This window comes from Onychomys torridus, chromosome 8 (genome assembly GCF_903995425.1).
Source record: "Onychomys torridus chromosome 8, mOncTor1.1, whole genome shotgun sequence".
NCBI classification, from domain to species: domain Eukaryota; kingdom Metazoa; phylum Chordata; class Mammalia; order Rodentia; family Cricetidae; genus Onychomys; species Onychomys torridus.
In genome coordinates, this window is record NC_050450.1 from 104,425,316 (window position 1) to 104,564,772 (window position 139,457).

Here is a 139,457-nt window from a genome sequence, read left to right on the forward strand (position 1 = left end):
GCCTCTGCCTCCCAAGTGTTGGGATTAAGGCATGTGCCACCATACCTGGCTTTCAAAATTAAAAACATTTAAAGAAACTTTGTGTGTGTGTGCGCGCGCACCTGCACATATGTCTGGTATGTCTGGTACACAGAGATACATGCAGGTGCCTGTGGAGGCCAGATGGAGTTGGGTCCCTAGAACTTTAGTTACAGGTGATCTGCCATATGGGTTCTGGGAACTGAACCCAGATCTTCTGCAAGAATAGGCTGTGCTTTTAATATCTCCAGTCTCTGAGTGGTTTGTTTGTTTCTGAGACAGGGTTTCTCTGTGTAGCCCTTGCTATCCTGGAACCCACTCTGTAGACCAGGCTGGCCTCAAACTGAGATCTGCCTGCCTCTGCCTCCTGAGTGCTGGGCTTAAAGGTGTGTACTACCATTGCCTGGCTTGAGTATTTTTTTTTTAAATATTAACTTTTATATATTTGTAAGTGTGTGAGGGTACTCACGGAGGCCAGAGGAGAGCATTGGACCCCTGGGGCCAAGGTGACAGTGGTTGTGGGCCACCTGACATGGGGGCTAAGATAGGAACTGAACCCAGGTCCTCCTCAAGGACAGAAGTGAGCCACCTCTCTAGCTCCAAGTTTGAGTGTTCAATCTCCTAGAGGCCTGAGGCTAAAAGCAGTATTTTGATAGAGCTATTTAATAAACTTGAGACATCGTCCATACAAAGTTAGCGTTACTGTAAAAAATTAGGACCATACTATAAATTGGAAAAACAAACAAAACGCCAGGCCTGGCTGAGCCTCAAGCATCCCCTGGGAGCCAGTCCTCAAGGTGGCTCAGGCCCTGGCCACATAGGCAGGAGTGAGGCAGAGGTGGTGGGGACATCCCAACATCAGAGCCGACTGGTGAGGCCAGATACAGACGCTGGAGCTAGGTCTGAGCTGGCGGCGTAGCAGATCTGGCTTCTTTGCTGAACAAAAGCCCTTAGCATCCCCTTAGAGCCAGCTCTCCTTGCTTGTCACTGCCCTGGACAACGGCCGAAGCCTTTACCACAGTGCTCTGTCAGGGGCCTTAGGAGCAGGTTCACGAGTCCACGGACAAACGCAGGAAGGGCTTGTAGGATGGGGAGGAGAGGAGAAACAGGAAGATGGGCCATAGCAGCATGGTAGGGACCTCAACCCCGGGGACAGCTGAGGGAGCAGCTGTGTGTCTGGTGAGGTCAGTCACAGTGACGATAGGAAGACAGCACCTGCACAGGCCAGAGCCCTGAGCCTGGGAAGAAAAGTAATTGTCTCTACAGGGGAAGGCAGGCAGGCAGGGCCTAGGACCTGAGCTGTGAAGAAACACGTGTCCTGGACGTTCCCCAAGCTTGGGTCAGGAACACCCAGACTCGAGAGAGGGAGGTCTCATCTCCCTGGGGAACCTGCCTGCACTACCTGTGTCGTATGGAGTCACCCTTGTCCGGAGAGTGAGCCCAGGGCCCCGCTGGCAGCAAGTCTCCACAGACCCCATCTCTGCGAAGTTAGTGTAGCACCTGGTCCAGCTCATACTTCTCGCAGAATCGACTGGTGAAGGGAAAGCAGGTGAGGTACTCGATCCAGGGCCAGTTGATGGGGTAGAAGTAGAGCCACAGTACCAGGGAGGCAAAGAGCCCAGAGAAGACCAGCAGCGACACCAGGATGAGCGCTCGCTTGCGGTACTTGTCACTGGTGCCGAAGGTGATGTAGGGTAAGAAGGCAAAAGCCAGCAGCATGCCACTGAGGAAACCGAAGATGTGGGCAATGTTGTCTATCCAGGGCAGGAGGCCACAGATGAAGAGGAAAAGCACAATGGCCGACAGGTTGAAGAAGGCCTTCCATGGTCGCTCCAGCAGCTGCCAGCTCTGGAAAAGCTCCACAAAGAGGCACGCAAGGAGGCCAAACTGTGACCCAGCTGGGCCTACCTGGGGTCGGGGAGGAGAGAGGTGGCACACTGACTCTGGGTACAGGGTACCAGCCCTGGGGCACATCGCACACTCAGAGGATGAGGCAGAAGCTGCTGAGCTTGCTCTGCACACCCTTGCAGAAAACCTGGGTGCGGGACGCTGGGACTTAGCACAAGCCAGCCTGCTCCGAGGAGACCACAGGCAGTGGACAGAGAACAGTCCAGAAGGAGCAACAGACTCAAAGTGAATGGCTCAAGAGACCTCTCCTCCTGAGGGTGGAGAGCAGCCACATGTAGGGTTTCACTGAGCAAGAAGTGGGGATCCCTGGTGACTCAAGACTGTCCCTGTTCCCGCCTGCCAAGAATTAAGGGACCAATCAGTAAGTTCCAGCTTAGCTGTCCATCTGTAGTTCAGCTGGACACAACAGGGGCTCTGTGCCCTTCCTGCAGCTCCTGGGGTGGGACTAGAGCAAGAAGCAGTGGGGTTGACCCTCCCTACATGCCACAAAGCTTTAGCCCCAAAAGGAAGGGCACACCCCACCCGCTTTGCCCTTGTCTCCCAAGTCCTACCTCTGCCCGATAGGGGAGAAAGATGGCACTGGCCAGGTTGCCTGTGATGCCACTAAGGATGAAGATGATGGAGATTCGGTGCCAGCCAGCCAGCTTCTCTAGATCCCTCAGGATGGTCATTTGGAAGACCACAGACACAAGGCAGTGCACTATGCTGGGGGTAGAGACATGAGCATCATCAGCCTTCCTTATGTGCCCATGCCCACCAGCTGGGCACACCACAGGTGCAGTCAGCGCTGGCAGGTTGAGCCTGCTGTGCCTGGTCCAGAAGCCCTTTCTCTAGCATCTAGGTGGGAAGGCACAGGAGTCTGGGCAAGGGGCAGCAAGGCACCTCTTACCCAGCATGCAGGAATAGAGACAGCCAGATCCGGTAGAACTGGTCAGGAACCTCAGGGTTGAGGAAAGGCAGTAGCCCACACACCTTGTCCAAGCAGTGCACCTGGGCAGAGGACACAGGGTTGTCAGTGCTGCCCTAGGAGGCAGGCCAGGTCTAAGGTTTCCAAATGGGAAGGATCCAGTGAGCCTTAGGACCCCTCAGCTTCCACTACCCAGACGGCCTTTGCCCACCTGGGAACAGAGCGTTGCCTCCTCGTGGAAATAGCCATGCATGAACTCACAGTACTCCCGCGTGGTGATCTCACAGCTGTGGACAGAGAGCAGGCAGGGCATTAGTGTTCTAAAGGGTTCCTGCCCACCGAGGCTGGAGCCCAGCACCTGGTCATGGCAGGCAGGATGGAGCAAGCTCCCTCTCTCTCACTGTTCGTCATGTCTCCCCAACCCCCCTCCCGCCGCCCCATCACCCATGAGCAGAGGACAGTTGCAGAGGTTCATCAGCCTGTGTGGTTGGGAGCGTTGGCTCACCTGCCCTTGGTACCAATGCAGCAGGGGCGGCCTTTGATCTCACAGTCTATGTGCAATAAGCCCGTGTGGTTGCTCTGGGCCTGCTCTGTGCAAATCTAAGAGAGAGGGTGCCGGTGGCGGTGGGACTCAGTGACAGGAAGCCAAATGTCCCCACCCTCATCCGACAGCCTTCTGCATGAGTCACTCACTTACCGGCCACTTGGTAATGTCATCAGGCCAGATGTGGGCCCCACTGGAGGCTGGTTCTTCACAAGTCCTGAAAGCAGTGGGCAAAATGAAGAGTTGGGCCACCCCAGCCCGCTGCACCCACCCGCCAGCATTCCAGAAGGCGGCAGCTCAGATAGCTGGTAGCACGCCGGGCCTACCGGCGCACTAGGCTGTACCTGGGGTCCTGGTGGCACACTACCGCTGATGGTTGCCTCTGTCCCTGGTCAGACTTATCTGAGGGCCCAGTGTCGTTCTGCCACTTCACAAAAGTGGCCAACGTCTCCTAGACGGTGGAGAGGAGGCCGGGTCATGCCAGGGCAATGTCATTCAGACGGTGCAGGCAGGGAACCCTCCAGGACAAGGGCTATTCCCATTTCCCCGGGGCTCAGGTACTTCCCAGGATCCATTCTGTCCAACTTTTCAAGCCCAGCTTTGGGCTTGTCTGCTGGGCTGAGAAGGGGGAAGGAGCGTTGTAGTGGAGCTGGCAAGGTTAGGGGCTGGACCCACCGAGCAGTCCTTCTTCTGGGTCTGGATGCAACCCGAGCGGTCATTCTGGACACAGCAGCCCGAGGTGCGCTCGATGTCACGCTCCCTCCGCACCAGCTGCTCAATTTGCTGGTCTTTCCGGATGCAGGGTGAGAACTTGGCTCCTAGGTGGATCAGGTCAATCTGGAATTGGGAGAGGGGCTGGTGAGCCAGCATTCCACACTCAGAAGGGGCAGGGCACCCTGCAGCCACCATGGAGCACCCCCCCTCCCCAACCACTCATCCAGTGTGGAGTGACAGGGCACAGGGCTCTCAGGCACACCCAGCCTGAGCCTCACCGAGCTGGGGCCAATCCAGAAGTTCTCCTGCTGGATGTATTTCACACTCTCGTACACACCTCTGTTCTTCAGCACCTATCAAGGAGGTAGTTTGAGGCATTAGAGGAGCCAGAGCCCTGAGTGTGAGCGGAGAGGGATGGGAGGCACCCCCAGAATGGAGCCTCTAGGAAAGACTCGGGCTATGAGCGCCTCAGCACCTCCACCTTGGGCCAGGCCGCTGTGGTGGGAGATACTTGGTGCCCAGCGTGCTGAAGCCCCTTGGGAGAGCCCTACTCACCAGCTGGGTGGTGACATGCTGGGCAAAGCCCACAGGTGCAATGCCGTAGGTGCAGATCACCAGCAGGGTGATGATGATGTGCACAAAGGTCAGCCAGTAGGTAAAGTAGGGCCTGTAGGCAGAGGCCTCCGTCAGCCCAGCAAGTTCACACCCCACCCTTCCGCTGGACACAGCAGACTTCCCCGGGCTCTCTGATCACCCCAGTTCAGTCTTCCCCACATAAACTCAGAAGATGCATTTCCAGGTGTCTCTCTGTTTAAAACTCTGGACTGCCACCACTGTGGATGAAGATCAGCATCACCCTACTGCTAACTGTCAAGGCTGGCTGTGCCCATCTCTTCCTCTCTCCTCTGCAAACACTTCCTGGAACAGCCCACCAACCCTGAAGCCCCAGGGCCTTGTACACACTTTACATCACCTGAAAGACTCCACCCACCCCTTGCCCCAGCCACTCACCCACCACACCTGCCATTTCTTTGTATAATTCGGAGTACGATGTCTATCGGATCACATTGCCAATCATACTGTGACTATCTCATTTTTTAATCTCCACTTTCCCTTAACATTTCTGTGCCCAACTTCCCCCAGAATCCCTCACTCCAGGTTCCAACTCCTTTTGTTCTGTTTTAACTTCTTTGGTTTTGAGACAAGGTATCTCTATGGAGCATTAGCTACAACTCAATATATAGACGGGGCTGGCTTTGAACTCACAGAGCTCTGTCTACCTCTGCCTCTTGAATACTGGGATTAAACATTAAATTATTTATTTATTATTAGTGTTTGGGGGCATGATACATATTGGGTGTGTGTGTGTGCACACGACATGACATGGATGTGGAGGTCAGAGGACAACTTTGGGGAGTGGGTTCTTTCCACCTTCATATCAGGACATGTCTGGGAGTTTGTCATTACGAGACAGATCTGCAGGGGGTGCTCTTGAGACGTTTACTGAATAAGAAGGGGCTGTGGTTGGGGTGAGGGCCCTGAGAGGTTTGGAAGCTCTGGAAATAGTTAGTCCCGGTTCAGGCTAGCTCCTGGGGGCTCACCGGTGGCTGTCAAAGCTCTCCAGCTGCCGCTGCACGGTGCTGCTGATACTGCGACGGTAGCTACGGTTCAGCCAGTTGCCTACCACCCCCAGGCCGTAGTGCCGCTTCTTCCGGTCAAACGCAAAGTGCTTTACTTTGGAGGCAATGCGCTTGCCGCGCTGGGTCCCAGGAACTGGGGTCCGGCTACTGTACTCTTTTCTGGTGGTGACAAAGGTTCTCAGCCTGAGGACCCTCCCAGGGTAAACAGGGACCAGAGCCTGGCAGATGAAAGGGCAGGGCACTGGAGAATCTCCACCTTGTACTCACAGAGGGGTTTGCACTCCATCAGGGGTGACTGGGGAGGCGGAGTGGGGGACCCCTCGGAAGTTGCTAGCAGAGAGTGGAGGAGACTCAAACACATCATCGTGCATGGAGCTCATTTCTTCCTGGAGTGGAGGGGCACCAGAGACAGGGTAAGGAGTCACTGTCCAAGTGTCATCCCCTGGCACACCAATCTGTGCCGTCTCTTCAGGATGGAAGGGGAAGCCACATGCTTGTCATCCCTGACTCCACATGCCCCTCTATGGGAACCTAGCCCAATGGCTCACAAAGGACACACCCCATCCTGCCTTTGGACCTTTCAGGGATCCTGGCAGGACACAGTCAAGGCCAAGGATACTTCCCCCAGCTCCCAGGCCACCCCCTGCCCCTGCCCAGAGAGTCCACGCCCCATGCTTGCCTTACTAAAAAAGGAGGAGTCGAAGGTGTCTGCGCCATCGACCGCATCCTCCTCCAGGAAGCTGGGGTAGGCAAAGCTGCGCTTGACATTCCGGCACCGCTGCCCAGTGGCATCTAGCACGGAGCGCCCCTGGGCATGGAACAGAAGCATACCATCAGCATGAAGACCCAGAACCCAGGACCGAGGGGGCAGCGTGCAGATTGGCAAAGGCATGGAGCATCTGATAAGTGGATGGGCTGAAGGAACTGCTCGGAGCAGAAGGCCAGGATGGGGCTCCAGCTGCTGCTGGCCTATACAGCCTCTCTTTCCAAGGTTTCGGATCAGCTTTTCCCTCGCAGCCTCTTGCCTGTTAACATGAATGGTTGGCACTCCAATACTCAAGGCATCAAGCTTCCATACTATCATGCTCAAGTCTGGGGCTGTGTCCCCTCACTGCTGCCTCTTGGCCCAGCATACTAGGCCCTTGTCCACTGGTGCGACCTTCATCTCCTGTCATTCCTCCCACAACTGGAGAAAGGAGCTTCCTAAGACACAGGGTTGGTGAGGGCCACACAGGGTTGGTGAGGGCCTCGCAGGGGAACTGGGGCCTAGTACACAGGTATCCCTGGTCTTCTGGGTATGCATGCACTCACAGCTTTGACAGAGGGTAGACACCTAGGTGGGCTGAGTGGCTGCCACAGATGGAGACACACATCTTCAGCACGCGTCTCACCTTGAGGAGGGCAGCGGCTGCCTGGAAGCTCATATGGGCAACTGAGATCCTTTTGCGGCGGGGCAGATGAGAGTAGCCAGAGCGGACGCTGGTGAAGGATGTGAGGGACAAGACCCCTGGAGTCAGAGGTGGGTGGGGAGCATGAGGCCGGTCTACCTCATCTGGGTGGCGGAAGGCCCGACCCCGGGCCAGCGGATCCACAATCTGCAAGAGACAGTGGGTGAGCAAGGTGCCCAGGCCCTGGGAGAGCTGCCCACCGCCCCTCCTTCCACGAAGCCCACCTTGGGCATCTTGCAGGGTTTCGGAGACTCAGTGCCCTGGAAGGAGGGCGCCTCCTGGCTGGGCAGCTCCAGTTCTCTCTGGCACGAGGCCTTGAGCCTGCCATAGTGCACGCTGCAGTGGTGCAGGCTGCGACGCTGCCAGTTCTGCCGCTTGCCTTCCCAGTCGCCACTGACCCCGAACCACTGGGCTGTGCCCCTGTGAACAGACACAGTACGGGTGCAAACCTGTGCACGCACTCCAGGGAGGGGAGTAAGTATGAGGGGTCCTGGTACACATGTGTGCACAGGGAGGTGGAGGTGATGGTGCATGTGTGTGCACAGGGAGGTGGGGGTGATGGTGCATGTGTGTGCGCAGGGAGGTGGGGGTGATGGTGCATGTGTGTGCACAGGGAGGTGGGGGTGATGGTGCATGTGTGTGCACAGGGAGGTGGGGGTGATGGTGCATGTGTGTGCACAGGGAGGTGGGGGTGATGGTGCATGTGTGTGCACAGGGAAGGTGAGGGATAAAAGTGCATGTGTTTAAAGGAGGCAGCATGGGGATGACAGTATGTGTGTTCTGGGAAGGTGACAAGCGTGGTGTGGGTGTGTGTACACAAGGAAGGTGATGTGGAGGTTGAGCTTTATGAGGTAACCGAGGCAATGGTTCATGTGTTTAGGGAAAGTGGTGTAAGGGATGGTGGTGTGCATGCGTGTGTGCGTGCGTGTGTGTGTGCGTGCGTTCGTGTGTGGAGATGCGACCCGAGGGTGATGGCATGTGTGCTCCTGTGTGTGTATAAGGGAAACCACCTGCTGTACTGTACACCTTCAGGGTCCCGAGGAATCAGCTTCCCTGAGCCCACTGAGTCCCCAGCTACAGCCCAGTGACCAGGCTTAGGGTGGAGGATACAGCATGAGGAGAAGGAGTGGAGGCCCCTCTGCAGCACACTGCGACTCTTCCCATCAGGCTCACACCTGGGGCCAGGGTCCCCATCCAGCCACCACATTAGATTCTGGCATCCACCTCCTCAGGGAGCTGTCTCTTCCTGACTCTGTCTACACCCTCTGGAAAGGGGACACAGAGAGACCAGGTGCCCAGAATGTGCAGGCTGCCGGGGTATCCAGGTGGGGCCCAGGTGCTCACTTGCGGATGCTCTGGGACAGGGAGGCCTGGCGGCGGAAGCCAGGGCGTTTCTCTGTGCCATCCTGCCATCGTCCTCGGGGTTCCTGGAGGCTGACACTCTTCAGGTAGGCTGGGTTCTTGGGCCTCTGTGGGCAGCGAGGAGGACATGTGCTGAGCGCATAGCCCATTCAGCCGCCGTCTGCTTCTGTCCCCATTCCCTCCTTTTTACTACAGTGTTGGGACAGAACCCAGACCCTTGACACGCCAGGGTCACTTTAACACTAGACTACTGAGCTGCACCCTCCCTCCACAAGTCCTTCACTCTGAACCGAGAACGAACTTTTCCCAGTGTTTTCTAGCAAGGCCTGGGGATGTAGCTCAGGTTGGCAGAGTGCTTGCCCAGCATACACAAGGCCCTGGGTTCAAGTCCCAGCACTATATGCACCAGGTAGTAAACACATGCAACCCCAGCACTCAGGAAGGAGAGGCCCAAAGATCAGAAGTTCAAGGTAATTGTTGACTACATAGCAAGCTCGAGGCTAACCTGGGCTACATGGACCCTGTCTCCAAAAAGGGAACAAAACACATCATGTTTTCCAGTAAACCCCAGCAAATCCTCCCAATACATGATGTGCCCATGATCTGGGATGGTCTTGCCTCTTTTCACGTGTCCTACAGAGCCCTCAGGGTGAGCGGGCGGCCCCAACATAGCTCCTCTTTATGTCTCAGGCTGTGTGCAAAGCCCACGCTATCTGGGGCCTGCTCTCAAAGAGCTCTTTATGGGACAGGAGTCCAAATGGACAGAAACACTGACCCATCCCCCCCCAAAAGCCAGGCGCTACAGGGGTGGGTTGCTGGCACTGTGGGACCCTGCACCCACACAGGCCACCACAGATAGCCCACACCCCCTCAGAAGAGGCCAGTCAGGGCCAGAGAGGGGAAATGTAAACAACCAGAGCCTAGGCTTGCCAACAAGCCCTTTTCTCAAGGACAGTGTTCCTTGTTCCTTGGCCACCAGGCAAAAGAACTCCCAAAGTTTCAGAGTTCAAAGCCTCGCTCCCTACAATATTTCAGGCCCACATTGAGGCTGCTGGGCTGCCAGTGGTCCATGTGGATGGGCGTGTCTAGGAAGTGCAACCACCCAGAAGGTGCTGCGCAGGTGGGCACATCTGTTGCCTGTGGCTATGCCTCCAGCCTCTCACCTCAGGAAGCATGCTAGCCTGCTCGCTGGGGGCCTGGGTCTCTGGCGGTGGGATAGTGATGGATAGGTTGGGTGGCTTCCGGCTCTGCAGGCGGCTACCAGACACAGAAGAGAGGCTGCTGCCATTCTTGTCAGCTGAGGCCATGATGGACACGATGCTAGAAGGGAGACAGGGTGACATGTATGTAGCACAGGCATGTAGAGGTGGCAGGACTTGAGGGGGTTGGGGATCTCGGAACCAGGGAAGGCAGCCCAAGGCCAGCACCAACCTGCCTCACGTGGCCTCAGACCAAGCTCCAGACAGATGCAGCCACCTGACTGGGTGGAGGAACTTGGGGTCTATTTCTGACTTTCATTTGCATTTTTGACTAGCAGGGGTGAGGAGAGCCTTGACCCCCACTGTAGCCTTTTTCTGGGCTCTCTGCTTTGGTGAGAACCAAACCACAGAGGAGCAGAGAGATAAGGAGTGGGTGTGGCCAGAGCAAGTCGGGGCCATAGGGTGGGCACGGACAAAGGGCGCTTCTCGGTCTCTGGGGGAACATTCAACGGACAGGAACGCTCTAGACAACCGAGCACGGCAAACTGCCAACTGGTGCTGCCACTGCTGCTGGGCAGGCACCAGCTGCTGCCACCAGGGGTCCACTACGCAGGGCAGGTGCTTCTCCTGGGGAAGCAGGCCTTGTTATGCACAGGAAGTGGTGGTTCTACCTAATTCCCACCGCACAGGTCCCTGTCCCTCAAGGCTGCCTAGTTCCTCCTCAGAGTTAAGTGAAAGTCTCTTATAGTGGTGCAGGCCTATAATCCCAGCTGCTTGGGAGAACAGGGAAGGAATATCACTTGGGCCCAGGAGTTCAAGGCTAGCCTCAGCAATATGACATGCCTCTCTGTAGTTAGTACAAGCCTGTAATCCCAGTGCTCGGAAGACTGAGGAGAGAATATTGTGAGTTTGAGGGTAGCATGGACTAGGTCAGCTTGGGCTACATCTGTTAGAAAAGGAATAGAGAATGACAATTGAAGCCGCTACTTGCCTGGTATTTCTCGTTTTTTTTTCTTTCCTTTAAGAGAGGGTTTCATCCCAGGCTAGCCTTGAACTTGCTGTGTTTCTAACGGTGACCATGAACTCCTTAATTCTCCTGCCTCTCCCTCCCATGTGCTGGGATTACAGGCATGTGCTGCCATGTCTGGTATATGTGGTGCTATGGATCCAGCACAGGGCTCCATGTGTGCTGGGCAAGCATTCTCCCAAATGAGCCACATCTCCAGCCCTGGTATTTCTTTTTTCACAGTGACAAAATCTTGTAACAATAAAGGTGATTCACACTCACTGAACAAAAAGGCTGAGCATGGCAAAGCAGAAGTGAGCTTGAGGCCGTCCCTCAGGGCAGCCACTGTGCTCCAGCACACAGCATGGCTTCAGGAAACGGCCCCGCTTCTCAGGCCTGGTGTGGACCCCTCTCCTCGGGAGCGCACAGACCAACGTCTTTGCCTTCTTTGAGGACAGAAAAGCCCTCTCTAAATGGAACACACCAAGACTCAATTCCTGAAGGACGGTTACACAGGATGTTTTGTTTAGCATTGATCACACTGTGTTGGGTGTGTGATGTATTAAAGTCAGCACTGGATACAGGAGGCTGGCCTGAAGAACTTCAATGGATCTGGACAGGTGGTCCCGTGAAAAGGAGGTGGTTGTGCACCCTGCTTGGACTGGGCCACTGGACCCCATTCTCTTTTGATGGCTCCAAGATGAGGCACCTGCTGTCTGTTTTCTGTCCCTGCAGCTCTGGGAAGTTCAGTAGGAGGCCACAGTGGGCAAAGGGGGGGCGGGGGGCAGTGTTTACAGCCACCACATGGAGCCCTAATTTCCAGCTCTCGGTAGCTTTTAATTTTACTTTTTAATTTATTTATGTGTATGAGTGTTTTGCTTGCTTGTACAGTAGTGCCCAATACATATGCCTCGTGCCTATGGAGGCCAGAAGGGGGCAGTGGATCCTCTGGAACTGGAGTCATAGATAGTTGCAAGCCACAACATGGGTGCTGGGAATTACACCAGGGCCTCTAAGAACAAGTGCTCTTAACCCCTAAGCCCTAGTTCTCTCCTCTTTACCCTTCTCCACAGCCTGCTTTCACCTGAAAGAGCTCACGGGTCTCCCCACACTCCGCCTGTTGCCCTTAAGTCCCTTCCAATGGGACTTAAATCTAAAAACCATGCTTATCTCTCTCTGCTCAGTTCCAAGATCCTGCTCTTCAAGGCCAAGCTCCTTCATGCGGCCTCCAGGCTCCACGTGCTCCCCACCCCACTAGCTGTGTTCTGACTGTGGCACTCTGGCCCCTCAGCTGGAGGTGGGTGCCGCCAGCTTGACCCCCAAGTGGTGTTGGCTTGCCTCAGTGAGCGTGCTGAAAAGCTGCCACTCAGGCTTTCACTTACACAGCAAAGAGAACAGCACGCTCTCCCTACAAGGGACCCCTTCAAAACATCCCTCAAGCACTGTCCCCACACACTGTGCGGGAATGTCCCCAGCACTGCATTCCCCAGAGCTGAAAGGTGACAACCACCCATGCCTGTCAATGGAGGGCTGGACAGACAGAAGGGTGCAGATTCATACACTGTCCTCATCTCAACACCTGCTCAACACAAAGAGGACTGATGTGCTGAGCCAGGCCGTGACCTTGAGAGCATTATCTAAGTGAAGACGCCCTCACAAAAAGCCTAGTGGCACACATCTGTAATCCCAGGAGGCAGAGGCAGGAAGAAGATTGTGATTTAGAGCCCAGGCTGCTGAGAAGGCTCAGGGCAAAGGCGCTTGCTTGCCATCAAACTTGACAATATGAGTTCGATCTCTAAAAGCCACACTGTGGAAGGAGAGAATCGTCTCTTGTATAAGTTGCCCTTTGACCTCCACAGGTACTTTGTGATATGTGTAGAACATAAATACACATACACACAAAGTAAATAAATATGGAAAATTTGAGAGTTGTAGGCATAGTCAGGGCCACACAAACAATTCCAGGGATTCAATACATGAGATTGTATTGGAAGAAAAAGAGAAGAAAGAAAGAGAGACCAGAGAGATGGCTTAGTGGGTAAGAACACCGGCTGCTTTTCCAGAGGACCTGAGTTCGGTCCCCAGCACCACATCAGGTGGCTCACAATAGCCTGTAACTCCAGGCATCTGCACACATGGCATACACACATACACATCAACAAAAATAAGATTAAAAACAAAACAAGGCATGGTGGTACATATCTGTAAGCCCAGCATTTGGGAGGCTGAGACAGGAAGACTGCTGTGAGTTCAAGGCTAGCCAGGGCTACATAGCAAAGTCCTGTCTCAAAATAAACAACATAAAAAGAAAACCAAACAGAGCCAGAGATAGAGTCAAGAGGTCAGCACATCAGTCTTGTACATGCAAGGACCTGCGCATGTCACTCTGATCCCTGCCATTTACTCAGAGGCCCCCCTTGGCTGCCTGAGGCCACCCACAGACCACCAGCTTCTTACCTTCAGGTATGGGAGACCCCTGCTTCCTATGCTTGGGAGGGCGTCTTACACCATGTTCCACACTTTCCTTGCTCTGTGGATGCTCCTGGGGTCACGGTGGACAGATAGAGTGACAGACAGCTGTAGGTCAGGCAGGACAGCTGCCAACCTGTGAGAACAGAAGGACAAGTTAGAAGGGACAGGCCAGCCTCCAAATCATCCCCTTTTCCTGACCTCATCCATCTCCCTCAGGAGGAACAGGAGCAGACCCAGAGTGAGGGCCCTTCAGACTGCTGGTCCAGCCAAGGTCCATGTGGCCATTGAACTTGGGCTATTAACCTACGACCACTCACGGACAAGGTCTGGTCCAGGGCTTGACTGGAGCCAGGCATCAAGGTCTGCCCCTATTCTGTTTTTAATTTAACTTTAAAAAGATCTTTTGCTGCGGTGGCACACACCTTTGATCCCAGCACTTGGGAAGCAGAGGCAGGCAGATCTCTGTGAGTTTGAGGCCAGCCTGGTCTACAGAGCGAGATCCAGGACAGGCACCAAAACTACACAGAGAAACCCTGTCTCGAAAAAAACCAACCAACCAACACGAACATAAAAGGTCTCTTATCCTTTAGAGAGAAGGTCCAAGCAGACTAGGTCGGCTTTGAACCTGCTGTGTAGCTGAGGGTGACCTTGAGCTCTTGCTTGTTCTGCTCTCTACCTCCTGAGTGCTGGGATCATAAGTGTGTGCCACTATTCCTAGCTCACTAGGACTGAAAAGACGGCTCAACAGTTAAGAACACTCACTGGCTGTTATCTCAGAGACCTGGGTTCAATTCCCAGCACCCACATGGCAGCTCACAACTCTCTGCAACTCCAGTTCCAGGGGATCTGGCACCTTCACACAGACATATATGGAGTCTAAACCTCGATGCAAATAAAAGTAAGTAAATCTTAAAAATAAATAAATAGATACATACATACATACATACATACATAAATAAATATTCAATCCACAAGTCCAGGAATTGTTGGCTTTAAAAAAAAATTAATTTAATCTCCCTTTCCATTGTTGGCACCAGGAACCAAACTTAGGACATTAGGCTTAAGTGGCAAACACTTTTGAAAACAATGTGTGTGGGTGTTTTGCCTGCATGTATGCTGTGCACCACATGTGCGCCTGGTGCCCACAGAGGCCAGAAGGCTTTGGATCCCCTGGAACTGGCGTTACAGGTGACTGTGAGTCGCCATGTGGGTGTTCGGAATGGAAGCAGTGAGTCATTTCTCCAGCCCCAATGGCATCTACCGAACCCTGTCTTCTGAGTAAGATTTGCTTTCTGCGGTGGGAACATGGGCTCAGTCCTGAAGTGCTGTCCATACAAGCATGGAGACCTGAGCTGGGCGTGGTAACATAGATTTGTAATCCCAGCCCTGGATCAATGGAGGCAGGAAGGATCCATGGGGCTTGTTGGGCAACTAGCCTCACCTACTTGGCCATATCCCAAGGCAGTGAGGGACCTTGTCTAAAAACAAAAAAAGGTGTATGGTCCCTGAGGAACAATACCCAAGGTTGTCCTTTGGCAGGCACAGGCTCATCAACACACACACACACACACACACACACACACACACACACACACACACACACACTGAAAACAGGTCCGAATCTGGGGCTAGGGATAACTTGATTGATACAGTGCTTGGCAGGCAAGTGTGGAGAACCCAGGCAGCACCCACAATCCCAGCACACCTCCAGCGAGACAGGAGGTGGAGGCAGAGGACTTTCAGAAGCCTGAGGGCCAGCTAGCCTGGCATACACACAGCAGACAACAGAGACTCTGTCCCAAACAAGGCAGACAGTAAGGACTGGCATTGAGGCTGCTTTCTGACCTCCACATACGTGCCGTGGCAGACACACCCTCATAAACACGCACGCAGACAAAGAAAAGAAAGGGGCCGAGGCTGTAGCTCAGAGGTATGGTGCCATGCATATGTAGGAGGGCTTGGTTCCCTCCAGCCCTACAAATAAAAACAGATTTATTTTCCATTAGCCTGATACTGCGGCAGTGCTCAAGTGATGGGGACCTGTCCTGCTGTTTGTTTTTTAATTAATTTATTGACATAAAATCCACATAACATTAACTATTTGAAGAGAGAATGCCGTGGTGTCTGCGTTTTAGGAAGCCCTGTTCAGGCATATATCATAAGCAAGGCAGAGGAACACAGCGAGCCGTCCTTGGAGTAAGCCCTGGGAGCTACTGGGAAGTGTTTCAGTGTCTGGGCAAGATCAGCGCCACATGTGCCAGGCCTGGCCCAGCCCTCCACATGCACTGTCCCTCAAAACATCTTCCAAGAGAGGTGCTATCACACTTCTGATGTGTAGGTGGGCAACAGAGGCTCAGAGGGGTTGATTTACTTACTTAAGCTCACATAGCAGAGAAGGTACAGCTCAGACCCAAGACATCAGACAGTAGGTATGAGGCCACCTTGGGAATCTGGCAACCTCTTTTCCAGGGGACACTTGGGGCTGGAAGACCCTTATCATGAGGCCCGGGAGTCATCTCTGGAGGTAGCCATGGTCTAGCATCCTAGTGATTCTCAAAGCATGATTGGCAGAGGCCTGTACCACAGGTGAACTGGAAGGAGGGCTGGTTTAGGCCCCTCTCCGATCCCACCTGCACAGCCTTCCATGCTTTGCCTTATGTGTTGAGGCCTGTAAAACTCTCTATAACACAGATGCAGAGCACTGAGAGGGAGGTGGCGGGGGTGGGGTGGGGAGGTGGGGGGTAAGAGGGGCACTTTGAAGAACTGAGGCAGAGCTGGCCAAGGACATTACTGCCTTTTTAAGCAAGACCAACATCAGCTTTGGCTCCAACACCCCAAGGTGTCAAGAGTCCTGTCCCACAGTCCTCTGAGATCCCAGATGGAAGACACTGGGGTTGGACTAGCAGACTCCAAGGACCACTGGTTGTCACATGAGACACTGCTTGGGGATAACTCCAGGACAACAGCCTCACCTGGGGCCTCTACACAGAAGCTCCTCAACTTGGCAATCACCTGGGACCAGAGTGCAGGGAGAGGGCATCGGGCGGGCATTACCCTGGGAAACTGGCACGGATGGGGAGAGGCAGGCAGCGAGGAGGAGAGCCATGGCAAAGCAGGCCACCAGCAGAGAAGTGTCCGACCCCGACAGCTGAACCTGTGACTCTGGCTAACAGCAGGCCCCTTCTGGAATGAGTCCTGAAGGCACCGCCTAGGAGTCAGCACTGTGATGACCCAGCAAGGCTGTGGTGGTGTGATTGAGCGTGGCCCCACAGGCCCATGTGTGAATGCCTGGGAGGGTTAACTGTGGCCTTGTTGAAGGAGGTGTGTTGCTGGGAGCGGGCTTTGGGGTTCCAAAAGCCACACCAGGTACGGTTTCTCTTTCTCTGCCTGCTGCTAAGCTCTCTGCCATGATGATCATGGACTAACCCCTGAAACTGTAGGCAAGCCCCCAATTAAATGCTTTCTTCTATACGCTGCCTTGGTCATGGTGTTCCCCTGCACCTCCTCCAAGCTCCCACCTGTATCTGAGGCCCTGCACCCACACGCCAGCTTCCACCTAGTCTACTTGGCCAGCCCTACTGCTTCTCCCCCGCCCCCACTACGTTAATATTTTTATTCATTATTTGGAATTTCATACAATGCACCCCAATCACGCTCACTTCCCTTCCTTCCAGGTCCAGCTCCCTCCTTGTACTCCCCCACAATCCCCACCAAGTCTAATTTCTGTTGCCCAGATATCCACTGGAGCACGGTGGAACTCCCATTGGCAAGCCCCTTAAAGAAAACTGAGTCCAGGTTGGGGATTTAGCTCAGTGGTAGAGCGCTCACCTAGCAAGCGCAAGGCCCTGGGTTCGGTCCTCAGCTCCAGAAAAAAGAAAAAAAAAGAAAGACAACTGAGTCCTTCCTCACCCCGCCCCCACTAGAAGCCATCAACTTTGAAGATTACACTTCAGCTCCTTTGTCAATTTTTTTTGTTTTGTTTTTTTGAGACGGGGTTTCTCTGTGTAACCATGCTGCCTGTCCTGGATTTCGCTCTGTAGACCAGGCTGGCTTTGAACTCACAGAGATCCACCTGCCTCTGCCTCCTGAGTGCTGGGATTAAAGGTGTGCACCACCTCTACCTGGCAAAATTTAAGTTTATGGAGGTTATAAAAGACTCTCTTCAATAGCTTCATGTCTAGACTGTTTTGTGGGGTCGGGGGAGGGGTGGTCACAGAAGCCTTCCATGTCTGTCATTCTGTTATGAGTCTGCAGCCATCAAAACCACTGCAGAAGAAGCGACCGAGCCCACAGCAGCTGGTGGCACCAACTTCCACATGGTTTCTGGCAGGGGCAAGGATCACCAACATCCATGTGGTTTCCGGTGGCAACACGGATCACGGACACAACATGGCCTCCAGCAGCAGCACAGACCATGGAAGTCTTTTGAGGAGATTTAACCCAGAAAAAGAGTCATTCATCTCAGATATCTTGCTGCTCAGAGTCAGGGTGATGGTGCACACGGTTGGGCAGCATGTCCAGGGTCAGGACCTGTGTGCTGCCCTCAGCGCCACGTCCTGCCAGTCTCTGGGCACAGCCACCGTGTCCCCTGTTGCTTCTTCCAGGAGCGTCACCCCCAGGAAGCCTGACTGGTCACCACCCTGCTCTCAGCACCCCCAGGTCTGACAGCGGGAGTCTCCCACTCTATTTTCACACCCAGTCAGTCCCCAGGGAGTCCCAGTTGGAGGAGTGGGTAGGCGGGTGGGAGTCTGCAGCTGGGGATGAGGTCAGTCTGCATGGACGCTGGGCAGAGGCCATCTCTCAAACCCTGCAGCTGGCTCTGGAAGTCACTGGGTGCTGGCTGAGGATGAGGCCCAGTGGCCCAGTTCCCTGCTTAGCCATAAACACTCTTTTCCCTTCTGAGGAACTGTCTTCAGAGGCCAAGCCACTCCAGCTGGGGTCCCCCCACACCCAGGAGCCCTCCCACCCCCATCCCAACCCCTGTGCTGCTCTCTGTGCCAGATGGAAAAGGCAGACATGACTGTGGACACAGGACAGGGGAAGCTCACAACCTCTGGGACAATCTTAGGGTCCCAGAGAAAGTCTGATGGCAGGGGCGGGGTAGGGCTGGTGAGGAGTCCCATGCCAGAAAAGTCTCTACCATCGTCTGCACAGACAGCACCGAGCCTTGAATGATGGTCCATAAGTAGCCCGATCCCTGTGCCTCAGTTTCTGTTCACTGGCAGTTGGACACGTCGACAGCTCAGACCACAGACAGCCCAGATAATGCAGGCTCTCTCCCAGAACTTCTCCTGGCACAGCAGTGGGGATGAGCAGATTTGCTCTACGCTCCTGCATGACCTGTGTCCACAACAGGCCACAGAGACCAGACAAAGAAAAAGTGGTGGGAGCCGCCCTAGCAGCCACTTATCTCCCGCCCCCAGAAGTGCTTGCTCACTCACTGCAAAGGAAATTGTGACATCCTGGGAGCAGGCTTCCTCTTACCCACAGTCATATCCGCTGAGCTCTCCAAGACCCCAGGCTTGCTGCCCATGGGTGGGGGTGGAAGGGGCCAAGGCTAGGGTTATGGCTTCTGCTACCTGCCCAAGTCGGATCCTGGTCTAACTTCTAGGGAGAAGCCTACCCCACAAAAGATTCTCCAGCCAGAACCCCAGAGGTGTGCTTGGATTAAACAGCCAGGGCTGAAGGTGGGTTTCCTCTTCCTTTAGAGTGGTAGCCAGCAGGGGTGGGGGCAGGGCAGACAGAGAGGGAAAGTGCAGAGCAACACTGAGATCACCCCAGGTGCCCTTGATAGATGGCCTCCATGTCCTCCACTCATGTCAGCATGCTCTCCAGAGAGCCTTCAGATAGCACCACCCAGCCAGCGGTGGCCGGGATTAGGCACACAGAAACGCAGACTCAGAAACTACCCTGAATGCCCAGAGAATCCGGTTTCCCCACATAGGGTGGGGCCCAGCCACTCCCTAACAAGGCAGGGCCAACCCAGGCATGGTAGCATGGTAGGCAAGGTCACCCCCAGGGAGTGCTCCCCCAACCACACTAGGCGGGGTGCCCCTCCCTCACTATGCAGGTGACATATGCCCAAATTCCTACCTGGTGCCTGTCTTCCCACTCTGCTCCAGGAGAGGGTCCAACTGTCCCCAGGCCTGTCCTGTCCCTTCCCCTAATCCTACCTGTCCACTAGCAGGATTCTGAAGTCTCAGGACTCTTATTAATAATTCCCTACTCCCTTAAGCTCTGTAGACTTGAGGAGCCAGGGCATTAAGGTAGCTTGACAGCTGTATCCCCAAACGAGTGGGAGCTTGATGTAAGAGCCAAGGCCACATATGGCCAGAAATGAGGACAGAAGGAGGGGCCAATGAGCAAGCAGTGAGTAGCCCTCTCCCCTCCAGGGAAAGGGGAGACTACTATCCACCACTAGGTATGACCACAAAAGGGGAGGGTTACAGGTCACCTAAGCAGAGGACTTAAGGAAAGTACACCTGGCCCAGAAGCCATGTCCCGCTCTGAGCCGTGGGCAAGTCCTGGAGCATGCAGAGAGTGGGCAGAGGGGAAGGGGGTGGTGGCAGACAGACGTCATGCCAGGTCCCTGCTGAGTCACAGGATGATGACAGTGTGGGCTGGGGGCAAGGAAGCAACTTCTCTCCCCAGCTTCCCTGCCACAGAAACCAAAACTATACCTCCCTCCCAGGGCCCTGCTGGGAACCTCTGAGTTTTTAGAAAGCTACAAAGAGGAAGCTCAACTGCTGCAATCCCCTGTTAAAAAAAGACAAAAAAAGCTGCCCTTGCTAACCTCCCAAAGTTCTGCATCCCTGACTGTCCTGGAAGGATAGCCCAGGTAAGATGGAGCTGTCACTTAAGAAGTCTCCAAAGTGGTCCCACACAGCCAGTGGCTCACTGCTGAACGCCTCCTGGCTGTGAGGATGAAGCCAAAGGCAGCTGTGTGAACAGGCTGGCATGGGACGGGCCCAGGGAAGGGTCGTTAGGTACAGAAGGGGTGGCAGCAGCAGTATGGTCTGCAAGGACGACAGAGAAAGCAGGGAAAGAACTCTGTGCCTTCCCCACGCACTTTCCCCCAGAGGCATGGAGCAGCAGGTGGTAACAGTCAGCACACTTGGCCACCCACAAAAAAAAAAAAAAAAAAAAAAAGAAAAAAGAAAAGAAAATGGCTTGTGGGTTCGCATCCCGCACAGACCTCCCTAGCAGCAGGCCTCCCCGACAGAGGCCCACTCCTTTCTCCCTCCACTTCCCAGGGCTTGTGCCAAACTCAATTTCACAAGACCTGACCTACAGGAGCAGGTTCAAGGACTTGGTAACCTGCTGACTTCTTTGGGGTTTTCCCCGTTAGACCCCAAGCTCTGGGCTCCCAACGACCCAATTAGAGCAATTTGGCCCACCACAGATACGTGAAGCAGGTACTGGGTTCCAGGGAGCTGCCAAGAGCAGAATGTAAGTGTGAGAGTGTCTATGTGCAACTGCACATAGAGAGGACCAGCCTTATCTTTCCCTCTGCACCCATCTCTCTGGGCTTTCTCTGGACCACCAGCCAGCCAGGCAGAGACAGAAGCAGGTTGAGGTGGGGGAAGCGGGCAAGTTCTGTACCCCTAAAGCTCAAAATGTAGCAATTGGGTATGAGTGTAGCTCAGTGGTACAAAGATTCCTTGGTATATACAAGGCCCTGGTTTCCATCACAACACCGTGTGCGCACACACTCACACACACACACACACTCACACACACACAGAGCTAAAATACTGGGAAATGAGTATGCAGCCACGAGTCCCCAGCTCAAAGCTCCTCTGGAAATCGTGACTCTAGAAGCTGCTGATGGAGGCAGGTCCCCTCTAGCAAGAGAGCAAAGATGTAGGTGCCTGGAGCAGAACCTAGGACAGAGCCCTCTCACACCCCAGGCAAGCAGCAGCAGGTTACAGGGCTGCGGGCTGGGATGCTGACCACAGCTTTAGGGGACAGTACAAAGTCAGCAAAGGGGTTCTAGGATGCTTATCCAGCAGTCTGGTCTCCTGGGACTGTATATTCTGCCCCACTTCTGCTGCCCTGCCCAGGGGGCCAGATGTCAGGACAGTCCCCCCAGAGAGCGCACTCACCACTGGGTACCACATCAACATGAGCTTAACTCCGGTATGAAAGATCTGCCTGTCACAGGAACCCTGGCTACTGGGAATTGGGTTTCATTTGGTCTTCAAAACCAGAAGAAACATGCCCAGTGGCCGGGGCAGGATGCGGTGCAGCCTGAGGGGAAGAGTTGAGTAAAGTGGTACACTTTACTTCTCTGGGGTTCCCTGACACCAAGGTGTGACCACCGCATGCACACAGCTGGGGTTTCGTCTGATACTTGCAAACCATTCACCCACCCAATTTCCACCTGCCGGCTGCAGACAAAGCTACTGCCTGACTAGAGGAGGCCCAGCTCTGCTGTGTGATCTCAAGTAAACCACTTAACATCTCTGAACTTAATTTGTTGTTTATGTAGCCCCACTGAAGTCTGAGACCCAGGCGTCTCTGTCACCAATAACCAGGGCTCACCTATCATACAGCATGTTCCACTGAGGGACAAAGCCTCACCCTGTCCTACAGAGTCCTTGCCCAGGGTCATTCAGCAAAAAAGAGGTGACCAGTCCAGGTGTGAGCACTCAAAAACAACAAAAGATTTCGGGTTTCCCTATGTTGTTGTCCCCAACATACTCCAGACAGGGTGCTCGGCATCCTGCCCAGATCTGCTCTTGCAGGGCAGCAGCCCCTCCACAGGGAATATGCCAGCCAGACACTTTTCAGCTTGTAAACAGTCATTAAGAAGCTAATAAACTTGATTTCCCAGAACTCTGCCCTGGGGCACCCTACTTCCCCAGGAAGATGCAAGCCCCAGAAACAGTGGGTACCAGGGATTTAGGGCACTTAGACACAGGACCGTCCAAGCTGTACCCATAGCAGATGAACCTTCAATGGTACCTACCCACCTCTCTCCAGCTCACTTTGGGGCAGCATAGGACTTTCATGTGGAAGAATGAGGCATGCTGGGAGCCAGCGTCACATGTGGCCTGGCTACCCTGTCACAGTTTCCCCTGCTAGGAGACGGGGTGACATTCACTACAAGAAGGAAGATCCTGATGTATAATGTATAATGCCTGATGCACAACCAGTAGCTAACTGATGGCTTTTTCCCTCCTTTGCTGAGCTGCACCATCATGACCCACGTGAAATTAGCCAAGAGTCGTGTATCAGGATTCTTCTTGACAGGTGGGAAGAAAAAAAAAAAAAAATCAAGGCTCAATATTATTAAATCACTGGTCTAGATCCCATAGTCAGGAAGTGGTGGGCTTGCAGCCTACTAAGGTCCTGAGTTATGTATTTATTTGTTGTTTTGAGACAGGGTTTCTCTGTGTAGTTCTGGCTGTTCTGCTCCTCGCTCTGTAGATCAGGCTGGCCTCAGACTCACAGAGATCCATCCCCTGCCTCTGTCTCCTGAGTGCTGGATTAAAGGTATGTACCTCTACAACCTGGCAAGTTTTTTTTTTTTTTTTAAAGATTTACTTTTATTATTATATTTGTGTGTGTGGGGGGTGGTCTTTTACCTGCATGTATGTCTGTACACCACACACATGCAGTACCTATGGAGGCCAGGGAAGGGTGTTGGGTCCCCTGGAAATAGGATTATAGACAGTTGCAATCCACTATGTGGATGCTGGGAACTGAATCCAAGTCCTGTGCACAAACAGCTAGTGCTCTTAACCACTGAACCACCTCTGCACCTCCTGACCAGTTCCTCCCCTACCACTCCTACAATAGGAAAAGCCAGGCAGCAAAAGGGCTTGTCTGGAGTGGCAGCTCCCTCAAGTAGACTGGGTGCATTTGGCTCATGAACCCCTCCTCCACCATCCAGCATAGGGGCCCCGTGAGTGGTTACATCACTGCTTGAGAAGCACTCCTCAGCTTATCAAAGTGCTTCCACAAACATCAACCCATTAGCTGAGGCCCGAAGGAGGCAGCTGCCATGGGGCCTGGCTGATAAAGGCCTTTAGGGCTCAGCTGAGCCTTAGTTTTCAGTCCTGCTTCTACCCAGAATCCCTCGGTAGGTTTCCCACCATTCAGAGACCCACCTTCTGCCAGGGATAAGGGGCAGATAGCTCCTCCACACCAGCTGTGATCCTGTGAACATGGGTTCAGAGGCCACTACTGAGTCAGAGGAGCAGGGCTCCTCAGCCTACCCTGAGCCCCAAGGGGTTCTCTGCCCCAGTCACAGCTCCTTGTAGGGTTCAGATGATCTGAATGTGCTGTCTCATCTGACACCCCAGTAGCCTACAAGGCAGGGTCTCTCCAATGATCCAAATCTGTGCTGTATACAGCAACCTTTCTCCAGACACACGTAATCTCAGGAGTGTGGTGCTGGCTCACTTCACAGTCCTGTTCCCCCCCCCCCCCCAGTCACAACCAGGCTGAAGAGGTCCACAAGTCACCATTAAAATCCTCACTTCATAATCCTCCACTGTACATCTGGAGAAACTGAGGCAAAGACTACCTCAATGACTCCCATCCTACTGAGCACTCTCCTATATCCGAGTCTGCTGGCGCCAATATCTTGCTTTCTGATCCCTAAGCTTGGGATCACCTGCCCTTCTGGCCAACACCCTGCTAGAACTCACTTGGCTCAAGCCACTATGCGCACGTGGTGGGGGTTGGGGGTGAGATGGACAGAAATTGCCTCCCAGCAGCTTTTGAACCCCAAATGCTTGCATCTGGGCCCCTGACTAAATCTGGCCAGGGGAGGGTAATACCCAGCAACTCTCAATAGCTCCCCAAAGATGAGAAGAAAGGTTTTCCTTTCCTGCTGCCTGGGGAGGCCAAGGATACTTGGGGGGAAGTTCTGGAAAAACCTTCATTCTTCCAAACAGCGGGGCAGGCCAGGCTGGCTCCTCTTGTGAGGCTGCCTATGTGCCAAGAGCTGCCCGCCCTGGCAGCGAGAGGCCCTGTCTCAGGGCCGTGCTAGCCCGCTGAGGTCAGCCAGCACTCCAGAGTGCTGAGTCCTATCACCCCTCCCCCAGCCTGTCTCAGCTGGAGAGGAGACTAGGCGCTGCTCCCACAACGCAGATGGTGAGGTCACTCTGGAAATCCCCTCAGGCAATGGGGCAATACCTAGGCAGGATCCCATGAGTCCCAAGGGACATGTTGGGTTAGGGCTGGTGTGGGGGAGCGGGGCAAGCTGCTTGGAGCGCACACAGCTCCCATATGCGGTGTGAGGGGACCCAGGCCCAGAGGTCACCAGAACACAAACATGTACACTGCAGCCCTTTGACATCTTCCTGATGTCATCTGGTGCCTGTCTGGGACACAGTTTATACAAGTATTGGAGCTGGAGAGATGGCCCAGCAGTTAACAGCACTGGCTGTTCTTCAAGAGGACCAGGGTTCAGTTCCCAGCACCTGCATGGCAGCTCACAACCATCTGTAACTCCAGTTCCAGGAGATCTAATGCCGCCTTCTGGTTTAGCAAGCGTCAAGCATATATATGCCGCACAGACATATATGCAGGCAACACACACACACACACACACACACACACACACACACACACACACGACCACTGTCCACAGTTCAGGTCACAGGAAAGTATCAGTGAGGCCAGAGCAGGGCTGAGACCCCAGTGGTCCCCCAGAGCTTACCTGCTGGGATTTACCCGGCTCTTTCAGGAGCCTCCTCCCAGGCAGCAGAGTGTATACAAGGTGTGTGTGTGGGTGGGGAATCACTGACCAGAATGAGCAAATGAAGCTGGCGTCAAAGGTTTGGAGTAGGTGGCTTTGAGGACATCTGGGTGTTCAGCTTTATGCCTTCAGAGACGCACACAGTGGGTGTAACTACTACACTCATACTCAGTTGAAAAGGTCTGGTCTTTGGCTAATTTTGAGACAGTGTCTCCCATACAGCCCAGAATGGCCTCAGACTCACTCTGTGGCTGAGGTGACAAAACTCCTGATTCTTTCTCCTGCCAATGCTGGGATTTCAAGGCACACACCAGATCTGGCGGCACACTGGGCTTTATGATAAAAAGACCAAAATCATCCAATCAATCTAAGACTCCTTTCTCACCCTACCAGGGCTCCCAAGCAAGAAGTCCAAAAACAGACAGGACAAGGGGAGATGGAAATGGTAGTTATTAGGGAGAAAGTCTGGCTGCCTCTTCTGGCCCTGCTCTATCTAGCCCACAACACCCTCCACCTCCATTCCCAGAAAGCTAGGAGCCCAGGAGCCCAACACAACAGTTTTTGGTCATCCCTTGGGGGCTCTGTAGGATGATTTTAACAGCCTTCATCCCTCACTATCACTCAGCAAACAGGGCCTGAGCTCACCCTGACCAGGATTCACACCTCCACAGAGGCAATCTGTCTTGTTAGAAGGAAAGAGTGAGGAGCCACAGGGAATTAGGAGACCCGTTATTCCCTGGGTGTTATTTTCCTAGTGTAAATAACCAGAAGAGTTAGTTCTGTGTTCAGAAGGAAAATTCCAGTCGGTCACATGGCATCCACATCCATGAGGCCTCAGCTTGTCCAGCTTTGGGAAACGATGGGAACAGATGTTGGTCCTGCCCTTCCTCCATCTCCAGGGTTACTCTGGCTCATCCTGGGCTTCTATCCTGGGTGAAGCTATCCTGGGTGAAGCTATCCTGGGTGAAGCACTCCAGGCCTGTGCTGTGAGAAGGTCTGTTCCCAGCTCCTCCTCCACGGGGCCAGGAGCCAGTCAGCAAAAGATAGGCTTGTAGCACCAAGTCGGGACACTCACCAAAGCAAAAACTGCCCTCACACCTCCTTACCTCTCTTTCACCTCACTTAGATCCATCCTGGTTCATCCCACAGCCCCCGGAGAAACGGAGGTAGGGAGGGGAATTCACAAGCAGTACCTTGATGGACCCGGTTACAGTATGGCTTCTCAACATAGACTTTTTTGGGGGGCCCAATTCTGTGCTGTAGGGCTAACCTGTGCATTGTAGGGGGTCCTAGGTCTCTTCCATAACATGCTAGTAACAACACATGCTTCTTTCCTGAATAGTGACAGCCAGAATGTCTCCAGGAATTGCCAAACATCCTTAGTAGACAAAAGCGCCCCTACAAGAGCCACTGCTCAAAACCAAGTTTCATTTCCTTCTCCCTGACCTACAGGGTCACAATAGCACAACGCAGATGCTGAGGACTCTGTCCCACCAGCAGAACACACACACTGGAACCCCCAACCTAGCCGCTTGAGAAACAGCTGCCACTCCATTTGTGGGGCAATTCCTCCTCAGATACACATCACCTTCGTCCTGTTAAGTCCCAACCCTTACAGAATCCCTGCTCAGTGTTTCCTGGAGCTGGGTCAAGGCATGGACCTAGGTTCTCTCTCTGCCCTGGGATGGGGGTAGAGGCCTGGGACCCAGAGATCCTACCAGCTCCCTCACCTTTAACCCAAAGCAGAAACATCAGCTGGGGACCCAACTCCCCAAATCCTTCGGTCCACAAACCAGGATTATTCCTGAGTACAATTTCAGAGCTTCGATCCACTCAGGTGGTGTGACCCTCCCCCATCCCCACCCCCGCACCTGTTTCCACCTCGGCTGGGCTCCACGCACAAACTTCAGCACCGGGCTCTGGGAGTTCACCCGGGAGAAAGGGGAGTAGAGTCTTAAAGTCTAAAAGGGATTTCTGGTGGAAGGCGGGGCCGCACGTTCCAACACTAGGCAGTACCCTCTTCCTCCCTGGGCTTTTAAAAACTTGTGCGCAAACCACGCGCCGGGACATTGGTGACCGTGCTCCGGGGAACCCCTTAGGCGTCGGGGTCCCAGTGAGGCCAAGGATCTGCGTGTGGTATCCAGCGGCCCAGCGGGCACAGTCAGAGTCCAGCCTCGGCCTCCCGGGCGCTCCGCAGGGCACGCAGCCCCCGAACCTCCCCGCGACCGTCCGGGGCAGTCCCGGGACTCCCCCTCGGACACCCGCGGCCTAGTGAACCCGAGCTCCGCCGCGTCCAATGCCCCGCGCTCACCTCTCAGAGTCCGCACGACCCGGGAAGCTGCAGCGAGCTGAGCGGGCAGCACGGCGAGGCGGTGGCTCCACCGAAGCTGGGCGCTGGCGCTCCGCCTCTTCCCTACCTGCGCGAGGGCGCAGGGGCGGGGCCTGAGAGTGGGCGGGACCTAGTTGGGGCGGGGCTTCAGAGGGGCGTGGTTGGCCCACTGCTTCTGCCTCGGGGGACCTCCTGGGATCTATTAGGATCTGACTGCCCCTCTTAAGGCAACTCATAAGCGCTTGCCTAGCATACAGATTTTAGTTAGGTTTGATTCCCAGCAGTACACACACACACACACACACCACACACACACACAACAAAACAACCAAACAGAAAACACCCAGTCTCCCCTTCTCTTCCTCATGTGACCTCTGGCTCCTTTGCCTCCAGAAGTCTCTGTTGGCATTCTTTCCAGCTGCCCCAATCACTGCAGCTTCCTCCTCGGGGGAGCCTTTGGTCTTCTCTACCAGCTGTTGCTCGTCTCTCCATTAGAATGACCTCTCCTCAGGCCTGGCAAGCCTTTTAGAGCAGACCAGGTCCTGCTGGAAGCTGGGTCTTGTCCCTTTGACCACCCCAGCACTAAACACAAAACAATTGGAAAGGGGATTGAGGTGTGCAGAGCCTTGGTGCCCGAGGCTGGCAGTCATTCTTAGGAATCTCCCTTAGGGCAAAGTGGGTGTTGCTCTGCAGCCAAGGACGCAGAGGCTTTCTGGGGCGGGTGTGGTACTGTGTTCCCAAAAACATTGTGCAGGCTAATAAACTTATCTGGGGTCAGAGAGTAGGACGGCCACAATATTAAACATAAGGATAGGCAGTGGTAGCACAAGCCTTTAATCCTAGCATTCCAGAGACAGATATACCTCTGGATCTCTGAGTTCAAGGCCACATTAGAAACAGCTAGGTATGGTGACTCGCCTTTAATCCCAAAAATCCAGCCTTTAATCCCAGGGAGTGACGGCAGAAAGTAAAAAGACATATAAGGCATGAAGACCAGAAACTAGCAGCATTTGGCTGGTTAAGCATTTGGCTGGTTAAGCATTCAAGCTTTCAAGCAGCAGTTCAGCTGAGAGCCATTGGGATGAGGACACAGAAGCTTGCAGTCTGAGGAAACAAGACCAGCTGAGGAACTGGCAAGGTGAGGAAGCTGTGGCTTGTTCTATGTCTCTGATCTTCCAGCATTCACCCAAATAACTGGCCTCAGGATTGATTTTATTAATAAGACCTGTAAGATTCATGCTACAGGCGGGGCTGAAAGTGGGTTCACAGAGGAGCCTGCAGCAGACAGAGGAAGGCCTTCTACATCTTGGAGTAGTGGCCAGCCTCCTGGATAGTGGGTGGCCCAGGTCCAGGCCTTAGGCATCCTAGCCTAGTCACAACTGACCAAGTAGCAACAACACCCACCAGGCCTTCTGGCTCCCTTTATGGACTGTAACAAGGAATAACTATAAATGATTCAAGCTAACGGGCTGTTCTCAGGAGCTGGGGGTCCACTGACTACCTCTGTGGCCTTGAACAACTCCCCAAGCTGTGGGCCTCAGCTTCCTCCTCTCTGAATGAGGGGGAAGCAACAGGAAGCCCCTGCAGGCCCAGTGGCTCTACCTAGCAGCTGCTGTTATTTTTGCTATTATTAGCAGTGTTGAGGGCAGCACCCCCTCAGTTTGTCCCACAGCCTACACCTCCAGCCACACTGGGCCCAGAGGAGCCATGCTGTTCTTCCTCAGCTCCCTCCTGACCCAGAAGCCTCTCCCTTAGCTCTGCTGCATCCTGAGAGGCAGCCTCTTGGGATGCTCTTACCCACTTCCAGGTAGGGTACCACTCTTCATTTTTCTGGCCCTGGCCCTGGGCTAAGGACAAACTTTGTAACCCCCCATCCATCACTCCTACACTCCCACCTAGTAGCACATACAGATTGGTCCAGCCCTAACCAAGAGCTGCGGGCGAGAAGGGCAGGGGATGCCCCTTCTTCAGGGGCGGAAGACCTGGCTTAGCTTCCCACTGGGGATTTGATGTGGAAACCTGTGGCGGGAAGGGACTGATGCAGGGAGAACTCTGCCTGTACCTCAGGTCTGGAGTCCCCGACCTCAGCCCTAGTGCCAATAGCCTCAGTCTTCCCCCTGCCTCCCCGGCCCAGTCAGAGAGCAGACTTTGGGAGATTCACACCAGGGAGTGCTGCAGCCCCGCTGGCCTCAGAGGTGAGCCAAGCCTGGCCTCTTGCCGCAGTCTTAACCACCCCTGACCCCCAGCCCTTGGTGTTTGCCACGAACTCAGGTTGGGTAGAGAGTGAAGAGAGAGACAGAAGGGAAATCATCTTGGCAGCAGCGCACAGCTTCAATCCCAGCACTCAGGAGCAGAGGCAACAGATCTCCATGAGTTCAAGGCCAGCCTGGGCTACACAAAGAGACCTGGTCTTGAAACCCTCCAAACAAAAATACAAGGAAACCAAACACCAAACAACAAGAAGCAACCCCCCAAAATAAAAGCCAACCAAAAACAAAAAGAAAGAGAGAGAACGGAAGAGACACAGAGGGGGCGGGAAGGAAGAAGGGCTTCCTGACCTTGGACCCACTGGCCACTGTCTTTGGTTGCTCTGTACTTTCATGTTGGTGCTGAACCCCATAGTGCTTTGTGCCCAGATCCACTCCAAGCTGCACTGGGAGCAGTTCATGTCCCTGGATGTCCCTGCTGGCCTCACTTCCTGAGTTTCCTCCTGCCTGCTTCCTGTCACACTTGGAGAGCATAAGAAGCAGGAGTAAGGGACCCATGCACCTCATCCTGTGACCAGACCGCTGTGGCCAGCCTAGCCTGATCTTCATTTATCCACTCGGCTTTTTAAATCTGGGGCAGGAGAAATGGTTCAGTGGTTGGAAGCACTTGCTGCTCTTGCAGAGACCCAGGTTCAGTTCCCAGCACCCACATGGGGGCTTGCAGGCACCTGTAACTCTCCTCCTGGGAGACCTAATGCTCTCATCCCACCTCCACAAGCATGCTCATGATGCATACATACATGCAGGCAAAACACTCATACACATAAAAATAAATACAGTAAAATAATAAAATAAAATGAAATGTGTGTGTGTGTGTGTGTGTGTGTGTGTGTGTGTGTGTGTGTTTGCATTAATTTATGAGCACCATGTGCTTGGAGGAGGGCATGAGAGCCTGAGTCAGTTCATGTTATCTGGGGTGACAAGTCTCTCCTCCCCAGGCCCCAGCCATGGAAAGGCATGGCTGGAGCAAAGGCAGATAATAACCCCAAACCTGGGGGTTGTTTCTTTGAAGCAAATGCAGGAAGCCTTTCCTGGGTGCTCAGCACATCCTGGGCATCAATGCAGATGGCCGCAAAAGAACCAGCCCTTGCTTGGGGTCAGAGGCACAGGTCAGTGGCTGAGCTTGCCTGGCACACATGTGAGGTCCATGATGTGAGTACCATTCTATCTATACCATGGTGGGGAAGAGCATCAGGCAGGGGGAGGCACTGGTGGGGTGACTGCTGCTGTATCCAGGCACAGTCTGACCCTCCAGCTTCCAGATGCTGCTCCAGCCCCTGGGCTGTGGACGGCCAAGGACAGGGATGACAGGCAGGGTGATGCTTCAGTGACATTAGAGAATTGTGCCATGCTGCCCCAGCTCTGGAGGTACAGAGGGATCACAGGCCTGGCTGCAGTGAGCCACCTGTCCTGCCTGGTGTGGGAGAGTGAGAAATGGGTTGCAGCTGTTAAAGGCAATGTGGCAACTCTGTGTGTTGATACAGAATTATCTCTAAGATATACTGGGGAAAACAAGAAACAAGAGGTACACACTACGTTTTATAACAAAACAAAACAAGACAAAACAAAACAAAACACAACTTGGACTGGCTCGGCGGTTAAGAGCACGGGCTGTTCTTCCAGAGGTCCTGAGTTTATTTACAGCAACCACATGGTGGCTCACAACCCTCTGTAATGGAAGCTGATGCCCTCTTCTGGCCTGCCTATACATGCAGAGCACTCATACATAAAATATATTGTAAACAGAGGCTTTTCGGGCCTGCAGCCACTTTTAATCACTCAGAGGCTTATATTAATTACAAACTGTTTGGTCTATGGCTCAGGCTTATTACTAACAAGCTTTTACAATTAACCCACTTCCATTAACCTATGTTTTGCCATGTATCTTGTGGCTTTACCTGTGTTCTAATACATCTTGCTCCTTCAGCAGCTGGCTGGCAGTTGCCCTGACTCTGCCCTTCTTTGTAGCAGGAATCTTAAAAGTTCTTATTAATAAAAACAAACCCGGGTTGGGGATTTAGCTCAGTGGTAGAGCACTTGCCTAGCAAGTGCAAGGCCCTGGGTTCGAACCTCAGCTCAAAAAAAAAAAACAAAAAAACCAAGCCAGGTATTGGGGTGAATGCTGGAAGATCAGAGAAGCAGAACAAGCCACATCTACCTTACCTCGCTAGTTCCTCAGGTGATCCTGTTTCCTCAGGCTGGAAGTCTCTGAGTCCTCATCCAGAATGGGTCTCAGCTGAACTGCTGCTCAAAAGCCTAAAATCTTAACCAGCCAAATGCTTCTAGTTTCTGGTCCTCACACCTTATATACCTTTCTGTTTTCTACCATCACTTCCTGGGATTAAAGGTGTGAGTCACCATGCTTGGCTGTTTCCTTGAACAGATAGATTTCTGCCCCTGGAATGCTAGGATTAAAAGCGTGTGCTCCCACTGCCTATCCTCATGTTTAATATTGTGGCTGTTCTGTCTCTGACCCCAGATAAGTTTATTAGGATGCACAATATTTTGGGGGAACACAATACCATCACATTTCCCTTTTTTTGTCTAAAATTTAAAAAAGCTTATAACTAATACAAGAAAAACTATATCCAATAAGTATATACAATATACACAGTTAAGATTACATTAACAATGTCTAGTCCATCAACATTTGACAGAGTCAGATGAAAAACTCCATTATATATATTTTGACAATGTCACAGTTACATATACTTCATCTCCATCTTTAGTTTGAATGTATTGCCTACCTTATTCTGCCTTGCCATTGGCCAAACAGCTTTATTATCAACCAATGAGAGCAACACATATGCACAGCTTACAGAAAGATATCCCACAGCAACACATAAATAAATAAAAATTAAAAAAAGAAGAGCCTTTCCAGGCATGGTGGTGCACTTCTTTTCCCAGCACTTGGGAAGCAGAGGCAGATGAATCTCTGAGTTCAAAGCCGGCCTGGTCTACAGAATAAGTTCCAGGACAACCAGAGATACTCAGAGAAATCCTGTCTCAAACAAACAAACAAAAAAAACAAACTCAAAAATTTTTTGAGACCACACTGGCCTTGAAATTTGTTTGTTTCTTTATTTTGTCTTAAGACAAAGTCTCATTATGCATTCCTGGCTGGCCTGGAACTTGCTTTGTAGTCCAGGCTAGCCTTAAACTCACAGAGATTCTGCTGCCTCTGCTTCCTGTGAGCTGGGACTAAAGTGTGAGTCACCATGCCCACTGGCCTTCAATTCTTTTTTTAATTTATTATTTTTGTTTTATATGTATGAATATTTTACCCACAAGCCTGGTGCCTGCAGAGGCCAGAAGAGGGCATTGGATCCCCTGGAACTGGAGTTAGAGACAGTTGTGAACTGTCATGTAGATGCTGGGAATTGATCCCAGGTCCTCTGGAAGAGCAACCAGTGCTCTTAACTGCTGAGCCATCTCTCCAGGCCTCTGGCCTTGAATTCTTGCTCTTTATACCCTTCCCTCCCAAGTCCTAGAATGACAGAGTCCCACCATGCCTGGCTACATTTTATTTATTGTTGTTGTGGATTTTTGTTTTGTTTTGGTGTTTTTAGACAGGGTCCAAGCTGGTTTGGAACTCCCTCTATATCCCAGGCTGGCTCCAAATTCAGCAATCCTCCTGCCTCCACTTCTTGAGTGCTAGGATTATAGGTATGTACCACAAGGCCAAGTGCTCTCAGTTTTAAAATGAGATCCCTGGCCCTCTGTGATCAAGGGCAGTGCATTCTCCCAGCTGGGGACCTGAGTCCTGCACACCTTGAGACTCCAAGACTTGCCTTGCAACTCTGCAAAGATTTGGGTAAAAGGATCTTGAAATCAATTTGGCAGCAATCTTTAACTTTTTACTCCATTTAAAAAAAATTTTTTTTAGGTTTATTTATTACACATACAGTGTTCTGTCTACACGCCAGAAGAGGGCACCAGATCTTATTATAGATGGTTGTGAGCCACCATGTGGTTGCTGGGGATTGAACTCAGGACCTCTGGAAGAACAGCCAGTGCTCTTAACCTCTGAGCCATCTCTCCAGCCCTTTCTCCCATTTTTGAAAGCTGAGATTTTGTGTGTATGTGTGCTCGTAGGTATGCATGAATGTGCAGGCATGCTCATGTGTGTGTGTGTGTGTGTGTGTGTGTGTGAGAGAGAGAGAGAGAGAGAGAGAGAGAGACAGAGAGAGAGAGAGAGAGTTGGAGGACAGTCTTAGGTGTTGTTTCTCAGGCTTTGTCCACTTTATTTTGAGACAGGATCTCTCACTAGCTGGGACTCGCCAATTAGGCTAGGCTGGCTGACAAGTGAGCCCCAAAGATTCACCTGTCTCTACTTCCCACTGCTGGGGTTATGAATTCTCAGTGCCAAGACTGACTTTTTAAATTTTTGTGTTTGTTTTATTTTGTGTTGCTTTTCAAGACAGGGTTTCTCTGTGTAGCTCTGGCTGTCTGTAGTTAGATTTTTCCTGCCTGGCCCACAGTCAGGACAAATCTCTCTTACCCACCAGTCCCACAGTCGCTCAGCCCCAACCAAGAAAGCACACAGAGACTTATATTGTTTACAAACTGTATGGCCGTGGCAGGCTTCTTGTTATCTACTTCTTCTATCTTAAATTAACCCATTTCTATAAATCTATACTTTGCCACGTGGCTCGTGGCTTACCAGTACCTTACATTTTGTCATGGCCACAGCTGGCAGTATCTCTCCCCCAGCCTTCCACTTCCCAGAATTCTCTTCTCTCTTGTCCTGCCTATACTTCCTGCCTGGCCACTGGCCAAACAGCATTTTATTTATATAGAGTGATATCCACACTGTCGAACTCTGTAGACCAGGCTGGCCTCGATCTCACAGAGACCTGCCTGCCTCTGCCTCCTGAGTGCTGGGATTAAGGACATACCACCACCACCTGGCTTTAATTTTTTTTTTTTTAACTCTAGTTCCGGTTTAGGTTTGGAGAGACTCAGGGCTGTGTCCAGGGCTGAAGAGAACAGAGAGTGGGCAGGGCCTGGACGGGGCCATGTTTGTTGTGCGAATCCTCTCCCTATGCCGCTGGCTAATTTTAGTTGCGGCCTTTCTGCAGCAAACTCCATAGACTTTGGGCTCCAGAAACTGCAGGAGTTAGCTAGCCACTTTTGCACACTTCCCCCATGCAGACAGCTGGATCTCTCGCTTCTTTCCTCTCCTGATGGGTGTTGGCTTCCTCTTGTCTCCTTCCTCGGGCTGTTGCCACACCATTATCTGAATTGTAATTATCAGCAGATTTGGTGAGTCAATTGGGATTTCTTTCTTTCTTTCTTTCTTTCTGTCTTTTTTTGTTGTTGTTTTTTGTTTTTTGAGGCAAAGGTTCTCTGTAGTTTTGGTGCCTGTCCTGGATCTCACTCTGTAGACCAGGCTGGCCTCCAACTCACAGAGATCCACCTGGCTCTGCCTCCCCAGTGTGCCACCACTGCTCGGCTCAATTGGGATTTCTTTCTTTTTTAAAAAATATTTATTTATTTATTATGCATACAGTGTTCTGCCTGCATCCCTGCAGTCCAGAAGAGGGCACCAGATCTCATTACAGATGGTTATGAGCCACCATGTGGTTGCTGGGAATTGAACTCAGGACCTCTGGAAGAACAGCCAGTGCTCTTAACCTCTGAGCCATCTCTTAAAGGGGGGATTAGTTAAAAAGAAATCAGAGAGAGAGAGTTTTCCCCCACATTGAAAAATTGGAAACACTATTACAGTGGAAAGAGTTTGGTCTCTGTTTGGTAATACTTTAGACGGTTTGAAAATGGAACAATTAAATGAGAGGATGTGGTGATATATTATGTACCCTAATAAAATTTGCTTGAAGATCAGCGAACGAAATAAACCCCAGAGTTAAACAAAGAGGTCAGGCAGTGGTGGCACACACCTTCAATCCTAGCACTCAGGAGGCAGAGATCCATCTGGATCTCTGTAAGTTCAAAGCCACCCAGAACTACATGAGATTGACTCAGTTTAGGAGAGAAACAGAACCAGGCAGTGGTGGCACACACCTTTAATCCCAGCACTGGAAAAGAAGTGATATCCCTGAATGGAGAAAGGTGTATAAGGTGTGAGGAGACAGGAACTGACCCTCTTTTCAGCGGAGGCCTTTTTGTCTGGATCCCTTTTGGCTGAGGACTCAGAGGCTTCAGTCAGAGGACTTGTGGAGTTGGTGAGGTGAGACGCGGCACTGGCTGTTCCTTGGTCTCTCTGATCTTTCAGCGTTTACCCCAATATCTGGCTCCAGGTGTTGTTGTTTTTGTTTTGTTTTGTTTGTTTGTTTTTATTAAAAGACCATTTTATGGGAGCTGGAGAGGTGGCTCAGAGGTTAAGAGCACTGGCTGCTCTTCCAGAGGTCCTGAGTTCAATTCCCAGCAACCACATGGTGGCTCACAACCATCTGTAGTGAGATCTGGTGCCCTCTTCTGGCCTGCAGGGATACATGCAGAACACTGTATGCATAATAAATAAAAATCTTTTAAAAAAAGACCATTTTAGGATTCATGTGACACGTGCTCTTTCCAACCATCATGGTGAACAATATTTGCGCTTCAGCGGATCATTCTGGCGGTGCTCAGGACATGCTGGTTTGTGTGGAGATGGAGAATCATAGAGGGGCAGCGGCAAAGGTCCCGGGAGAGTGAGTAAGGAAGGACCCCAGACCCCAGGACATGGGAAAGACGCTAAAGATGTCCCTTCTCTTCAGTAACACCAGAGTGTTACTGGCATAGGTCCCAAATATACTCGGGGTTGGCCTTCCCTCACTCAGGGAGCAAAATCCGGGTGTAGGGGACCAGGAAAAGTTAAACTCCAGAGGAAGGAAGGGATCACCATCACTGAGTAACAGCATCTAGTATTAATGGTGCAGTCTCCATCTAGTGGTCATATTCAGTACTGCATGGGGGAATCCGCATGTCCCCCTGGACTGAAAACCTCACAATGCCACCCACCTCAAGGTTAAAGGTGTAAAGAAGGGTGCAGGCTGACTCCTGAGAGGTTTGTCAGAGTTTAGTGAGATGTCAAGCCCTAGGCAAACCTCTGAAAGTTTCCTTGAAAGAACACTGTGCCTGGGAAGGGCACCAGTGTCCATGTCTGACCTGCCTGCCTCTAGGGCACCAGTACCGTGGGAAATGAGGCCCGAAGCTAAGGTGGCCAGAGTCTTAGGATTCTGAGGAGTCATATCTCTCTTCCTGGGGCCTCCCTCCTTGAAGGTGACTTTGTGTTCCTTCCTTGCTTCCCTCCCGGTAGCTAGCTCCTTGCCTACACTTCCCAAAGCTTACCAGAGCCACTCTCCTCTCAGCCAAGGAGTCTAGCTGGCCTTCGGGAACGAATGAACTTTGCTATTTCAGATCCCTTGTCAGCTACATTTCCCAGCTGGCTACATTGTCAGACTCTCCTTCTCGCCTCCTTGGAGCCACTGGTCACCATCATGGCCTGGAGGAACAGCTTTCTGGACAAAAAAGCTCAGGTGTACCCGTCCCCCACTGCTAATTTGTGATGGTAGGCAAATGACCTGGCTTTGGGGTGCTGAGCCTCCCTAAAAAGACACTTTACCTAGCCATCGGCTAAAAACCCATCAGATTCAACAACAAAAAAGGGTTGAGCTACACGCCTTTAATCCCAGCACTCAGGAGGCAGAAGCCGGTGAGACCCTGTCTCAAAAATAAACAAACAAAAACTTCTATTCCACAAGAGTACTGTGCGGGGCTGGAGAGATGGCTCGGAGGTTAAGAGCACTGACTACTCTTCCAGAGGTCCTGAGTTCAAATTCCCATCAACCACATGGTGGCTCACAACCATCTGTAAGGAGATCTGGTGCTCTCTTCTGGCCTGCAGGCATACATGCTGTATACATAATTTAAAAAAAAAAAAGAGTACTGTGAACAAAATAAAAGGCTCGAAAGGAGAAAATATTTCCAATGAATTCAATAAAGGATCAGCATCCAAAAGCTAAAGAAGGGTCCCATTAGCCCCTTAAAATATTACCAAGTACTGGGGTAGGAAGTTGGAGAAGAGAGCAGACAATTCACAGAGGAGTTAAAATGGCCAGTTATGGAATTAGTTCCTTTGTGTGTTGCTGTGGCAAAATGCCCATCAAGAAGCAACTTAAAGGCTTGTTTTTGCTCTCAGTTTGGGACACAGTCCGCTGTGACAGGGAAGGCAATGGGAGCGGGAGGCAGCTGGGCACATAGCGTCCTCTGTCAGGAGCAGAGATGAGTCGGGGACCCCAGCTGGTGGGATGGTGCCGCCAGCATTCAGGGTGGGTCTTCCCACCTGTTAAGTGAGTCTAGGAACACTCCCGGGGGTGCCCAGAGGCTGGTCTACTGGGTGACTCTAGAGCCAGTCAGGTTGACAATATTAATTACCACATTGACTGTCTGACCGTGTAAGCAGATGCCCAGCCTCACCAATCATTAGGAGGTCAAAGGACAACTTGTGACTGTTCACTCTTTTCTTCCACCGTGTGGGTCCTAGGAATTGAACTCAGGTCTTCAGACTTGGTAGTGATTATCTTTACTTTCTAAACCAGCGGTTCTCCACCTGTGAGTCGAGACATTGCAATGTGATTATGATTACATTACATACGATCCATAGCAGTAGCAAAATTACAGTTTAAAGTAGCAACGACAATAATTTTATGATTGGGGTCAGCACAACATGAAAAACTGAATTAAAGGGTTGAAGCATTGGGAAGGCTGAGGACCACTGCTCTAGACTGTCCCCATAATCTGAGACATTTTAAACTTGCTGCCTCTCACATTCTGGGCAAGCACTCTGCCACTGAGCTACATCCCCAGTCTTTCCACTAAGATGTTTTAAAATATCTCATTTAAAAGCATTTTAGTTACATGTATGTGTGGGTGGGTGGGTTTGTGAACCTTGGTGCAGTGCCCGCAGACGTCTCGAGAGGACATCGGATCTCCCTGCAGCTGGAGCGACAGGGTGCTTAGGAGCCATTTGAGGAGGTGCAGGGAAGGGAACCCCAGTCCTCTGCAAGAGCAATACATACTTTTAACCACTAAGCTGTCTGTCTGGCAACCTATTTAATTTTTTTTAACATTTGTTTTATTTTATTTCATTTTTTTGCTATGCATTTGTGTGTGGGTTCAGGTGTATGAATACAGAGGCCAGAAGAGGACGTCAGACCCCCTGATTTGGAGTTATAGGAGGTTGATTACAAGCAGCCTGCTTTGGGTGCAGAGAACTGAACTCTGTCCTCGAGAACAGAAGCAAGCACTCCTAACTGTTGAAACGCTTTCATTCATTCGTTTGTTTGTTTATGGACAAGGGGTATGTTGCTAAGGTTGGCTTCAGGTCCCTTGTGTATAGCCCAGGCTGCCTTAAACTCCTAGCCCTGCTGCCTAATGCAGAGATGGCTGTGCCACCCCACTGGAAGGTGCTTGGCTTCACAGTCTGGTGTTTGGCTAATTCATAATCAGTGTGAATAGAAGAGAGTGGCAGAAGTGAGTTCGAGGAGTGCTCAGCATGGGGCTGGGCACAGGCAAGTCCACGAGAGTTTCATGAGGTGGGGGAATGTGAGGGCTGTCCTTGGTTGTCAGCTTGACTGAATCTGGAATGAACTACAATCCAGAAACGGAGGACATGCTTACCATCCGAATCTTGAGGCTGGAAGACACCAGGTTTCCATCTGGATCTTGAAGTGGAATAACACACGCCTGTAATCCAGACTTTGAGATGGGAAGACACGCCTTTAATCTGGGCCACACCTTCTGCGGGAAGCCTATAAGGACAATGAAGAAGTAAGAGATTGCTTGTTCATCTGCTCGCCCTCACCTGTCAGCACATCCATTCCCTCACTGGCCTTGGAACCTGCTTCTTCAGGATTCCAGCACGTACTGAAGACCAGCTGAGACACCAGCCTCATGGGACTGAGCAACTCCAGATTCTTAGACTTCCATTCACAGGCAGCCATTGTTGGACTGCAGCCTGTAAGTCATTCCAATAAATTCATATATATATATATATACACAGAAGAGGGGGGTGGGGCATGCATTGCATAAGTTCTGTGATTCTAGAGTACCCTGACTAATACAGGGAGCCTCACAGAATACTGACTCCCTTTTTTTGTTTGTTTGTTTGTTTGGGACAGGGTTTCTCTCTGTAACAGCCCTGTCTATCCTGTAACTCACTCTGTAGACCAGGCTGGCCTCAAACTCAAAGATCCACCTGCCAGCCTCTGGAGTGGTGGGATCAAATCGTGTGCCACCACACCCAGTGTAAACACTTGAGGCCATCCTACCTGGACAAGGTTGGGCCAGTACACTTCTGTGCCTCATCATCCCCGGATGCCGTGGGACACCCAGGAGGCAGTTGGCACTATGAAGTTCTGGACTTTGGAGCATGTCTTGACCACCCATGGGAAACGGTTATCACTGTTGCAATGCAGAAATACCCAGACCCCATGAACCCAAGCGTGGTTGCGTTGAAGTGCTGGATAGACATGTTGATTCCTCTGGAAAGTTGCGCAGCCACAGACTCCTCAGCACCCAGTGGGTCCTGCCTTCCATTGTGCAGTCTCTTACTGGTATGGAAAGGGGAGAAACACACGTGCAAGAGTGTTCTGTAGTTGACCCAGTAAAGAAGACAATGGAGCTCCAGTCTACTTTACAGATCCCATTTACAGATCTGATCTCAGTAGACCTGGAGGAAACTGTCCTGACCCAGGAAGCCACCATCACCATGAAAGGGGTCAGCCTCAGCAGCTCCCTTGAAGGACTCATGGCAAGCACCAAATCTTCCGATGCTAACAAAGGCTGAGAAGCATCAGTGGGTGATACAGAAACTGAACGCCACACTGGAAGCATAAGGACAGCAATGGCGGCTGGGGCAGCGCATGTGGAAAACACGACAATGGAAACCGTGTGCAGCTACAGGACCCTCAGGACTCTCCAAGCTCACATCATATTTATTGCTATTTAAAAGACACTACTATTTTAGGTAGATTTTATTTATTTATTTTAATGAACTGGGGTAAGGCTGTGATAAACCAAAGTGATCGTCTGAGGTGGACGGGCTTGAGGGAACTGGCTGGAAGAGTCTTATGCTCATGTGAACAATTAATAGGTTTGTTTGGTGGTGGTGGTATTTAAGTGCTTAGAAGAAATGGATGTTGATCTCAAGTCTCATTAGGGAGACTCTTAAAGCCTTTCAGGTACTTGAATGCTACCTAGCTGCGCTGCGGACCAACCAGGACACAGACCAGCTGCCCTCACGTCCACACGGCTGCCCTCACGTCCACACAGTTGCCCGCTGTTGTAAACTAGAACTGCCTGTGTGAGAAATTCTCTTTAAAAAGAAATTGTGGCCGGGCGGTGGTGGTGCACGCCTGTAATCCCAGCACTCAGGAGGCAGAGGCAGGTGGATCTCTGTGAGTTCGAGGCCAGCCTGGTCTACAAAGCGAGTTCCAGGACAGCCTCCAAAGCTACAGAAACCCTGTCTTCGGAAAAACAAAACAAAACAAAACAAAACAAAAAGAAAAAAAAAAAAGAAGAAGAAAGAAAGATGGCTCAGAGGTTAAGAGCACTGACTGCTCTTTCAGAGGTCCTGAGTTCAATTCCCAGCAACCACATGGTGGCTCACAACCATCTGTAACGAAATCTAGTGCCCTCTTCTGGCCTGCAGCCATACATGCTGTATACATAATAAATAAATGAATCTTAAAAAGCGAGAGAGAGATTGTATAATTTGAAATGACACTAATTTGTATAAGATAACCTGTTCTGTTGGAAAGCAGTGTTTGGATTTGGTGCTTAAACAATACTTTTGGAGTGAAAATTAGCAATAAAGTAATATATGACTCCAGCAAAAATGGTATTTTATTGTATTGGTACTGTATTGATTTGCCAAAGTTTTCTTAGTAAAGGCATTCCCTTTCTTGAGGAAAAAAAGAAAAAAAACTAACAACTCGACATATTAAACCGCAATTAGAAAGCAGAGTGAGCTAGCCTGGAACCACACCAGGCTTTGAAATCTCAAAGTACACCCACAGCGACACACCTCCTCCAGCAAGGCCACACCTCTTAGATCTACCAAAACAGCGCCCCGAGTAGAGACCAAGTATTCAAATGCTGAGACTGGGGCTGTCTCTCATTCAAACCACTGCAGAGGGCTAGCCAAATTTAATAGACTATTTTTCTCGTGACTGCATTCTGTCCATGAAGTGTTAGGGATGGAACCCAGGGCTGTGCTTATGCTAGGCAAGCAGCTGGGTTACTCTAGGCGGTGCTCCTGGGCACTGCATGGTGGTGCCCTCAGGATGCAATGTACAGTGAAGTTCAGGCGCCACGGGCTTCCGTGGAGTGTTGTAGAATGAGGTGAAATAAACCGGCTGAGCTGGTTTTGTGCAGCATTTGGCCGCTCTGGCGAGAACAATACAGGCCTAGGTCCAAGTACAAGTTGTGAAACAAGCTGTAACTGCAACGATTCTCCACTCTTGCACTCAGCGGGCTCTCCTGCTTGCACACACTCTCCTGCTTGCACGCACTCTCCTGCTTACCATCAAGGCCCATGAGCTGAGGTGGGTTTTTTTTCGTTTTGTTTTGTTTTGTTTTCAAGACAGGGTTTCCCTGTGTAGCTTTGCGCCTTTCCTGGAACTCACTTGGTAGCCCAGGTTGGCCTCGAACTCAGAGATCTGTCTGCCTCTGCCTCCCGAGTGCTGGGATTAAAGATGTGCACCACCACCGACCGGCTGAGCTGAGTTTAATCCCTGGGACCTACAGGCTAGAAAAAAGAATTAACTCCTGGAAATTGTTCTCCAACCTTCATTATAAAAATATTTTAAAATTATGAAGCCAGGTGGTAGTGGCGCACGCCTTTAATCCCAGTACTTGGAAGGAGAAAGTAGGAAGATCAGGAGTTCAAGGCCACCCTGGGCATCACGAAATTGAACCAGTCTAAAAGAGAAACAGCATATGAACACCTGATTTTTGACAAACAAGCCAAAACTATATAATGGAAAAAAAGAAAGTATCTTCAACGAATGGTGCTGGCATAACTGGATGTCAACATGTAAAAGATTGCAAATAGATCCATATCCGTCACTGTGCACAAAACTCAAGTCCAAGTGGATCAAAGACCTCAACATAAATCCAGTTACACTGAACCTGATAGAAGAGAAAGTAGGAAGCAGTCTTGAATGCACTGGCACAGGAGACCACTTCCTAAATATAACACCAGCAGCACAGACACTGAGAACTACAATTAATAAATGGGACCTCTTGAAACTGAGAAGCTTTTGTAGGGCAAAAGACACGCTCAATAAGACAAAAAGAAAGCCTACAGAATAGAGAAAAGATCTTCACCAACCCTACATCTGACAGAGGACTGATCTCCAAAGTATATAAAGAACTCAAGAGACTAGACATCAAAATACTGAACAATCCAATTTTAAAAAATGGGCTATAGAACTAAACAGAGAATTCTCAAAAGAAGAATCTTAAATGGCTGAAAGACATTTAAGGAAGTGCTCAACATCCTCAATCATCATAGAAATGCAAATCAAAAGGACTCTGAGATAACACCTTACACCTGTCAGAATGGCTAAGATAAAAACACTAATGACACTCAATGCTGGAGAGGATGTGGAGCAAGGAGAACTCTCCTCCATTGTTCGTGGGAGTGCAAACTTGTACAACCACTGTAGAAATCAGTATGGCAGTTTCTCAGAAAACTGGGAATTGATCTACCTCAAGACCCAGCCATACCATTCTTGGGTATATACCCAAGGAATGCTCAATCATACCACAAAGATACATACTCAACTATGTCCATAGCAGCACTATTTGTAATAGCCAGAACCTGGAAACAACCTAGATGCCCATCAACTGAAGAATGGATTAAGAAAATGTAGTACATATCCACAATGGAGTACTACTCAGCAGAGAAAAAGCAATGACAGTATGAACTTTGCAGGCAAATGGATGGAACTAGAAAATATCATCCTGGAGCTGGAGAGATGGCTCAGAGGATAAGAGCACTGACTGCTCTTCCAGAGGTCCTGAGTTCAATTCCCAGCACCCACATGGTGGCTCACAACCATCTGTAATGAGGTCTGGCACTCTCTTCTGTGTACATAATAAATAAATAAATCTTAAAATAAAGAGAGATTCTTAAAAGAAAGAAAGAAAAGAAAATATCATCCTGAGTGAGGTAACCCAGACTCAGAAGGACAAACATGGTATGTACTCACTTCTAAGTGGATACTAGATATAAAGCAAAGGACAATCAGACTGCAAACCACAGATCCAGGGAGGCGACCTAGCAGGGGGGACCCTAGGATGACTGTGGCTTACAATAAGTTTTGGTTTTGCCCAATCACTGGGCAAACTTTAGTGAAACATTTCACTATTAGGATAAGAATTTGTACTGCATCAAGCTGGCTGTACTTTCAGGAGGGGAGGCTAAAATTTTTTTAGATTATGGATTAGCCTATGGAAAAATGTCTGCTGTAAATCAAACAGTGAAGGGGAAGATGAATAGAAATCTCACTTTCACAACTTAAGTGAAACATAGCTCTCTGAACAGATGAAGATAGGTTTCTTCTGTATCCCAGAATCTAATCAATATTTATATGTATAATTCAGCTATCATTTGGCTTAAAAGGGCTTATTGGGAAATGTTATCACTTATACTATTTTCTACAGAGAAAATATTTCACTGTTTAGAATAACCCTGGACTTTTAAATTATAACCTGTTTTTATGTTCAGGCTATCTGTGTATTATTTCTCCTGGAGTTGTACATAAAATGTTTTTATGTTCAAAAAAAGGGACGAATACTATAGAATTGTATTACATGAAATATATAGAATATACAAATCCATAGAGACATAAAGATTAGACGTTATCTCAAGATGGAGAAGAAAGGAATATAGAGCAATGATTTCTTAAGTACAGAATCTCTGATCTGTGTGATGGAAAAGCCCCACAAATGGACAGTAGTATCAGGACATAATATCATGAATGTAATAAATCAATACAATTAATGTAATTAATGAATATCATAAATATAATTATTGAATGAATACTGTGAATGTAATCAATGAATACCACAAATGTAATTAATATCATGAGTGTAATTAATAAATATCCTGAGTGTAATTTAAAAAATAAATTAATTAAAATTTTTTAAAAAATTTTAAAGATAAGATTTTTGCTATATATCCCAGACTCAGTATGTAGTTCAGGTTGGCCTTAAACCTGTGGCAATCCTCTCAACCAAGCCTCCCAAGTGCAGGGATTATGGGCATGAGCAATCATGCAGGCAGATTGGAGACCTTATAAAGAGATCCTGACGCAGGCATGGTGGTGCATGCCTGCAATTGAAGAACTTGGGAAGTGGAAGCAGGAAAATCAGGAGTTCAAGACCATCCTCAGCTGCATAATGAGTTCAAGGCCAGGCCAGAATTTTGCCTCAAAAAAACAACCAAACAAAAAGGAGTCAGACTCCACCCCCTTCCACCTCAGGAGTACATAGGAAAGGAATATGTATGAACTGGAAACTGTGCCCTCCCTGAACCCACCAAATGGACTCTTTGATCTTCCCAGGCTCCCTAGTGGTGAGCAGTAAATTCCTGTGGCTTACAAGCTTCTGGTACAATGCCCAGATGGACAGGGTACCCCTCTTTTGTATTTGTGGACTTCCCCCTTGCCATCTGAAGCACTGATTGCTCTTTTCCCGGTCTCTGAATCAGGGATCCTTTCTCATTGCTGCGGCCCGTCTCTGGACCCAGCGTGTTCCTGGGCTCACCTCTGCTTTGTGCCTCTCCAAGCAGGTTTCCTTCCTCCAGCACAGCCTTGTCGGTCCCCAGGCCCGCCTTGCCATCTGTCCTTAAAGCAGTGTACTGGAGTTCTGACAGAGCTGCAGCTTCTCGAAGCTTCCTGGCTTCTGCCTGCTCCCTGCTCCTCCTCCTCCCTCTTCTCCCTCCACCTCTGAGCTAGGGCCTCTGCTTCCCACACCCTACTTGTTGATCAGTTGTGAGCAGAAATCCCGGCCTTGGCACCTCTGAGATGATGCTTGTGGTTTGAGTGTCCAGCATCTGCTTGACACACACAACCGCACTCGTGTGGAGACTGCTCTTGTTGCCTGTTCTTGGAAAATGGTGACCCTGGAGTCAGCTCTGCTGCACTCTGCCATCCGACACTTCCCAACACACATACACACATCCATCCCATCAGGCAATCATGTTGTGTCAGCTTCCAGATACAGTCTCCAAGCTCAGTCATGGACGGTTTGTGTGATCTTATCATTTCAGACCAGCCTGGGCTACACAGTGAGAACCTGTCATAAAAGAAAGAGAGAGAGAAAGAAAGAAAGGAAGGAAGGAAGGAAGGAAGGAAGGAAGGAAGGAAGGAAGGAAGGAAGGAAGGCATAAAATTACTCTTGGATTGCTGTTTCTGTCTCTGCCATCTACTGCTGCACCTCTGTGTAAGCAATGGTCCTCTCCCCCATGTGTTTGGGAACCTGGTCACATGACCTTCCAGCAGCAAGCCCCAAGTGTCAACAACCATGGGTTGTTTAAAAAAAAAAAACAAAAACAAAAAACCAAAAACAAACAAACAAACAAAAAACCCCACTTTTATTTCATGTACATTGGTGTTTTGCCTGTATGTATGTCTATGTGAAGGTGTCAGGTCCTCAGGAACTGGAGTTACAGACAGTTGTGAGCTGCCATGGGGGTGCTGGGAATTGGACCCGGGTCCTCTGGAAGAACAGCCAGTTTTCTTCACCACTGAGCTGTCTCACCAGCTCCTAGGGCCAAGGGTCTTGAGAGGTGGGCTTCTCCTTCCAAACTTCCCAATGTAGCTCACAGTGGTGTGTAACTTCAGTTCCAGGGGATCTGGCGCCCTCTTCTGGTCTCTTTTGGGCACTGCATGGGACACTGGCGGTCGTGTTTTGTTACTGGTATTGGTGACTGCGTGGCTGTTGTTTGCACTGGGGAGCAAGCACTAGGCAAAGCTGTCCTTTTCTCCCCTCCCCTCCTTCTGAAATTCATTGATTGTATCGTAGTAATGTATCCAGACATGGGGCAGAGTAGATGCATGAGACTGGGTATGGAGGAGAGGTGAGGTGTTGTCTGGCCCCAGCATGTGGCCCAGGTGGCTCCACAAGTCTTTAGCAAGGTTTGCCGATGGTGGTCATGGTGCTGTCTGCTGAGCACCTGCTTGCCACAGGCTTCCCTCTGGCCCTGCTCAAAGCTACAGGTAAAACAGGCCCAAGTCTCCTTCACAGCCCACTCAAAGGGCGTGAAGTTGAAGCCAGGCAGGTAGCCCTGAAGCTTGCCCTTGCTCTTTTTTTTTTTTAACTGAGGACCGAACCCAGGGCCTTGTGCTTGCTAGGCGAGCGCTCTACCACTGAGCTAAACCCCCAACCATTTTTTTTTTTCCTTTTTCAAGACAGGGTTTCTCTTGGTAGTCTTGGCTGTCCTGGGACTCACTCTGTGGACCAGGCTGGCTTCGAACTCAGAGATCCGCCTGCCTCTGCCTCCCGAGTGCTGGGGTTAGTTAGAGGTGTGTGCCACCGCCCGGCACCAGTGCTCTTTTTAAACTGCCCATCCAACTTGGCTGTATCCAACTGGGCACCTTAGTCAAGACCACCGCAGGAGAATCCCCCAACTCTCCCTACCCTGGGTCTGTCTTTCTGTGAGGCAGGCCTGGGGCACAGCTGTCCTAGGGAAAGCAGCAATGGAGAACAAAATGGAGTTATGTTGGCCATCCCCCAGAGGAGGACACCTGCTCTAGTTGACTGTCTATTGCTGTGATAAACAACACAACCGAGGGGTTGGGGATTTAGCTCAGTGGTAGAGCGCTCACCTAGCAAGAGCAAGGCCCTGGGTTCGATCCTCAGCTCCAAAAAGAAAAAAACAAAAACAAAGAACAGGACCGAAAGCAACCTGGAGAGGAAAGAGTTTATTTTAATCAACCACAAAGGGACGTCAGAGCAAGTGGTGGCAGCGCACGCCTTTAACCCCAGCACTCCAGAAGCAGGGGCAAGAGGATCTCTGTGAGTGAGATGGAGGCCAGCGTGGGCTACAGAGCGAGTTCCAGGGACAAACAAAGCTGTTACACAGTGAAACCCTATTTTGAAAACCCAAAAGCAAGCAAGCAAGCAAGCAAGAAAATGCCACACAGGCTTGCCTACAGGAGCTTCATGGAGGCATTTCCTCAACTGAGATTCCCTCTTCCCAGATGACCCTAGCTCGGGTCAAGTTGACATAAACAAAACCAAAAAAACAATAGGAACTAATTGATCCACCTATTGGTGAAATTATTAAGGCCACTCCACGTAGTTAAAAGGGAGGTTTATTTTGTGGGGTAACTTACAAATGAAGGGGTAGGTTGCAGGGTCTGGCAAAGGTATGGCGCAGTCCGGCGGTGTTCTCTGGAGAACTCTGCTTGGTCTACCTCCAGCGTCCAGGGTCCCAGAACCAAGAGAGACCCCTCCTCTGGATCCTGGGTCTTCTGCTTCCTCCCTCAGCCCCGCCTTGTGGGCGTGACCATTACAGAAGCCTCAATGGGGGCTGGAGCTTCCAGGCCAAGGCTGGGATGGCTATCCACTCCATCCACCCCTCCCACTTTGTGCTTTGAACAGTCTCACTCTGTAGCCTGTAGACCAGGCAGGCCTTGAACTCACAGAGATCTGCCTGTCTCTGCCTCCTGAGCTGGGATTAAAGGCGTGTGTCACCACCGCCTATCCTCTATGCTTAATATTGTGGCTGTTCTGTCTCTGACCCCAGATAAGTTTATTAAGGTGCACAATATTTTGGGGAACAGAATGCCACCCCAGGAGCCTTTTTGCGTTAAAGCGGTCTCTTTTCTCAGCCTCCTGAGCGTTGGAATTACAGACATGGGCTTCCATCCCCACCCCCCCCCCCTTTCTTCCTGTGCTTCTCAAGGTCAGGTGTCAACCTTCGGTGCCTCTCCACCTGTGTTTTGGGACAGGGTCTTCCCCTGGGACCTGGGGTTCACCAATTAGGAGAGGCTAGACAGCAACCTGGGACTCCAAGCATGTGTCACCATACCCAGCTTTTTACCGGGATTGGGATTCTTGTGCTTGCCGGGCAAGCACTCAAGTGACTGAGCCACCTCCTCTATTTGCTTGTTTATTTAGAGAAGGGTAACCCTACATAATGCTGGCTGGCCTGGAACTCACCACATAGTAGCCAAGGTTGGCTTTAAATTTAGGATCCTCCTGCCTCAGTTTACTAAACGCTGGGATTAGAGACACATGTTATCTGGTGCCAGCGCCTTCATTTATTAACTTTTTCCACTTGGTAACTCCGGGGAGGTATTTCCTGTAGTTCAGGCATGTACACCTTTGGTTTTATCTCAGGTTTTAGTAAGGCTGCATCCCTTTTGGAGTAAGGTGGAGCCAGTGCGCTACTCCCCACCCTGACCCTGTGCCCCCACAGCAGGAGCTGGCGAGATGGCTGCTTTCTTGGGTGAAGTTCCCGTTGCGGCCAGCAGGGGTCACTGTGAGGTTGTATCGCTGGCATCCTTGTCGGAGCCGAGGCCGCCGTCCCCTCGCAACGCTCCCCCGCCCCTTCCTTGCCCACACTCAGCTTGAGCTCACCAGGGGAGCTGACCCAGTTGCTTTGCTTTTCAGTAAGAAGGCTGAGCGCAGACGAGCACTGTTTGTTCTGCGCTCCAGACATTCAAAGCCCAGACGTCGCCCCTGCCTCTGTCTTAAAACCCAACCTCCAGCATCCTGCCCTGTTCCCTCCTCATCGCCAGCGGATCGGGTGTGATGTCCCACATCCTCTCTAGAAGACAGGAAGTGGGGAGAGTCCTTCTCAACGGCCTGTTCCAGGATGGCTCCAGTTTCCACCTACACCATCTCAAGCCCGCTGTGTGGAGAGGTCTTCTCAGGGATGATTTCCCACCGTGACCTCAGATGCCCCATGATGACCCTCTAATAAATACCCCACCAACCAGTCCCCCAGGGATCACCTCTCCCTCTCACCCGACTTCTCTCATAGGATTCTGCTCAGGAGCTCAGTCTGTGTCCAGCAGGTAGCCCTGCTCTGAACACCTTTCTTTTTTTGTTTTTGGTTTTTCAAGACAGGGTTTCTCTGTGTAGCTTTGCTCCTTTCCTGGAACTCACTCTGTAGACCAGGCTGGCCTCAAACTCACAGAGATCCACCTGCCTCTGCCTCCCGAGAGCTGGGATTAAAGGCGTGCGCCACCACCGCCCTGAACACCTTTCTTGTTGTCTGCCATGCCCCTTCTCCCTGCCTTGCCGACAGAGTTTTGCTTAATGAAGTTAGTATTTTCTTTTTGAGATGGTGTCTGGCTGTGTAGTCCAAGCTGGTCTTGAACTCTCCGTCCTCCTCCCTTAGCCTCCCCAGAGCTGGGAACACCACCACACCAGGCTCCCTATTTTAAAATCGAGGCTCCAGTGTCTTGCCCAGAGTCACACAGCAGCGCCAAGACTGAGTGTGAGCTGGGAGGCCACCAGTCTGTCACACTCCCTCCCTGGAAAGGTCTGGCGCACGCTGCCCTCCAGGCACCCAGCATTCTCCTCCAGTTCGCAGCTCTTGGCCCGGGTGCTTGTCCTGCTTTCTAAGATTGTATTTATTTATTCTTTGGATTTCCAGCGTGTGTTCTACTGTGCCAGGCCCAGAAGATAAAGGAAGGCACAGCTCATAGTCGAGTGCATGGGCCGGGAGACAAGACTTCTGCCGTGTCAGCTGAGTCTTTCCAGACAGCCTGAAGCCTTCCCAAGGGGCAGAAGCTGTTTCCTGTTCCTCCTATACCCCCCTCCCTGTGGTGACCTCCTTGGTCCCTCCTCAGGGACTTGATGCTGCTGTTGTGACCATTGTCTTGGGGGATGGACAGGCCTGGTCCAGCAGAGCTTGGGAAGAGGTTCTAGGCCGAGAGCTTGAGACTGAAGGCTGACTCCAGCAGGCTTCCTTTCTGCAGTACACAAGGACTGACCTCTGGAGCATCAGGGCCTGCATTCAGCATCGAGTGTGGAATGCCCAGCGTGCAGGCCTAGAAGAAGGTCAAGGTTTAATCTTGGGCTATGTGACTCGTGCACACAAATAGGCCCCTTCTGCGTGGACATCTAGACACGAGCCCCCATTCTCTCCCCTCCCCCTCTTTTCTGAGGCAGACTCATCATGTAGCCCAAGCTATCCTCTGACTTGTGACCCTCCGACTGCTGAGTGTTGGGGTGGCAGGAGTGTGTCACCAAGCCCAGCTTTGACATTGCGCCTTTCATTCCACATTGACCCTGTCCTTGCTAGATTTCCAGGACAAAACCCAAAAGGCACTGACTTTTTCATTCCCCAGTGGCGGTACCGGAGATTGAACCTAGAGCCTGGTGAACACTGGGCTAGTACTCTTTCGCTTAGCTATATCCCCAGCTTTCTTTCTTTTTTATTTTGAGACAAGTTCTTCCTAAGTCACCTAGGCTGGCTTTAAACTTGCGAACTCCAGCCCCACCTCGATGCCTCAACCTTCTGCCATGAGTCAGCTGTGAGTCACCAGGCAGGTCCAGCTTCTCTGAATCTTTAGTAAGACAGACCCATCCCCTGCCCCATCTTCTGGCTTCCTGCTTAGCCGCTGACCAATCTTCAGTCTCAACACACAGAGCGCCCCAGGAGCAGCCAGGGCCAGCACAGGGGAAGGGGTACCCTCGATGGGACTGTTTCTGATGAAAAAGAAAGTGCCCTTATCTAGAGCCACCACCAAGGGGAAAGAGAGAGGTGAAGGCAGGTCTCCTCCAGGGGCAGGAAAGAACAGAGGCCAGACACAGGAAGAACAGGCCTGTTTAATGACACAGCTGGATCTGGTTACAAACATCAGAAACTACAAAAAAGACAGGCAGTTATAGGAAGGCTGCGTGGAAACGGGATGGAGGGGTTGCAGGCACAGCAGCCACAGAGCAAGACATCTTCCAGGACAGTACACATGACCAAGGTGTACACACGGGGGCCCCAGCAATGTTAAGGAGACTAGGTGGAGAGGATGGCCTGGTGGCCTGGAGGGGGGCAGGAGGGAGAGGCCCTGGGTCTCCACTGAGGATAGAGCCCCCGGTCCTGTGGCCTGGCTGCTGTCTGAAGTGAGCAGGTAAGGCTGACATCCTAGGGCTCTTTTCTGAGGCTGTTCCTCACCCCTCCACACACACATACAGGGGACATATACACTGGCCGCCACCCCATCGACATCTTCTGAGTTCTTTGTGTGCCCTGGTCCTTGCCCTGTCTAGGGCAAGTCAGTCAGCCAAACCTCTAGGAAGACGAGGGCAGCCAGATTTTATTTTTGTTTGGTTTGAGACAGGGTCTTTCTGTGTAGCCTGACTAGCTTGAAACTCAACGCCATGGAGACCAGGTATTGACCACCCGACCTCAAACTTGCCATGATTCCCAAACTCTGCTGCTACACCTGGCAAACCAGATTCTTTTCTTTCTTTCTTTCTTTCTTCCTTTCTTCCTTCCTTCCTTCCTTCCTTCCTTCCTTCCTTCCTTCCTTTCTTTCCTTCTTTCTTTCTTGTAGAGGGGCAGGAATGCAGAGCACGGAGCTATGTGGGCGAGCTGAGTCACCCCAACTCTACCACCAGGCCCCACCTCTGGTGCTATTGTAGGATTTTTCCCTGCTCCTCATAGAACTTCCCAGAAGCATGACCAGGACTCCTCCTGGCCTCCCATAGCTGGGCAAGACCGAGGCTTCTGGGCCTGCAGGTGCACGCGATAGATATGTACGTATATATATTTATATAGAGGTCGTCTATAGATATATCTGTATATATGGTAGACATGTGTGCGTGATACTCTAGAGATGGTGAGGTGAGCCTGCATGCTGGTGGGCAGACGAAGCGGGGCTAGTTCCTTTCTGAAGTGACCCGTAGGCTCGTCCTGGCTTCCCACCGGCCACTTGCTAGGTCCCTCTCTAACAGTAAGTAGAAAAGCTAAGATGAGGGCGCCCCCTGCTGTGAGGCAGAAGGGTCCCCACTGCTAGGTTCAGCATCAAGGTAGCCAGCCCCACCTCCCAGCAGCCTGGGGTACCAGGGCCATGATGAAGACCTCCTTTCGGGAAGTTGAGTCGGGATTCCTCCAGCTTCCTTGGCACCCAGAAATGGAAGGTCAAGGAGTGTCTTCAGAACTCAGCCTTCTGCCCAAAGTGCTGCCAGGGAGGGGGGAAGCTGAGAGGGTCCTATGGCCCCGAAGAGGGCAGTGTGGTCGGTGGGCTGTGGATGAGACAGGAGATGACAGGTTACAGGGGTCAGTGGGGGGGGACCGGATGGGACACCTGGGGTGCTGGGAGAGGGGACTAGGAATCAGGAGACAGGGCACTTCCCGCGGAGAGACCCAACACGGTTGCACAACCCCCCATTACCTCCAGCCTATAGCGCTATGTCAAGTTAGTCTGGTAGCCCTTGAGAGGAGAGGCCTGGACCTGTCCTTTGAAGGAGCAGGGGGTGTGGCCAGCGTCTGGCCTGCTGAGAACCAAGGCATTTTACAAAAACCACACAGATGTGAACTTGTTTCTATCCATTTGAAAATAGGATGTGTGGCTTGTCCTAGCAGAGACTGCCTGCCTCCCACGTGGGGTCTCCATCCATGAAACTCCTTTTCGCTCTGTCACATCCCCTGCCCCAAGCGCCAGAGTCACACCCTGAGGCAGAGAGTTCCATAAACAGTGGTGTCTGGCTCAGTGTGTCCCTGATAAGAGAAGTTGGACAGGGCCCTTCTAGAAGTCAGCCCTGAAAATTCCACCCCACCCTGTGAGGCAAGGCGGATGGGTGGGGGTGGGGGGGCTGGCCCTGGCAATAGGTTGGGATCCGCCGGCCCTGGCCCATGCCCAAGACCCTAGGAGACCAGAGATGGGGATAGCAGCTGTCAAGGGATGAGGGGTCAGTTCCACAATGTGACAGCTGGGGAAGAGCCCAGTATGGGTGCTCAGGCCCAGGTGAGGTGGCTAGGCCCTGGGCTGTCTGGCCCTGCATCATTCATCCCCATTCAGCCCACTAGGACCAAAGCAGGGCAAGATGCTGTTTGGGGTTTGGCCAGCACTAAGTCCCTGGGGTCCGGCTGGGGCAGGAGCGGGAAGGCTCCAGCCATGTGTTTCTGATTCACTGGGGCTTGATGGCCAGTTCTCCCCACAGTCCCTCTAGGCCCCGTAAAAAGCTCTTTTCTCCAAAAGCAGGAAGTCCTGTGTCATGGCTGTAAACAAACTCATCTTGGGCGGCAGAGCCTGCCTGGGGAGGAGGGGGGAAGGGGGGCCCTCTGCCACTGTCTCCCCTCCCACAGTCTCCTCCCTGGTCCCTCTCAGTGGCAGCTGGAGGGAACCCCAGTTTTCGGCCTGGCCAATACCCTCCTCTGGCAGGTAAAACTCTCCTTTCCTCTCAATTATTCCAGGGTCTGGGGCAGGCCAGGTCCAGCTGTACACATCTGGAGTTGACCTGGCTGCAACTCGCAATTCTGTTCTGCTCTCCTGGGGAGCTGCCCATGGTGGGGGAGGCACAACCTGACTGGTCGGTCGGTGGCAGGAAGGGCAACAGGCCTGGCCTCTCCCTACCCTTAGGGACCTCCTCTGCAGAGCCGGGTGGGAAGGCCCATAAACAGGAGGTGCCATGGCGGGCCTTAGAAGAGCCTGAGGAGACGGTGCCTTTTCCATGGGAAACTGCTGGGAATGTTTCTCTACAACACGTGTCCAAGCCGCTGGCTGACCCCTGGTTCCTGTTCCCGCCTCCGCCCCTCTCTTTCCCAGTTCAGCCTGCCTCTGTCCTCCCATTCAGCTCCCAGAGTTCGCTGCCTCCTGGGGGTCTGGGGGGTCTGAGTGTTCCCAGCCGCCACATCACCACATGGGAAGGCCAGCCCTGGAGGTGCTCCCGCCACCCTGTCAGAGCCTACAAGTGACTGCTGCCTCTCTCTGGTCAGAATGGAAGTAAACATCCCCTAGTTTTGTCAGTGAGTGACACCCATGGAGGTCCCCTGAGGGCCCGGGCATGTGTATATGTCCTCGTGACCCTCCTGGCTCCAGCTCTGTTGCCAGTGTAAGAAAGCACTCAGTGTGAGGGGAAGGACAGGCCTGAAGGATTGGTATGGAGAGGAAGGGGTGGGGCTGGCCCATGCTGCTCTGTGTCGGAGGAGCCAACGCCCCACCAGGAGACTGTCATAGCCTTGGGTGACCTGAGCCATCCCTGCTCCAGACACTGAGAAGCACTGCCCAGACAAATGTACGTGGAGTTCTCAGGCCGAGATCGGGGGCTGGACAGAAGCAGGCCTGAGGTCAGAAGGGCGCTGTCACGCAGACCCTTTGTGTGGTGCCTGCTCCTAAACGTGTTAGACGCCTGTGTCTGCACGCCCCAATGGTCAGTCCCTGGTCCCAGGAGAAATGGGAAGCCTAGGGGACAAGAGAGAACACAGCGGGGAGGCTGCCCAGCCCACCCGCACCCCCTCCTCACGTGGTGCTGTTGGGGACCTGCTGTACCCAGCCCACTTCCTTGTAGGCAGCAGTCACTTGGCTGTAGATGAGACCGCGCAGCTTGGCCCAGGCTTTCTGCGTCTCAGGAGGGAAGTCATTGGCAAACTCCTCGGCGATCACCTCCAGAATGACCCCAGAGAGAATCTGGGGGCAAAGGAGGGGAGGGGGAGTAAACGCCTGGACACCCTGCCTCCCGCCGTCCCCAGGATCCCTGATAGCCGTGTTGGCCTGTGTGATGGATGCAAACTAACAGCCTGGTGGTTACTGGAGACCGTGGTCTCAGGACAAGCACCGTACCTTTCTCACGCTGGCTGCCCTTCCTGCCACAACCTCTCCCAGGGAGAAGGCTGGCAACACAGTGGCCATCTCTGCTCTTCAGGGACCCCTCCCTGAGCGACAGACGGGCTATAGGGCGCTACGGCCAAGTGGGGGCTCCGGACAAGAGCAAACGGAAGCACATACCTTGAAGTACACGGGTTCCACCTTGTGCTTGAGGGCGTGGGCCTTGCCAACCAGGGCAAGCACAGAGGAGACCTTGTCCGGGTCATGCAGGTTCTCCACGACAGTGTTGAGGGCCCCCATGACTCGACAGGCATGCTTCCGCAGCTGGGGACTCCTCTCCATCTCCAAGGGGTCCTCCATGTGTCTAAACTGGCTGAAGTACTGCTTGGCTGATGGGAAGTTCACAAAGAACCTGGCAGGAGGAAGGGGGCCAGTGCTGAAGCAGGGGGCTTCCTCTGAGTCCCTCTGGAGGGGCCAAAATGGAGGTGGGGTCGGAGAACCAGGCATACTCCGGCACCAGTACTGGTTTTCACTCTCTTATGGAGCTCTCCCTCAGTCGGCTCCCCTCTGGCCAGGCTCTGCAGGGACCACCTGCAGGACCTGTTTAGGCTGGCAGCCTCTTGTGCCAGGCCACCGGCTGCCTTCTTCTTGACTGCTGTCTGAGCTACACCCCACAGAGAGAGAGAGAGAGAGAGAGAGAGAGAGAGAGAGAGAGAGAGAGAGGGAGGGAGGGAGGGAGGGAGGGAGGGAGGGAGGGAGGGAGAGAGATTGATTCTGGGACAATTGTTCTAGATTGGTTTTTGGTTTTTCGATACAAGGTTTCTCTGTGTAGCCCTGGCTGTCCTGAAACTCACTCTGTAGCCCAGGCTGGCCTCAAACTGAAAGAGATCTGCTTGCCTCTGCCTCCCGAGTGCTGGGATTAAAGGCATTAAAGACTTAATGTGTTGCCCAGGATGACCCTGAACTTGTGGGCTCAAGCCATCCTGCCTCAGCCTCCCAAGTGTGAGCCACTGTACCCCGATTCGCTTCTTCCTCTTCTTTTTTGAGACAAGATCTTGCCAAGCACCCCTGGTTCACTGGATCTCTGTGTAGGCCAGGCTGGCTTTGAAACTTGCACATTCTGCCTCCAGAGTGCTGGGGATTGAATCCAGGGCCTGGTGCGCCCAGGCGGGTGAGAGCTCATTATTTGTCTTCTCTAAGCCTCGGATTCCTTATCTGTAAAATGGGCACCCGCGTTCCTGGGCTGTTAGTATGAAGGAAAGTGCTTGTCATCAGCAAAGTGTCCCTCAGTCAACAGCAGCGTCCTTAGTGAGAGCCCTCCTTGTGAATGGAGTGAGGCCAGGGTGACCTATCTGTGCTCACTCAGCCAGAGAAGGGACACCTTCTCTCCCAGCTCAGTCTCTTCCTCCCTGATACCCCAAAACCAATACTGACTGGTTGAACTAATTTAAACAACTGATTTTACCTTTGTGGTATGGTTTGTAATTACTTATCTGTGAGGTCTTGAACTCACAGACATGCCCTGTCTCTGCCTCTCAAACGATGGGATTGGAGGCATGATCACCAGACTCCCCGCACCAAAAAAGTCCCTTGAAGCAGAATCTGGGCTTTCCTAGCATTGGCCATTTCCTGCTCAAGTTTATCTAAATTGGTTTAATCCCCCAGCCTTCTTTTGTTACATCATTCTTATACTCAAAAACATTCATCGGCTCCCTAGTTTTATGCCCAAGTCAGATGTCCCAGACTTCTTAAGAACTGTCCCCACCCACTTCTCCAGTGCCATGTCTCCACCGCCTCTGCCCAGACTCTGTCCCAGTCCAACAGCTGCACTTACCACTGGCCAGCCTTCCTTTCCATGAAGTGGGATTCCTGACACGTCCCCCTGTCAGACCTGCCCCTCTCTGGCCACGGCCATTGGTGCCGCCGCTGCCCTTTTAGTCTGTTGGACCAGACCCCACACCATAAGTGGAGGTGGGGTCTCACAAATGCTCTGGCCCATCACCCCAACCTTTGGGCCCCCTAGCTGGAACTCAATGAGAAAACTGTTTCATTTAATGGTTCTTCAGAAAGTGTGTAAAGTGTCCTGACCTGTGTTGCTGGGTGTCATCACCCTCTGGCTGTCCTTCTGAGGCATCAGATGAAGCTCATAGCTTGTGGATCAGGCCTGAGAGTCTGAGGTGAGGGAGACAGACACAGAACATCTGGCTGGCCGGCCCTTCTGGGACCACAGCTGTTTCTGGCAGGAAGGTTCTGACTGGGTGGCCAGGGCACCATCCATGTGGAGAAGGAGAGGGACCTTCTTGGATGCTGAGTGTGTGACCTTGAACAAACACTTTATGACCCCCTCCTCCTGTCAGTAAAAGTTTGAGAAAAGCTTCACAGTTGGCTTCTTTGGAGGTGCCTGGGTGTGGACCAAGGTGGCACCGGGCCTAAAAGCTCTCAAGACTTCTCTGGAAGCTCTGTAGTGAGGGCACACGAGGGAAGATGCCGCAGTGGCCAGTGAGTGAAGCCACTCAGTGAACAGCCTAGCAACCAAGCTTGGTCCCCAGAATGTGTAGAAACCGAAAGGCAGGATACCACGGCACACATGTAACCCCAGCACTCCCTAGCAGTGAGACAGGGTCCCTAGGACACTGTATGGTGGTAAAAACCAGAAAGACTCCCTCAACAAGGTGGAAGGAGAGAGCTGGCTCCAGACAGTCGTCCTCTGATTCCACATGCTTGCCATGGCATACAAACGTGCCCTCACCCCTACACAAAATAATAAGCACATCAGGCTTTTTGGCTTTCACAATTGAAAATTATGGGATATTGCCATTTGCAAGGCATCTCTCAGGGAATTTAGTTGCTGAAGTCTAGAAGCTGTTGTTTCCTCTCCCCAAGGACAGCATCCCAGGGAACACTCACTGAGCATTTACTATCTGAGGCCACTCTGTCCCCATCTTATGGATCAGGAACTGGCTGGTCCCCAAGGCTGCTCAAGAGGGAACAACAGAATGGACTAGACTTCCACGCTGCTGGCCAGGGATGGGTCCTGAGTGCAAGTGAGTCTCCATCAGCACTGTGTGTGGCCCTGAGGGAGGACCTTCCCAGGGAGCAGGGACCTTGAGTTCTGTCATCCTGGCTTCCCCTCCAGCCCGTGTTCCCTCCCATCCCTCCCTGGCTGGCTTGAGCTGCCAGGGAGAAGCCTCAGCATCCAGTCTTGGGGAGTTTCTCAGCTCCCAGAGGCATCTGGGCTTCCAAGAGCCTGAAATAGGCTTGTCTGCATGTGAGGGGGAAGGCGTCAGCGTTACAACCAGGAGGGAGGGTGGTGTTCCCTCCTGGGGCTTCTCTCTAACAAGGACTGGAAGCATGGGGTCTCTCCTCCTCTATTACACCATATCTGCCAGGAACTCCTGCTGGTAGCCAGCCTCTTCCTTGCCTCCTATCTGGCAGGCAGAGTGGGCAGTGAGGACAGGCAAGGGGAAGGGGTGGACTGGGGGCCTGGTCCTATGGATGAACATGTTGGGCTTGCCAAAACACGAGTTTGTGAGCAGGATCTACTATGGGTTCTGTGAAGCTGTGAGAAGCTAAGGGTCTTGGTCTTGCCCCTTTCCACTGGCCAGGCCTGGGGCAGACAGCAGCAGAGGAGTCAGTGGCATCTGGAGCCACAGGGAGTGGCTGATACAGTGTTGGCCCAGGATTGTCAGGCAGGCTTTGGTCAATACAGGTGTGGAGTTAGGTGAAGTGTGTGGTGTTGGGAAGCTCGGCAAGCCAGATCTGATCCATCTCAGGTCTTCTTGAGTTCACTGTAGGCCTTCGAGCCCTGAGTCTATCAGTAAATACCTTCCCCAGCCAGGCCTGGTCCCTGGGTGTCAAGGGGTATACCGAAGAAGAAAGGGCTCACAGGATACAGAATGAGTATCTCAGACCCTGTCCTCCTTCTGTCCCCTCCCCCTGGGGAAGCAACTCACTGACAGATAACAAAGCCTGCACAGAGCATCTCCAGGTCCTAAGGACCTTGCCTTATTTCCTCTTGGTGCCCTGCATGTGCTCTGTGGGCCTAGGGGTGCAACACAGGCTGAGATCAGCCCTCTGGGGATGCGCACTGGCGCATCTGAGGCTCCATTCCCCACTGTGTGCTTGTGTGTGGGTGCCCACACTGCCAATCTGTCTGCAGCTTCAGGATCCCAGTGGCCCTCCTCGGTTCCCGCCACCCAGGGCAGTGTTGCTTGCTGAGAGAATTCTGAGATAGCTGCTCCTTCCTCTTCCTGAGGAACCCTCCCCAACTCCTCTAAAATACTTCTGCTCTTTTCCTCCAAAATCTGCTTCTGAGTTGGAATCCAGTCATCTCAGCAGGGAGCTGGGTAGGTCCCAGGCTTGCAGGAGGCAGAGGCAGACGGGGAGAAGAGCCAGAAGAGAGGCCAGACCTGGAAAGGCGGCAATGTCCTGTTGGTCCACCTCATGTCTCACCCTATCTCCACAAAGGCTGCTCTGCCCTGGGTCTGACAGCCTCCCCCTGCCAAGATGGAAGCTGAGGGTGAATGGTGGCCCCGCGGACCCCTGGGTCCAGCGTGTGTTGGAAGAGTCTCAGTGTGGTTTGTAGCTGGAGTCAGTCTCCAGCTTGTTGGGCTTGGAGACAATCCACGTGTACAGGTGTGTAAATCCAGCATCACCTAGGGTGGGGGGTCCTCAGAGATACTGGGGACAGACACAATGCTTCCTTCCTGGCTGCAGGGTCCAGAGTAGGACCCTGTCTCCTGAAAGCTACCCCCCACCAAAAAAAAAAAAACCCTAACAAACTCAACCATTGCTTCCTAGAAGCCTACTGGCTTCACTCACCTGCCTCACCTGCAGCTCGCACTGGCCTCACTTTTGGGGCCCGAGAGGGACAGCTGAGCAGCTGGGCCTCTTGACCTCTAGCCCCCCCCCCCCCACTCTGCTCTTCCAAAGGGCCGAGCTGGATAGAGAGTCCTGTTTCCTCTTTAAACCCTTTCCTGGCTGAACCTCAGTTTCTCTGCCTGTCTCTAAAACAGGGAGCCCCTACGGTCCGCTTTGAGGGGCTGGTCTGATGACTGAGCCATACATCTTAGTTAGGTCGCTAGGGTCACTCATGAAGAAGACCGACCAGGCTGAGTGAGTTCTGAGGCCAGGAGGACCAAGTGCCCTCTCGCGTCTAGAGAGCCCCACGCCCCGGAGCCAGGAAGGAATCTGCTAAGGTTTCCATCGTCCCAAGGCGCCCCCACCACTGTGACCCGTCCCCAATCGCTGGGGAGGTGGCGCCGGAGCTCGCAGCGGGCCAAGCCCGCCTCTGCCAGCAGCCGCTGTCACCCTCCCTGTCCTGGGCCCCGCCAAGCCCCGGGAGCGACACCTACCTCACCAGGATGGCCACCCCCACGTCCTCGCAGTTGGCATACAGCCGGGCCCACGTAGCCTGAACCGCCTTCCTCTCTGCCTCGGACAGCTCCTCGCTCCGCTCCCTGCGATCTCTCTCCATGTCGCCCGGCACTTTCTCCATGAGCAGCTCCGAGCCCAGCACGGCTTCGCTAGGCGGCGGGAGCGGGGAGCCGGAGGAGCCGAGGTCGGTGCGTGCGAGGCGGGCTGGCGGGAGGGCGCGGAGTAGAGCGCCGGAGGGAGGGAGTGAGCGTGTGTGTCTGTGCGCGTCGGGTGTGTGTGCGTGCGTGTGTGTGTGTGTGTGTGTGTGTGTGTGTGAGTGTGCGCGCGCGCGCGCGCGCGGGTGTGCAGGGTATATATGCAGGGGGCGGGGGACTGCGAGCTGGGGGCGGGGATGTGGTCTGCTAGGGAAAAAAAATGTTTTAAAAAATGAATCCGTTCCAAATCCCCAGTCCTGTGTCGGGGAGCCAATTCTGGCAAGGTAAAGACTGGGCGGGATGGGGGCGTCGCGGCTGGTGTCTGCCCGCCTGCCCACCCACCCGCCAGCAAGGCCACCAAGGTAGGTGTGGCCAATGTGCAGAAGGGGCTGGGAGGACCAGGGGGTCACGCGGCGTGGGCAGAGCGAGCTGCACCCGAGTGAGCCCCGGGCTGGTGCGGGGCTGGGGGCGAAGGGACCTGACTCTTGGTGCGCGGTGTCTGGACCCGTGTGCGTGCGTACCCTTCGCGCGGTGGGGAACTGACTCAAAGTCAAACACACCCAGGCATTGCCTCTCGCTGCCTGCTGGAGAGGACACACTTGCAGACAAAGCTGGGCTTCTCCTGTAGTCCCGCCGCTCCTGAGCCTGACACTGGGCCCAAACCACTATTCTCAGACCTGGGGACCTCAAGTTCTGGCAGGTTTAGGGCTATGGACTCCCTTCCCATCTGTTGTTCTTGCTGGCTCTCTGAACTTGAACACATGTCCAGTCTGGGGAACCAAAGGCCCGTGCCCCCCTTTCCTCCCCACCGATGCCACCCCATGCGGGCATGCAGGAAGGAAGTCCCGAGCGGCCAATTAGTGACAGACAGGTAAGAACCAGTCACTGTCCTGAATTCTGGCCCTGGCCTTGGTAATGTTTCATAGAGGCAGTGGCAGTCAGGTGTGACCAGAGGATCTGGGGAGCCAGAAGTCACAAGGCACTGGACAGTGGAGACATCTGTCATCGTCAAGGATTCAATTTGAAAACCAGAAGGCAAATCCTTCATCGTAGGCTGCTCATGGAGAGGTGAGATCGATCTGGACATAGGGGAGGATGCTCTGTCTTGAGAGACCAGAAACGTCATCTCGTCAGCACTTGTCTAGGCCTGGGCATGGACAGCGGGAACCCTGAGACCACAAGTGCCTACCAGGCCTGACACAGATGAGTGAGGTGGCTCTGGTTCTCCTCAAGGTTCCCTGTTAGCCCTTACCCTGCTCAGGAGTAAGTGAGATGGGAGTCCTGTTGCCCAAGAGATGGCTCTCCGCTTCAGCTTCGGCTCCTGTTGATTTAAAATCTTTAAAGGTGCTGGCCCACTCCCAAAGCCTTGATGACCTGAGTTCCACCCCTGGGACCCACATGGGCAAGGAGGAGTCCTGTAAGTTGTCCTCTGACCTCAACACGTGCCTCCCGCATTGTGTGTGTGTGTGCGCGCGCGCGCGCGCACACACACACACACACACACGCACACACACACACCACACACACACACACTAATAATAACAAAAATAAGAAATCTAAAACATAAAATCAGACTTTAAGATTCAGTTAGACCCTTCACAGACCCAGCAGGGTCCTCCCTGGAGCACGGAATTGGGATGCCTGATGAGATCCCTGGGCAGGAGGCATCATCACCTCCCATCTTGGTTAGGGAAGGAAAACTGAAAGTCTTAGACGGGACGGAGCACAGTGTGGGGCGCATGCCCAGCCCTGCCAGGGTGACTCCCGCTCTACTGCCCAGGAGGTCCAGGTGGGATGTGCAAAGAATATTTCTGTTGATTTTCACTTCTCTCCTAACATAGGAATGTATTGGTACAGTAATCTAGCGTGTAACTGATACACTTATAATTTACATCTAAATTACATAAGATCATTATATAAGATAGAATTTATAGTTCACATCTGTGAGCGCACACCTCGACTCTGCCTTTTTTTACAGGAAAGGGGGTCTATTGAGAAGAGTTCAGAGAGCTGCCAGAGAGGGCCGCGTTCACACGCACGCACGCACGCTCTGCTCTCCCGGGCTTTCCCGTTTCCTCAGCCAGGCCTCTTCCCTTCTCTTCTCTGGATGGCTCTGTTGTGACAGTGCAGTCTCTCGGCCGCACAGCCTCTCACTGAAGAGTCCTGCATCCTTTCATGTCAGCAGCCTCGGCAGATGGCTGAGGGCTCAACCTTCTCCAGCACCTGCAAGTTCAGATACCTCCCACGACCACTCTCCCACTCTGCAGTACTGGAGTTTGAACTCAGGGCCTTGGGATGCGAGGTAAGCACTCCACCACTGAGCCTCTTTGACACTCTCGAATTAGGGTTCCCAGGCTGGCTGGCCTCCAGCTCTCTCTGTAGCTCAGCCAGGCTTTGAACTTGAGATCCCGCCCCTTCCCCAGTGACTTACAGGTCCTTGTCATTGGACCAGGCCCCGGGTCTTCTTTGAAGCTATCCTTGACGTTTGCAGTGACCCCGGTGGCCTGCAGGTGCCGTTGGCACTGCCTGGAAGTAACTCACTAACTCGATTGCACTACCTGCCCTTGACTGAAATAACTCACTAACTCGATTGCACTACCTGCCCTTGACTGAAATAACTCACTAACTCGATTGCACTACCTGCCCTTGACTGAAGCTCGGGCAGTACTCAAAGCTCTAAACAGAACATTCTGGACAGGCGCTCAGAGCCATCCTGTGTGTCTTGAAGGAGGATGGCTTACTCTGCCACTAGAGGGGAGATCTTGGGCCTGGCGAGTTTAATCTCTCTTCCCAAGGTCAGTTCTGCTGACTCCACTAATCAGCTTGAACCTCCTAATCCGTTCCCTGGAACTTCAGGAAACACAGCAGGTGGCTTGTGAGAGGTGGCCGGGGCCTTTGAGGCCCTTCACCTGGGGCTTTCTTCTGTAGAGTTGGTCTTCAGGGGGGATGGGGCAGCTGAACCATGTGCACCACCCTCTTCCTGCTCAGCTTGGCCATGCTGTGGCGCCGCAGATTTGCCAACCGGGTGGAACCGTGAGAGGCGAATGGGGCTGTGCTTGGGGTTGTGGGTGGGAGGAACTCCCAGGGTGGGCTACAGATAAGCAGAGGGTGAGCAGTGTCTGCCTGGGTCTCTAGCTGGTCTGGGAGGGGATTTGGAGGACACCCTGAAAGGGCCACCCTCAGAGCGGGCGGTGCTGGACTGTGAAAAGGGGAAAAGATAGAATCTGAGCATTGCCTACAGGTTCTCTTGCCTGCTCTTTCCTTCCAGAGAGCCCAGCAGAGTGGATGGGGCAGTTGTGAGCAGCAGCGGCTCGGACACGGACCTTCAGTCCTCGGGCAGGTGAAGGAGAGTCGGGGGTGGGGAAATGGTGCCAAGGGAAGTATTGGCGTGTGTGTATGTGTGTGTGTGTGTGTGTGTGTGTGTGTGTGTGTGTGTGGTGTGTGTGTGTGTGTGTGTGGTGTGTGTGTGTGTGTGTGGTGTGTGTGTGTGTGTGTGTGTGTGTGTGTGTGTGTGTGTGTGTGTGTGTGTGGTGTGTGTGTGTGATGTGTGTGTGGTGTGTGTGTGTGGTGTGTGGTGTGTGTGTGTGTGTGGTGTGTGTGTGTGTGGTGTGTGTGTGGTGTGTGTGTGTGGTGTGTGTGTGTGTGTGTGGTGTGTGGTGTGTGTGTGGTGTGTGGTGTGTGTGTGTGGTGTGTGGTGTGTGTGTGTGTGGTGTGTGTGTGTGGTGTGTGGTGTGTGGTGTGTGGTGTGTGTGTGTGTGGTGTGTGGTGTGTGGTGTGTGTGTGGTGTGTGTGTGGTGTGTGTGTGTGGTGTGTGGTGTGTGTGTGTGTGTGTGAGAGAGAGAGAGAGAGAGACAGAGAGAGACAGAGACAGAGAGAGAGACCACCCCTTCTTTTGGACCAATGCTGTGTAGTTTTGCTTCTGCGAAGTGAGTGTGGGACAGTCCGCAGGAGGACCTTCTGTTGAAGGATCAGGGAGCAGAGGGAGGAGGCAGGAGCCACTCTGGGGTGATTTGCTCTCTTGTCCTTGATCCTCCCTCCTCCTCCTCCTCCTCCTCCTCCTCCTCCTCCTCCTCCTCCTCCTCCCTCTGCCACCAACCGGCTCTGCATCTCAGTTGCCTGAACCCCAGGCAGGATTCCTTGTCCAGTCCCCAATAGAAGGCGCAGGAGGAGCATGACGTCATCAGCACTGAGTACCATTGGCTGGGCAGCCCCTGCGGGCAGGACGCTGTCTCCAGTGGCCAGAAAGTTAACTCTTCCCTAGGTTGAAGTCATGTGGCCTTTGTGGGGTAGGGGGCAAAGTTGTGTATTCTTCTGGACTTTTCCTTCCCTGGCTTACCAAAGTCTTTTGGATAATAAGGGGCCTCTATGCCTTTCAAAACACTGAAAAAGCAAAGCAGTATCTATTTAGTACCTATGTGTAAGGCATTATGTGCCTGCCCATGGACTCCCTAGCATGGGAGACATTTGGAGATCATCTCTCACTCCTAGTGAAAACAAAGGGAAAAAAAATGATCCCCAGGAGATCTGAGATTCAGGGCCCACTGGAAGGAGGATGTCCTTACCGACTGGTCCTCAGTCAGTGTGGAAGGGCAAATACATACCGTGACTCTAAAGCTGGAGTTGTTAACAGTGGTTGCAAGGCTGCTGGGAAGCACAGCGGAACTTAACTGCTGGGCCAGTGCTGGTGTGCTAGCGGTACTCCTGGGATGCTACTCCTGGGATGTGTACTCGGGATGTGTACTCCTGGGATGAGTACTCTTGGGATGCTACTCCTAGAACGTATACTCCTGGGATGTGTACTCTTGGGATGCTGCTCCTAGAATGTATACTCCTGGGATGCTATTCCTGAGATGCTACTCCTGAGATGCCACTCCTGGGATGCTATTTCTGGGATGCGTAGCCAGTGGGTGCTTTGTGCTTTCCTAGACCTTCCTTTCTCTTTTCTTCCTTTCTTTTATTTTATTTTTCATTTGATTGTTTGTTTTCAGACAGGGTCTTACTATGCTGCCCTAGAACTTGCTATGTAGACCAGGCTGGCTTCAGACTCTCAGAGATCTGCCTGCCTCAGCCTCCTGAGTGCTGGGATTACAGGCGTGTGTTACCACACCCATCTCCCAAACCCTTCCTGTGCAGTAATTCTCAACAACCTTAGTAGGACATGGCTGTTTGTTTATAATCACTTGGTAATGGAATGGTGGAGGAGAACTGAAGGGGAGACCATCTTCCAAGTAGCTGTCTTCCCTACAAAAAATGGGGGGGCCTAGACCCCATGGCCAGTCTGGTTACCTCTTAACTCCTTGGCACCCAGTTTTGCTGATGGGGGCTGCCACAGGGCGGGGGCAGGAGGGAGAGGAAGGAGAGCCCTAAACATGACAATCCAACACCTCCAGCTTTTGACTCCAATGATTCCTTTTGTCCAGGGAGAAAGAACCTGTGAGGTAGGCCCTCACTTCTTCAGACACTTCAGCTCTGGGGACTGTAACCCACCGGCCCAGACAGGTAAAGACAGGACCAGGAGCCCTGGAGGGCAGAGGGACATGGGAGGCAGTCTGTAGCTCTCGTGGTCTCTGGCAGAGGTTGAGTGAGGGTGGGTTTGTCTTGTGCTTGCTACTTACGCCTCTGGCCACAGGGCAAGCACTGGTTTGAAGAGAATCAGTGTGGTCCTGAACATGCTTTCTAGGCTTGGGGGTGAGGTGGAAGCTGAGCTGGGTCCTAAGGGCAGTACTGCAGACCTCTAAGGGAGGGGTAGTGGTCTGGGATGGGCCACCCTGAAATACACATCCCACCTCTGGGCATGGGAAAGAGCAGTGAGCGGTTTTGGTTTTCCGTTCTAGCTGGAGTTCTGGTTCACTCCCTATCCCAGGAGGATGCGGTGGGGCTGGAAGCAGCAGCAGGAGGAGGGAGAACGGGAGAAGCAGTCATGGAGAAGGTAGGCTCTTCCCCCAGCCCCCAGGTCTGCTCCTAGATGGGCCGTGACTACAGGGCTCCCAAGCAAGGCTGGTGCTGACAGGAAGAAGAGGATGCCTGTGCTCCTGGGCTCCCATTCCCGAGTTCCTGCTCTGAGGAACTGCCAAGCTGGAGAAGGCACAGAGAGAGGGACTTTCCAGGCTCCCCCAGGCTAACTGCAGGGAACCCCAGCATCCTAGGCAAGGGCCAGGTGCAGAGAGCAAGAAGACTTGAGAAGCCAGGGAAGGATAAATGGCAGCCTGTGCTTAGTCACCAAGGACTCCCGACCATAACCCACAGACGGCAGTCCTGGTATCTATGGTACACACATATGGGAGAAGAAGCCCATCGCCACCACGCTGTTAGGGAGGGATCCGAGCTCACCCCCTCCCCGACTTTGCAGCTGCTTGGCAAAGGGGGTTCTGTTGGCCTGGCCATCTGTCAGCTCAGGAGCTGTTCGGTTCAACCCCTGTGGTCTAGGGCTGGGTCATGTCACTTTTCTACAGTGATACTCATTCCTGTGGCATCTGCCTCTTTTCAGTCCCTGGAACTCACCCTGTCATTGGCTGCTCTCCTGAAATTATCAGTAAGAAAGGCCAGCTGGATCTGTGGCATGTCTGCCTGACGCTGGATGTGAGCAAACACCAGCTTGTGTTCTGAATGTGCTTTGTGTCTGTGTGCGCGCGTGCACGCATGTGTGCGCTCCAAATGGGCAACAGCGGGTTGGAAGGGGAAAGAGAAAGCAGGGCACCTGTTTTTGTCACTGTGTTGACTGCTCAGTAACTCAGTGGCCACCGCCTCTGCCTCCAGCTGCTCTGCCATTTCTCTCTTTACTGTCCTGCCCGGTCCAGAGCAGAGATAAAAGCACATTTCCGCCCCTGCTCCCGGATCCAGGCTTACCCTGCCTGCGGGCAGCTGCTCCCAACTGCCTGGGAGCCATTCATCTTCAAAAGCCACCGTCAAGTACCTCTCCCCTACCCAGCGCCCCACTGCCAGCCCAGCAGTAACGCCTCTGTCTGGCCAGCCTCTGCCCCTGACTTTCAGGGGCAGAAGACAGTCCCCTAGACAGCAGGATCCCAGGCTGCTCCACTCCAGTGGAGGGAGAAAAAAGTGTGAGAGATGCAGCCCCCGAGGGACCCACTGTTGCGGGGAGAGGCTGCGGGTACTGCAGGGAGCTTGGTTTGGGTATGTATACAGGCAGTTCCATAGGAGCTGCCTTCCATAGGGCAGGGAGGTGTGTGTGTGTGTGGGGGGGGGTGTCACACTAGGGGAAAGAACCTGCCAGAGCATCCACCTGATCCAGGCCATGAGTCCGTGGTCAACTGTCTCAGCCCAAAGTCAGCCCATTTCTCTCCTGGGAGGTGTGAGTTGCCCTAGTGACAGAACTGTCATGCTGATGGCCAGAGGGCACTGTTCCTGGGGACCCGTCTGTGTCCTCTGATCCCAGCTTTGCACACATTTTCCCATTCTCTCATCAAGTCGCCATATTCCTGTCACCTCATCCTTGTTTCTGGTCTCTGCCATTTCCAAGTTGCCCGCCTCCTTCCAATGATCCAAGAAATTGTCAGGCCAAGGTCATAGAGCAGTACCGGGGCTGGCTGCCAGCCCAGACCCACTTCCAACAGGACAGCACCTCTTGGCAGCACTGCTCTGTGAACCTCCTCTAAGGATCCATTCCAGATGAAGGGCAAGGATGGGCTGGGAAGGGACTTGCTGGCAGGAGGGGATGTGACTCCCTGGGCCCTGGCGGCTGGGGTGCCATGTGGGCTGGGAGGGAGGGGCCCTCTCCTCTCCTCGGAGCAGGCTGGCTTTGGTGGGAGCAGACTGTGTTTACACCTTCCCCGCACACCCTGCCCACACTCTGGGCTTGTTCCCAGGGCCTCTCCCACCCTGGGCTCCCTGTGCAGTCTGCACATTTGCAGCTCTTGCTGCAGAAAGTCCCTTCCCTCAGCTTGGAAGGCTCCCACTGCCCAGGTGCCCTCCCTCATCCCGGAACTCCTCCACAGGAGCATCCACTGCCCAGGTGCCCTCCCTCATCCCAGAACTCCTCCACAGGAGCATCCACTGCCCAGGTGCCCTCCCTCATCCCGGAACTCCTCCACGGGAGCATCCACTGCCCAGAACTCCTCCACAGGAGGCTCCCACTGCCCAGGTACACTGTCTTCATAGAGGCTGAGTCCCTTCCTTTCCCATTTTCTTAGAAATAGCTGCTGTTTGGAAATAGGAGCAGGAGTATTCATGTGCTTGGTAGAAAGAAAGCTAAGGACAATCGGGGAGACAGAGCTGAAATGAGTGGCTGCTGGTGTGGGGTGTTGGCTGCTGATGTGGGGTGTTGGCTGCTGGTGTGGGGTGTTGGCTGCTGGTGTGGGGTGTTGGCTGCTGGTGTGGGGTGTTGGCTGCTGGTGTGGGGTGTTGGCTGCTGGTGTGGGGTGTTGGCTGCTGGTGTGGGGTGCTGGCTGCTGGTGTGGGGTGTTGGCTGCTGGTGTGGGGTGTTGGCTGCTGGTGTGGGGTGTTGGCTGCTGGTATGGGGTGTGGGGTGTTGGCTGCTGGTGTGGGGTGTTGGCTGCTGGTGTGGGGTGCTGGCTGCTGGTGTGGGGTGTTGGCTGCTGGTGTGAGGTGCTGGCTGCTGGTGTGGGGTGTTGGCTGCTGGTGTGGGGTGCTGGCTGCTGGTGTGGGGTGTTGGCTGCTGGTGTGGGGTGCTGCCCATACACCACAGCTGAGTGAGGGGCAAATGAGAAGAGGCAAATGACAGGGGAGCCAGAGGGGTGGATGAGAACACCCATCAAGGGCCTCTGTGTACAGAAGGCTGTCTCAGTCTGGACACCTCCCTTGTGACAGGCTTTGCTTTCCAAGCCAATCTCAGCTGCTGAGGACAGGAACCCATAATGCTGATACCTTCCCTCCCCTGTCTGAATGCTAATCTCTCTGCTGGAGAGAGCCTGAGTGACTGGGAAAAGGCTGGCTGAGCTGTGGGGTGGCCAAGGGGCAGCCGCCTGAGCAGGGAGTGCTGCTTTCGGCAGCTTCTGTAGCTGACACTCAGGGCAGCTGCCAGTCCCTCCTGGAGACTGGAACATGACCAGAGAATGAATGAGGTGGTGTGGGGGAGCAGGGGAGTGGTTCTAGCAGCTTCAGCAGCTGTTGCTGTCCTGTACCACCCTAAAGTGCAGCTGAGACTTCGGGGAGTACCCACCCACCCCAAATGTGTAGAGTGTGTATACCTGCAGAGTGCACAGAGGTGCTGGCCACTACTAGACGAGGTGAAACCTGGGACCCATTTTGAGGCAGGCAAGAGCAGAACTGGGTACTTCATTTTCCTGGCTCCATGGGCAGCCAGTAGTATTTACAGGGGCTTTGCTGTTAAGGAGAAGCTGAGCCTTTGGGCTGGAGGAAAGTGCTGTTTCTTTGTGAGCCAGAAAATAAGGACAGAGGAGTGGCCATGCTGCAGCTTACATTAACTGAATGTTAATGACACTAATAGTACTATTAATAATGGCTAATACGGATCAAACACTGATTATATGCTAGGCACTGTGCCCAGTGCCTTATTTATAAGCACAGTCTCATTGATGAGGCAGGAACTGTTGTTAGCCTCATTTACCCAATAAGGAAAGTGAAGTTCACATAATTTGTCCAAGGTCACAGCTGGCAGCGAAGCCAGGACCCATGTCTGGGAATCTGATGCCAAAGCTGATGGTAGAGAGGTCTTGAGTCTGGAGATGAGGGCTGTGAAGAAATGCAGGATGTGACCTACAGACAAGGGCACTGCCTGCCATGTGCCCACCATGCAGGTGGGCCAGGGCTGCTGGGGTTTTCTGTTGAGCTGTGAGGAATGAGAAATCAGAAATGAGGAACAGGTTGCTGTTTTCTCTTCAGGCACATGTCAATCAAAGGCAGGCCAGATCCTGGGATCTGAAAGGCTCGTCCTTGCTTGTCAGCAGAGGGGAGCAAGGAGAGCCCGCCTCCTTAGCATCCATCAGTGCCACTGAAGCGGAAGTGGTGGCCCCTGGCGGGGATGACAGACAGCTCACAGTCACTGTCACTGACCACTCCATTGCCTCCTTCAGCTAGGGCCAGGACCCTGGGAGAGGGTGACAGCCAGCAGCCTAGCTGCATTGGAGGAGGGCTGAGGAAGGCAGAGGCTTTGGTTTGTTTGTTTACCAGGGGGAGGGTGCAGGGCATGGAGTGCAAGAGGGTGACTATGGGGGTCCACTGACCTGCATTAGGACCACAGACCCTCTCTGTGAGCTCCCTGCGCCTCCTAGTGGGGGGTCAAGACCAAGGTGTGGCTATGAAAATTCAAACAAACCAAAAGAATTTAATGACAGACTCTGAGCTTATGAGCCAGTCAAGGGGCCAGACACACACACACACACACACACACACACACACACACACACACTGATACACACCCAATTGCATGTATAAGCGAAAGCCACATGAAATAAGCACTAAAAAAGTTAGCATGTATTCATCCGACTATTTATTTACAAGCATGCAATGGGAGGCCATGAGATGCTCAGATCGCAGCAGGTGCTGGGAGTGAAACGGCAATGTTAGCTGCCTTCCCTGCTCTGCCGCTTAGGACCATGGGAAGAGCTTGGTGAGGAAGTCTAGTTACTGCGACTCAAGTGACCTTTTGTTTCCCCAGACCTCAGTTTCCCCACTCAGTAAACATGTTAATTCTGCATGGCCTGGTGCTGAGATGTGAGAAACTAATGACCACCTCAGGAAACAAGCTGTCGAGAAAAATGAAGGGAAGTGGCCAGATGATCTCCAGGGGCCCCGTAGATTACCCCCACCGAGACAGACTGTGATGGGCTGTGTCCGGAGGTGCTGACAAAGATGTGCCTACATGACGGACATTTATGGAGTGTCTGCGTGCCAGGGAACAAAAACAGACTCAGAGCACCTGTCAAACCCAACCAGCAACTGGACAAGATAGAAGACACAGACATGACAGTGGGTGGCACACACAGCGACCTTGTGACTGTCTCCGCCTCTGTTCAGAGACAACCACTTGTCTGGTGCTCAGGGAGGGGAAACCAGGACAGGTGAAGAGACAGTGCGATACTCATGGTGACCCACCCAAACAGAAGCAGCAATGACAGTTCAACAGGATAAGGAAAACCGCCTGCACTTGAACAGAAGTAAACTGACACAGGACGAGGACTGCAAGGGAGCGCTGGCCAAACACGAGTCTGAAGTCAAATGGCCGGGGTGTGCTCAGCGGTGGGGCGCTGGACTAGCATGCGCAAAGCCCTGGATTCAGACCTCGGCACCACACACATCTAACAAACCCCCAAACAAGCCGGGCACTGTGGTGCACTAGGGAAGCAGAGGCAGGTGGGTCCCTGTGAGTCCGAGGCCAGCCTGGTCTACATGGCGAACTTCAGGCCAGCCAGGGCCAAATAGTGAGGCCCTGCCTCAAAAACAAAACAAAAATCTAAGAAAGACTTGTATCTAGACTAGAAATAGCTCTGGGGTAAAGAGCACGCGCTGCTCTTGCAGAGGGCCAGGGTTCAGGTCCCAGCACCCCTGAGGTAGCTCACAACAGTCTGTAACTCCAGTTTCATGGGATCTAATGTCCTCTTCTGAACTTAGAGGGTTCTCATATGCACCACCACATGCAGGTACATACACACACACATAAAAGTAAAGAAGTAAATTAAAAAATAGAACGAAGAACTTTTACAACTGAGGGGCTGGAGAGCTGGCTCAGCAGTTATAAGCTGCTCTTCCAGGAGACCAGAGTTCTAGTCCCAGCATCCACATGGTGGCTCACAACTGCCTGTAACTCTAGCTCCAGGGGATCTGACACTTTCTTCTGACCTCTGGGTACTGAACTCACATGCACACAGCCACCCCCACATACACAAAGAAAAATAAAATAAAAATATTTCTTAAGGTTGGGGATTTTAGCTCAGCGGTAGAACGTTTGCCTAGCAAGCACAAGGCCCTGGGTTCGATCCTCAGCTCAAAAAAAAAAAAAAAAATTCTTAAAAGAACTTTTACAAAAACAAAACAAAACAAGCCGGGTGGTGGTGGCACACACCTTTAATCTCAGTGGTTGGGAGACAGAGGCAGGCGGATCTCTGAGTTCCCGGCCAGGACAGCTAGGACTACACAGAGAAACTTTGCCTCAAAAAACCAAAACCAAACCAAAACTTTTACAATTCAACAATTAGTACAATTTTTAAAAAGGGGGAGGGGAAGGTTTTAATAACCACTCTACGAAAAAATATGCATATGGCCAATAAACTCAAAAGCATCATCAGCCTGGCGAGACGCCTCTACACAGCTATCATAAAGTGAATATCTGGGGTGTCTGAAACCTAACAATGTAACCACTTGGGAAATGAGTGCAGGAGTGTCTTATAAAGTATTAAAGGACAATTAAAACTTATGTCCACAAAAAGATTTCACAAGTGTTGACAGCAGGAGCTTTGCTATTAATAGTACCACACTGAAAATAACCCAGGTATCTACCAACAGATATCAACGGGGAAACTGAGGCATGTGTGAACAGTGGAACAACTTCAAAAACAAAAAAGGAAGTGTGATATTTATATAAGAGACAACACAGGAAGATTAAGAAAGCAGACCCAGGAGGATCTAGTTTGTGGTTATATTTATGAAATGCTAGGAAGAGATGGCACTAACTGACACTAACAGAGTGCAGAGCAATGGCTGCCTCAGGCCAGGGCTGGGTATGGGAAATGACTGTAAAAAAGGCATGTGGGCGCTCAGGGTGGCAACAGGGTTTTGAACCTCAATTGGGAATATGCCTCTATGCATGCATGTGTTTGCTTACAGTAATTTGGAATGTATTTTATACCTCAATAAAGATGGCTTACAGAGTTCAAACCAGAGCAAGAAGGAAACCTAATCATTATTTGTTCATAGTCCAGCAAAACAGCAAGATAGAAGCAAATGTGGCACAGGGCTCCAATCCCACACATCAGAGAAGCTGATTACAAGTTCAAAGCCGGGCTGTGCAACTTTAGTGAAAGCCTGTCCCCTACCCAAGGAAAAGCAAAGAGAGGGGAGGGGCATTGTCTTGCATGGACAAGGCCTGGGTGCCTTGCCCAGTATGGGGAGGGAGTGGGAGAGGGAGGAGGAAGGAAATTAAGATAGAAAGGAGGATGGGACCGGGGAGATGGCCCAACAGGTAAAAGGATGTGTTGCTCTTGCAGAGGCCTCAGGGTCAGTTCCCAGCACCCGCATCAGGTGGCTCACTACTATCTGTAATTCCAGTTCCAGGCAATTTGACACTCCATGGCCTCTGTAGGTATCTGTACACACAGTGTATGTGAACTCAAGCAGACACATATACATGCATATAAATAAAAAAGATATTTTAAAAAGTGGTATATGAATGTGAGAAGAAATAAATATAAGCATCAAGAATTCCCACTTGGCCAGGCAGTGGTGGCGCACACCTTTAATCCCAGCACTCAGGAGACAGAGGCAGGCGGATCTATGTGAATTCAAGGCCAGCCTGGTCTACAGAGCGAGATCCAGGACAGGTACCCAAACTACAGAGAAATCCTGTCTCAAAAACAAAACCAACCAACCAACCAAACAAACAAAAAGAGTTCCCATTTGTAGCGCACTTACTTTGTGTCACGTGCTGTGACAGTGCTTTGGATATAGTCTTAAAACAATCCCAGGAGAGTCAAATGATCCTCCTCCTCTCTTGTTGTAAAGATCAGGCTATGAGAAGGTGCGGTGTACAGGCATTTAATCCCAGCACCCGGGAGGCAGAGGCAGGCAGATCTCTGTAAACTTGAGGCCAGCCTGGGCTACAGAGTGAGCTCCAGGACAAGCAGAGCTACACAGTGAAACCCTGTTTTGAAAACAAAAACAAACAACAAACAAAGAGATGAGGATAGAAGTAGGTAAAGTAATCTGTCCAGAGTTATTCCAACTAGGTTCAGTTGAGCTGGGATTATCCTCCAGACTGGTCTGATATCAGAGCACATGCTAAACCACCTGCCTCAAGAAAGGTGCCACAAGGAAAACCTGGAGACGGACTCAGCACAGCGGCTGAGGAGGTGCTGGAGACCAGCTGGAATCTCATCACAGAGAGCAGAGGAAAGGAAGTCAAAGTAAAGGAGCAGACACCACCACAAGGAAGGCTTACGCAACACGGAGAAGGCAGGATTTCCGGGAACGGGGAGACACGGCCAGGAAACAGATGAGGTCCAGACAATACTCACTAGGCTTCAAATTTGTTTATTTTTAAAAATCTGTTTCTGAGTTGTTGTTTTTTTTTGTTTGTTTTTGTTTTTGTTTTTTGTTTTTGTTTTTCGAGACAGGGTTTCTCTGTGTAGCTTTGCATCTTTCCTGGAACTCACTTGGTAGCCCAGGCTGGCCTCAAACTCACAGAGATCCACCTGCCTCTGCCTCCCAAGTGCTGGGATTAAAGGCGTGCACCACCACCGCCCGGCTGAGTAATTTTATTAGAGGAAACAGCTCTGCAGATAAGGTGAGTGAAGGTATGGCTTTCCTGTGTGTTTTGATTTTAGTTTGTTGAAATCTAATCTCACTGTGTAGCCCAGGCTGGCCTCGAACTCACAGAGATCCCCCTGCCTCTGCCTCCTGAGTGCTGGGATTAAAGGAGTGCATCACCATGCCCAGCTTCTTCCAGGGAATTCTTTATGAAGATATGGGAAATACCACTGTCATTTATTATGGTTAGGACTCTTGACAGAACCCCAACTTGAAATGACTTAACCAATGACTTTTTTTTTTTTTTGAGCTGAGGACCGAACCCAGGGCCTTGCGCTTGGTAGGCAAGCGCTCTACCACTGAGCTAAATCCCCAACCCCCTTACTGAAACTTTTAAGGCACATCCTACACACAGAAATAGTAAGCGTGAAAGTGTGTCTATAAACCAATGAGATGAAAGCCGAGGGCTTCAGGGATGGCTGTCTCAGCAGCTTGCCAGCAGCCTCAAGGACTCCTTTCTTCTTTCCAGTCTGTCTTCAGGGGCATTTGACTCTTGCTTTGAAGGAAGCCTCACAGATTCCAGACAGCCGTGGCAAGCCCAAGCATCACATCTCTACAATGTCCCAGAGCCAGAAGAGAGGAGGTTGTTTTGAAAGAATTCCCCACACTTGGCAAGTCTTGTATTGTAGTCAAGATGGAGGAAGACCAGCTTCCAGGCCGACCACCAACATGCCTGCATACAGACTTCCTGTGAGATCACTGGTGTGGCTGCTTCCAGTGTAAGCAGCCAGCTGCTTGGAGGTCACCACCAACCCTCCTTCATGACCTTACTAATAAGATCAAAGATTCCCTTTGGAATTAAGAAGGGAATTTCAATATTGTAAAGACTGCTTTCTTACTTTGTGGGTTTCAGACTGTCATCAGTCCTGTTGTGACTGCCCCAGCACAGCAGGCCAGCTGACTGATTCCCCTGCACACTCTGAGGTTGGGTCTCTCCCCGAACTGAGGCTATCGTCAGCTTGTCCACTCACGACACTTAGTGCTAGACCGTGGTTCTTTACATGGTAATAGTGATCTGCACTAGCCTCGTAGGATGGCTATAGGGTTCTGCTGTGCGCAAGACTCAGATGCACTAGATCTCAGCAGCAGAGTGCAAATGAGATCACAGTTAACATTAGCACTTCATTCTGAGCAGCTCTGTCCTTGGCTGCTCATTCAGGAATTCTGATGCAGTCTTTGAAGCTTCTCCAGTTATTTCTAGACTGCCTACACAGTTGTGTCTCATGTGTGCTCAGGCACAAGGCCTCTTGGAGTTTGCTCTAGCCTGCTGGCCACTGCCCAGCTTGCCCATGGTACCTGAATTGGTTGTGTACTTGTGGCTGTTCAGTGAGGTACAAACGAGCTGTGCAGGAGAAACTGTGCCCTGTCAGGGGTGAAATCCACACAGAGACCTATGGCAGAGTGAGGAGCTAGGAACAGCAGCCTCTCTGTACACTGGGAGGCAATTAGCCTCGGGCCCCCAGGACAGGACTGCTAGATCCCAAAGCCTTACAGTCTTCCAGAAAGCGGCTCCTACAGATGCTCATCCCCACTCTGCCACCATGTGGCTCTAACCAACAAAACAGGTGCTCAGCATTCTTCAGTCAACATTTTTTATTAGTCTCCAACCACCTCTGTAAAGACAGAAAACTTGCAGCTGGGACATGAGCCCACATCCCTAGCACCCACATAAGAAGCTGGCTCAGCGGCTAAAAGCATTTGTTCTTCCAGAGGACCCAGATTCCATTCTCAGAAACCATATGTCTCTTCACAACCGTAATTCCAGATCTAGGGTCATCTGACATCCTCTTCTGTCCTCTGTGGGCACCAGGCACACATGTGGTGCACAGAAATACATGCAGGAAAAACACTCCCCAGTACACTCCCCACACACACAAAATAAATAAATAAATAAACAAAATGGAAGAATAAACTGAGTACGGTGGCATGTGCCTATAATTCCAGCTCTGGTGAAGTGGAGACCGGGGGAGGGGGGGGGTGTCAGCCTGGCCAAATCCACAAGCTCTAGGTTTGGTGAGAGATTTTGATTAAAAAAAATAAGGTTGAGGGTGTTTGAGAAAGGCACCCAAAGTTGATCTCTGACCTCTGTGCTACCTGCATACATGTTCACATACATTTTTTTTTTCTCGAGACAGGGTTTCTGTGTAGCTGTCCTGGAACTCACTCTGTAGACCAGGCTGGTCTTGAACTCACACAGAAATCTGCTGCCTCTGCCTGTGGAGTGCTGCACCACCACGCCCAGCAATACTTTTTTTTTTTTTTTTTAAGACATAAAAATCCTCCTTTGTGTCTCCTTTCCCCGTAAAAGGAAAGTTCTTCAATGTTAGATCGATTTACTCATGTCCCAGTGGGACACTGCTTCATAGACTGGGAGGATTAAAGGACCCGATATAGTGAATAGCCACCCAGCAAATTCCAAAAAGTATTAACTGCCATGATTATCTCATCTGCAGAAGGTCACATGCCCACAAGTTTCACGAGCAGCTCTGGGCAAATTATTCAGAATTCCCTCTGCAAGTCTCAAACGAAAGATCTTAGTGTGAAGGGGGAAAGGCAGTCTTGCTTTCAGTATTAAACAAAATAATCTGTCTTCAAGGGTAAGACAGACAAATTCAAAGGCCTGTGTTCTTGCTGAATAAATTAGTGGTTATTTCCTTGGAACATTCTGTAAGAAGACAGCCAAACACGAAACCCAGCACTGAGGAAATTAAGAAAATATTAAGAGACATCTCCCTGCTCATGAAGCATTCACAATCAAATTAAAGGAGAGAAATATAAGCAAATATGGTCATTAAGAATATGTATCAGCAACAGATTTCCACATTTATAAAAATGGTACAAGCTAAGTGCTAGCGAGTCCTATTCCAGAGAAATGGGTAAGAGTTATGAATACAAAGCTCCCGATCTTGCAAATTTAAAATCGTTTCTAAGTAGGTGTATGTTCTGGCCCTGCCTTGCCATTTTGCCTGACTGAAAAAATGAAGGCACGATAGTGACTAAAGAACACACTCAACATCGGGCAGGACAGAAAGGCATGGAAAACCTCGGGGACATGAGAAGGAGAGGGGTCCCTCATTCAGGAATCTGGCTGGAGGCTCTTGCTAACAGAGAAGCATGAATTACCATCCACTTAAGGCCTTTTCTCTCTTCCCAGATACGAAACTACAGTTTTCTGGGACTCTCACCAGAGACCAACCACATTTACAAGGGGAGGACACAACTAAACCTCCCTAAGCCACCCCTAGTGGCTTCAAGATACAGTTCCATCCAAAGCCCCTCTGGAGCCACCATGCGTATCTCGCTTATCAAGAGAGCAAGAAAGTGGTGGGAAGGTGTCTCCTAGCAACCGCTTGAGACGCAACTCAAGAGCCGCCGAAATAGTATACATGGCTAATGCTAAGGCAACTAACCGCAACCCTCATTCCCACACTGGGGTATGTCATTCTTCTGAGCGCCTCTCCTTCTAATCCTCACGCTCAGTACCTCTATTAACATTATCTCGAACTTATACTGACTAGTCCTGAAGTCCTTTTCAGCACCGGAGCCGGACGAGGTCGGCTGTCACTGAAGTCAGGTGACTCGAGGATTGGGGTAACTCCTCGGGCTTCTGGAGGTGGCTGTCTGGACCTGCTGCTCTGTCCCTCACCGCTGTTTCCTGCTAGTCCCCTGACAAGTCACAGGCAGGCAGGACCCTACGGCTCGAGCGCCCCCTGCCGCCTGCACCCGCTCTCGCCCCCGTCTTAAAAGCAGCCCTGGGACTCTCCCTGGGCTTCACTAACGAGCAATCCAAGGGACGCCTCTCCACCCCAGAGAAAACCCGCAGAGCAATTCACAACGAGCCTCAGTTTCCTCGTCGGTCCCTGCGCCCTCGAACACTCTTCCCCACCCCAGCTTTAGCTAGGGGCCGCCGAGGTTCTCCACAAATCAAACTTCCCCCCCAGGGAGCTCTGCTGCCCCCTGGTGACGGTCACCATCTGACCCCTTCTCTTCACTTACTCTGGGGTGAGACGACCTGCTCTCGGCAACAGTTGGTTTAGAACTACATTTCCCATCAGGTCTTTCTCAACACCGCGAGAGTCCTGGCGAGACTGGGGCGGGGGGGGGGGGGAAGACTGCGCGCAGGCGCAGCCTCCCTCTTTTCGAGGTCCGCCGCCGCGTGTGCAGAAGTTATGGCCGTTTCTGTGCGCCGTGCATTCACTGAAAAGGCTAGGGCTTTGGGTGTTGGTAAGCAGTGGGAGAGGGAGAATGAGATATTTTTTTTCCTTCTCCATGTCCTGTCGACATGCATGGCCTCTCCTCCAGACGTGAAGTGGCAAGGACAAGCATCTCTCTTTTGCTATTTAAGGGCTTATATGGTCTTGAGAGTATGTCTTTAAAAAAATGCTTTCCAGACTGCGAGGAGTTTTATGTGAAAGAGGGCTGAAGCCCATTTTAGACTTCGAATTCCTGTATCTTGGGGGTCCTTCCAACTTGGGCCTTCCAGCCCCCTGGGCCTCAGCCAGCCATGCGTGGAGCATGCGGTTCCTGGGGTTTTAATTCCAGAATTAAGTGTGAATCCGTGTGCCTGCTGGTAGTCCTTTGACATTGTTTAATGACTGCAGATGGTAATAAAGGGCTTGTAAACTGAAAATCCATACTTTTACATGGCATGTTTTTCCCTTCTTCGAAGGCATGCCTTTGGCACCGGTTGAGACGCTGGGAAGCAAAGTTGGAGATTCCATCCCAGAAGTAGTGGCAGGATCCCTAAGCGTAAACGGACCGGTGTGGCCACCAGTACGAAGGTGGAGATAGGTGGTGGGCATCTGCTTCATGTGCTAGTCCTGAAGTTCATCCGTAAGAACGTATGTTGAACCATGAGTCCACCTCGGTAAGAGTTTCTACCTAAAGTGCAGAAGAGAGGGTCTGCCAGTGTAACTTGGGACTACCAAGTGGCATTCTCGAAATCACCATGAATGACATGGTGTACAGGGATGGAGGGGAGAGACTTGGAAAATGATCTTGGGTTGGCTGGGATGTAGGGGTTGGGATTTGTTATTTGGTTGAGCCGAGGATGATTTAAAGTTATCCCTGTCTGAAGAGCTGTGAAGAGTTGTGGTTTACTGAGGCTCAGCTTTTTAACTCCTATTTTGAGAATAAATGCCTTAAGGTTGCTTCTGTTAGAATGAAGTCTGTTGCCTTAATTACTCTTTTAGATTGGAGTTGGCTCCTGGAGACATCATCATAAGATGTGGTACGTAAGAATCCTCATGGTGATGCTATGTGTGGTTAAGAGCTTCATAGAATTGCTGGGGTTGTGGTTGCCTAGGATTGGTCTGTTAAATTTGGGGTTGTAGGTGTTGCAGGATGTGATTCCTCAGAGAAGGGAAGAAACATGGAGTCTCCTCTCTGCTCTTCACTTAGTGCTCTCATAAGAGGTAAAAAGTTGGTGAACACAAAATATTCCCTGCTCTGCTGCCACGTAGACTGAGGCTTAGGCTTAGGGGATTCTGCTCAAAGTTACATAAACAGCTATTGGCTTCCAGGGGACAGCTAATTGATGCTGGATGACTGTCCTTCAAGGTACAGGACAACCTTATAAGGACTTATGCACCCAACATGTCAATAGAGCTGAAGTTAAGAAACTCTAGAAATTGCATTTTATATAGGTTTTTTTGGGGAGGGAGGGGGTAGAGATCAAACCTTTGCCCCTGAGCCTTGTGCATACTTAGAGATTATATTTCTTTTGTATGTGAGTGTGCCATGACATGTGTTTGTCCGTCAGTTTGTTCTTCACATACTGATGTGAAATTGCATTTTAGATTAACCAAAGAAAGGTGTGGGCCTGCTGGCTGATAGTGCTGGGATTAATGTAGAGGTATTCGCCATCACTGCCCAGTTTGGGGTAGATTTCTAATCTCAGCCTTTAAAAACTGAAAACGGGGGGGGGGGGGGGGGGGGGGCTGGAGAGATGGCTCAGTGGTGAGGACCTGGGTTCATTTCCCAGCACCCACTTCAGCAGCCAACTGTAACTCTACTTCTAGGGGATCCAATGTCCTCTTCTGGTCTCTAGACACCAGGCACACACATGGTGCACATATGTACATGTAGTCAAAACATACACATAGAAACATCTTTTTAAAAAGCTTTTAAAAGAGTTCTCATGCTCAAAGGCTGGCAGTTCTGTGGGAGCTGAGTCCATGATGATGTAAAGTTATCCCTGTCTGAAGGTCAAGAGGCCTTTCTGTGTGGATTGTGTATATCTGAAACTCAGCTTCCCAGATGATAAGCAGACTGAGTGGTTCTCCAGTGAGTTGCTTTAGAGTTACCTTGTGTTTCCTTATCACCAGGTGCAGGCTGAATCTCTGGGGCAGAAAGGGATGCTGTAGCAGCCACACAGGTAACCATCCTGCACCTCGACTTAATGCCTAGATCAGAATGTTGTGGGTAGGTGGCAGTGCTTCCTCACACAGCTGGATGGAGGGCCGGGGAGCATCTGTGCTTTTGATTCCCTTACTCTGCTAAGTGGCAGGGAGATTTCAACATGGTTTTGTTTCTTCTCTGGGTTGTATAAGGTGAGAGGCTCTTGTGAAAATAAGGCAATTGCCTTCTAACTTCTTCCCCCTTTAATTTGAGATAGTCTTAACTATAATGTCCCAGCTGGCCTGGGACTTAATAAGGGACCTGGTTAATCTAAAACTCCCAGAGGTCCACCTGCTTCTGCCTTCCAAGTGCTGGGATTAAAGGTATGCCTCAGCATGCCTGGCCCTTCTTTGTGATTTTGTGTTCCAAAAAAGCCCATAAGCCTATGATGGATGGTTAGTTATCCCTGTCTGAAAATTTCAACTGAGGGAAAATACTCTGTTCTGAGGCTTAGGGGTGTGGCTCCTTGAAGAAATTCGAGCTTTATAAGGGATCAAGTGGGCTCCATAAGCAGCTGTGTGTGCCCTGCTGGGATAGCCTTCCAAAACCTGTGGTCTGATTGCCCTATAATCCCCTCCTTGAGTGACGCTCTGAGGCTGAGGGCAAAGCCCTCGCCCGAGTTAGAAGTGGCCTGTTGCCAGGGTTCATTTTGCACTCCTGTTGTGCAGTGCAAGGGTGTTGGTCATATTTCTGGAAAATGAATGTGCTCTTTTGAAGGAGACAGGAATGTAATGCCTGTGCCAGCTTGTGCCTTGAGATTGCCTACTGACCCTGCCCTTGCCTCTGCAGCAGCAGTCCTGACATTTAGGAAAGAAGGTGCTGGGACCTTGATGGCCTTGGTACTGTTTAGGTCTTGGCTAAATGTCGAGGCTGCTTGATGGCACCAGAGGAGCCAGAAAGAAGTGTTGGGGTGGGTGGTCCCTGCCTTAGTAATCCCTGATTCCGTGGCCAGTTTGTGCTTGACTGGGCCATGTGCACAGGCTTTCTTACTTCACCTAAAAGTAGCTGCACTTATGTGAGATTGACTGCGATTACTGCCTACAGGGAAGCAGGTCTGCCCAGCTTTGCTCCTGCATGGACTCAGGTTCATGTCCAGAGGGAGGGAGTTGAATGTAAATATTCCTCATGCTACGTGGGAGTTCTTTTTTGACCATTAACAGAAACTTCTGTCTCCTTAAAAAGAAAAAAAGAACGAGTTTATCAGCTTGCATTGGAACTTTGACATGACAGTGCCCGCCTGTGCACAGAATACCTGGTCAATGACAGTGGCGTGAGCCCCAGCTTGATTGTGCTGGTTTCCAAATTCTTCAGTTTTGAGTCACTTAGCTGGCGGTTAGCTTCACTTTTTTTTTTTTAACCCCCAGGTTATTGCCCTGTAGTGCCCTGCCACTGCCCTTAATCGCCCAGAGAGTGTCATCAGAAGACCTTGGAGTTTGATCTGCAAAAGTAGCCAGCAGAGTCAAGTGACTGCAGTCCCCTGGGAAGCCTCTGGCAGCTACTGAGTGCTCAGCTGGAGGCACTGGGGAGGCAGCCGGTGCCCTGTCTAAAAAAAGCATTTCTCACAGTGGATTTCCTGAGAAGTCAGGGTTGGGCTTTGTTTTGAAGTACAAATAAACTTTATAAAATTTAACTCACTAGCGTTGTGGATGTGAGATTGAGGAGTGTTCTAGAATAACGCTTGAGCCTCGTGCAGACACTCAGTTTCTGTTGACTTGCTTGCCACTTAACATACCTCTCACTTAATCCAGTGACGATGGGTTGGGGAGATAACTGTTGAAAAGCAATGGCTATTCCAGAACACCTGGGTTCAGTTCCAGTACCCACATGGTGGCTCACAACCATCTAATCCTAGTCCCAAGGAATGCTATACCCTTTTCTGGCCATCATGGGTACCAACCAGGCATGCAAGTGATGCACAGACCAACATGCAGGCAAAACACCCACACACAAAAATAGGCCTTAACAAAAAAAACTATTGGGCGGTGGTGGCGCATGCCTGTTATCCCAGCACTCGGGAGGTAGAGGCAGGTGGGTCTCTGTGAGTTCGAGGCCAGCCTAGTCTACAAAGCGAGTTCCAGGACAGCCTCCAAAGCTACAGAAGAGCCCTGTCTCAAAAAAAAAAAAAAAAAAAAAAACCCAATGGTTAGGGACTGGAGAGATGGCTCAGTGGTTAATGTGTACTCTTCCAGAGGACCTGTGCCCACATGGCAGCTCACAACTGTCTATATAACTCCAGTACCTGACACCCTCACAGACATACATGCAGGTGAAACACCAATGCACATTAGAAAAAATCAATGGTTCATTGATGAAAGTACTGCTAATGTGTTTGCTCTGTAGATCAAAGGGTGCCAGGGAAATGTGGATTGCCAAGGCAGTGGGGTTTGAGTACAGTCGGCTGTGAGGTCCTGGAAAAGATTGAGGTAGTCTGAAGAAATGACATAGGACTGTCTGAAATTAGTTGGCAGGGCTCCTGACAGTCTGTTTAACCCCCCATTCTAACTCCTGCTCTCAGGGTAGCAAGTGGCTGTGGTTTTCCCAATAACTGAAACCCAGGCTGGCCTAAGCTCATTCTACCCCAAACTGAACCTGTCTCAGCCTCCCCGGTTCTAGGATTACAGGTGGGAGCCATGTTGGCCACTGGTGGGCACATGCTCTGTTACTTGCTCTGGCTGGCTGGCCATGTAGACTAGGCTGGGACCATCTGCCTGCACTGGGAATAGAGGTTTTTAAAGTTGTTAGGTAGTGATGAGTATCCCCACCAGTTCTTCCAAACCATAGAGCCAAATGTCAGTCCTTGGGGAGTTGGCCAGTGTAGGTGTGCTGCTTTGGGGTATCCGGCCAGCAGTCCTTGGGATACCCACTCCATTCCCAGCCTTCCACAGTGTTTTTTTTGGGGGGGGGGTACTTTGGTCGGATGAGGCTGAAATGGCTTTCAAAAGCTCATGACACCAATAGTGCCTCAGTTGATGTTTATTGAATCTCTGATATGGGGATGAGGGTCTGTCAGTCTGGTGTCCTGTTGGTGACAAGGAGTGGTAGATCTCCAGTAGCACTGTCAGTAGTGGCAGCTTGTGTGCACTGCCTCCCGTACGTTGGTGCTGGATGTGCTTAAAACCTGGGCCTTGGTGCTTGTGCCTAGGTGGTCACAGTCCTGAGCTGCACCTCACCCATCCCTCCAAACTAATCAACACACAAAAAAGGACAAAATGGTCATCCATCACTTACCCTATTAGCTAGCCTCAAATTACATTCTGCCTCTGGTTTTTGCTGTCTGTCACAAGGCAGTAATGTCAAGTTCTCAGAAAGCTTAAGATGTCCTCACAGGTTGAATGGCTTTGGCATTTGGGACTTGACATGCCATTGGTTTCAGCTAGGAGTGGGCTTCTGCTTGACACTGGTTAGCCTGGAGTGGTTCTAATGTTCCTAGCTGCTCAGAACCAGGTGCTGGCTTTGAACTACCAGCCTCTTTGCTGGTGAGGATCACTGTCTCATTTTGGGGGTGTTAAGGTTCAATTTTAAAACAATCTGCAAAGCAGTCTGCCCTACCCTGGCTAAAAGCCAGAAGAGTTGTTGAGGCAAGGGTGTCATACATTGAACAGGCTCTGGTGACGTAATGGCTGTGGGTCTTGTCTCAGTACCCTCTGGGGGAGTTATGCCTCTTGCAAGGGTTGAAAGGTCAAAAAAAGTGCTTTTGAAGCAAAGAAATCGGTACTTTGGGGTCAACGCTGGTACAGCCAAAGGATGCCAGCGTTGTGCAGACTCTTCCACAGCGAGGCTTCCAGGGACAGATCGTGGTTTGCGTAGAATATCACTGGTTTCTTTTCTCGTTCGAAATAGTGGTCTGAGTATTTCTGGTAGTTGCTTGTGATGAATCCATAGGCACTGACCTGGGCAAGGACAGTCAAGGTTAGCATTTATTGAGCCATTCGCAAGTGAAGGGACTTGAAATAGTGTGCCTGTCCCCAAGCAGTTCCCTTGTGAAGATGAGGGTGCAGATAGCTCAACATGCGTACTGTACTGTGTACACATTCTAACAAGGTGAATCTTAACCCCATCGAACAAAGTGGGTAATTGGTAATTGCAAGTGTCCCCATTCAGACAGTGGCAGAGCTGGGGTTGGAACTTAAGTATGACCCAGGCGTCATGATCTTGAAGTTCAAGGATGGAGGAAGTCTACAGTGACTATAGTTGGGACACCAGAATTAAAATAGGTAAAATGGACAGGGCCAGGGTGCTGTCTGGCTTCCGTACTAAGGATTGAATGAACCTCGGGCCTCATGCTTGCTTCATCTGCATCCACAGCTTGCCTTTGAGAGCTGCCACTCAACCTCTCTGCCTCCTTACACATCACCTTTTACCAGAGTTTCCGATTTTCCACATATGGAAGGCTGAACCTGCTGTCCATGCAAGCTCTAGGCTGTCCCCAGCTAGAAGAGCTGTCTGACTCATATCAGCTTAAACACCATGTAGAGTAAAAACTGAAGCCGGGCAGGAGGGTGTCAGTGAAGCGGGGCTGACCCAGATCAGACCCTCCTGGATGATGGGAGTAAGCAGGTAGATGGGCACTCCTGCTACTGGGGAATCCTGTCTGCTGCTGAGTCCCACTTGTGGGTGGCTAGCCTTGGGAAGGACTAGTGGGCCACAGGGAGTTCTGTTGACAGCCGTGCTGTGCTGCCATGGCTCCTGGAGCCCACCACCTACCTGGTCACAGGTATGCAAGGCTGTCAGCAGCATGAGTGCTCCTGTAGTGGGCATATACATGTCTCCAAAATGTGTGTTTAGTAACTTGGATTTCAAAAACCTGGAAGGACATCAGAAGCTTTAAATCCTGAGAAGGGGCTAGTAGAACAGTTGAGTAATACTCTTTTCACACAAGCTTGAAGACCCCGATCTGGACCCCCAGCAGCCACGTACAGCTGGGCACAGTTCTGCAATCCCAGTTGTCTATGGTGAGATAGGAGGCGGGGACAGCAGAACCCCGACACTCAGGCCGGCTAGCCTGGCACACTTGAAGAAAACAAAGTGGAGAGGAGATGATGCTAAGGCCACATCCTAACCTCCATGTTCTCCTGCTTGCATGTTTCTCTCCCTGCCCAGCCTCCCCACAGAGATTCACAAATGACCTGAGAAGGACATTTAGGTGTCCACTGCCACAGCTGAAGTGAGTGTTAGCCTAGGCTACCCACCCAAACAGGCCGTAGATTCTACTCCACCTCTCTACTTCGTGAACACTCAAGTGATTTAAGTGTGAAGATTTTAGGATGAAGTAAACATCTTATGGGGTAAGACACCCCCCCCATCCTACAACTGTTGTCTCCCACCCCAGTATCTTCAATGTCTGGGCACATACGGGTGGCCTCCTTATTTAACCTGAGACCCAGGTTTCTCTCCCCCACACAACTGGACCAGCAGGAATCCTGGATGAGCAGGGAGCTCGCTCAGATCCTAGCTCTGGGTTCACTGGTGATATACCCACAGGTGCTGACCTCAGACCTGGGTTTATGTCTAAAGCTTGACTGGGCAGGTCACTCAAGCTCACAGAGCTTCGCTGGCCTCTCTCCACCCACTGCATCAACCACTTTGTTGAGATGTTAGCCTTTGTGTTGTACAGCGTGTTTCTCAGCTGTAGGATGGGTAGCGTTGGGCACCACTGCTGGACCTGTGCCTGAAGGATGTTTGGCTTCTACCTACTAATGTCATGCCCTCCATGACAACCCAAACTGTATCCTGACAACCAAATATCCAACCTAACCTACTGAGAACCACCACCCAAGAAGGGAGGCATGGAGGCACTGAGTGGGGGGAGAAGTCAGCTCAGGCTGATGGGCACATGGCACTCAGTACGGGGGTGCTGTCCCAGTGTATAGGGAATGAGACCCAGCTGAAGGCACTAGAAACACGGGGGATAGCTGTGAAAAGGGAAAGTAGGAACTCCCGTCTCCCCACCCTATCCCCATCCCCCATACCTCTCTGTCAGGTAGCGGATGAAGTCTGGATGCAGGAGCTTGAATTTACTGGCAGAGGTTTCTGGTCCAAAATAGGTGTGAGGCCTAGGACCCACGATAGAAGTGGACAGAGCGTCCAGAACCATCGTATTGAAGGGAGAGCGAGGGGAGTGTTAACCGCCGGTGGTAGCGGTGGGGCCTGGGCTGGGAGTAGAAGCGGGAGAAGGGGGTGTAGAAGGTAGCTGGTAGCACCGAAGGTACCACGTGTGGCTTCCCCTTCAGCAGGACGTCCACTGGTGGAGTATAGGAGAGGGAGGATGGGGGTATGAACAGGGCTGGAGGTGTGGGGTAGGAGCAGTTCACCTGGGGGAGGTGAGGGGGGGGGGGAAGGAGCGGGAAGTAGAAAGAGTCAGGCGGTGGCGGTGGCGGAGGCTGCCTGGATTCCTGGCTCTGGCAGGGAAAGGGACAGGGGAAGCACCGATTTTGCGGAAGAGGTACTGTAGGGGGCTGGAAATAGGGGGGCTCTTTCATGAAGCGAGGCACATAGGGGGCAATGTAGGAAGGGATGTTGCGGGTGGGCCCGATGTAGGAGGCCGAGTTGGCAGGGCTGTGGGAAGGGGACCTGGTCATGGGCACTGAGGGTGTCAGGGAAGGGTTTCGAGAGAGGACTTTTAATCCTGTCTGGGAGGGGGATTTGGAGGCTGGAGGGGTAGGGACTTGAGTAGACCCTCGTGACCCATGTTGGATATGAGGACTAGGAGACTGGGAGGAAGCTCGGGAGGAAGGCTGAGAGGTAGCTGGGGTGGGGTTATGAGAGGTTGGGCGGGAAGAAGTCCCCCGGGGGGGGGAAGGGGAAGGGGCTGAGCCTCCAGAGCTAGGGGGGGGCTGCTGGTTGATAGTATTATCAGCGTGGTTAGATCGGGATTGGGATGGGGACTGGGTTGGGGATGGAGCTGGGGTGTGGGAGGGGGAGCTCATTGGTGTTAGGGAGGCTTATGTCCACCCGGGGACTCTGAGGCAGTTCCCCTAAGAGCCCACTCCCAGAGCGGCCCAGAACCCATCCTCAGTTCTCATGACCTATAGCAACATCGCCAGGGAGCAATTGTTAGGTAATCACAAGGTGGGGGTGGGGCACCCAGAAGGGGCTGGCCTGATTTCTATCATTAAACTCATCAAGAAAGCTGCCCTTTGGGAGAGTGGGTCACTTGTCCCGGGCCGTGAGAAGGGTTTGGTCATCTGGCCACAGTAGTGGCCTAGGTTTCTGAGGCACAAGACATTGAGAAGGCAGAGAGCAGGTTCACACCTGGGCTTAGACATGGATCAGAAGAGCTGAACTCGGCCTGACATCCAGGAAGGTGTTGAGAGGACATGGCACTCTTTGTTCCCACTTCTCTTGGACTGAGCCTGGGGACCCAGTGTTCTTGGCTCCTAGGCAGAGCTCTGGGGAGGCTGCCTACCTGCTAGGATCTGTGACATGGACACTGGCTCCAGATCTTAGTTTCCAGAGCAGTGTGCTCAATGGGCCAGCTGCCCCTGCTGTGTGTCTGTCCTCCAGCAGAACAGCTGGGACAGCAGCCCAGAGCTGAGGGGCCAGGCCTGCTCACCCCCCTCAAACAGACTACCTCTCATCCAGCAGGGAAGCTGTATGGCTACCTGGGCCCTAATCACCTGAAAGAATGCCAACCCTGCCAAATCTGCCTTCAGCTTTAATGTCAACACTTCAGGTGGCCAAGCATTACCTCTTCATCCACTGGACAGAGTTCTCTGAGCCTTGTGTCCTGCTCTACCCAAGGGTCCTCAGAGGATGGCACCCACTGTCAGCCAGAGCACAATCCACAGTGCTAAATTATGCTGAATAATTAGGGACTATTGAATGTTGAGAGAGATTTTTCTCTTCCTTTTACACAGCTTCTCATACCATAGCCAGGGCTAATGAGCCATCAGCTAGCTTCTCTATCCAACCATAGGTCCTTGGAACAAGGGGGGAGTCAGCTGCTCACCTGTCCCCTTTATCGGGGCCCTCCGGGACAGGCACACCCAGGATGGCAGATCTCAGCATCAAGTATTCACGGATGCTTGCAGGGATGAAGATGTATTGCAGGCCCTGCCAGGGTACCAGACAAGGCCACGTTCAGCTCCAGGGGAAACTGTCCTCGGCCTCATCCTGCCACCCAAGCTCGTGAGCATTGCCGATCCCTTGATGATTGGCTAGACTTTGTGACTAATGCCTAAGATCTCTGTGTTTTTGTTTTTTGGAGACAGGGTCTCAAACTCCCAATGCACACAAGGAAGTCCTGATCTTTCTGCCTCCTGCCCCTCCTGCTGGACTCTAAAACTAGAAAACAGAGGGCTGGAGAGATGGCTCAGTGGCTCAGAACACCGGCTCTTCTTCCAGAGAACCAGGGTCAGTTCCCAGTATCCACATGGTGGTTTATAACCATCCATCACGCCAGTTCCAGGGGATCAACGCCCTCTTCTGGCCTCTGTGAGCGCCAACCATGTACATGGTGCACAGACATACATGCTGGCAAAACACACATAAGATCTTGAAGATGGTCATAAAAGGTGCTTGGCTTCCTTGCTCTCTCTGGATTCCTCAATCTGGGACAAGTTGGCCATCGTGCCATGGGGACTCTAGAAGGCCCAGGTGGAATAAACCGTACATGGCCATCTTGACCCCAGCCCTACTTCTACCTTCAAATGGAAGCAGTCCATGGCCTGAATGAGCCTGAGCTAGAACTACTTGATAAGCCACTCCCACATTCCTGACACATTGGCTCTACGAGATGATAAAGGCTTAGCATTTAAGGGTGGGGGGACAGACCCCACAGAAGTATAATGGCCACATTTTGTTCTCTTATGAACTAATAACTTCTACAGTGAGGACTCAGTGCATAGATAACATGCATTGTGTCTAGACAATCTAGACACTCCTGAATGTCCTGATCCAAGGCAGAAGCTTCTAAAAACATGGCCCCTCCCCTCCTAGGCCCATAGAACCCCTTACCCAGATCTCTCTCACCCTGCATGTGGCATCTAGAGAGCTCAAGGCAGAAAACGTGGCATAACAGCAAGTGTGGAGGGAGGACCCCAGGCTGGCTCGGGCACTAGCTGGGACAATGCATGAACTGCTTTGAACCTCTATTTCCTACACGGAGCCCTGATGAGAGTCTAAGATGTCACACATCATTCTTTTGGTAGGTAGTGTGGGGAGATGGAAATATCTCCAAGGGCCCTAGATCTGGGCAATTCTCGCCAAATGTTTTTGGACCCATATTCTCAAACCTCTCAGCATTTTCCCCTGCTAGAGACAAAGGCTCACTGTGTAGACCTGGCTGACCTAAAAAATTACACAGAGGGGCTGGAGAGACGGCTCAGCAGTTAAGAGCACTGGCTGCTCTTCCAGAGGACCTGGGTTCAGTTCCCAGCACCCACATGGTGGCTCACAACCACCTGTAACGTGACCTGGTGCCCTCTTCTGGCCTGCAAGGACACAGGCAGGCAGAACACTGTATACATAATAAATAATAAATACACACACACACACACACACACACACACACACACACACACACACCACACACACCGCTTTCTCTGCCCCTGTGATCCATGTGCTGGGACTGCATGTGTGTACCGCCATGCCTGGTGACCTCACAGTAGCCCTTAACTCAGCCATCTGCAGACAGGTATGATGATCCCACACACAGCAACCGTGACACTCATGTTCACACCCTGTGACATTTTAGGAACAGAGGAAGTACCCAATAAATGCCCTTGCACTGTGCATAGATAAGGGAACTCTGGGGTGGGCAGTCTAGGTTTGAACATTGGGTTTTCTGCTAACTTGCTGCATGGAAGGACTCCAGTCTTTAGTCTGCTCCCCAGTGAAGTGGGGTTCACAAGTCATCCATCTGTATCCAGCACATATTAATCCTTCCTCTTCCATGCTCAAGAGGCAGCCCCCAGCCACTGGAAAGAATGGGGAAATCTCCAGTAGATCTGCCTTTAACTCTAATGTCTGCCTCATGTGGCTGAGATCTTTTCATTTTGTTGTTTGAGACAGGGTCTCTCTATGTAGCCCTGGCTGTCCTGGAACTCACAGAGATCCACCTGCCTCTGCCTATAGGGAGTGCTGAGATTAAAGGCGTGCACCACCATGCCCAGTAGGTGGCCAAGGTTTTAACACTACCTATCCATCCATTGGACAGTGCCTGTGAATCCCAAAGCCCACCCCATACAAGAGGTCCTAAGAAGACAACGCCCACTGTCAGCCACCATGGTTCACCCATTCCTGGCCTCACCTGCCCTTGTGGCACAGAGGTGAAGCCCAGGTTGGAGTAGGAGATGAGGGAATTCTTCATGGTGTTCACGGTAAAACCATAGAAGGAGGTCTTGGTGCCCACGTCATGTTCAAAGTCTTTGATCACTGCTCCATTGAGTCTGGTCCCAGCAGAAGCCCATCAGTGTCTTTGTGGCTGCTCTGTGTCATCTGGTTTACTCCCCTCTCCATGGCACTGCCTCACCTGTCCCCATCCCTCTTGCTTGTTTGTACCACTCCCCTGCCCATGAGAATACCTGTTTGCGGTCCTCACTTCTCCTCAAGGGATGCTCTCTGAATGGGTAAATCTGGCCCTGAGGACCCTTCCTCCCAGGTTTCTTCACACTGGGCACTTGTGCTCTGTCTTCAGGGTTGGCTGATCCTTGGTTTAAACCAGTGGTTCTCAACCTTCCTAATGCCATGGCCCTTTAATACAGTTCCTCATGTGGTGACCCTCCCAACCATAAAAGTTTTGTTGCTACTTCATAAAAGTAATTTTACTATGTTATGAACAGTAATGTAAATATATGTATTTTCCAATGGTCTTAGGTGACCCCTGTGAAAGGGTCGTTTGACCTCCCCAAAGGGGTCACGACCCACAGGTTGAGAACTGTTGGTCTAGACCAGCCATCTGCCCAACCTAACTGCTGAGCTGCCTCAGGCTGGCAACTGCCTTGGCCCTGGCCTGGGGGCAGATGTTGTTCACCCAGCTGTCTGGCCCCTGCCCTCATTACCTGAACACATAGTCATGGGCATCGATTTTCTGACCCTGACGGGACCCGTTCAGAATGCCTCCGTTACCCACCACGGCACACCGAATACAGCTTAGCGGTTTGGAAGTATCAAACAGCTCTGCGCTCTTGGGATTGTCGAGAAGTCTCAGGGTAGAGATGATAGCTGTGGGTGAGGACAAGGGAGAACTATGAGAAGCCGGCTGTTGCTAGGCTTTCCCAAGACTGTCCGGCTTGGGACATATGTTATAGAGAGCCAGAAAGTACAGAGGATGGGGGGAGTGTGGGAGTCAGTGTCTGTGGGGGGATGGAGCAAAGGATAGGGGGAACCTGGGTGGCCTGGATATCTTGAATAACTAGTTTTCTAAGTCTGTGTACGCTCCAAAAGAAAAGAATCCAAGGCGTGGGGTCGACCTGAGTGTGGCAGTTTCGGCAATAAGCGAAGGCTCCTAAGCCTCTGATATCAGACTATCATTAAACATTGGACATTTTCCATGCTGGGAGACCCCAAGATGGTGAGAGCCCTGAGCAAGCGAATCTCAGCTTAGTCCTGGGTGACTGGATGAAGGAGGAGAAAGAGAAGCAGGAGCCACACCAAGCCCACCAAGCGCCCCATGGATGCTGTGAAAGCAGCCTGGGCTGGAACACAGTGGGAAGAAGGGGCTGGCTGAGGCAGGCGGCAGAAGGCGGGGAGAAGCAGCAGGTAGTGGGTTACCTTCACGGGGGAGCCCCTGCCACCCATAGGGGACTTTGTGCTGGCTCAGATTGTTCCAGAGCTCTTGGGTGAAGAGGCCGGCCCACAACAGCACTGAGGTGGAGAAGTCAAACAGGCCCCGGAAGTGTTGGTCCTTCTGAACGGCCAGGGAAAGTGGGTGTTGGCAAAGCTGGCTCTGTGACTGAGAAGAGGAGAGGGCTAAGCCTGTCAGGTAGGGGCCAGAGTGTGTCTCCCGGAAGCCTACAGACCTCCCAGGAGAATTCAGAAGGAGGAGCTAGCCTCCTTTTTCCCCCCAGAAGGGGCCATCCCTGGATCTTTCAGCTGAAATAGCCTGTGATCTAGCAGCCTGGTGGGGTCAGGGAACTTTCTGGATTTAGCCTGCCCAGCCCTTCCTTGTCCAGATACCACATGTCCATGTTTCAGTGGAGCTGGCTTCATACTCCTTCAGCTCACACTTGGGCAAACTTTGGGTGCTTTGCAACCAGTGAGTACAGCCTGGATTTCGACTCTATCAGCCTCATGGAAGTCGTACCTCCAAGGGAACCTCCCTGTGAAATGAGAGCACTGGGAAGAATGGCACCCACCCTCCTTCCCTTGGCTGCTTTTTCCAGCCCCCAGCACTCACGTCTACCAAGCACCTCTGTGATGGTTAGGACATGATGTGCCATTCAGGTGGCTTTTGTCCTCAGGTGATGGAGCCAGTCACTGAAAAGCAACTGGACCACAAGGGTTCTGCCTTTATCACCATACGTGGGTTAGTAATCTGATGACAGCCTGGCATGGCGCACATCTTTAATCCCAGAACTCCCAATGCAGAGGCAGGTGGATCTCTGTGATTTCTTGGTCAGCCTGGCCTAAATATTGAGTTCCAGGATAGCCAGAAATACTGAAAGACCCTGTCTCAAAACACTATGATGATGATGATGATGATATAATTTGATGGCATCATGGGGAAGTGGTAGAAACTTCTGCAGTGAAGCCTCACTGGAGGAAGTTGGTCACTGCAACATGTTTTTGGGGGCTATATCTTGTCCCGGGGTCCCCTTGTGTTCTCTCACCCTGTGTACTGGCTGCCATGATGTAAATAACTCTATTAACCATCTGTTGTCTCCCATGATGCTCTGCTTTCAGAAACAGTGGATCCAAGTGACTGAAACCATGAGCCAACATAGCTGTTCTTCCTTGGAAGTTTTTTTCTCATGTGCTTGTCACAATAGAAAAGCTAAAAAACATTGACCTTGCTTGGAAATAAGGTGTTGGTGAATGCCATCAGAATGGGGTTTTATGGGCTTAGGCTAGCCCTAAATCCATCAACCAGCCACCTGATGATGAGGCCTTGTGAAAAATGGAGGCCATGCAGGGATGGATGCCGAAGACATCCTGGAGATGCCAGAAGACAGAGGAAGGCAAGGGAGGTATTTTTAGAGCCCCAGGTGAAATATGGCCCCCTGATGTGATATTGGTTCTCTGGCATTCAGAACCTGTGGAAAGTTGATTTTTTTTTAAATGATGCACATGTGTGTTTATGCATGTGAGAGCAGCTGTGACAGGGACCAGAGGCACCAAATCCCCAGAGTTGGGGTTCTAGGAGGTTGTGAATGAACTGCTTGATATGGGGGACGCAGATCAAACTTGGGTCCCCTGCAAAAGCAGAGCATGCTCTTAACCACTGAGCAGTCTCTCCACCCCCAGCCACCATTGTTTTAAGTCACCTACCCCGTGCCGAGTTCTGGGAGCCCCAGGAAACAGGGCCCTTCAGGAGAGTGAGGTTCCTAGCTGCCCCATTCTAATCCCCTGCTTTCCCACAGTATTGAGTCTCACACAGCCTTGGTGTGGGGGTGGGGTGGAGCTCTGTTACTTCTGAATAAGCTTCTTTGTTAAGCCGTTGATCAAAGGACAGAGCAGGAAATGGTCAGACAGTGGTTTCTGCTATCATGCAACATATGAGCATCCCACACTATGCAAAAGTGCTGCAATCCAAACCACAGGGCATATGGGGAGATGAGATGAGTGGCATAACATTCAAGAACGTTGCTAATGGTGCATTAAAGCAAAGACACACACAGACACACACACACACACACACACACACACACACACACACACACACACGGATGCAAGAAAGTCAGATTGTGCCATGTCCCATGGCCAAGGAATACATGACTTCTGCCTAAACCACAGTACCTTCCCTTGGAAAGACTGGAGGTTTGCTTGTGGACACTGGTGTCCAAAGGTTAAGAGCAGTTAGTAAAGTTCAATGAAATGGCAGAAAGGGGTTCATCTGCATCAGAAGGAAAGTTGTAATAACAGTGTAAGTGGGTGGCCCCCAACACAGGTTGTGAAGTCGATGGGTGGTTTTGTGTAGTTCAGCATAGTTCAGTTCAGTTGGGTGCACATTCTGCCTTTATCTAGTGTCCTCATCAGCAGACAGATGGATACAACTAATGCTTCAATATTTCCTTATGAAAACCAGGCACATTGCAGAGATGAAGTCACTTTTGTTCGAAGCCACAAATAAATCCCTCTTTCTGGTCCAAAGTGTGGGAATCCAGCGGGCCTGGCGCTTGCTTCCCAGGACCTCACTTCCATCAGTAACTCCTCTAATCAAAGATGTTCTGTGAAGCCCTCGGTCTTTCTGCCTTCCTTTCTTTGGTCTCTGGGTACCTCAGACATTAGAATGGGATCATCTCTATCATAGAACACCTTGCCACACATGTTCAAAAGCCACAGCAATGCCTGTTTGAAACTAGCTGGGACTATGTGTTAATCAGCACCAAGTAGAATACCCATTGGAAACTTAAAGATGCCCTGGCCCACGCACTCAAGATGCCTATAGTCTCTTCAGCTCAGTGTGCCCATGACCTGTTCCACACACAGGTTTCCTCATCACCTGACCAGATCAGACCACTGTACTGTCTCTGGATGCCTGGACTATATCCAAACTCTTAAACACATGGATGCCTTTTCTCCTATGCCCCTAAAACCTCAGTTAACATGTTCAAGTCTAATCTCTTGTGTACTGAAAACAGTGCTTAAGCCTATATTATTCCATAAAAGAAACAAACATCTCCCAATTTAACCAGTATAAGGAGCTGGGGTAGCAGAGAAGTTCCATACATCACCCAGTGTGTGGCCAGTTCTGGGGTCAGATCGGGGCTCCCAACCCAATGGCCCCGATTACTGTTGGGTGGTCCTGGGTAAGGCCCCTCACTGCTCTGTGGCTCAGTTTGCCCCCTGGAAAACTTCTATTTGCTGTTTACCTGAAACTTGAGAATGAAGTGCTGTGTGGCACATCAGGCATCTAGCTACTACTCAGGGCTCTGGACCAGAGTCCTGAAGATCTAAGACCCCTGAGCCAAACATGGGGCATTACCCCAGAGCTTGGCATTTACTCCTCAGTAAGCAAGTGAAACATGGCTTCTCAAAAGCAGACATTCGGAAGAATAAAGAATCCATTCAACACAAAGATACAGTTCTAAGCAGCTGGAGAGACAGCCAGATGGTTAAGAGCATACATTGCTCTGGTAGAGGACCAGGGTTCAATTCCCTGCATCCACACTGGGTGGCTCACAACTGCCCATAATCCCAGTTCTAGGGGATCCTATGCTTTTGGGGTACCTGCATACACTTGGAGCATACACACATAAGCAAACACATACTACTAATGAATAAAATTAACGTTTAAAAAGGGAAATTTGAGGGAGCTGGGGAGATGACTCCCTGATGAGAGCACATCCTGCTCTTGCAGAGGACCTGAGTTCAGTTCCCAGCACCTACAACTGGCTATAACTCCAACTCTGGGGGGTTCTGCTGCCTGTATCCTCGATAGCACCTGCACTCACATGCACGCACACACACACACACACACACACACACACACACACACACACACACATATTCAGACACATAGTTAAAAGGACACAATTTTAAGACTTCCAAGAACCTCCCTGCTGGGTTCCAGATACACCACAGGGCTACTTATCTATCCACTATTTTCTGCTGAGATACAGGAAACACTAGTGGCCAGGTCTAAGATGCCTCAGGAGATGGATGTTTATCTCGGTGCAGATTAGACCCAGAAGCCTCAGAATGTTCTTGCTTGTTTTCTTCTCTCCTCCCCTCAGAGCTAGAAGATGCTCAAACTGCCCCAGAGTGGTGGACCACTGTACCTTTCTGCTTTTGGAATTTGATGCCTTGGGCTCAAAGATTGCTCGAGATGACATGATGTTCCTGGGGGGAAAAGGCAGAAGTAAAGTGGGGTTCAACCAGCACCTTAAGCTTCTAGACTGATTTCCTCAGCTCTGAGGCTGACAAAATGCCAGGGTTCCCAGGATGTTTACTCCTTTTGGGGGGCGGGGGGCTGAGGATCGAACCCAGGGCCTTGTGCTTGCTAGGCGAGCGCTCTACCTCTGAGCTAAGTCCCCAGCCCAGGTGTTTACTCCTTTGATCTTTCTTCCATACTTATTCTGGACCACGACCCCCTCTTTAGATGCACAACCTATACCGTCTCTCAACTATCTATGTTCTACCAAGCTACACAAAGGAAGAAACTCAGCAAGTCTCTCAGCAAGGGGCAGAAAATGGAGTTTATAGCAATAGCGATGGTTAAAATATGAAGATATAAAACAAGAAGTCCCTGGAATTGTGACTATCTGAGGGGGCTCTTGCCAAAGCCCCCGGGATGAATGTTGCAATGCATGCCCTTGATCCCAGTATTTAGGAGACTGAGGCAGAAGGATCAAGAGTTCAAGGCTACCCTCTACTACAGAGATTTGAAGCCAGCTTCAGGTTGATGATGAAGTCTCATGCCACAGAGCAAGTAGCAACAACAAAAGCCCAAGGGGCAGTTGTTAGGGATGAGATGAGGGGATGCCTTTCCTCCAGCGGTGTATGCCCTCGGTTCTGCAGCTCCGTCCTGGGGAAGGGTGCAATGTGGCTTGAAAGGCCAACTCTTAGGGTTTGCATACAGGACTCTCTGGAAACCTCAGTCTCCGTCTCTGTTCACCAATACTTGGCTCACCTGATTGTTGGAAGGGGCCCAAGAGAACAGCTCAATTATCCCATATGAAAAGGTCTCTAAATGCCAGCCATTGTTCCTAAGGGAGAAAGTCGAGGTTCTTATACCTCTCTACCAGTGTCTTCTAAAGGGAGGCAAAAGGGTGCTATGAGGCCCTGGGCAGAGGGGAAAGAAAGGAAGAAGCCCCTGGTGGCCAGGTGCCCCCTCCTTCATCACCCATACCCCAGCAGCATCAGAGAAGCAGGGGTGCTGCGGAGGACCTGGGGCTGGGAGTTTTGCCAGGGAAGCACAGGTCTACTGTAGATGCTGAGCCCACTGAGGCAGTGCCTCCTCTGGTTTCTCAGGTTTCTAGTAAGATCCTGAAGGGGTTCAAGCAGGGATGATGACTGCCCCCTCCTCCACTAGCCAGATGTCCACCCCTATAATCCCATGGCTCCTCCCTCCTCTAAGGAGCTGAGACCTGGTTGCACTGAGCTTAGGCAGTTTGGAAGGAGCCTAGCAAACACGCACACCATGCCGGTCCTGAGATTATGACCGATTCCACGCCCCCCACCCTCTCCCCCACTCTCTGGTGACTCTATTAGGCAAGGCTTGTGAACTCACACAGGAACTGCCAGACTCACAGACTTGGGACAGCAAGGTGAAAGTGCCTGAGATGGGGTGACGACATTGGGGACTCTCCTGAACCCCACCCCTCACTCCAGGCCTAAATGGTACTTCCTAGCTGCCCTGGGGTTGGTGACTTCACGGGCCCTCTCTCAGGAATCCAAATCTTCCTGTTACCTAGAGCTCCTCCTTAAAGGACCCCTCTGTGAAGACTTTGCTGCCTGAGAAATAAGCACAAAAATGTATATTTTTTTTTATTTTTTATAAAACTAAATGTATTCATCAGGTGTGGTGGCACCTGTTATAATTCTAGCACTCTAGAGGCAGAGGCAGGAGGGTCAGGAGTTCAAGGCTATCCTCAGCTACTTAAGCAAATTTGAGTTTTATGTGATACTGTCTCAAAACAAACAACAAACAAAGTAAACTAAATATAGTCGACTTTTTTTTTTTTTTTTTTTGGAGCTGAGGATTGAACCCAGGGCCTTGTGCTTGCTAGGCAAGCGCTCTACCACTGAGCTAAATCTACAACCCCTCAACTTAATTTTTTAAAATGTGTGTATAATATGTGTATGTGTGCTGTGTGTGATATGTGTGCACTCATCTGTGTGAAGGTGCACACACACTATGAGGCACAGATGGAGGTTAAAGGGAAGGAACATTGCAGAATCCAGGGCTGAAAGGCTGTAAGAACCCAGTGGGGCACGCTGTGCAATACCGTCTTCTGGGCATGACTTGGCCATTGCAATCATAAATTCAAAGCAGCTGCAGTTAGCTGCCTGCCCTGGGCCTGCACAAGGCTGGGCCTGCCAACAGTCCCTTGTGGGTAGGGGAGGGGCTCTTGGAACCCTCCTCTCCCTAGGAAGAGGATTCTTGACTATGGATGGATTCTGGAGACTGGGGAGTTATTGTCTTCAGTTGTGTACCCACTGGAGACCCACCAGATTCTAATGGACTGTTCCACACCCATGCTCACACAGACCCTTGGTTAAACTCAGGGGTTCATAACACAGCAAAGAAGCAAAAGGGCTTGTGGGGAAGAAAGGAATGCTGGAGGTGGTGGGGGACAAAAGAGGGGGAGGGCGAGAGTCATTAGAGTACATTATATACACGCGTGACGTTTCCTTTTCTTCTTCCTTCCTTCTTTTTCGGAGACAGGGTTTCTCTGTGTAGCCCTGGCTGTCTGGAACTTGCTCTGTAGACCAGGCTGGCCTGGAACTCTGAGATCTGTCTGCTTCTGCCTCCTGAGTGCTGGGATTAAAGGCATATGTTACCACTGCCCAAGCAATATATAGAATTTTCAAAGAACAAATTTAATTTAAAAATATTGGCTATAAAAAGTAACTTTAAAAAAATAAAATAAAAAGTTCCCAGATGCTGGTGATGGTGGTGCACACCTTTAATCCCAGCAGAGGCAGGCAGAGCTCTGTGAGTTCCAGGACAGCCAGGGTTGTTACAGAGAAACCCTGTCTCAAAAAAAAAAAAAAGAAAGAAAGAAAAAGAAAGAAAGAAAGAAAGAAAGAGAAAAAGAAAAAGGAAAAAAGGAAAGGAAAGAGAAGCTTTGTTGAAGTGTAATCCGATGTAACTAACCCTCCGTGTGGAGTCAAGCATGTTAGGACCTTTGCAGGATGTCACCAGCTTTGGTGTTGCTAACTGTTTGCAAGCAATTTTCATGTTATTTTGCAACTGAGCTGTGTCCTTTAGCCAAACGCTAGATACTTATTTTGTTTTCATCTCAGTAAGCTTTGCTGAGAATTGTGCAGAAGCAAAGGGGCTAGAAGGAGAAAGGCTGGTTGCTGAGGTCTGCGTGACGCTGTGTGGGTTCTTCTGCCTCCGAGCCCACATTCTAGCTCTGCCTCAGTGTACCTGCTAGAAATAAAGCTAACGCCTCGCGAGGCTCCTTCAGTTAACCGGAACTGTAGCCTACCGAAGACATTATCAGGTTTCTGGAAAGCAGGAGGAACTTGGTGGAAGGTTCGATGCATCTGGAAGAGGCCTCTGTGTTAGCCCAGGTGGAGTTCGCCTTTTCGCTGGGCCATGCCCAGATGGCGCTTATCAAAGTTACCACTTACACAAATAGGCCCAGACAAAAGGGAGCCAGACGCAGGCAGGCCTGAGCTCAGAGCCCAGAGCGAGCGGAGCAAGAGACTGGCTACCTCCTACATGAAGAGCAGGAGAAAGTTGGAAAGTAGAGGAATTGGGCCTCTACCCTAAAAGTGGATCCAGGAGGAAAGCGACAACAGAGAGCTTTTAATTAGGCCTGGACGAAATTAACCAAAGACGGCAGGGTCACCAGTGTGTTCGGGGCGGGCAGAGGCTGCGGGTCCAGGTGGCGGCACGAGATTATAAGGCGGTTTCAAAAGGCGTGTCGCCGCTGCGAGTCAGCCCAGGGTGTCTGCGAGCATCCGGAGAGCGCCCTCTCCCCGCGCCCGGGCTCAGCTCCCGGCAGCGCTTACCTGGCCTGGGCCTGGGGCTCTAGGGACCGCTGCGGCACCGAGTAGTAAAGCGTGAGGAGGATCCCGGAGCCGGCCGCGAAGAGCAGCAGCATCCGGAAGAGCCAGCGGCGCGGGAGGTCCATGCGAGTCCGGCCGGGGTGCGCCCGGTCTGCCCCCCGTGCGCCCTGAGCTCTTGGGTGGAGTGGCCAGACCTGGAGGGACGCGCGGAGGCGGTAGCCCTGCTCTGCCCCGCCCAGCCCACCGCGGGCTGCCGCGGCGCCTCCGGGTCCTGCAGCCCTGTATCTTCGCCAGGCTGGAGGTCGCCGCAACTCCAAAGACCAAGCGTCTCTAGGGCCGCTCCCCAAAAGGACAGAACCGCGGCCGCCAATCCGGGGCAGTCTCCCGGGGGCTTCGATGGCGGTCACCCGGGAGGCTGCTTTCCCGCCAAAGCCACACCCCAGACACACCTAGCCAGAGTTGGGCAGGGATGTTCGGTTCCCACCTTCCGGGGCCAGCACTCGTAGTGCGCTGGCCGAGCACTGTGAGCTTAGGGACCCACCCCAGGTTTATGGACTTAAGAAGAGGGTGGATGGCAGCTGTGAAACGCCTGGCTGGCTCCTCTCACTAGGACCGTGAGATGGGTTAGGCCCTGGTACCTTGTGTACTCGTGTAGGAGCAAAGAGAGTCATTCACCAAAGGATGGAAGGAAAGCCCTTAGCCCAGATTTGTGGTTGGAAGTGGAGGGTCCAGGTAGGGAGCCTGCCGCGATGGGGTGCGCTGTGTGGCTGAGGCTGTCATCCTTTATTTGGTGACTACCCATTGAGATGGAGGGTGTCATGTAGGGAGCCCACAGTGATGGTTGTTATTGCTTTATTTGGTGATGAGGCAGAAAAGTCAGCCCTCTCTGCTCACTGCTGTTTTTACAAATGGGGGCCAACCTGGCCTGAGAGGCTGAATAGGAGAGAAGAAGAAGGGTATCAACATCACCCGGAGACACTGGGGAAACTGGGCGGTGCCCTTCTGAAGCAGATTCCCTTCTTGTCTGGGACCGGTTGGTGAGATGGTGTGTTCTCCAGTGTGCGGTGTCTTAGACCCCAGAATCCTGTGAAATATCCCAGACTCCAACCTGTAGGGTCTGCAAGGGTGAGCCTCGGCGCCTCAAACTGCTTCAATCTGTTGATAGCTGAGGAAATTCGGGTGCAGGTATTGGTATCTGCCCAATGTCTGGCGTTCTGGGCCCTGAGTCTTTCTGTAGTCGAGAGTGGCCTCTTCACAGGCTTCCACCTAGTCAGGTGTGGACCAGGACTGGGTCCCTGGAGTGTAGCCAGTGAGCCAATCCTGTCCTTTGTCCCTAAGCTGCTGAGAATGCTCCCTGCGGATGGCCACAGCTAAGAATTTGTGGTTTTGAGTTCTGTTTTACTTTACATGTATGTTGGTGTGCCAGTGCAAGTCTGGAGACCAGTGGGCAATTTGTTGAAGGTCAGATTTGCTCCTGCACCATGTTTGTCCCAGAACTGAAACTCAGCTCATTTGGCTTGGAGGCAAGCACCTTTATCTGAGTAGCCATCTCGGTGGCCCTGACTTCAGGTTTTTCATTTCAATCCTTGTGCTGTCCCCTTGTCAAAACTCCTGAAGCTGTTACCCCATCCTGACCTCCTCTGTGGTTAAGAGACCTCAGTCCCCTCTCTGCACCTCTAAATCCCTCTCTTCCCATTAGCACCTGCTTCATGGAGAGAAAGGGAATCAGTAACTAGTTATTCTTCAACTTCCCACCTACAGTGTTACAGGCCCTCCCTTCCCAGGGGATTCCTCTGTGGGAGTTGATGCCCATCTGTGTTAATGATTCAGGTCCACCATTTTCACTGTCCCATGGCAACACTTCCCCAGACCAAAGTGTCCTGTCCATCCCCCAGAGTCTCTCAAGCCCTCCAGTCTCTCCAAACACGTCACGTTTTTCAGGACCTCACTTTCCCATCTGGCCTGGGTCTGCAGGTCACAGTCTGAGCTACTGTCTCATCAGTTAGTAGCACAAATCTGCTTGTGGGTTTGGCTCTCCTCCAACACAGATTCATGTTAGGATCTGCCCTGTGGTGTTCCTCCCCCAGGTTGCCCACTCATTCCAAAGCAGGATGGAACCAAGAACACAGCCTCAGCTGACCTCTCCTTGCCAGCCATTGCCTAACCCTTGGTCCTGCTTTCCAGTGTCTCTAGAGCATCACATCAAGCCTTCTCTTGTCTGCCATTCTTTTGAGAAAAGAGAGACCATCAAGCATGAGCTCCAGGGCTGGAGATGTAGCTCAGTTGGAAGTGTGCTTGCTTAGCATTCCTGAAGCCCAGTCTACTGCAAATTCTCCAGCACCACATAAATCAGTTAGACATCTATACTCTTGGCAGTTGAAGGCAAGAGAATTAGACGTTCAAGGTCACCCATTCCTACTTAGAGAGTTCAAGACCAGCCTGGGCTACAAGAGACACTATGTGATGGTTACTTTTGTTGTTGTTGTTTGGGGTGGGGCAGGATTTCTCTGTGTAGCCCTGGCTGTCCTGGAACTCTCTCTGTAGACCAGGCTGGCCTTGAACTCACAGAGATACCCCTGTCTCTGCCTTCCGAATTACTGGGATTAAAGGCAAGTGCCACCACGCCCAGCTTTTGATGGTTACTTGACACATGAGAAGAGTCTAGGGGGACTGTCTAGATCAGGTTGGCTTTTCTTTTTCTTTTCTTTCTTTTTTCTTATTTTGCAAGGCAAGGGCTCCCCATACAGCCCTGGCATGCCTGGAACTTGCTATGTAGACCAGTTTGACCTTGATGAGGTATGCATGGGCTCACACACTTCACTGTGGCCTTAACTAGCACTTCCAGTTCCTTGAGGACCCTGCATCGATGGACTGTAACCTGAGATTATAAGCAAGAAGAATAAACACTTCTTTCTTAGTGTTGCTTTGGCAGGGTACTTTACCATAGCAAAGGAATGAAAATAAGACATCCTGCATCCCCGGGTGGTGGTGGTACATGCCTTTAGTCCCCACTGTGTCAGATGTTGGACAGGGACCAAGCCTGGGCTTGCTTGTTGTCAATAAACCCCTTTGTGTTTTACATTGGATATTGGATATCGGCTCTGTGGTGGTTTTGCTGGGGGGGGGGGCGATCTCTCGACACAGCCACAACAAACTCATATATATCGGGCAGCTCACAATCTACTGTAGCTCCAGTTCCAGAGGATAAAATGCACACTTTTAGCCCCAGAGGGCACTGCATGAATGCGATGTTCATACAATCACTCAGACACATGCAACATATACATAAATAAAATACATATTATAAATATATTGTTTCATTTATATTTTATAAATATATGTATTTCATTTATGTATTTATAAATATGAGTTTATAAATTCACATATGTATATATACTATATGTATACACTATTTATAAATATATCTACATTTATGTGTGTGTATATATATATATATATATATATATATATATATATGAGACACCTGCTACAACATGGATGACACTGTGTTAAGTTAAATAAACCAATCACAAAGAGCTCAACACTGTGTGTAAAATACACTTATGTGAGATTCATAGTGTGGAGTCAGGGTTACAAGGTGTGGGAGAAAGGGAGATAGGGAGTTGTTTAATAGGTTCAGATTTTAGTTTTTGAAAAATGGAAAGTGTTCCATGTTATTAGGCTACAACAATACAAATGTTAACATTAGTGAGTTGCTCACTAAAAATGATTGAGATTTATGTTCTGTGTATTTTGCAACAATCTGTTAAAGTGTGTGAGAGTGGAGCTGGGGGGGTGGCTTAGAGGTTAGGAGCACTGGCTGCTGAGCTGGGGGTGGGGGGCACACACCTTTAATCCCAGCACTTGGGAGGCTGAGACAGTGGATCTCTGAGTTCGAGGCCAGCCTTGTCTACAGGGCAAGCTCCAGGACAGCCAGGGCTACACAGAGAAACCCTGCCTCCCAAAACCAAAAACCAAACCAAATCAAAACAAAACAAAGAAATCCACATTGGCTGCTCTTCCAGCGGACCCCGGTTCTAATCTCAGCACCCATGGGGCGGCTAACAACCGTTTGTATCTTCAGTTTCAAGGAATCTGGTATGGCTGCCTGGGGGATCAGCCTCCAGACAGCCCAGGGCTTGAAAGGTGTCCGAGGTGTATACTAGACTTTTCCATCTGAGGGAGTTAGGGAAAAGATGCTCACATTCTCTCTCGATGGTTTCTGTCAGACTTGCTCTGTATTCTCCCTTTGCATTCTCTATTGTTTATTTTCTCAGTGATTTCCTTCTCTCATTCTTTATGTTTTCCTTCTAACTCTATCTTTATTCTTGATGTTTTTCCTTCTACTACTTTTTAACTCTCTCATTTGGATGTTTTTCTTCTACCTCATTTTAGCTCTCATTTCTTTTCTTTTTTTTTTTTTGGTTTTTCGAGACAGGGTTTCTCTCTGTAGCTTTGGAGGCTGTCCTGGACTAGCTCTGTAGACCAGCCTGGCCCTCGAACTCACAGAGATCCACCTGCCTCTGCCTCCCGAGTGCTGGGATTACAGGCGTGTGCCACCACTGCCTGGTTTCTTTTTTTTTTTTTTTTTAATTAAGAAATTTTTTATTCATTTTACATACCAATCAGATCTCCCTCTTCCCACCCCTCCAGCCTTCCCCCTCACCCCACTCCATTCCCTCCTACAAGAAAGTAAGACCTCCCATGGGCAGTCAGCAGAGCCTGGTCCATTTGGTAGAGGCAAGTCAAAGCCCCTCCCCCTGCTTGGAGGCTGTGTGAGGTGTCCCACCATAGGTAGTGGGCTCCAAAAAGCCCGCTCACGTACCAGAGATGGATCCTGATCCTCCTGCCAGAGGGCCTCTTGAGCAGATCAACTCTCTCATTCTGGATGTTTTCCTTCTAGCCCATTTTAGCTCTCTTTAACTCTATCTTTATTCCTTTTCTTACAGCTTATATACCCCAGCAAAATCTTTCAGGCAATATAAAAATTACAGTGTGGTCACTTTCTGCTTCTCAAGTGAATGATTTCGATGGAAACAAAACCAATGGTAGAAAACAGCAGGTTTTCCACATCCCTTACATGATTAAAGATTTACATATCACAGGTGGAAAACAAACTATCCCAAGACCCCGCATACATTCCTGCCCAAGAAACTTGTTACAGATTAACCATGAGGGCAAGCAAGGGATTCTCAGTCAGGTCTTTTACCAGCAGGCTGCATTTTGCAGTTACAAAGAAAGGGCCAATCACTTTATTACTTATCTTGAAAGGTAATCTTATAAGGAATCTTAAAGGAATCACAAACCTAAACTTCTATATGTGAAAAAGAATCAGTCAGCTCTACTTTAAATCTTTGGGGTACATGTCCATTCATCAATAGTTTTTTATATCAGGAGATTGAGAGCAGAAATGGGTATAAGGAATTAATAACACCTTTGGTCATCAAGTAATCCTAGCAAGAAAAGTGCATCAGCTAATGATAATTGGACCGCTTTGTCATGGTTCCCTGATCTTAAAGAGTTCCGTATTCAAATATGTTATGTGCCTTTCTAAAACTTTAGATGGTCTTCTTGAGTTTTTCACCTCAAAGCTATTTGACAAAAGCATTTTAGTCTAATTTTAAGTTATTTTCAAAGCTTTGTTTCAGCTGTGATGCACTCCAAAACCTGAACACATCTCCCAACATTAAGGTTAAAAGAATTTAGGCTAGCTGGGCTAACTGGGACTCAATTGTTTTTCTTAATCATTAACCTGAGCTATAATCTAATGCAGCTCCTTAGGTGAAACTCAGGGCCTAGCTGTGTGGCATTTCCTTGTATTTATTTTTATTCGTCAAAACTCTGTATAAGTTATCAATTATTATTATCAATTAGACAGAACAGCTTTGGGAGGAATCATCTTCATAACAACCCACAGGCAAAAATGCCCAGTAGAGTGGGATGTATCCAAACACACTACATCACAGGCAGTGGGGATCTCTCCACACCCATTCACACCATGCCAGGTGCCAGAGGAAGATGGCAGGGGCAAACATGTAAAGGCACAGAGATATTCCAGGGTCTGTGGTCTCGGGATGGCAGGGGTGGGGGTGCTTGCCTCTATCTGAGATTCACCCACCAGCGAGTTGCCTCCTGGTGGGCTGACACCTTGAACTTCAGTTGCCACCTGCTACTCCTCTGACGCGGTCACTGGCAAGCAGATGCTCTGTATGCATGTGGTGCAGAGCTGTACATGCAGACAAAACAGATACACACATAAAACAAAGGCAGAAAAAGCATCACAACATGTGTTGTGTGAAAGAGAATTAATGTCTGCTATGCCGTGGGCTCTTTCCTCAAGTATCACATATCAACCAATTTTGAATCAAGACATTGAATGTAAATGCTAAGGGTTTGCCTTATGGTGTTTTGATTTTTTAAATATTTATTGTTTTATGTATGTGAGCATTTCACAAGTTCCTTGATTTGTCACTCGCTTTGTTCTGTGCCGTAGAAACCTCATGAAACTGCTTCCATGTTGAAACAGACTTTGGACTACCCCAAGCCTGTGTCCCTGGACCAATGTCAGTCATATTTGACTCCAAATAAACCCTTTAACCCCTTTAAGACAGCTGTGGGGCCATACACACCAGTGAGAAACACTGCTTACTACAGGAAGTGTGGTTAGCCCCTGTGCAGTTTCCCAATGATAACATCTTGAGAAACCACATAGTATACTCAAAAGCAGGATGTTGCTGTGGATGAGGTGAAGATAACGACCGTTTCCATGGCCACCAGTATCCCTCATGTTGCTCTTTTATAGCCATGCCCTCCTTCCTGCTGTCCCCACTTCCCACCTCCAACCCGCACCACAGTCTACCAATAATCCTTATTTCTGTAATTTTGTCATTTCAATAATGCATCCACTCAATAGCTTAAAAAAAAACAACAACCCAAACTCACATTATTGATATACTTTGTTTGTGGAGATCAGAGGACAGCTTGGCAGGAGTCTGTTCTCTCCTTCCACCAAATGAGTTCGGAGGATGGAACCCACGTTGTCACGGTCGGCACCAGGTGCCTTTACCTGCTGAGGCAGCTCACTGTCCCCTTTCTCAATATTTGTGACCTTTCCACCCCATATGATTCTATGGAGACTTGGCTAAGTTGTATGCGTTCATAGCACGTTCTGTTGTCTGACCCGGGGATGGCTGTTCTGAACTGGAAATAGTTAGGCGGTCTGCCGGGCAAGCCCAACCGTGTGGATATGTAATTCTCTATCACTGCCTACATCTTTTTTTCTGCTCCTGATAAGTAGATGGGAAGGGTTGAGCCCCCTGTAAGCATTGCAGCTCAGATGGAAAGGTCTGGCAGTCAGGAGCCAAGGAGTACCACAAAGTCACCATAAGCACAGCGGCTTACAGACCTGCTCCAGGGAAAGGTTTCCCCAATGGAACAGCTCTGCCCCTCAGCGGAGTGTCTCCCAGCAAAGTGGGGAGTGTCTCCCAGCAAAGTTTTTATGCTCTGCTCAGATCCAGGGAAGTGTTACAGCTCTGCTCCTCTAGGGGAACGTTTCTCCAGTGGAAAGGTTTCAGTTCTGTCAAAATACCGCACTGCACAACAAACCTCACCAACATCTATTAGGAAGGGAGAATCCAGGAGGGTGGCTGCCTCTAGGGTGAGAAGCAGCAGCAAACAGAACAGGACACAGAGCTTATATAAGTTGTTTTTATTTTTTATATTTGGGGGAGGGGCTTTCCAGGGTGGCTTGAGATTGGTGGACTTTTGTAGCCTGATTCTGGGGCAAGCTCAGGGATTGGTGGGCTTTCCAAGCTCAGGGATTGGTGGGATTCTGTAGCATGATTCTGGGGAAAACTCATGGATTGGTGGGATTTCAAGCCCATCATGGGCAGGGTGTTTTCCCTTGTCCCTTTTCACCCCACGCTCCAAATGAAGGTGAGCTGACTGCAGTGTGGAAAGCATGGCCACACGGTTGAAACAGGGCTTGGTGAGGCTGAGAAGGGGTCAGACAAGGGGGCTTATGTCCACCCAGGGTTTCTGAGGCAGTGCCCCCAAGAGCCCATTCCCATTACATCATAGAACCTGCCCTCCATCCAATAGCAATGGCAGGGAGCGATTGTTAATTCACAGGGCGGGGTTGAGGCATCCAGAGGGAGCTGGACACAGGACTGGACCCGGCCCGCTGCTTCTGACTACCCATAAAGACCCCCTCTAAAGTTGCTTTATGGAGGTGGACAACATGTCCTGAGAGCCATGAGAAAGGATTTGTCATCTTGGTTGCAACAGTAATACAGGTTTCTTTCTCCACCACCTTTTTAATTTTTATTTCTTTGTTTGTTTGTTTGTTTTTTACACAGGCTTTCTCTGTGTAGCCCGACCAGACTGGCCTAGAATTCGCAGAGATCCATCTGCCTTTGCCTCCTGAGTGCTGGGATTAAAGGCGTGTACCCACTGCCTGGCCTACAGATTTCTTTTGTTTTTCTGTGGAATGTTCCTTTACACTGTGTGAATAAATGTCACTGTGATTGGTTTAATAAAGAAGCTGACTGGCCAATAGCTGAACAAGATAGGGTCAGGTGGGAGAACCAGACTAAGGGCACTGGGAATAAGGGTGCAGTGAGAGGGGTCGCCAGATACAGAGAGGAAAGAGGGGGCGCAAGACAAAAGAGAGGTAACGCCACATGGAAGAATGTAGATTAATAGAAATGGGTTAAGTTGTAAGAGCTAGTTAGTAATAAGCCTGAGTTATTGGCCAAGCATTTATAATTAATATTAAGTCTCCATGTCGGTTATTTGGGAACTGGTGAGCAGGAAAGAAAAGTTAACCTACGTTTTTTTTTTTGTTGTTGTTGTTTTGTTTTTTCTTTCATTTTTTGGTTTTGTTTGAGACAAGGTCTTCCCATGAAGACCTAATTGTCCTGGAATTTGCTATATAGTCCAGGCTGGCCTCAAACTCACAGAGATCCTCCTGCCTCATGAATTACAGGCGTGTACCACCATGCCTGACCAGTGGCATAGGTTTCTCAGGCACAAGATATTGAGAAGGTAGAAAGCAGGTTCAGGCCAGCACTTAGACATGGATCAAAAGAACTGAACTCAGGCATGACATCCAGGAAGGTGCTAAGAGGACATGGTACCCTTTGTTCCCACTTCTCTTGGACTGAGCTTGGGGGCCCAGTGTTCTTGGCTCCTGGGCAGAGCCCTGGGGAGGCTGCCTACCTGCTAGGATCTGTGACATGGACACTGGCCCCAGATCTTAGTTTCCAGAGCAGTGTGCCCAATAGGCCAGCTGCCAGCGGAGAAGAAGCCTCTTGACCCTGCTGTGTGTCTGTCCTCCAGCAGAACAGCTGGGACAGCAGCCCAGAGCTGAGGGGCTAGGCCTCAAGGCTCTCCCCTTGAGGAAACACTGCCTCTGGGCCTTCAGCCCAGCACTTCCTGGGGACTAGGTGATCTGCTGGGATTGTACAGAGTGTTCATGGTATCGCGTGTCTTCATGACTTGATCAGGCTCCTAATTGCTTTTAATGGCAAGGCTGTCTTTGGTACCATGGGTTTAATTCCACTCTGTTACTCTACTCCACCAAGGGTGCCATTTTCTCCAGGAAGAGATTAGAATTTATCACTATCATAGCTTTCTGCTTTCCCCAGGAACCATTTCTGAGCTAGGTTGTGGAGCCAGAGCAGAAGTCATTGACACGCTTCTCTCTGAGCCAAACATACTCAGCTCGGCTTCTGTGGGATGGACGTCTTGTCGTATGAAGCCCAGGACTCTCAGTGATACCCCGTAAAGGGCAGAGGGAACCCATTGCTGTTGGTCACTAGCTGTCTCGGCAACAGGTTTTTGCCACACAGAAGTGGGAACAGGAAGAAAGGCATCCGTTCAGGGCTGATGGGCTCAGATCCAAGACTCAGTGAGTGTTAGTAGACTTCTATGAGCTAGTATTGCTTTCCTGGATAGCCTTCCCTCAAATAGTTTTCTTTTTATGCTTCTCTAATAACTGGGTCTGTGGAGTTCCTTCTGGGCTTTTATTTTTTGGAGTCTCCTGTAGTCCAGGTTGGCCTTGGACTCATTGTGTAGCCAAGGCTGGAGTTGAAATCCTAATCCTGACCTCCTCTTCTCTACCCTTGAGTGCTGGGATTACCGGTATGTGCCACCATGCTTAGATCTTTTTTTTTTTTTTTTTTTGAGCTGAGGATCGAACCCAGGGCCTCGCGCTTGCTAGGCAAGCACTCTACCACTGAGCTAAATCCCCAACCCATGCCTAGATCTTTTAATGGTTCTTTGTTGTTGTGGTTTGTTTGTTTTAGAGACATGATTTCTCTGTGTAGTTCTGGCATCTGAGAAGGCAAGAGGATTGAGAGTTTGAGATCAGTTCATACACAGGAGAGCCCTTCTCAAAACCAACCAAACAAAACAGCAAAAACCCACAACACTATTATCATTCTTAAAACAAGTTAACAATTCCTTAGGCTCATGACTGTGCTTTGGATGTGGGTCACAGGCTTGTGGTAAAGGTTTGCTCCAAGCCTACTATCATCAGGAGGTGAATGACCCTTTAAGAGGTGGAGCCTGATGGAAGTCTTCTAGTCATGAAGGGTGGGGTGCCTTTAACAGGAAGATTGAGACCTCAGTTCTTATTTATGTGTATGGGTGTTTTGCCTGCATGTACACATGTGCCCCACACACATGTATACCCCACTTGTGTGCATAGAGCCTGGGAATACCAGAAGAGGGCATCCCTCAAAGGACACTGGATTTTCTGGGACTGGAATTACAGATGATTGTGAGCCACCACACTGGGAATTGAACCTGGGACCTCTGCAAGAGCAGCCAGTGCTCTTAACTACTGAGCCATCTCTCTAGCCCTCAATAAATGAGATTTTTGTTTGTTTGTTTGTTTGTTTGTTTGTTTTAAAAAAGAAACATTAGCCAGGTGATGGTGGTACATGCCTTTAATCCCAGCACTCTGGAGGCAGAGGCAGGTAGATCTTTGTGAGTTTGAGGCCAACCTGGTCTACAGAGTTCCAGGAAAGGCGCAAAGCTACACAGAGAAACCCTGTCTTGAAAAACAAAAACAAACAAACAAACAAACAAACAAAAGCTGAATCACACAAAATATTCCTTGATAAATTGCCTCCTCTTGAAGGACTCTTTGGTTGGTCAAGGTATAGCTTATTATATGCAGCTGAGTCTCTGTAATATATTCTCGAGGCCCGCTTGACATAAACAAGCTGAAGTTTTTCTTTTGCCTGTGTTTGGTTGGAACCTCCAGTTCACCCTTGCTTGATCCAGAAAAGCTTATTCCTGTCTCTCCAAACTCCACCCATTCCGAGAATCTATGAACAAAGGGAAGGCACCAAAAATCCCAGTTCCGAATATTTGGGAGCTACAGCAGTTCCTCCCTTGAAGGCGTCCCCGCCTAAAGCATTCGCCTTTTGACCATAATTGGGCGCAAACCCAGATTGTGGCGGATACATTATCAACCCTCACCTACAACCTATATAATCTTCCAGCTTTAGTGCAGACATGTGGCTTCTCCAGCCTCAATCTCTGGGAATGGAAAACTCACCTTGGAGTTGCTTTGCTAAAATAAATCTGTTCTACTTTTTCAATTTGTCTTGATCTGTCTTACTTGTAGGCAGAGAAACCTCTTATCAGGAGACAGAAAACCTATTAGTCTGGGTCTGAAAGAACCACACTAGATATTGTTAGGAATAAAAAGTAATCAACTTGAGATTAAAATATTTAAAAGTGTGTGTAGAGCTGAGTATGTGACTCAATTGTCATGGACAAAGCCATGGGTTCAATTGGCAATGTATCATACATTGGCATTGCTGGAGCACACACACACAAGCCTGTAACCCTAGCACTTGGGCGGCAGAGGTAGGATCAGAAGTTCAAGCCAAAGCTTGGTGTGGTGGCATTTGGCTTTGATTCCAGCATCCTGATGCTAAAGCAAATGGATCTCTGTGATTTCAAGGCCAGCCTGGTCTACATGGAGAGTTCCAGGCCTTCTAGGGCTCCATAGTGAGATTCTGTCATCATCTTTGGCTACATAGTGAGTTTGAGGCAAGGTGGCATGAGACATTGTCTGACAGTTAAACAGATAATGTCTATAAATATGTATTTCACTTGAGATCCATTCATGGCTTTATAAACCATGAGATCCCCAATACTCAGGAGGCAGTGGCAGGATGATCTCTGTGAGTTCAAAGTCAGCCTGGTCTACACAGAGTTTCAGGTCAGCCAGGACTGCAGAGTGAGACCCTGTCTTAATAAAATATTTACTTTATTTTGCCAATTCTCACTGGATATAAGTTCATTAAGATGTATAGACTTTAGGTCTAGTTTACTTTGTGTGATGTTCTTATGTGCAAATTTTTCAGAACTAAAGTTTGTAAATTTAAAATAAATGGAGAGATCATAAGTTCAAACTCTCGCTCTGGAACAATACTGTGTAAGCAGCCTGCAAAGCCACGTTTTCACGTAAAGCATTTTTTTCTTCTCGGTGTCTGATGGGGTCTGAATCTCAATCAAGTTCCCAATCAAAGCCATTAGAGTTCTAATTGCAGAGCAGAGCCTGATCTTGTCATTTCCATCCAAGTCCCTTTTAGATGATTAATGAGTTTGTGGGAAAGACAGGAAAGATGAAGATTGTGCTGGTAGTGTGTCAGCAATATCTGAAGAGGTACATTATGCCAGACTTTCTGCAGAGTGGAAACTGAGTCTGCAGAAGGGACAACACAGCTGACGGCTATGCTTTGAACACAAGCAGGATGTTCTGATCAGCCGCAAAATGGATCAGCACTTGTGACCCACACAATCAGAGCCTAATGCCTTTCAGAATTGGAAAAACTGTCTTCTTTGTATTTATTCTGTAGACATATTAATGAGAAAACTTCTTTCAACTTCTTGAAAATACGCTATTTGTCAGAAATTGAGAACTAATTTTGACCATCACTAATTTGCCCACTTGTACCTTAGAGCAACTGACAACATTTTGTCCAGTTCCCACTGGTGACAGCAGGGAGGAGAACCATCAAAAGTCTGGCTTTAAAACTGTCCCATAATTGATCTCAATCCTGCTGCCAAAATATTGGTTGTGTTATAACTATTTCAAGAATAAATCAGTGATTTGTTCTTTCTCTGTTTATAGGAATATGTTAGTTCTTGTCTTGTTGCTGGGATGAAATACTGGCAAATCATCTTCAGGAGGAAACAGTTTCCAGGCAGTGGAGGCACATGCCTTTGATCCCAGGCAGAGGCAGGCATATCTCTGAGTTCAGGGCCAGTCTAGTCTACAGAGCAATAGCCAGGCTATACAGAGAATGCCTGTCGAGGGAGGGAGGGAGGGAGGGAGGGAGGGAGGGAGGGAGGGAGGGAGGGAGGGAGGGAGAGAGAGAGAGCTGGGGGAGGGAAGCAGAAGAAAAGGAAATGCTTGTTTTGGCTTCAGTTTGAGGGTACAGTACATCCTGGTTGGGGAAGCCATGGCGACCTACATGATCCTCACAGATATGCCCAGAGATTTTTTCATGATGATAAAGTCTAAAGTCTATCAAGTTGATAATGGAGATTAACTGTCACAGGTATATTAAAATTGTCCATGGATTATCCACAGAGATTTTGTTTGCTCAGGTTTTGTTTTGTTTTGTTTGGGTTTTGTTTTGAGACAATGTCTCATGTATCCCTGGCTGGTCTTCAACTCACTATGTAGCTAAGAATGATCTTGAACTCCTGCACTTCTTGCCTCCAAACTCCCAAGTGTTGAAACTAGAGTTGTACACTCCTATACCTGGTCATCAGTCCCCATACCTAGTGGTTTTGGATTTGTTTGCGCGTTCTCTCTCTGTCTCTCTGTCTCTGTCTCTGTCTCTCTGTCTCTCTCTCTCATCTCTCTCTCTCTTGCTGTTTTAAGTTTGGGATCCAGGTTAAGCCCATGTGTACATGTGTTAGACATGGAGGCCAGTTTGAGCTACATGATACTCTGTCTCAAAAACAAACACACACCTGGAGCTAGTTAAATTTTTTTTTTTTTTTTTTAAGAGACAGAATGTTTCTCTGTGTAGCCCTGGCTGTCCTGGAACTCTCTCTGTAGCCCTACTGACCAGATCTGGGATCAAAGGTGTGTGGCAGTTTGGGCGGTGGTGGGAGGGTTGGGGGAGTGGGGGGTTGTGAGGTGGGGGATGCGGGTGGTGAGGTGGGGAGTTAACGTCTGTAACACAGGGTGTTTACCTGTATTGTGGAGGTTAAGGCCTGGTGATGACATGTTCAGCCCTGGTAAGGCCCTCCCGGCAGAGGCCATCACAATGGTGGTGAGGTATGTAGGAGAGATCACTTGGTGAGCTGGAAGTGAGGACAGCATTGCCTTAGAGCAACTCGCTGCCAAAAGAACCAGTCTGTACCTCCCAGGCATGTATTAGTGCCCTCAGAAAAGAAATCATTCTATACATTTTTCTAGACCCAGGTCATGTATCCATAGGAAAAGGATCAGCAATCAGAAAAGAGTCTACAAGATTCCAGAGAGGGGAACATAGTCCAGACAGAAAAGACTCAAGGGCTGGCAAGATGGCTCGGTTTGCAGTGATAACTGGACAAGCCGGGTTCCATCCCTGGACCCTTAAAACCAGTCAACACTTGCTGGAGGGAGAGACTCTCCTGGGGGTTGCCTGCCAGCTGCACAAGGAGCTTCAGGGATGCGGCTTCTGAGAGTCATCACCCACGGTGGGAGTGCCTCTTGGTCATGCAGCTTTGAGTCCCTCACACTCCTGTAGTACTGGGAAAACACAAGAAAATCACACCAAGCGGAGCTCCAGCAGGGGCTTGAGTGACTGATGTGAAATTGCAGTAATAAATGAGATTTTAAAAAATACATAACGGGGGCTGGGGAGATGGCTCAGAAGTTAAGAGCACCTGCAGCTCTTCCAGAGGACCTGAGTTCAATTCCCAGCAACTACATGGTGGCTCACAGCCATCTATGATGAGATCTGGTACTGTGCAGGCATACATGCAGGCAGAATACTGTATACAAAATAAATAATCTTTTTAAAAATATGTAATGGACTCAGTGGTTGAACGGAGCCTGCAGGGTAATAGATACTGGTGGTGATGAATCAAGGTGTCATTTCAGACCACTGTAGTGACAAGGTGTAGTCACAGGACCTCTTGTATTGAACATTGATCCTTGGAAGAACACTGTCTGGGAGCTGAACTCACCCAAAGAGAACACAGCTGAATCCAGAGTCTGCATGTAGACAGCATGTAGTTCTGGAAGTGCTGATCTGAAGCCTGCAGCTTTAAAGGTTAAAGTCACATGCCTTCCCCAACCCTTTGGTCTCCTTTGAGTCCTCTTGGGGAACCCATTTATGCTGAGTGCTCTCCTAGAGCACAAGACAGTGCAAGCTCTCCTCTCTTTTGCTCCTTCCTGGTGCCACCCAGACAAGTCCGTCCCAGTCTCAGAACCTGGATCTCAGCTGTGCTGGCCAGAGATACTGCTTCACAGTTGCCGCCGCCATCCCCCTGGGATGCCTTAATTTGGCTTCCTTGGATGACAAAGGACCGAGGCACACCCTCCACAGTTGACACAGACCTACAAGAGAAGGAGAGTGTTTCCCAGGGTGGATTCTGGTGCTGGGGAGAGATGGTTTAGTCAGAGTGTTTGCAGAGCAAGCTTGAGTCTGAATTCCAAAGCAGGCAGATCCACGGGGCTCACTCATCCCTTAGCTGAAGTGTTGAGCCTCAGGCTAATGGGAGGCCCTGTCTCCAAAACGAGATGGATGGTCTCCTGGGGAGCAACACCTGAGGTTGATCCTCTGACCTCCACATGCGCGCACACTCATGCACACCTGTGTGCACACGCAGACGAGGACAGATTTCAAAACCCAGTTCTCAGCTCTGCTGAGTCCCAGAAACTTACTCCTCTGTCACATGACTTTGTTTCCCTCCCAACAGAGAGTTGCGTTCCCTGATTCTGGACTGGCCTTGTGATTTTCTTGGCTAATAGAAAGTGGCAGGCTGGGCGGTGGTGGTGCACGCTTATAATCTCAGCACTTGGAAGGCAGAGGCAGGTGGATCTCTGAGTTCGAGGCCAGCCTGGTCTACAAAGCTACAGAGAAACTCTGTCTCGAAAAACCAAAAAAAAAAAAAAAGAAAGTGGCAGGAATGAGGTCTTATGCCTTCTGAGACGTGGCCACAAGTGGCCCTTCAGACCGTGTTTTTACATTCTTAGGACGCTCTGCCACCCCGTCAAGGATCTGTCTAGCCTGATGGAGGCTGAGAGAGGTGAAGGATAATTAAGGCACCCAGCTGGGAGCTAGCCTGAGCTATCAGATGAGACCATTGCAGATCACGCAGGTTCTATGTAGCCACTGAAAGCCTGTTGTAATAGATGCCCAACCACAGCAGGAGGAGCTGATCTAGCCTAAACTGACGACCTATAAAGATTTGAACAGATTCATTGTCATCTTTTCATGTCTTAAGGGTTTGGAAAACCTTTGGGCAGCTTGACAGACAGCTGAGCTGTCAGTCTCGAGTACTGTCTGTACACAGCCACTGCCTGGGTCCTAGGGGAAGTGGACCATCTTTGAGGTGCTTTGACAGATGCCTCAAGATGTTGTATTGTGTGTATGGGTGTGCATGCACACAGGCTCATGTGTGTGTGTGTGTGTGTGTGTGTGTGTGTGTGTGTGTGTGTGTGTGTAAAGTGCCTTCCTCTATTGCTCTCCATTGTATTGTTTGGGGCAGGGTCTCCCACCAAACCAGGGGTTCTTTTCCCTGGTGTTGGGACCAAAGAGAGACCATATGCTCTCAGGTTTTCAAAAGAAAAATGGTGGCTGTACCTGTTGATTTATACCATGAGAGGTCGGAAAGCATGTCACTTACGTCACTTCTTACTCAGGAATTATACCTGGTGCTGACAGAAACCTGTTTTAGGAGGAAGGAACTGGGTGCAGGGCCAGTCCCTGAGGAGCTGGGAGAAGGGGCCTGCACTGTAGCTCAGCAGAGGTAGACACCACTTCAAGGCAGGCTTGCTTCTGGGGTCAGCATGTCTGCAGAGGGGCTCAAAGGCTCAGCTGCAATCTGAGATCTAATGATGCCCTCTGACCTCCGTGTCGGTCTCTAAACCAGTTCACTCAGTCTTGAGTTAAGTATTTCTTCTTCAGCCTCATTGTGCTTAGCAGACGATTCAGAATCACTGAGGAGACATACTGCTATTTGTATCTGTGAGGGACATTCCAGAAAGGATAGGCTGAAGAGGGGAGACCCACCCTCAAGTGGGTAACACCATCCCCTGGCCCAGGCTCCAGGCTGAATAAGAGGGTGGAGGAGGAGTCAGATGAGTGCCCGCCCCTTTCTCTGCTTCCTGGCCTGTGGAGCTGTGAGCAGGTTCCTGGCCACACAGCTGGACTGCACCATGTCCCTACTGTGACAGATTGCATCCCCTGCATCATGACCCCAAATAAACATTCCTTCCTTAAGATATCTTGTCAAGCATTCATTCACAGCAATGAGGAAATACCCAAGACAGCAGATTTTAGGAACATACTTGTTCCTTCATTAGTTTTGGGATTTATTATTACTATTACTATTATTATTATTATTGATATGTGCATAGTGCATGTGTGTGTGCATAATGTGTATGTGTATAGTGTGTGTGTGTGTACATGTGCATGATATGTATGGGTGCCTACCATAGTGCGTGTGTGGATGTCAAAGAACAATCTGAGTCAGTTCGGCTTTCTCTCTCTCTTTTATGGTTTTTCAAGACAAGATTTCTTTGTGTAACAGCTCTGGCTGTCCTGGATCTCAATCTATAGACCAGGCTGGCCTCCAGTTCACAGAGATCCATCTGACTCTGCCTCCCTAGTTCTGGGATTAAAGGTGTGCACCACAGTTCTGTTCTTCTACTGTGTGGAATCCAGAAACTGAACTGAGGTTGTCAGGCTGTGTGGAAAATGTCCCTTTACCCACCAAGCCATCTCCTGGGCCCTGCAACATTCTTCTTCTTCTTCTTTTTTTTTTTTTGGTTTGGTTTTTCGAGACAAGGTTTCTCTGTGTAGCTTTGTGCCTTTCCTGGAATTCACTTGGCAACGCAGGCTGGACTCGAACTCACAAAGATCCACCTGGCTCTGCCTCCCAAGTGCTGGGATTAAAGGCATAAGCTACCACCGCCCAGCAAAAAATTATTTTCTTTTTTTTCTTTTGGAGCTGAGGACTGAACCCAGGGCCTTGTGCTTGCTAGGCAAGTGCTCTACCACTGAGCTAAATCCCCAAACCCCCTTAAAAATTTTTTTTGATGCCTTTTTTTTTTTATTAAAAGATTTATTTATTCTGTATACAGTGTTCTGCCTGCCTGTATGCCTGCAAGTCAGGAGAGGGCATCAGATCTCATTACAGATGGTTGTGAGCCACCATGTGGTTGCTGGGAATTGAACTCAGGACCTCTGGAAGAACAGTCAGTGCTCTTAACCTCTGAGCCATCTCTCCAGCCCTGCAACATTCTTTTTAAAGGTTTTATTTTATGGGTATGTGTATGGTGCCCTCAGAGGCCAGAGGAGACACTGGATACCCGGAGCTGGAGTTACAGTCCATTGTGAGCTGCCTAACGTGGTTGCTGGGAGCTCACTCAGCTCCTCTGGGAAGAGTGTGGTACGTGCTCTTCAGCGTTGGTTCTCCAGCCCCAGAACTTTGTCTCTTCAGTTGCGTGTGTCAGTTATATTGTCAGAGCAACGAACCAAGTAACTAATACACTCAACTGTGTAAACATGTTTGGTGCGTGTCCTTACAGGACACAGAGGAATACTGTAGGCTCCTCGGGAGATCTGGAATTAATCCTAGATCAAAAGGAATTAATTTTAGAAGTTGATTTTGGCAAGTTTGTCAAACATATCAAAGGCTTACAACCGTTAAACAGAGTCACTATGGAATAAAACCAAAATGATAGAAATGTACTTTAAAGCAGAGTGTACGATGAAGCCACTGTTCCAAAGTTGCAAGGAAATGCTGCCTTTTGAGCCAGGAAGGTGTATTTACAAATGTGTAAATCCCCAGGGCAGAGGTCATGTGTGTCTCTACCCCCAGCCTAGAACACTGAGCAATGATTCCACTTTACATGTTTAAACTGTCAAAATTATAAACACACTCCATCTGTCCAGCCTTTTTCTCCAAGCCTTGCTCCTGGACCTGGACTATACCACTTGATGTGGTTCTGATTAGTCAGACCTCAAGTCCCAGGTGCCAACACCAGCTTCAGTTCTCTGCAGATATTGACCTGCTGCTCCCAACTGGTGACCTGACCTGGGCTGTCTTTCATCTGCCCAAAACAGGGCATGCGCACACATGCTCCTCCCTGTCGGCCAACTCAGCAAATGGTGGAACTCAGAGCCATGCATCATGGGTGTGCTGTTGTGTGGAGATCTTGAGGTAGCTAATATGAATGCAGAGGCTGGATGCAGAGGCCTGGCCTTTGCATCCAGTTCTCAGCTCTCAGCACAACACCCGAGTTTTTGCCCAGAAGAAGATGGCAGCCCAGACAGCAGCACAGCACTGTAGTTTACATTATTTATTTAGTTGGTTGGTTAGGTCTCTTCCCACTTTGAGCAGTCTTGCTATGTAGCTCTGGCTGGCCCAAAACTCACTAGGTAGACTAGGCTGGCCACATACATGCAGTGATCCTCCTGCCTCTGCTTCCTGAGTGCTGGAACTAGACTGTAAATCAGGAGTCTCTGTGACTACAGAATCAAAAATGCTGAAGAGGACAGATGATGCCTTTTCATGCTTAGGACATTGATCTTGTCTTGTCTTTTTTTTTTTTTTCCTTTTCTTTTTTTGGTTTTTCGAGACAGGGTTTCTCTGTGTAGCTTTGCACCTTTCCTGGAACTCACTTGGCAGCTCAGGCTGGCCTCGAACTCACAGAGATCTGCCTGGCTCTGCCTCCTGAGTGCTGGGATTAAAGGCGTGCGCCACCACCACCCGGCATGACATTGATATTTCCAAAGCGTGTGCCTCAATCCTCCTTTGGGGTGTTTGTGTGTGTGTGTTCATGTCATGATGCATGTGTGGAGGTCAGAACATAACTTCCTCTCCTACACCATGTGGGTCACCGAGATTAAACTCAGGTCTTCAGGTTTGGTGGCAAATGCTTTGTCCATTTTCTCTCCAGCCCTTGGGCAGAAATAAGTAGAGCTAAAGATGGTGTTTACATAATTAATGTACTAAATCTAACAACCTATACAAAATGGCTGGTTTATATATGAAATTATTTCAACTAACAAATAGATAAAAAGAAAAGTAGAACACAAGAATGAAATATAAATATGGAGAGCTGTGGTCTTAACAATGGTGTATATACAATGAGGGCAATTTTATATATAATTTTACTTATAATTTGTATATAAGGAGTCTTCTACAGTTCCCGAGGGGCTGCCTGGGTGCGCTTATCTTGCCGTAGCTCTATTAAGAATTGGACAGGGACCTATTGAGACCTGTGGATGGTTCTTATGTGTCTCAGGTGCTTGTGGCATCTCCTGGTTCCTGCACTACCTACCACAGGGCAGATTAGTGGCTGTTAAGTCCTGGTCCCAACAAGGAATAAAGACCAAAAACAAAAAAAGAAAAAAGAAAAGAAAGAAAATCAATCACAGCTATAATTTCCTCACTTTCTGGGTATCTCACTGTACACAAAACAAGCCTCAGCACCTGCAAAAACAGGTGACAGAAGAACCAGGTGGTGGGGGCTTGACAGATGGCCCAGTCAGGAAAACATTTGAAGGCAAACCTGAGCTCAGTCGTCAACACTGTCTTGATTGACGCTGGATGTGGCGGCCATGGCTTGTAATCCCAGTGCTGGGCAGGCAGAGATGGGTGGGTCCCGGCCTTCTCTGGCCAGCTAGCCTGATCAGTGAGTTATAGGCCTGTGAGAGACCCTGCCTCAAAAAGGAAGGGTGACTTTGGAAGATGTCATCTGGCCTCTGCCCTCTTGTGCACACAAATAATATGAATAGAACTGGCCTGTAGTGTGTAGGGATTTTAAGTTTAATCTCCCCCCTTTTTTTTGCCTGAAGCTGGCTGTGGGGTTTGTTTGACTGATTGATTTTTATTTTATGTGTATAAATGCTTTGTCCATGCCTATGTCTGTGCATTCTAGGCCTTCAGAACCACAGAGGAAGACGGCATCAGATTCCCTGGAAACGGACTTACAAATGGTTGAGAACTGCCACAGGTGTGCTCAGAATCCAATCTGGGTCTCTAGGAAGAGCATAGCCAATGCTCTTTACCATTGAGAAGTCTCTGCAGCACTTGGTTCTTGTTTTTGTTTTTTTTCCCCCTGTGGGTGGCTATTTGTTCGATTTTTGTGTGTGTGTGAGGGTGGAAACAAGAAGTTCAAAAATTCAGGGTCATCCTTGGTTACTTAGGGAGTTCAAAGCCAGTCTGGGGAACCTGAGACCTCAAATCAAAAGAGTTTATCACCAGCCAGGTGGTAGTGGTGCACCCCTTTAATTCCAGCACTCAAGAGGCAGAGCCAAGTGGATCTCTGAGTTCAAGGCCAGCCTGGTCTCCAAAGTGAGTTCCAGGAAAGGAGCAAAGCTACAAAGAGAAACCCTGTCTCGAAACAAAACAAAACAAAAAGTTTATCACCGTATGTATTTCATATGTGCATGGCAGACAGAGAATACATAGTTTCACCTGGTCTTTGGATTCCACCTCCCTAGCATCCTCACTGAAGAGTGGTGCCTTGCTAGAGGTGTGCTAAGAGGGAAAGGCCTCTTGGGTTGGCAAGTACTGGGATGTAAAGGCTGGAGGGTTCAGTTTGTTCCCATCACTCTGAGGTATGTGACTCCAGGCCCAAAGTCCAAAGCTGTCATCAGCCCTAACGTTGTTCTCCTTGGCAGAGGGATTGGCAAGATAACTTTCATCTTTGCAAATCTGTGCCCTGCTTTTAGACAAATAGAAGCCAGCACACAAGCCATAGGCTGTGCCCAGAGAAACCCTAGCCTACCCTCACGTTCCCTATCTCAGTCTTGACAGCAAACATCTGAGGGACATCCTCCTGCTGGGAAGGAGAGGCAAGTCTCTCCAGGTAGTGAGAAAATGCATTCTCCACTCCCAAGCTAGATACTCTGTGCTGCAGATTTGCCTGGTGGAGTTTCTGTGGGCAGTCTGCCAGTGGACAGGAGAGGGAGCTCTCCATACCCCCAGGCAGGAGCCTGACGCAGGGCTTTAGAAATTGGGAGGTCTCCATCAGGAAAGAGGTAAGACTGATTTGGAGTTAGGAAGAGAGAAGTCCAGCCAGGCAACCATGATTCCCAGGGCAGATCAGAGAAGAAGTCATCCTCTGGCATTGTCCTTCTCATTCCCACACAAATCCTGGCTTGACACCTGTGAGGTGGAGTGCAGTATGAGTCAGTGTGGGGGGGGGGGAAGGGCGGCGGGAAGCTCTCCACCAGGGCCCTTCCCCTTTCCCATGCCCTGCTTCTCTGGTTTTGTGATTCTGTTTTTTGTTTGTTTGTTTTTTTCGTTTCTTTAAAAATTTATTTATTATGTATACAGAAGAGGGCACCAGATCTCATTACAGATGGTTGTGAGCCACCATGTGGTTGCTGGGAATTGAACTCAGACCTCTGGAAGAGCAATCAGTGCTCTTAACCTCTGAGCCATCTCTCCAGCCCATGATTCTGGTTTTAACAGGACTTGGTCTCCCAGTTGGATGGGGCTTGAGGATCCTCAGGAAAAGGCTTTGTTCTGGACTCTCAGGGTGATCAGCCTATCACAAGGGCACATGGCTGTGTTCTACAGATGTGTTGGGTCTCATTCATAGCTATCCTTGGATGCCATGTGGCCTGTGGGCTGTAGGTATGACACACCTGTAGAGGAAGCAAGCTAGAGTGTAGAAGTTAGAATCTGTGAGCTGGAGAGATGACTCAGGTTAAGAGCACTAGGGCTCTTGCAGAATATTTGTTTACACTGTGAAGATGGGTCTCTGCCTAAGGTGCCTTCTGATTGGTTTAATAAAGAGCTAAATGGCCAATAGCTAACTAAGCAGGAGAGAATGGGTGGGACTTTTAGGCAGAGAGAGGAAACTCAAGATGAATCTAGACCCAAGAGAGACATCAGCCAGATGTGGATCAAGTTGGACACACAGAATGAGATAGAGGTAAAAGCCACGTGATACAATGTAGATTAATGGGTTAATTTAAGTTATAAGAGACAGTTAAAAACAAGTCTAAGTTAAAAGCCAAGCTTTCATAATAAATAATCGATAAATTTTTTGCACCCTGATAGGTCTCTCTGTTTACACAGCAATCCAAATCAGACCAAATTAGGAAAAGGCCCGGTTTAATGGGTAAAGTGTTCTTGGGTGATTCCCCGGCCCCTCAGAGAGGAGACTGGGATGAGAGATGGGAAGAACCATGTGTCTGCTTTCTGGGATGTAGCTTATATCCCCCTGTGGGAGTGGTCTTGAGCCTCTCTGGGGGAGGAGCTGTGTTTGGTGGGCTTTGTAGGGGCAGGTTTAGGGAAAGATATGGGGCAGGGGAGTTGAGGTGGATCTTCCACCAGAATAACAAGTCTCCATGTCATTATTTGGGAGCTGACTGGCAGGACAGAGAAACACTTGTTACAGGCTGCTCCAGTATCAGGGGATCCACCACCCTCTTCTGGCCTCCTACAGATACTAGGAATAAACATGGTGCACAGACATACATATGGACAAAAAAACCCATGAATGTAAAATAAAATGAATAAATCTAAGGAAAAATGTAAGTCTATGCACCCCATGCATGTCTGGTGCCCAAGGAAGCCAAAACTGATCTCCTGAGATTGGAGTTATATGTGGTGATAGTGTTCCCCAAAATACTGTGCACCCTAATAAACTTAACTGGGGTCAGAGAACAGAACAGCCACTAGATATAGAGGCCAGAAAATGGTGGCACACACACCTTTAATCCTAGCATTCCAGAGGCAGAGATCCATATGGATCTCTGTGAGTTCAAGGCCACACTGGAAACAGCCAGGCATGGTGACACATGCCTTTAATCCCAGGAAGTGATGGCAGGAAGCAGAAAGGTATTTAAGGTGTGAGGGTGAGGAACTAGCTGGTTAAGCTTTCAGGCTTTTGAGAAGCAGTTCAGCTGAGATCCATTTGGATGATGACACAGAGGCTTCCAGTTTGAGGAAACAAGATCAGCTGAGGAATTGGCAAGGTGAGGAAGCTGTGGCTTGTTCTGCTTCTCTGATCTTCCAGCGTTCACCCCAATACCTGACCTCAGGTTTGATTTTATTAATAAGACCTGTTAAGATGTGTGCTACAGCTATAGATAATTGTAAGTTACCATATGTGTCCTGGGAATTGAACTCAGGTCCTCTGGGAGAGCAGCCAGCGCTCTTAACCACTGAGCCACCTCTCCAGCTGCAAAACCAGTCTTTAAAACAACAACAACAAAAGTTTAGAATTTGCTGCTCTTGTACATAGTTTTCAATGTACAATTGTGTTTTTGTTTTTCCTTCTAAAATTTAACTCTCTGTGTGTGTGTGTGTGTGTGTGTGTGTGTGTGTGTGTAACCTTGGATGTCATCCCTCAGGACTCATCCATTTTAGTTGTTCTGTTGTTGCTGTTTTAATACTTAAAAAAAAAAAAAAAAAAAAAAAAAAAAAAGGTCACTTTAAGCTTTTGTGTTTAATGCCCAGACACTTTTTAAAAAGATTTATTTATTTTTATGCTATGTATGTGAGTAGTTGTGATCTTGTATGTATGTGCACTGCATGAGTGCCTGGTGCCCTCAGAGACCAGAGGAGAGTGCCAGATCCAGTAGAACTAGAGTTCTGGATGATTGTAAGCACCATGTGTACCTGATGCACATCAGCACATGAACATGCATACACACACACACACACACACACACACACACACACACCACAGTCACCAACAAGCAAAAGGAAGGAGTGGGGCTTTAAGAAGGTAGTTTACAAACGCAGGGAAAGCATCTTCCAGAGAAAACAAGAGTGGTCTACCGGAAGAGGGGCTGGCTTCTATGGGAAAGTCCTGGCCCAGGAGTCCTCTGGGTTAACTATGCAAATGAGGGGTGTCAACGAATATCAAATACTCAGTCCTGATTGGCTGACTGCAGGTCATCACGGGTCAGGGTCTGATGACAAAATAGAACTTTCCAGAGTCTGTTTATCTTGGAACACACCCAGTCAAAGGCTGCAAGGGTTCAGCTTGTGGTTATTCCAGGAATACGAAGCAGACACATGACCCCACCAGGCAGCAAATGGCCACCAGGCTGCATCTGAACCCAGGCCCAGTTAGCCACTTGGGACCCTTCTTGGAAATTCAGCTTTTCTTTCTTTCTTCTTAACATTTATGTTGATTATTTTTACTCTCGTGTATGTGTGCATGTCTGTGTGAGTCTATGACAGACGAGTCGGATGAGTGTAGGTTCCCCAGAAGCCGGAAGAGGGCGTCGGTGTTATGAATTACACGTTCTGCCCTGCAGACAGCGTCGGTGAGGAGTTTTCTGTGGTAGGGGGAAGAAAAGAGAGAGAAAGGGAAAGAGGGAAAGAAGACAGAAAGGGTGACGGTTCGGGTTCGAGAGGTGTGCACCTCGTGGGAGAAAAGCGGAAGAGAGAAGGAAGGGGCGGGGTTTCCCCTTAAGACTGGGCTTCTACAGGACTGGAGAGATGGCCCAGAGGTTAAGAGCACCGACTGCTCTTCCAGAGGTCCTGAGTTCAATTCCCAGCACCCACATGGTGGCTTACAACCATCTTTAATGAGAAGATCTGGTGCCCTCTTCTGTGTACATAATAAATAAATAAATCTTTTTTAAAAAATACTAGGCTTTTACGACAGGGCATGGGGTAGCGCCTTTGAGCCACCATGTGGTGCCGGGAACTGAACCTGGATCCTTTGGAATGGCAGCCAGTGCTGTTAACCACTGAGCTCTCTCCCCAGGCTCCAAGCTGGCTTTCCTCAGAGTCCAGGCATCGCGAAGCATTTTGCGGGAGATGGAGGTTATGTAGTAAGCGTTTGTACCTAGTGATGGTTCCTGTGTGGACGTGGAGGACAGGGATAGGTGCGCCACTGTCACTTCCCATCTCTAGTGCCCCCCCCCCCCAGTCATCTGTTGGTAGTTTTCTCCCTGTGTTTCCGTCAGCAACCATTCCTGTTTGAATGTGTTGAAATCCACCCGACACCGTTTATTCCCAGGTCATTTTGATTTTGGTGAACAGACTCCTTCGGAGTGACTCCTGGATTGCCGCTGCTGTTTCCGCCCCCCCTCCCTCCTCCCTCTGCTCCTCCTCCTCCTCCCTCTTCCCCCCTCGTCCCCCCTCCTCCTCCCTCCTCCCTCTCCCCTCCCCCTCCTCCCCCTCCCTTCTCTCTCTGCTCCTCCCCCTCCTCCCCCCTTCTCCTCACGTTTTGATTTTAAAAGTACTGAATTGCCATTGGCTTAGAGGACTGAGGCACTCACCTCTCTCGGACTTACATTGTAGATGGACAGAGCTGGCCTCCTCCACACAGGCACCATCTTTCTCTCTCTCTCTCTCTCTCTCTCTCTCTCTCTCTCACACACACACACACACACACACTAAGCTGGGGAGGGGGCATGAAACACATTTTTTAAAACCCACCAGTTTTTTAAAGGACTAATTTTTACTGACAAATTGCTATTTAGACATCAGTTTAAATTATCTATTCAGACAGCTCACACATAAGGAATTTAATCTTTGGAGAACAAAATGGGAGCGCAGAAACAGACCCAGAAGGACTTTGAGTCTACCATTGTTGATTCCTTCTTCACTTGGTGCTAGCACTGGAACATGCTTGCCTGACTACCTCAGAAACAGCTCAGAACTGACTCCAGGCAGCTAAAGAACCTCACCAGCTCCAACCCAGGCTCCAGGTGAGCTCTTGTGCCATGCACAGTCTCGGGTGCACTAAATAAATACTTTGATGCTTTAAATCACTTCCAGATACTGCGAGTTTGTCTATGGTGAATGGACAGAGATAGCTCCACTCAGCCACCCACACTCAGCAGCCTGAGGGTTCTTAGACCTGTGATTATCAACCTGTGGGTCACGACCCTTTGACAAACCTCCATCTCCAACATATTTACATTACATTCATAACAGTAGCAAAATCACAGTAGTGTAGTAGCAGCGAAAATAATTTCATGGTTGGGGGTCACCACAGTATGAGGAACTCTGTTAAAGGGTTGCAGCATTAGGAAGGTTGAGAACCACCGTCTTAGATTGTAGGGACTCAGGACAAACTGGGACTCTTGGCTTCAACGCTGGAAGGAGTTTCAGCACTGGCTGATAGAGTGCAGCAGAGTTGAGAGTTTTATTAAAGCTAATTCAGGGGCTGGAGAGAAGGCTCAGTTGCTCTGAGTTTGGGTTCTCAGCCCACACAGCTCACAACCACCCATTCCTCCAGCTCCAGGGCATCAATGCCCTCTTCTGGCTTCCTCAGGCCCACCACATAATTAAAACTAAATATATTAAAAATGTGTTTCGCCAGGCTGTGGTGGCGTACGCCTGTAATCTCAGCACTCGGGAGGCAGAGGCTCCCTTCTCTGGGAGCAGAGATCATGGCTGACCCTGAGATGCCTTGGATGGATTTCCAATCTGATAAGCTGACACCAGAAGCCGCTGGGGTTGGACAACAGGCTTAATGTATGTACTTTTCTGTAAATGGAGTTCTGGTGAGATTCCCAGAAAACTGCTGGTTTATGGATAGAAAGCCAGTGCTGGGGGAATAAGCATTGCTAATGGTGCTAGAACCCTTCTCTGCCTCAGGAGGATTCCAAGTGAGGGTCCTCTGTTCCCTTCCTGTTCAGCCCAGTTCCCTTCCCTCCCTTTCCTGCTTCAAGGTGACAGATCTAGATAGAGGGAATCATACAGAAAATTCATATACACACGCACATGATACATCACAGACATAAGTACATACACACATAATACACACACATGAATATGTAGAATACATATTAATACACACATATGAATATATACACACATGCATGAATATACATGCACATCAACATGTATTTGCATGGATATACATACACATATGAATATAGACACATATATAATTCTTTTTGTTGTTGTTTTTGGTTTTTCAAGACAGGGTTTCTCTGTAGCTTTGGAGGCTGTCCTGGAACTCGCTTTGCAGACCAGGCTGCCCTCGAACTCATAGAGATCCACCTGCCTCTGCTTCCCGAGTGCTGGGATTACAGGCGTGCACCACCACCGCCTGGCTTGTTGTTTTTTGAGACAGGGTTCCAGGACAATGAGGGTAAAACAGAGGAACCCTGTCTTGAAAAAACACATGTAATTCTCTGTCTTCTACTGGACCCACAATTCACAATAGAGTGGAGTTGATATCACCACTCAGTTCCCTACTTTACCAGGGAATACAGGGTCCTTTTTGCAGGTTCTTAGTCTCATAGATAAAAGAACTTAAAAACAGCCAGCCGTGGTGGTATGCACCTTTAATCCTAGCACTCGGGAGGCAGAGGTACTTGGATCCCTGAGTTCAAGGTCAGCCTTGTCTATGGAGTTCCAGGACAGCCTGGTCTACAAATTGAGTTCCAAGACAGCCAGGGCCACACAGTGAGACCCTGTCTCAAGCCAACAAACAAAAGAATTTAAAACCAGTTTCAGAAGGAGACTGGAGGACCATTTCATTTATTAGCGTTTAATCCCTGTTATTGCCACCTTTCCCCTTTTATACGGTATTTTAAATTTATTTTTAAATGGATAGTTTTAATTAAAAAGTGCTTACTTTACTTTTATTCATGTGTATGTTTGTATGTGCACCATGTGTGTGCAGTTCCCTCCAAGGGCAAAAGAGGGTGTTGGATCTAACTGGAATTATAGGCAGTCGTGAGACACCCAACATGGGTGCTAGGACCCAAACCTGGGTCCTCTGCAAGAGCAGCAAGTGCTCTTAACTGATGAACCATCTCTCTGATACCTTGAGTAGTGTTTGTTTTGTTTTCTCAAGACAGGGTTTCTCTGTGTAGCCCTGGCTGCCTTGGAACTTGCTCTGTAATTCATGCCGGCCTTGAACTCACAGAAATCCTCCTGCCTCTGCCTCCTGAATGCTTGAAGGCATATGTAGCATATTAAGTCTTGAAGATTCCAGCTGTACTGTGCTTCATTGCATGAGTTTGTTTATTTATTTACAGATTGATTGATTTACCTTAATAAATAGTTTTGCTCTGTAGCTCAGGCTGGCCTCAAACTCACAGACTCCTGTCTCAGCCTCCCAACTGTTGGGGTTACAGACATGCAACTTCATTCCTTATGTCCACGTCATCTATGTTTAACTTTCGTTGTTTGACACAGGGTCTCACTATGTAGTTCTGGCTGGCCTGTAACTTGCTATATAGACCAGGCTGGCCTCAAACTTACAGAGATTTGCCTACTTCTGCCTCAGTACCAAGTAAGTAGGGTGATTTCCCTAGTTACCTGGGTCTCTGTGGCCTTCCAGTTCTCTGCCCTTCTCTCAGCTCACGGCTCAGGACTACACTGTTTTAAACACAAAGCCATCGCAGTATGTCTTGGTAGTGGGTAGAATTAGACCTATCTGATGATTTTCTGTTTTAGATTCCTGGCTGTTCTTACCTGTTTGTTCATCTATGGTCAGTTTAGTGACAATTTTTAATCTAGAAAAAAAACATTTTGCCATTTGTATCGGAATTGCACTCTGTGTATAAGTTAGTGTGGGGAGAACTGACATGTTTACTGTATTGAGTCATCTAAGAACAAAAGACAGTTCTGTACTTGATTGGAGGCCAGAAGTAGGCATCACATCCCCTGGAACTAGAGAAACAATGTCTGTAAACTGCCATGTGTGTACTGAGAGTCAAACCCAGGTCTTCTAGAAGAGCAGTCAGTGCTCTTAACCACTGGACTGTCTGTCTCTCCAGCCCCTGGATATCACCTATTTTAGGGTTACTACTGCTGTGATGAAACACCATGACCAAATGCAACCTAGGGAGGAAAGTTTATTTGGCTTCTGCTTGCACATCACTGCTCATTGAAGAAGTCAGAACTCAAGCAGGGCAGGAACCTGGAGGCAGGAGCTGATGCAGAGGCCATGGAGGGTGCTGCTTACTGGCTTGTTCCCCATGGCTTGCTGAGCCTGCTTTCTTAGAACCCAGGACCACCAGCCCAGAGATAGCACCACCCACAATGGGCTGGGCCCTCCCCCATCAGTCACTAATTAAGAAAGTGCCCTACAGACTTGCTGGCAGCCCCATCTTAGTGTTTCACAGTTGGTGTTCCCTCTTCTGATGGCTCTAGCTAGTGTCACGGTGACACAAAGGTGCAGCACAGGACCTTTACTTGACCTATAATATGTAGGATGCTCCACCACGCCATCTGTGCATGCTGCTTCGAGGCCTTGTGATTCTTATGCTGCTGGCAGGTCCATTTATTACATACGGTTTATTTTTGTTTTTTAAAGATTTATTTATTTTGTATACAATGTTCTGTCTGCGTGTATCCCTGCATACCAGAAGAGGGCGCCAGGTCTCATTACAGGTGGTTGAGAGCCACCATGCAGTTGCTGGGAATGAACTCAGGACTTTTGGAAGAGCAGCCAGTGCAGAAGGAGGCAATAGATCCCCTGGGACTGGAGTTATAGGCAGGTGTGGCTGCCTAACATGGGTACTGGGATCCAAATTCAGGTCCTCTGGAAGAGCAGTGTGTGCTCTTAACCCTGAGCTATTCCTATAACCCTCAGGAGGAGGAGGAGGAGGAGGAGGAGGAGGAGGAGGAGGAGGAGGAGGAGGAGGAGGAGGAGGAGGAAATTTTGTTTCCTTTTGGTGTTGGATTGGGACACAGGAGTTGTGCCTGCTAGGTGAGCCTGCACCACCAAGCCTCCCTTTTCCAATTCTCTTGCCAGCTCCCTCCAGAGTGGGTTAACTGTGTGTTGAATGATGTAGGCAGAGGGAAGCCACAAAAAGAGGCTAAGTGAGGCTGAATTGACTTGGGGCTGACTTGGACGTGGGAGGGACTTGGGCAAAGGCCCTACTTCAAACCCTGTTGCTTTCTCTCCTGCTCTGACTGCATGTGGTGGCCAGGCCTGCAAAGCTGTGGTGACAGGGCAGCAGGAACGACAACTATCACTCTCCAGACCAGAGAAACGGCTGCGGTAGTGGCCACAGCACCCTCTCCCAGCACCACCTGCTAGTCCCAGAGCTGTCCAGAGCAGGGCGCAGGGAAAGGGGCGGGCGACCCCGGGCAGAGGCACCCTTCAGCCAGCCTCCCCTGAGGCCACCTCTGGGCAACCCTGCATGTCCTGCCCAGCTGCACCTCGGGCTGCCCTTGCATTGCCCTCCACAACTTCATCCTGCTCAGCCCTGCACCCGATTGTGCTTTGGAGTGCTGGGTCGGCTCCATTCTTCCAAAGTGCTGCCCTGGCAGCGCACTCCAGAACAGGGCCAATCGGCTCTGTCCATCCCAAATTTCACGAGACTCCCACTTGTCTTGTGACTCCTCCTCCCACTGCAAGGAGAGGCAATCCGCGCTCAGCTGCCGCCCCCTGTCGGCTGGAACCGCTACTGCACTATTTGAGCAAATCACAGGCCCTCTGGTACCAACTGGGCATTAAGTCTAAATGAAGGTTTTGTTGGTGGTGGTTTTTTGTTTTGTGTTTTGTTTTGTTTCTTCCAACCACTACCCAGGGCCTCAATCTGTTCCTTAGTGTCGTTTTAGTTTCCAGAGTCCAAAATCCTGAAGACAGAGTTTGAAAAGTAACGTGACATGAACTGAATTGTTCGGGTTCGACTCAAAATCTTTTTTTTTTCTTTTAAGATTTATTTATTTATTTATTTATTTATTTGCTTATTTATTTATTTGCTTATTTATTTATTTATTTGCTTATTTATTTATTTAATGTGTGTATACAGTGTTCTGCCTGCATGTGTGCCTGCACACCAGAAGAAGGCACCAGATCTCATTACAGATGGTTGTAAGACACCATGTGGTTGCTGGGAATTGAACTCAGGACCTCTGGAAGAGCAGTCAGTGCTCTTAACCACTGAGCCATCTCTCTAGCCCTCGGTTCAAATTCTAAGTGTGAGGTTTGAGCAAGGCACTACCAGAGCCTGCAATGACTTTCCAGAGGACTCCAAACCCTCAGTCTCTGCACAGCTGTTCCTTGGGACTCTCGAAAGGCTTGGCACAGGTTTGAGTCCTGGGAGATGGGTGGGGACATCTGTGGAATCCTTACACCCTATGCCGCTGGTGATGCAGGAGACTCCTGAAGCCTAGCTGGTCAGTTCTTTTCTTTTGGGTTTTCTGGACGCTGGTAGAGGCGGATGATGCCTTCATCATGCAGCCGCTTCCAGACTGTTCTCTCTAACTTGAAGTCATGGTTTATGTAAAAGATCAGCCGTTTCCACGACTTATCATAGTAATGATCAGAAAAACGCTCGTGGCCCTGGGTAATGAAGCCATAGGCACTCACCTGCAGAAAGGTTGGGAGGGCTGAGACCGCACTGGCAGTCTCCTGGGGCCTCCCTCATTCCTCTATCCTGGCTCTGTCCCTAGGGACGTGGATGCAAGTTCCTTGGGTGCTCATGCATGCTTATGCCCACTCCCTGTTCCCATTAGAGGTGTGCAGCCACCCCTGGGCCATGCTCTGCAACCTTACCTTGTCACAGAGATGAAGGGCTGTAAGGAGCAGGAGGGCTCCAGTGGTGGGGCGGTATATTCTCCAGTGGGCAGTGTCCAGGGTCTTTGACCTCAGAAACCTGTTCAAAATATCCAGGTCCCCAACTGTCGGGAGGCAGCAAGGATGAGAGAGACCACAACCTCCTCCCTGGGCTTCCTGCCCTCACCTGTTCTTCATGTAACGGATAAAGTCTGGATGTAGCAACAAGTATCTGTCCATGTCCAAGGCATCCCGGAAAGCGTCCTGGGGCCTGTGTCTGTAGTCAGGGATGGATCACTTGGGACCTGTTCTCTTACCCGGCCCGTTGGAGGCCAAATCAGGGTCATGGTGTGACCACTATCCCATCTCCAGGTGGCACAGAGGCGGTCCCCCTGTCTAACACTTTTGAAATCAGTCACTCACTTCTTAGTCTGGCCTGGACTTTGGGGGCAGGAAGGGAAGTGGTACCTGAACCAGGAAAGTTTGGTTTTTGCCAGGGTCTGATTCAAAAACATCGCTTCTAGCCACTCATAGTCCCGGGTGCCTTCCAGGAAGTGTAGATACCGGACATCCTGAAGACCAAGGACAGCGAGTAGTTCAGGAGTACTGTCTTGAGGACCTGGGCAGAGGGTCCACACTATGCACTGGCTCTCCCATGGCCCAAGTGGCTGTTCTTACTGCTCTTGCTCTTATAGGAACGGAGCTTGTGATGACCCAGACTCATCTCTCCTCTGTGACTCCCTTGTCCTGAGGCTGTGTGGCCATGCCCATTCCTCTCTTCTCACCTTCCCCAGAGGCACATGCTGGAAACCTCGGTGACCCAGTATGAGGATTGACTGGACCAGGGAGAAGGCCGTGAAACCGTAGAAGGATGTCCGGGTCCCCACATCCTGTTCATATCCTTTAATAACAGCTCCACTCAGCCTGCAGAGAAAGATCAAACTAGATGGTCTGAATGGAGGAGAGAAACCTGTGGAGGGGGTGAGCAAGGACAGAGCAGGGGAGGCGGGAGCTGTCAACACACTCCATTTTCTAGTAAAGACATCGGGGACACTTGTCAGGTCTTCTTAATAGTCCCTATCTGCAGACAAGGGGCTGGAGATGGAGAACATACCGGAAAACATAGTCATGGCTGTCTATCTCCTGGCCCACGTGTGAATCATTCAGGATGCCCCCATTGCCCACCACGGCACAGGTGATGCAGCTGGAGTTCCCCGAGGGGAGGTTGGCCAGGAGCAGCTGCTGCTGGGGTACCGGAGGGAAGCGGGCCACCACCTTCTCTACCACTGGAACAGAGCAGGGCTCCATTCAGAGTCCTGAATGGAGATAGACCCCAGACAGGAAGCCGGCCACCCTCTGCCCTGAAGTAAGGACTCACAGGACTGATTGAGCTCCATGAAGCCAAAGGGCGGTGCAAAGTGCTGTAGACGGTCCCACTCGCTCTGGGTGAAGTGCCCAGAGTCCAGGAAGAGAGTGAGGTTGGGCAGAAAGATATTCTGGAGCCACGGTGACTTGGAGGCCCTGATCTTCAAAGAGTCGGGGCAGGTCTATGTGAGGGAGGCCATGTCAGGCAAGGGAGTGGTCCCGGAAAGCCATTAGCCAGGGGCTGGGCTGGTGCTGCAGTTTGAAGGCTCCTGCCCAGCTCCTTCTTTCATTCTAGACCCCATGTCCGGCTGCCCAATTCCCCGTGTCTGAGCCCACCTTAGTCCCAGAGAACAGGCCCCCTCAGCTCCTAGGCAGCTACCCCTTTGCAAGTCAGAAGGCCACACGTCCACGGTACCATTGGGACTATGATCCTGTTCTGTGTATACACACAAACAGGTGTTCAGTATTAGCCTCCTGGGCAGGGGTGGGAAAGATCAGGGGGTTGAACACTTGCAGTTTCTCCTGAGCCTGGAAGACAGCGAAGGTTCTAGAGTAGGCTTTCCAGGGATGACAATGTTCCTGGGAGGGCAGCAGCTGGACATGAGGCTATTGTCTTGTCTATCAGTCCCACAACCATAGAATAAGGATTTATGCCCCACACCCCAGAATTGGCCACACCCTGTCCCCACAGATTGCTGATCTGCCCCAGGCTTTCTTCAAGGGTTTCAAGGCAAACCCCTTCCCACCCACACCTTCCTGAGTTGTCCAGACCTTGATTCTGGACCTGCCTTCTCCTCCCTGATCTTGGCTGTCATAGGAAGGAAGGATGGGCCAACAGCAGTGCTAGGCCGAGCACAGGGTGGGTCAAAGTCAAGACGGGGGGAAAGGGCTGCTGGGGTGGGGGTTGGGGGTGGAAGTTGAGAAAGTAAGGCGGTCCCAACTCACCGTCTGCAGACCCCCCACATCCAAGCTGTATTCTTCCTCAAAATCCCACCGAGGCTCAGACTTGAAGTTGGAGGCCTTCAGCCTTTGGCCTCTTTGTGTGGTGGGGGATGGGTTGACCTGGGCCTCCTTGTCCTTGGCTGGAACAGCTGCTGTGGCTGTCAGTTTCTTTTTCAGCCTTGTGGCTGTCAATATTTTACCCTGATTTTCGGTAACAAGCGTCTTTGCTGCAGGCTCTGTCATGCTCTGAGGTTTCCCCAACGTTCTCCATGTGATCATCTCCTTCCTCTTCTCTTCCCCATCTCCTCTGGCTGCCTCACTGTCCCAATTCCAAAGGCCCAGCTCCTCTGTCCTGACTCTGGGTGGCTGCTCCATGATAGGTCTGTGGGGTGTGGCCTTTTGTAGCATCTCCTGAGGATTTTCTTTATTCTTCTCTATAAACTGATACCTGAACACAGATTAACTCTTGCTGAAGGTTGGATATTATACAAACAGGCCAGAAACATCACTAGCAGGTAAGGAGACAGCTCAGTGAATAAGAGTGCTTACTGTGTGAGCATGAGCACCCGAGTTTGCATCCTCAGCACCCATGTTTACAAAAAAAAAAAAAAAAATCCGCTGGTGGCGCACGCCTTTAATCCCAGCACTCGGGAGGCAGAGGCAGGCAGATCTTGGTGAGTTCGAGGCCAGCCTGGACTACAGAGCGAGTTCCAGGAAAGGTGCAAAGCTACACAGAGAAACCCTGTCTCAAAAAACCAAAAGAAAAAAAAAGAAAAAAGAAAAAAAATCCAGCCTAAATACAGCCATGCATGTACCTGTAACACCAGCACTGTCTTCCTCTATTACTCTCCTTATTTTCCAAGGCAGAGTTTTTCACTGAACCTGATGCTCACTAACTTACCTAAATTGGGTGGCTGAGAATTACAGGCTGGTGCTGAGATCTGAACTCAGATCCTCATGCTTGTTTGGTAACCACTTTACCATCTGACCCGTCTCCCCAGTCCCTGTTTTTCTACTTTGGTGTAAGTCTGTTGAAAGCCATCTGTGACGGTTTAAATGGGAGTGCTTGGTTCCCAGTTGGTGGAACTGTTTGGGAGGGATGAGGAGGTGTGGCCTTGTGGAGCAGGTGTGTCACTGGGAGTGGGATTGAAAGTTTCAAGAGCCTGAGCCAGGCCTAGTATCTCTGTCTGCAGGGCGCTCTCATCACCACACGCCTGCCTGCCTGCATGCTCCCTGCCCTGATGACGATGGTCGAAGCCCCTGAAGCTGTAAGCAAGCACCAATTAAATGTTTTCTTTTATGAGTTGCTTTGGTCTCTTCACAGCATCAGAACAGTGGCTAAGACAGCCTCATTCCTTATGCAGGTGCCCTGGGAGTCTAAACAACTGTGTTATAAAGAGGGGATTCCTGGGAGTATGGGAGAAAGATCCTCTACCTACTCTGGCCATTACCCAGGTGGATTCCCACGTTCTCATTCGCCCCTCCCGTCAAGGCCTCCAGTTCATCTTGGGTAGATGCGGCTCAAGCCCTGTCTGCTCCTACCATTCTCAGCTGTATGCTGAGACTTCTTACTGAGGCTGTGTGAAGGAAAAAAGAAAGAGCATGAAATGGACAGACCCACAGATCTGAAGTCTGAGCACCTCCCCTCCCCTGCTCAGGATTGGAGGGCGGATTCTTAGTCTTCTGACTCCCGGCTCCTCTCATCTGTATGGTAGTGTACTGCTCTTGCCATCTGAGGAAAGCCTCCTGGCATTACCCACCAACAGTGTGCAGGGCATCGGGTACAAAATGCAAATGCAGGGGCTGGCAAGAGGCCCAGCAGGTGAAGGCACTGACTGTCAAGACTGAGGATCTGACCCGGATCTCCAGGACTCACATGGTGGAAGGAAAGAACCAACCCCCAAGCTGTCTTCTGACCTCCACACACCTGCTATTATATGTGTGCCCCTCCTCCCAAAATAAAGAAGTAAAATTGCCAAGGGTGATGGCACACCTTTAATCCCAACACCTGGGAGGCAAAGGCAGGTAGATCCCTGTGAGTTCCAGGCCAGCCTGGTCTATACAGTGAGTCCCAGGATATACAAAGCTATGTAGAAAAGTCCTGTCTCAAATAAATAAAAGCCAGGGAGCCAGCGCGGCAGTTAAGAGCGTGTGCTGCTCTCGCAGAGTGCCTGCACTCAGTCTTTCTAGCGCTCACTTGGTAGTTTACAACCTCCTGTAACAGTTCCAGGGCATCCAACACCACCTTCTGGCTTCCACAGGCACCAGGCACACACATTGTGCACTTAGATACATGGAGGCAAGACAGTTGGACACGTGAAAAATTAGCCAGGCGGTGGTGGCACACACCTTTAATCCCAGCACTCAGGAGGCAGAGGCACGTGGATCTCTGTGAGTTTGAGGCCAGTGTGGGCTACAGAGCGAGATCCAAGACAGCCAGGGATACACAGAGAAACTATCTATATATGTATATGTAAAAAATAAAATAGATGTAATAAATTAAAAATGTATATTTAACAAGTATTAGTTCCTTCCCTCTCACACTTCTGTGGTTTTATTTGAGACAGTCATGCAACCCAGGCTGGCTTCTAGCTCACTATGTAGCAGAGAATTCCTTCAATTCCTCACTCTCCTGCCTCCATCTCTCAAGTGCTGGAGTTACAGGCCACGCCACTAGGTCCAGCAGGGAAATGGACTTGAACGAAAGCATTTGAATTATGTACAGGAGAGCAGACAATTTGAAAGCATTGATAATTCAAAGTCACTGGTAATTCATTGGCATCCCACTAAGGGAAGAGATGAAAACACTGGTCCATGTCATTTAACCAAGTCTTGAGTTCTCTATCTCACTGTCCCTGTGTCTGTCTGTGCCTGCCTGAAAGCTGTCTTGTGAATCTGTCCCTGGTTCTGAGTCTGTCAGTGAGTGACTGCATGTGTCTGTCCCTGACAAAGGGCTTTGCTCTGTCTATTGAACGGCACAGAAAGCGTCACACAGGGAAGGAATGGGGCAC

The 139,457-nt window shown here is 50.4% G+C and overlaps 5 protein-coding genes, 1 long non-coding RNA gene, 3 other non-coding genes and 1 pseudogene across 19 annotated transcripts in view; 6 read left to right on the forward strand and 4 right to left on the reverse strand.

Annotated features, from left to right (window-relative positions):
* Positions 1-684: 684 nt before the first annotated feature.
* Positions 685-27,304, reverse strand: Rhbdf2 (rhomboid 5 homolog 2). The gene is made up of 19 exons (XM_036194601.1): positions 27,243-27,304; positions 13,204-13,351; positions 9,705-9,861; positions 8,524-8,648; positions 7,404-7,599; positions 7,123-7,326; positions 6,411-6,539; positions 5,999-6,117; positions 5,693-5,890; positions 4,647-4,758; positions 4,370-4,444; positions 4,053-4,214; positions 3,722-3,828; positions 3,531-3,594; positions 3,339-3,433; positions 3,045-3,120; positions 2,816-2,916; positions 2,478-2,631; positions 685-1,926 (listed from the first exon to the last, which is right to left on the reverse strand). Exons 3-19 carry the CDS (start codon positions 9,846-9,848, stop codon positions 1,507-1,509), a joined length of 2,481 nt encoding a protein of 826 aa, XP_036050494.1. The 5' UTR covers positions 9,849-9,861; positions 13,204-13,351; positions 27,243-27,304; the 3' UTR covers positions 685-1,506.
* A 12,576-nt stretch (positions 27,305-39,880) lies between these two features.
* Positions 39,881-40,319, forward strand: LOC118588460 (annotated as a pseudogene).
* An 11,684-nt stretch (positions 40,320-52,003) lies between these two features.
* On the reverse strand, positions 52,004-60,940 carry Cygb (cytoglobin). The gene is made up of 4 exons (XM_036195103.1): positions 60,624-60,940; positions 55,450-55,681; positions 54,968-55,131; positions 52,004-52,747 (listed from the first exon to the last, which is right to left on the reverse strand). The coding sequence occupies exons 1-4, from the start codon at positions 60,764-60,766 to the stop codon at positions 52,714-52,716; spliced, it is 573 nt and encodes a 190-aa protein (XP_036050996.1). The 5' UTR covers positions 60,767-60,940; the 3' UTR covers positions 52,004-52,713.
* Positions 60,343-77,110, forward strand: Prcd (photoreceptor disc component). 10 transcript variants are annotated; one of them, XM_036195095.1, is made up of 10 exons: positions 60,346-60,829; positions 61,766-61,907; positions 62,073-62,256; positions 62,818-63,141; positions 64,108-64,179; positions 66,260-66,338; positions 66,674-66,768; positions 67,327-67,371; positions 68,792-68,937; positions 71,434-72,156. In XM_036195095.1, exons 4-10 carry the CDS (start codon positions 63,034-63,036, stop codon positions 71,597-71,599), a joined length of 711 nt encoding a protein of 236 aa, XP_036050988.1. In that variant the 5' UTR covers positions 60,346-60,829; positions 61,766-61,907; positions 62,073-62,256; positions 62,818-63,033; the 3' UTR covers positions 71,600-72,156. The 10 variants fall into 10 exon arrangements, with proteins under 10 accessions (XP_036050991.1, XP_036050988.1, XP_036050987.1 ...); XM_036195094.1 differs by having other exon boundaries at positions 62,184-62,256; XM_036195093.1 differs by lacking the exon at positions 62,073-62,256.
* A 2,294-nt stretch (positions 77,111-79,404) lies between these two features.
* Positions 79,405-83,329, forward strand: LOC118589299. The gene is made up of 5 exons (XR_004945656.1): positions 79,405-79,520; positions 79,966-80,163; positions 80,489-80,526; positions 81,623-81,672; positions 83,060-83,329. It is a non-coding gene; the product is annotated as an uncharacterized LOC118589299 (long non-coding RNA).
* Positions 80,336-80,406, forward strand: LOC118590509. The gene has a single exon (XR_004945800.1). It is a non-coding gene; the product is annotated as a small nucleolar RNA R38 (small nucleolar RNA).
* Positions 81,465-81,546, forward strand: LOC118590512. The gene has a single exon (XR_004945802.1). It is a non-coding gene; the product is annotated as a small nucleolar RNA R38 (small nucleolar RNA).
* Positions 82,073-82,149, forward strand: LOC118590510. The gene has a single exon (XR_004945801.1). It is a non-coding gene; the product is annotated as a small nucleolar RNA R38 (small nucleolar RNA).
* A 1,331-nt stretch (positions 83,330-84,660) lies between the features above and the next one.
* On the reverse strand, positions 84,661-101,664 carry St6galnac2 (ST6 N-acetylgalactosaminide alpha-2,6-sialyltransferase 2). 2 transcript variants are annotated; one of them, XM_036198320.1, is made up of 9 exons: positions 101,484-101,664; positions 97,577-97,637; positions 93,408-93,588; positions 92,696-92,858; positions 91,945-92,083; positions 89,644-89,747; positions 87,665-87,748; positions 86,400-86,499; positions 84,661-85,585 (listed from the first exon to the last, which is right to left on the reverse strand). In XM_036198320.1, exons 1-9 carry the CDS (start codon positions 101,603-101,605, stop codon positions 85,418-85,420), a joined length of 1,122 nt encoding a protein of 373 aa, XP_036054213.1. In that variant the 5' UTR covers positions 101,606-101,664; the 3' UTR covers positions 84,661-85,417. The 2 variants fall into 2 exon arrangements, with proteins under 2 accessions (XP_036054213.1, XP_036054214.1); XM_036198321.1 differs by lacking the exon at positions 87,665-87,748.
* A 32,097-nt stretch (positions 101,665-133,761) lies between these two features.
* The window catches only part of St6galnac1 (ST6 N-acetylgalactosaminide alpha-2,6-sialyltransferase 1), an 8,690-nt gene continuing 2,994 nt past the window's right edge, over positions 133,762-139,457 (reverse strand). Inside the window, exons 2-9 of the mRNA XM_036195334.1 lie at positions 136,450-136,894; positions 135,518-135,686; positions 135,254-135,425; positions 134,925-135,063; positions 134,608-134,711; positions 134,327-134,416; positions 134,140-134,239; positions 133,762-133,953 (exon numbers count right to left, since the gene is read on the reverse strand). Of these exons, the coding sequence (XP_036051227.1) occupies positions 133,762-133,953; positions 134,140-134,239; positions 134,327-134,416; positions 134,608-134,711; positions 134,925-135,063; positions 135,254-135,425; positions 135,518-135,686; positions 136,450-136,894 (1,411 nt within the window). The remainder of the gene's footprint in view (positions 133,954-134,139; positions 134,240-134,326; positions 134,417-134,607; positions 134,712-134,924; positions 135,064-135,253; positions 135,426-135,517; positions 135,687-136,449; positions 136,895-139,457) is intronic.

Excerpts from the sequence above, each read along its gene's own strand:
- Cygb (XM_036195103.1), bottom strand. The coding sequence starts at position 60,766 with ATGGAGAAAGTGCCGGGCGACATGGAGAGAGATCGCAGGGAGCGGAGC. Across the intron at positions 55,682-60,623 it reads GGGGTGGCCATCCTGGTGAG|GTTCTTTGTGAACTTCCCAT; the intron begins GTAGGTGTCGCT and ends TCCTCCTGCCAG. Across the intron at positions 55,132-55,449 it reads TGGAACCCGTGTACTTCAAG|ATTCTCTCTGGGGTCATTCT; the intron begins GTATGTGCTTCC and ends CTTTGCCCCCAG.
- Prcd (XM_036195095.1), top strand. The coding sequence starts at position 63,034 with ATGGCTGAGGGCTCAACCTTCTCCAGCACCTGCAAGTTCAGATACCTC. Across the intron at positions 63,142-64,107 it reads TCAGGGCCTTGGGATGCGAG|AGAGCCCAGCAGAGTGGATG; the intron begins GTAAGCACTCCA and ends CTTTCCTTCCAG. Across the intron at positions 64,180-66,259 it reads GACCTTCAGTCCTCGGGCAG|GGAGAAAGAACCTGTGAGGT; the intron begins GTGAAGGAGAGT and ends CCTTTTGTCCAG.
- Rhbdf2 (XM_036194601.1), bottom strand. The coding sequence starts at position 9,848 with ATGGCCTCAGCTGACAAGAATGGCAGCAGCCTCTCTTCTGTGTCTGGT. Across the intron at positions 7,327-7,403 it reads AACCCTGCAAGATGCCCAAG|ATTGTGGATCCGCTGGCCCG; the intron begins GTGGGCTTCGTG and ends TGTCTCTTGCAG. Across the intron at positions 4,759-5,692 it reads GAGAGCTTTGACAGCCACCG|GCCCTACTTTACCTACTGGC; the intron begins GTGAGCCCCCAG and ends CTCTGCCTACAG.
- St6galnac2 (XM_036198320.1), bottom strand. The coding sequence starts at position 101,605 with ATGGACCTCCCGCGCCGCTGGCTCTTCCGGATGCTGCTGCTCTTCGCG. Across the intron at positions 92,084-92,695 it reads GCCCATGACTATGTGTTCAG|ACTCAATGGAGCAGTGATCA; the intron begins GTAATGAGGGCA and ends TGCTGGGACCAG. Across the intron at positions 85,586-86,399 it reads CCTTGCATACCTGTGACCAG|GTCAGTGCCTATGGATTCAT; the intron begins GTAGGTGGTGGG and ends GTCCTTGCCCAG.